The sequence below is a fragment of the Bidens hawaiensis genome, unplaced genomic scaffold, assembly GCF_021521415.1.
Source record: "Bidens hawaiensis isolate Kalapana, Puna unplaced genomic scaffold, B.hawaiensis_p1.1 tig00001721_1, whole genome shotgun sequence".
In the NCBI taxonomy this organism is placed as follows: Eukaryota; Viridiplantae; Streptophyta; class Magnoliopsida; order Asterales; family Asteraceae; genus Bidens; species Bidens hawaiensis.
In genome coordinates, this window is record NW_027491098.1 from 1,807,551 (window position 1) to 1,951,729 (window position 144,179).

Sequence of the window (144,179 nt, forward strand, 5' to 3'; positions counted from 1 at the left end):
TGCTGGAGTGAGTCGAGTCCTCCTAATCGATATAACCCTGCCAGAAACAGAAAAAGCAGACTCCGAAGCTACCGTGGAAGCTTGGACCGTTAGTAAATCTTTGGCCATGGCGGCGAGGATCGGAAACTCATCCTCCTTACCTCTCCACCAAGCCAGCAAATCAAGACTTCTAAATTCATCCGGAGTCATGTGTTTCACAAAGTTGGTACCACCATACCTTCCAAGTTCACTGCTTGGGGTGTTTACCCTTTGACGTTTACCGGCGTCTTCCCAAATCATGTAGTACATCCCCATTTCAAGGTCGGTTTGGGATTGGGATTGGGCAACAGCTCTTAACGAGTCATGAATTTGGGAAGACGACCCGTGTTTTGTAAGGTAAACATCATACATGTTTGCCAATGTGGTGTTGAAATCATTCTTTAAAGTTTGGCTATAATAGGGGTTTTGATCGTCGTTTAACCCTAGCTCATCACAAATTTTTTCTATTAAAGCTTCAACACCACCAACATTGATGCAAGGGTTTAACGCAGCCGCACAGGTCAAAACAGCGGGTAGTTGTTGAAAATATTTTATAAATTTTTCTTTCATTTTTGCACCCATATCAAAATAAGGTGCACCCCTACAATGAATTTCAGTCAACTTTGTGCACATGACAGCAATTTTTGGTAAAGCAATGGGGCTTGTTGGATAGTAAACCCCGGATAAACTAGTTGTGCAAGATTTAAAAATTTGAAGAACCTCCGTAACGATCTCAATCAATAACCAGTTTCTAGGATCGTACGGTGCACATTTACCCCTACTTGACATTATTTGATGAAACGCAACTAGTGATTCTTTTTGTTGGATGGCTTTCTCAAACATATCACAAGTCGAGTTCCATCTTGTTGGACAATCCCAATTGGGCCCCAACCATTGACAATTAGCTTCATCACAAAATTTTTTGTATCTTGAAAATGTTTTATTGTTGCTAAAAACATCTCGTAACATTCTTTTAAAATTGTTTCTTTGCGTTTCGATCACGTTTAACCCATCTTGCACGGCCAAGTTGATAATATGTGCAATGCATCGGCTATGAAAAAACGCTCCATCACAAATAGGTTTATACTTTAATTTTAAATGGCCAACCGCGGCCGTATTGTTGGACGCGTTATCAAACGATATTGAAAAGATTTTATCTTCAATCTTGTATTGTCGAATGACTTTATCCAAGAGTTTAAAAATATTTCTACCCGTGTGCGGGTAATCAAACAATTGAAACGCAACGGTTCGTTTCATCATTTGCCACGACCGGGGGTCAACCCAATGAGCCGTCACACAAATGTATGAGTCGGGCGAACCATTAGGTACCGACCACACATCCGTTGTTAAGTTCACACCAGTTTGTAAGTTTGAAAAGTATGAAATTAGTTCGGATTTAGCGTTTTTCCATGCTTTAAGCATATCTCTTCTAAGGGTCGAACGACTTACGTGTTGGTAGCGTGGTTGAACATACTTTTGCATCATCTCCGTGAATTGAGGGTTGTCGAAGTGGTTGAAAGGAAGTGATTGTTGAATCACAAAGTTGCCAAACTGTTGACGTACCGCTTCAAGGTCGTACGTAAACACCGTTCCTTGATTCGTCATCTCCGGCTGCGAACTACTTCCGGATTCGTCCTTCAAGACCTTGCAAGAGGGCCTTTCTACATGAGCTCTTAAACTGGAGTTTGCTTCTTTGTTATAAAACTTCAAACAATGTTTGCATCTAGCTTTTTGGGTTCCGTTAGACATTTCGCATAGGTCGAAATGTTGCCAAATATCTTGGTTTCGTTTCGTGGGGATGACCCGAACGACGGTTTCTCCCGTGTTCGAGGCACCCATGTTGACCGATGAAGCAGCACTTTGGGAGGCCATGATAATCGACTACGAATTAAGAGTGGTATACTCGAGTATGAAATAAACGACTACGAAAGAAGAGCGTTTGGAGTTATAATCGCGTATGAAATAAACGTTTAGAGCTTTTGGAGTTGTATAATCAAGTGTGATCTAACCAATACCCAACCTAAACTATATATAGATGTTTGTGGGGGTAAAAAAACCAAAAAAAACGGCTAAAAAAACGGGCAAAAAAAAAAAAAAACGGCTATAAAGCCGTTTGGTAACGTTCGAAAACCGGTTTAACCGGTTAACCGGTTATTAAAAAACCGGTTAACCGGTTTTTTTATAACGGCTATAAACCGGTTATTTTAAAAACCGGTTAACCGGTTTTTTAATAACCGGTTATTAAAAAAAACCGGTTTTTTTTATAACCGGTTATAAAACCGGTTTTGGCTCCAAAAAGTATAACCGATACGTAAACCGGTTACGTAAACCGGTCAAACCGGTTTTTAAAAAAACCGGTTTTTAAAAAACCGGTTTTCCGGTTAACCGCCCAAACCGGTTCCGTAACCGGTTTTTTTGAACACCTCTAGTAGGCAGTTATGCGCGAACGAAAGAACTGAACAATGTGTTATAGTCATGGGAGGTCACGGGTTCAATATTAACTTGTTGCCAATAGACTTGGGAAGTTTTGACATTGTGGTAGGTATGGATTGGTTAGTCGAGAACCGCGCGGAAGTTATTTGCCATGAGAAGCAGGTTCGGATCCCACTGTTGAACGGAGAAACCTTGGTAATTCAAGGGGAAAGAAGGGGAGTTGCGACGAAACTGATTTCGTGCCTAAAGGCGCGAAAGTGCCTAAGGAAAGGGTGCTACGCCTTCCTGGCGCATGTCGTAGAGAAGAAAGGAGATGAGCGAAGAATTGAAGACTTACCAGTAGTGCGCGAATTTCCAGAAGTTTTTCCTGAAGATTTGCCCGGATTACCGCCGCCGCGACAAGTCGAGTTTCGTATTGATTTGGTCCCAGGAGCTGCGCCAGTAGCTCGAGCGCCTTATCGATTAGCCCCATCTGAGATGCAAGAGCTATCCAATCAGTTACAGGAACTATTGGATAAGGGTTTCATACGCCCAAGCTTTTCACCTTGGGGAGCTCCAGTACTGTTTGTTAAGAAGAAGGATGGTTCGTTCAGAATGTGTATTGACTACAGGGAACTGAACAAGCTGACAGTCAAAAATCGGTACCCCTTACCGAGGATTGACGACTTATTTGACCAGTTGCAGGGATCCAGTTATTATTCGAAGATAGATCTACGGTCAGGATACCACCAACTTAGGGTCCATGAGGAAGATGTGCCGAAAACAGCCTTCCGATCTAGATACGGCCATTATGAGTTCTTAGTGATGCCTTTCGGGCTAACTAATGCGCCGGCTGTATTCATGGATCTGATGAACCGCGTATGCAAACCATACTTGGACAAGTTTGTGATTGTGTTTATAGATGATATTCTGATTTACTCACGGACCAAGGCCGAGCATGAGCAACACCTGAGATTGATTTTGGAATTGTTGAGGAAAGAAAAGTTGTATGCGAAGTTTTCCAAGTGCGAGTTTTGGCTTAGAGAAGTTCACTTTCTCGGTCACGTTGTAAACGAGAAAGGAATTCACGTTGATCCTTCCAAAGTCAAGGCCATCGAAAACTGGGAAGCGCCAAAAACCCCAACTGAGGTAAGGCAATTCCTAGGACTAGCTGGCTACTATCGACGCTTCATTGAGAACTTCTCCAAAATAGCTCTACCTCTGACCGCGCTAACTCAGAAAGACAAGAAGTTTGTTTGGGGCGAAAATCAGGAAACAGCATTTCAAATGTTGAAACAGAAGTTATGTAGTGCGCCAATTTTGTCTTTGCCCGAGGGGATGGATGACATCGTTGTTTACTGCGACGCTTCATATCAGGGACTTGGATGTGTCCTTATGCAGCGAGACAAAGTCATAGCGTATGCCTCACGCCAACTCAAGACCAATGAAAAGAACTACACAACGCATGATCTGGAACTTGGAGCGGTTGTCTTCGCGCTAAAGATTTGGCGCCATTACCTCTATGGTACAAAGTGTATAATCTTTACGGATCACAAGAGCCTTCAACATATATTTGATCAAAAGGATTTAAACATGAGGCAACGAAGATGGGTGGAGTTGTTGAATGATTATGATTGTAAAATTAAGTACCACCCTGGAAAGGCGAATGTGGTAGCAGACGCGCTAAGTAGGAAGGAGCGAATAAAAACGCTACGAGTCAAGGCTCTAAGGTTGACCATTCACGCAGATCTCTCTACCCGCATCCGGGACGCTCAGCAAGAAGCCTTGAAACCAGAGTTTGTTAAAAACGAATGCCTTGGGGGTATGGTTAAGAGTTTGGAACTTAAAGAGAACGGCAATCTGTATTTCGCTAACCGCATATGGGTCCCTCTCAAGGGAGGATTGCGCAAGCAAGTATTAAACGAAGCTCACAAGACGCGGTATTCCGTACATCCTGGCGCAGACAAGATGTACCAAGATGTTAAAGCGCTGTATTGGTGGCCCAATCTTAAAGGCGCCATCGCGACGTATGTCAGTAAATGCCTGACGTGTTCGAAGGTAAAGGCTGAATACCAGAAACCATCAGGGTTGCTTCAACAGCCAGAAATTCCCATGTGGAAGTGGGAACAAATCTCTATGGACTTCATCACCAAACTGCCAAGGACACCTGGGGGTTATGACACAATATGGGTTATTGTGGATCGGCTAACTAAGTCAGCGCACTTCCTGCCGATCAAGGAAACCGATAAGATGGAAAAATTAGCCCGACTGTATATTCGAGAAGTAGTTTCAAAACATGGAGTCCCAGTGTCCATCATTTCTGATAGAGATAGTCGGTTCACATCAAGGTTTTGGAGATCGTTACAAGGGGCTTTAGGTACTCGTCTTGACATGAGTACGGCATATCATCCTCAAACGGATGGGCAAAGCGAGCGAACAATCCAGACATTGGAAGATATGCTACGCGCGTGCGCAATCGATTTCGGAGGTAGCTGGGATACTCATCTCCCATTGGTTGAATTTTCTTACAACAACAGCTATCACACAAGCATCAAGGCTGCGCCATTCGAAGCTTTGTATGGGCGCAAGTGTAGATCCCCACTGTGCTGGGCTGAAGTGGGTGACAAGCAAATGACTGGTCCAGAATTGATCCAAGAGACAACAGACAAGATTTTTCAGATAAGGGATCGCCTTAAGACAGCGCGCGATAGACAGAAGAGCTACGCAGATGTGCGAAGGAAACAATTGGAGTTTCAGGTAGGGGATAGAGTACTTTTGAAAGTCTCTCCATGGAAAGGAGTCCCCCGTTTCGGCAAGCGAGGAAAGTTGAATCCGCGCTACATTGGACCATTTGAGATCCTGGAAAGGATCGGTCCGGTTGCTTATAAACTCCGTTTACCCGCCGAACTCAGTGGAGTTCATGATACGTTTCATGTGTCCAACCTCAAAAAGTGTTTATCTGACGAGACGATGATTTTGCCGTTGGAAGAGATTCACATCGACAAACAGCTGCACTTCGTAGAAGAACCTATAGCAGTAACCGATTGGAAAGAACAAAAGTTACGCAGAAGCAGAATCAAGTTAGTAAAGGTTCAATGGAACTCGAGGCGTGGGCCTGAATTCACTTGGGAAAGAGAAGACCAGATGCGCCAGAAATACCCACACCTCTTTCAGAACATGGCTTCTGCCAGCATCGTCTCCTAAATTTCGGGACGAAATTCGCTTAACAGGGGGAGAATGTGACACCCGGTAAATTCCCAATCCCTTAAACCAAGTAATCAACCTAAATATTAGGTAATTATGTTATGTGCGCCCTGCGCGAGCGCGCCATGTTAGTCAGCGCGTGCATTTGTTATGTGCGCCCTGCGCGAGCGCGCCATGTTAGTCAGCGCGTGCATTTGTTATGTGCGCCCTGCGCGAGCGCGCCATGTTAGTCAGCGCGTGCATTTGTTATGTGCGCCCTGCGCGAGCGCGCCATGTTAAGAACCTGCGTGGGCATATGTTATATGCGCCATGCGCGAGTGTATTGGTTTTATGTACCTTAACGTTATGTTGTCTAATGGGCTGACCATCCCGCATGATGCTAAGGCGGGTGCATCCTAAATCGTTTATGCGCGTGCGGAAGGGAACTAACCTCCCCGCATGGCGGGAACATTGAGAGCTAGTTTGTCTGAAGCTCCAAGATGGAATTGACTTCAACATAACTGATCACTATGTTGAAATACCAAGACCACCTGGAGAATCTACAAATGAAACTCAATGTCCCTAACTGCGAGAAGGTTACGCACCTACCCGCAGCAAAGAAATGTCCTTCACGCAGAAAGCTATGCGCACAAAGTAATACGCACAGAACACTTAGTCTATTCTCCAGACGAAAGGAAATTACTCCCGCCCAAAAGGAAACAATAGCGTGTTTCAGAGATTTTCCACTTTTTACTGTACTCTAACAAAAGTACCTGAAAAAGCACACTGTAACACGAAAAGTCAACTGTCAGCCACCCTATTCTCACCAACCCCAGACCTGCATGCCCTGACCAAATCAAATCAAAATCTTTTATCCACTACTCCACTCTTAAATAAATAATAATAATTTCCATACTTTATCATCATTACCCCTAGATATGAAAAGATTACAATCCCCTAAAGCAAGGGATTGTGTTCCCTTGAGTTTGCCTATAAATATGTAACCTAAATTATCACCCAAAACACACTCCAAAGAACTGCAAACTTGCACTAATCCTCTCCCAAGCATCCGTTGTTTTCATTTCCGATCCTGTTACTAGGTAAGCCGAGAATATAACCTTGAGATCTACTTTCCAACCCTTATATTCTCCTATTTCTTGATCTTAATATATATACTTCTTGTTATTTAATCGTATTCTAGACCTTCAATTCCGAGGCCAACACCAAGAAAACCCGAATCTCGATTTAATCCCTTAACAAGAACCACAGGTGAGTCTCACAGCCCCTATTTTCGCTGTTTTCACTATTTTTAAACTGCTTTCGGGGCGAGGGACACGTACTTAAATAATGTTTTATCATGGTATATTTACAAGCTATGCAAGCGATTATGTGTTTAAATTATATTTCATGATGAACAATGCGAACGGTTATCTAAGGTTTTCGATGTATGTGCGCTAGAACTCGAGTAAGTGATCACTTTACCATTGGAACTCTAAGGGTAGGGACAGCTGGTTTGATCCACCCACTCGTAGGGGTCGCACCTCTTTGCATAGACGAGTGCCTAGTATGGTCATGGGGCAGTGCTATGGGTTTGAGCCCGCTCGTAGGGGTCGCGCCTCTTTGCATGGACGAGCGCCTTGTTTTCCGGCACAACGTCCGCGCGTAACCCGCGGGACGGAATTATTGATTAGCTCGTAGGGGCAACGCCTCTTTGCATAGACGAGCACGGTTTTTCAGAAATGTCCACGCGTAAACCGCGGGACGGCATTATATTATTTAGCTCGTAGTGGCAGCGCCACTTTGCATGGACGAGCACACTTCCAGTAATGATCGCGCGTAGCCCGCGGAACGACTTTTATCAGAAATATGTGTCAGATCTATGTTTTCATACGGATTATCAAGTATATGTTTAGACATGAAATCATAAATGTGTTTCAATATGATTTTATCAAGACTATGATGCAATGCGATTTATCAAGTTACTAAAACTTGTGAACTCACTCAGTTTATACTGATTCAAATGTTTTTACGTGTCTTTCAGGAGATAACTAGGTAGCGCATGGAGTCACACTTAGAGCACCTCACGCTGAACATCTAAAACTAGCTTTTTGGAAGATTTTAGTTCTATCCCTTCGATGCGCGTGGTTGTTCCCGCCGCGCAAGGGGATATGGCGTGGAAATCTTCAACAGTTTTTATACTTGGATGTTTTTATGTAATTTTTAAACAATGTAATGTATTTGTACTAAACTTTTCATGCGCAATGAAAATCTTTGAATGTTTGCAATGGCCCGTGCTTAATTATCAATCCCCACTCGCGCGCGCCCGGCTGTTTCCGCCGCTCAGGGCCGGGTGTGACAATTACCCCATGTTTTACAAAAAAGGTTGGGTCCCAAACACTCATTATACCCTCGGAACGACCCACTGAATCAACAAACTCACAATCAAAAATCGACCTGCCCCAAACCTGGCTAACCTTGAAAAGCTCAGAGTTAACCAACTTCATCTCTTGAATCGCTAGAAAATATGTCCGGTGACACGTTTTTAATCCCCGAATCCAATTTATTTTCATGCAATCTCCAACCCCCCCCCCCCCCAATGTTAATAGATAATATATTCATTGATTACCCTAGATTCCCCCTTCACCCTTGACAACTAATCCCACCTTATCCAAATGACGATGAAGTCCAATTCCAATTTCACCACCGATAGCAACAGTCTTATCTACTTCAAATTCTACTATTTCCTCGGTGGAGTTTGTAACCAAAATACAACGTCTGTTCCAATCGACTGAGTCTCTGGTACCACTTTCACCTCCACCTCCACCTCCAAACTACCAGCTGCCTCATCCCCACACAACCGGATTCCCTTTCCCCGGCTATTAAACAAAACCTCATGTGTATGAGATAATTCGTCAACTCCCGTCGGAGGAACCTCGACCATAGGTAAATCCAAGTTTGGAAATGGAATTGCAATGAACATATCCACCTTTGGCCCATCATTCACATTCCCCTCCAAAGAGCTATCAATATTTGGGCTAATAACCCTCCTAGGCCTCTTTCTTTACTTAGGTTCAGACACATGGCCCATCTGGGAATTCAACCCATTTTCAACGTTCACATTTAATCCCACCCTCAAGTGTGCCACTAATGGACCTTTTTTAAAAGGATTTTAGTATTCTACTGACATGCCTAATTTGACAATTTAAAGATAAAAATATTAAATGTTTTTCATTTTATAGCTCATTAATGCATAACCTACATATTAGTAAAAACTAATCAAATAATTGATTTTAATACTAACATATGGATCAAACATAAATAACTTCTAGTGTGAGAAGTGTACAAATAACTAGAGTGATTATGTTAACACTAAAGTAATAATACTTGTTACGACTGATATTTTCTCTGCTGAGGATATATTATCCTTGAAGATATGTCTGGATCAGTTATCCTCTCGAAGAGCTCCAGAACCATGTCGAATATCAAGGATCCTCAGAGGTTAATATAATTAACAATTGTTTCATATGTGTAGGTTATTGTTCAACAGAAGTAACGGCTATGTGACTTGGTTCACCTTAAATTTCGCTACTGGAAGCTACCAGCACGTAGTCAATGAACGTTGGAAGAGTAGTGGAATAGTGGCGGATAGTTAGGACTTTTTGTTACATGTATTTTCTTTATATACATCGAGATATGATCGATTAGAAATATCACTTGTACTCTCACACACACTAGAGCAGAATCAACTACTCTCTCTACACACTAGCTTACTTTGTAACATCGATCATAATCTCCAAACCACTGTAACTCTTTTTTGTCATTAATAAATTGGTGATCGACGAGTTGTCATCACCCGGGGTTTTTTTCTTTTGATCTGAACAAGATCAAAGGTTTTTCCTCGCAACAAATCTCGGTGTTCATTCCATTTTCATTCATATATTCGTTGGTACCATTTTAGCACTAGACCTCACATTACAAGGATTTGATCATGAGGGAAAAAACCCTTGATTACGATAATCCTCCTTCGGTCAAAACTTAACAAGGTAATCTATGGTCGAATTGCTTCGGTCAAGGAATAACGAGATAACCTTTGGTCGGATAGTACGCGATTATAGTAATCTCCGGCACAAAAAACCCTCGGACGGTGAAAACTATCACCGTCAAGTTTATTAATATGAAAAACGAGGATACAAGGTTGGAGATTATGATCAGTGATACAATAATTCTAAGTGTGTATGGTGTTCGTAGAGAGTAGAGTGTTTCTGTGTGTATTGGGTTGTGTTTCCTAGCTGATCATAACCTCTATTTATACATAAAAAGGTAATAACTCTATGGAGTTATGAATAATAAAGGCTATTAATTAAAAATCCCTAAAAATCCGCCATTTCCTTCAATATAATCATAACTGCCATTTTGACCAAGTTCTCCATAAATCAGGCTGCGAAATAGGGGGTAGACCAGGTCTTGGAGCCGTTACACTTGATAAATATCAGCCTTCATATAAGAAACAACCGTTAATAGCACCAAATACCGAAGATCTATGATCCTGACATAGCTCTGGAACTCTTCAGAAGGATAATTGATCCAGACACGTCAATATCTTCTTGAGTGCAAGTTAGTGGATAGACTGAGTTTTCTAACTGTTATACCTGCTAAATATAAGACTACATATGAGAACAACCGTTAATAAATAATAAGTATTGTGGATCCTTGATCCTGACGGGATCTGGAACACACGCTAAGGATAACTGATCCAAAACATATGCCAGAATAACATATCCACAGTGTCAAATTTCTGTGCACTAACAATTGCCCCCAAAATGGCGGTTGTGATAAGATCACAGCTGTCATTTTGCCTTTGAATTCAAACTTTCTGCAAAAACATAGGAGATTTGACAAGCTGGATATAATTGTCACATATCAATGGAGTTTCATTGAGAACTTCCCTTCCGGATGTATATCCTTTTCCCTGCAAATCATGAACAACTAGTAACACCTGTTTAACCCGGGTGGATGGTCCATTTTTATGAATGATGAAATCTGGGTTAAGATTTTTGGTAATTGCAAGTAAGTTTAATAAATAGTATCTTTTAACTATTTGTTGATTGTCTGTTATTTTGAAAGTTTGTCTGATATAGCTTAAGTCTTATTGAAAGTTTAAAGAAATAATATTCTTTAGTAAAAAGTTTTTAGGATAAAATATTCTTGCAAAAATAAACCAGGATCTTAAATACTTATAAAAATAGATTGAGAATAATGAATCCTTATATCTATGAAGATATAAACTGAAATCAAATAAGTGTAAACCGATAAACAGAAATCATACCGTAAGGTCTGGTTAGACTTAAGTTACCATAACTATTGATCCTTTTGCAATTCTTATAAAACTAAATCAAAGGATTTTGAATCCATAAGTATTGATCCTTTGGGTGATCTTCATAATCTAATTTATGATACCTGATGCAAATAACTTATGATATTATCTGGGATTAAACCCAATAAACTAGGGACAAGCCCATAAAATAAACTGGGGACAAGCCCGTGCAACTGGGACAAGCCCGTGTAACTGGGGACAAGCCCGTGTAATCTGGGGACAAGCCCGTGCAATTGGGGACAGGCCCATGTAATCTGGGGACAAGCCCATGAACTGGTGTTAAACTGGGGACAAGCCCAAAAACTGGGGACTGACCCAAGGATACGGATGTTAACTGGGGACTCGCCCAAACCGGGACTTAGCCCAAACATGAGATAACGTGAAAACGTTATAAACCTTAGCTAACATGAAAATGTTAGAAACCTTTGTCTTGAGATAACGTGAAAACGTTATAAACCGGTGGTATGGTACGTCTACCATAAATCGTAGGATCCTCCATATAGCCGAAGACAACGAAATTGTCAGCCACTAAGCGTGTACTAGTCCCGCTTCCCCGGACTATACGTTGGATAGCGTGCGCTCCAGGCGAGAGTGTAGAAACTCTAATTTATAAGAAATGTGAAAACCTTTAAACCTTGGAGGATATGACCATCGGGGGTCATATCCAATCGTGGGCTAGGCCAAGGAAAATAGCAATGTACCTTAAGCGTGAGGGAGAGGTGGCCAACCTCTTAGACATTGAACATCTTATTGAAATCTGCATTGTTACTTAAAAACTTGGAAAAGATAAATGTTAAGAATACATTATCCTTAAAATGATAAGAATATGAAATGAGTAAGTGATCGGATAAATATTACCAATTTTAAGATCCTCGATCCTAGATGGATGCTTGATTTTCAAAGGATACTAGATCCTAACTAGAAAAAATACTTCTTGAGATGGATAGCATTCCATGCTCTGGGTAACCTGTTGCCTTCCATAGTTAGCAAGTGATATGCCCCCTTTCCAGCTTCTGACTCGATCAAGTAGGGGCCTTCCCATTTGAGTGCTAACTTTCCATCTGCTGGATTAGTTGTGTTTTGGAAGGCTTTCCTCAAGACTAGATCTCCTTCTTGAAATCTTTTGATCCTTATATTTTTGTTGTATGCCCCAGCTACCCTTTGTTGATATGCTGCCATTCTGATCTTGGCTAAGTCTCCGAGCTCATCAACAGTATCTAGATCTTGGAGAAGGATTTCATTATTGGCCTTAGGATCACGGATGCTTGTTCTAGCAGTAGGAACCACCATTTCTGTAGGGATTACAGCTTCTGATCCAAACACCAATGAGAAGGGTGTTTGACCTGTTGCATTCTTAGGTGTTGTTCTATCAGCCCAAAGAACATAAGGAAGTTCCTCAGCCCACTTGCCTTTCTTGGATCCTAGCTTCTTCTTCAAGTTGTTGATGATAATCTTGTTGCTTGACTCTGCTTGACCATTGTCTTGAGGATGAACTGGTGTAGAAGTGATCATCTTGATGCCCCAACTGTCACAAAAGTTAGTGGTTCTTTTCCCGATAAATTGGGAACCATTGTCACAAACAATTTCAGAAGGGATACCAAATCTAGTTATAATATTTCTTTTAATAAAGGATATAACTTCCCTTTCTCAGACTTGCACGTATGCTTCTGCTTCAATCCATTTAGAGAAGTAGTCTCTGTCATAGCAAGCATAAAGACCATTCCGCCTGGTGCCTTTGGTAGCTTGCCTACAATATCCATTCCCCATTTCATGAAAGGCCATGAAGAGGATATAGGATACATAGGTTCTGCTGGCTGGTGAATAATGTTTCCATGCCTTTGGCAAGCATAACACTTCTTTGAGTATTCCATAGCATCCTTCTTCATTGTTGGCCAGAAGTATCCAGTCCTAAGTACCTGGAGAATAATGCTCTTCCCCCTGTGTGGTTGCCGCAGTCACCTTCATGGAAGTCTTGGAGTACCTCTTGTATTTCAGGATCCTCGATGCATCTCAAATAGGGACCTGCAAGAGATTTTCTATATACAATATCTTATAAAATAATGAATTGTGATACCTTTAATCTGAAAGCTTTAGGATTTTCCCCTATAGGGATCTCTCCATCTTGTAGGAATTTTTTATTGGAAGGATCCAAGATCCTACTTTTGAAAAGGATGGAGGATCTGTATGTTCTCATGTGCAATCCACTGTTATCTTCACGGATTCTTGTTCTCCAATTGCTGGGGACAATATATGAATGATGGGTATCTTTACATCATCTGGGATCTTCAACGATGATGCTAAGTTTGCTAAGGCATCTGCCCCAGCATTCTCTTCCCTTGGTACCTGTATTATACTAAACAATTCGAAGGATTTTGCCAATTCCTTCACAATTTCTAAATATTTGACCATATTCTCACCTTTCACAGTATAAGAACCGTTAAAGTGGTTAGCTATTAACAAAGAATCTATATATATTTGAAGATACCCGATCCTCATGCTTTTGGCTAATTGCAAACCTGTGATCAGAGCTTCATATTTTGCATCATTGTTGGTGGCTTGGAATGCACATGCAATGGACTGGGGTATTATGTCCCTATGTGGCGATTTTAGTAGTATGCCCAAACATGTTCCTCTTACATTGGATGCTCCATCTGTGAAGAGGATCCAAGGATCCTTGGTTTCTCCAAGTTGTTGGACCTCTAGATCAGCTTCATTTTGCATGTCACTACTGAAATCAGCCACAAAGTCTGCAAGCGCTTGTGATTTAATGGTTGTTCTAGGCTCATACTGAATATCATATGCACTCAGCTTCACAGCCCACTTGGCCATCCTACCTGACATTTCTGGTTTTCTAAGCACATTCTTAACAGGATAGTTAGTTCTCAAAATAATAGTATGAGTCTCAAAGTAATGTCTTAATTTAGTAGAAGCCATAATAAGTGCAAGAATTAATTTTTCTAAATGAGAATACCTGGCTTCTGCATCTAAAAGACTCTTACTTACATAATAGATGGGATGTTGTTCACCTTCATGATCCTTCACAAGGACAAAACTTACAGCATTACCTGAAACAGCTAGGTAGAGATATAAGGATTCTCCATCCACAGGCTTCATTAGAGCTGGAGCTGAGGATAAGTAATCCTTCAAGGCTTTGAGAGTAGCCTCATGTTTTTCCGTCCACTCAAACTTCTTATTCTTTCTAAGAATGTCATAGAAGTCTTTGCACTTCTCGGAGGATCTTGAGATGAACCTGTTGAGAGCGGCTATTCTTCCCGTGAGCCTTTGGACATCCTTAGAATTTGCAGGAGACTTCAAGTTGATGATGGCTTCAATCTGCTCGGGGCTTGCTTCAATCCCTCTTTTGGTGACCATGTAACCTAGAAACTTTCCAACCTTAACACCAAAATGGCATTTTGACGGATTCAGTTTCATGTTATATTGGTCATGGATATTGAATGCTTCTTCAAGGTCTCTAAGATGATCTTCAGCTTTCTTCGATTTCACCACCATGTCATCAATGTAGACTTCCATGGTTTTGCCTAACTGATCCTTGAACATCATATTCACCAGTCTTTGATATGTTTCCCCTGCATTTCTTAGTCCGAACGGCATAGCAATATAACAATATATGCCGGTAGGAGTCATGAATGCCGTATCCCCTTGATCAGATGGTTCCATCTGAATTTTTTGAAATCCAGAGGAAGCATCCATAAAGGTAAGCATCTCATGTCCTGCCGTTTAAATCGGTAAAATCGACACACACCCTCCACTTTCCATTCTTTTTTGAAACAACGACCACATTAGCTAGCCATCGAGGATACTTAACCTCTCTGATCATACCGGCCTTAAGAAGTTTTTCAACTTCCTCTTGTATGATCGCGTTCCTCTCAGGAGCGAATTTTCTTCGCTTTCGATGGACGGGTTTAATAGATAAATCAAGGCCTAATTTATGAGTAATTACCTCCTTTGAAATACCTGTCATGTCTGAATGTTTGAAGGCAAAAGTGGATTTTCTTCGCGTTAGGAAGGATATTATATCCTCCTCGATTCCGCTGGGGATACTGGATCCTAAGAACACCTTTACAACTGGATCCTCGGGATCTAAGGATACTTCTTTAATGTCTTTTTCCCGAGGTTCCAGTACATTCCTAGGATTTTGTTGTAATTGCTATGCTATCGTATGTTTAGCTGTCGGCTTCATGGATGAAGAATAATAATTCTTGGCTTCCACTTGGTCACCATCTATCCTTACTACTCCCCAAGGAGTTGGTAGTTTAATGCACTGATGGTAAGTAGAAGCTACAGCCTTCATCCCATGTAGCCAAGGCCTGCCAAGAATAACATTGCAACAAGACAGATTGTCAATAACATAAAATTTTTGGTAAGAGTTTAACCCTTCGATGTATATTGGGAGGTTAATGTCCCCCAATGTTTTCTTGGTTTCTCCACTGAAACCAACTAACACCGACGTCCTCGGAATGATCTCCGAGTCTGGTATGTTCATCTTCTGAAGCACATCGTGTTGGATGATATTGACCGAGCTCCCACCATCTACTAGGATCCTGCGTACATAATGGTTAGCAATAAACAAAGTAACAATCAAACCGTCATGGTGAGGATCCTGGATGCTGGTTTTATCTTCTTCATCAAAGAAGATTCTTTTATCAGTTGTTAAATTAGTGGAGATGACTGGTCGTTCCCCATTCTCTAACTTTGTTTCTTTAGCGTTCCTCTTGGCTGCGGAGAAGGAAGTACCACATATATCCGAGCCACCGGAGATGAAGTTGATTAATTGTGCATCGGGTGGGGGCGGAGTTGCTTTTTGCGGAATATCCTCAGGATCCTGGATCCTCGACTTTTTTCTTCCCAACAGTTCTTTGAAATGGCCTTTTTTTAGGAGGTATCCAATTTCCCTCCTTAAACCAATACAATCATCGGTCTGATGGCTAAAGTCTTCATGGAATGCACACCACTTGGACTTGTCTTTGAAGGATGTTGTTTTCTCAATTTTCCGAGGCCACCTTGCTTTCTCTCCAAGATCCTTCATGGCATAAATCAAACCATGAGTATCAACAGAGAAGCAATATTCAGAAATACTTGGGTAGTCCTCATCATCATCTCCTTCTTCAACTGCCCGGACGTTTTGGTTATTGAACTTGGAGTAAGGCTTCGAGTTATTGTTCCTGAATGAGGATCCTTTATTCTTGTCAGGGGATTCTTGTTTCGTCTGAGCCCCTAATCGTTCTTGGATCCTTTTGTCATCTTCCAGCCGTATGAACCTTAGTGCCATGTTCCTTACTTCATCTAAAGTCCTGCAAGGAGTCATCACAAGATCGTCATAAAATGGGAAGCCCCTTTGAAGTCCCATCTTAAATGCTTCAACAGCCATAGCCATATCAAGATTAGGTATCTCTAGGGCTTCCCTACCAAACCTTGTAACAAAATCCCTTAAGGATTCATCATAAGGTTGGACAACTCTATATAAATCACTAGTTAACTTCACAAATTTCCTACTACAAGAAAACTGGTTGTTGAACAAGTTAACTAAATGTGAAAAAGATGTAACAGAATAAGGAGAAAGACTTAGCAGCCATTTAAGTGCAGATCATGTTAGTGTGGATCCGAAACCCTTGCATAGACAAGCTTCCTTGAGCCTCTCAGGAATCGGGTTAATTTCCATCCTTTCTCTGTATTGCGCTACATGCTCTTCAGGATCAGTGGTCCCGTCATATACTTTCATGTTGGGGGTTTGAAAGCGTTTCGGGATCTCCGCATCGCATATCGGTGGAGCAAATCTGGACAGCTTGTGGATCCCTTCTGGTATTTCAGGAATTGGACGGACCACTCCTGGCACGCTGGATATCATATCCTTAAGCTTCTGAAGTTCCCTAGCGATAGCCTGATTGATACCTGTATCCTGCATAGAGCCAAGGTTAGTGTCTGAGGATATGTGATTATAGGCGTTACCTCTTGTTTGGTTGAACGTTGGCATCCCAGAAGTGTAGTTAAGATAAGAGGCATCTGCTACAGTAGCAGGTCCACCAGAGGCAATGGTCTGCATGGGGATGATGTCCCCTTCATGGACCTCAGAAGACCTTTGATGGTGAATTCCTGAGGATCCTTGATTCTGCCAGAAAGATCCTTGAGGTTGGGAGCTGAAGGATCCTTGAGGATACAACCCAAAGGATCCTGGTTGAAGGTTGGATGATCCTTGTTGAAGGAACGAGGATCCTTGAGTTTGCTGACCCATGGACCCTTGTTGAAGGATAGATGATCCTGACTGAACGAATGAGGATCCTTGAGTTTGTTGACCCATGGACCCCTGTTGAATGATAGATGATCCTGGCTGGAAGAACGAGGATCCTTGAGTTTGTTGACCCACGGACCCTGGTTGAAGGATGGATGATCCTTGCTGAAGGATCGAGGATCCTTGAGTATGTTGAACCACAGATCCTGGAGTAGTGAAATCCAGCACCCTAGGCATTAAGGGAGTCTGATCCTCCGCTGGCCTCTTTCTTTTCTTGAGATCTTCAATTTCATGTAGGATCCTCTGGTTGGTTTTGTTCTGCTGCTCCATGTATGCCTTAACCTGTGAAAATATTGCAGAAACATCATTGTTAGATTTGACCACCGAAGTGGCAGCAGTGGATTTTGAGCTCTAGAAGACTGGAATTTATGTCTTGTTTCCAGCCGTGGTGGTCCTTGGTGCTCCCTTAATTGGAGGAGGCATCGGCGGCAAAGATCTTGATGAGAGAGAAACCGAGGATGGCATGGTTGATGAAGCAGAGGTTGATTGAGAGGCCACTGATGGTGTTATGGGTATGAAAAGTTGAAAATTGATAGGAAATAATCTAGATTATAACACCAATTGCCCCACGGTGGGCGCCAAATTGTTTTGGATAAAAATCACTCAAGGATAATGTATCCAAATTCGTAATTGTGAGGTCTAGTGCTATGATGATAATAATGAATATGTAAACGAAATAATGATGAACACAGGATTTGATCACAAGGGAAAAAACCCTTGATTACGATAATCCTCCTTCGGTCAAAACTTAACAAGGTAATCTTTGGTCGAATTGCTTCGGTCAAGGATTAACGAGATAACCTTTGGTCTGATAGTACGCGATTATAGTAATCTCCGGCACAAAAAACCCTCGGACGGTGAAAACTATCACCGTCAAGTTATTAATATGAAAAACGAGGATACAAGGTTGGAGATTATGATCAGTGATACAATAATTCTAAGTGTGTGTGGTGTTCGTAGAGAGTAGAGTGTTGCTGTGTGTATTGGGTTGTGTTTCCTAGCTGATCATAACCTCTATTTATACATAAAAAGGTAATAACTCTATGAAGTTATGAATAATAAAGGCTATTAATTAACAATCCCTAAAAATCCGCCATTGCCTTTAATATAATCATAACTTCCATTTTGACCACGTTCTCCATCAATCAGGCTGCGAAATAGAGGGTAGACCAGGTCTTGGAGCCGTTACACTTGATAAATATCAGCCTTCATATAAGAAACAACCGTTAATAGCACCAAATACCGAGGATCTATGATCCTGACATAGCTCTGGAACTCTTCAGAAGGATAATTGATCCAGACACGTCAATATCTTCTTGGGTGCAAGTTAGTGGATAGACTGAGTTTTCTAACCGTTATACCTGCTAAATATAAGACTACACATGAGAACAACCGTTAATAAATAATAAGTACTGTGGATCCTTGATCCTGACGGGATCTGGAACACACGCTAAGGATAACTGATCCAAAACATATGCCAGAATAACATATCCACAGTGTCAAATTTCTGTGCACTAACAGAAACGCCTATGCTTAATTACCCCATGTTTTACAAAAAAGGTAGGGTCCCAAACACTCGTTATACCCTCGGAACGACCCACTAAATCAACGAACTCACAATCAAAAATCGACCTGCCCCAAACCTGGCTAACCTTGAAAAGCTCAGAGTTAACCAACTTCATCTCTTGAATCGCCAGAAAATATGTCCAGTGACACATTTTTAAACCCCGAATCCAATTTATTTTCGTGCAATCTCCAACCCCCCCCCCCCTTAATGTTAATAGATAATATATTCACTGATTACCCAAGATTCCCCTGTTGGTGCATTTTGTGACCGTCGCTATGCAATTCTGACCAGCGAAACGCCACAGGCGAAGTTAGAACAACTGGCCCAAGCCCGTGAAGTTTATTTATATATATATATATGTGTGTCGTGTTTAGGGTTAGACATCCAGAAATCAGAGTATTGTGTGATAAGATTAATTAGCTAGAGAGAAACCGAGAGAGTGAGCCGTGTGGGACGGCCCGAGGTAGAGCTCACCTCGGGTCGGCCGTGTCATTTATTTTCATGTTTGGTATGTAAGTGTTTTGATTATTATATAAGAATCTGCAGATTTGATTATCCCGTTCTTGTATTTGTTCGTGTATTTGTTCGTGTACGTGTTTGTGTTCTTCATCTTTACACCAATAAACGAGCCTAGGAGGATTCCGCACTCCTAGACCTCGTGCGGATCTCGTATCGATCGGCGACGCCCCGGGGGGACCTACATGTGGTATCAGAGCCTTAGGCTCTTATGCGATGGTTCGAGATCTGCGTTTTGGTGTTTCTGGCACGTTTCTGTGCGTTTCTGGCCGAACAGCGCCGCAGGCGAAGTTATTGTTCATCAGGCGAAGTTGCCGTCACTGTTTGTAGGGTTTAGGCGAAGATATAAGGTTAAGCGAAGTTATCCACAACTTCGCCTACCTCACAAGTTCGCTTATCAGCCAGGCGAAGTTATGGACAGGCGAAGTTAAGGAGGAGCGATGTTAACTTTAGGTGAAGTTAACGAGTTTAAAAAAAAAAAGTATTTGGGTGTTTTCGTCTGTATGGCCAGGTGTACACGATTATTGTGAGACCGGAGATGTTGTTCCGTCAACGAGTGAAACTTGTTATCTCTGGGTCTTACGTGTGAACAAATACGTGTCAACTCTGGATATGGAGTTGAGTTTGTGAATGGGATATTGATTGAAACTGGATATTGACACATATTTGGGTGTTTGTGGGCAATGAAATTGTTGTTGTTCGAGGTTGACCAACTGAAGAAAGTCAAATTGAACTGAAGGTTTTTGTCATTACTGGATTGCGGTCAGAGCATATTATTTATGTTATTTTCAAGGCGTTCGAGAATTGGATCCTAAAACGTGATGCTTATTTATTAGAGTGAAAATTCTGGAACAAGTTGGATTTAATCGGGAACTAAAGTGTTTATGTTCTTGATCGTTATCCCTGGTGATTGAAGATGCTTCGGATTAATTAATGGTCATGTGTTAGATTCTGTCAAGGTGGTTTTGTGATGAAATTGATCACTTGATGTTGAGTAGTTGAAGATTAAACCTTATCGTATGCCGACGAGTTGGTGAAGTTGTGGAGGAAGCCCAACTTCACGTGTTGGTGAAGTCAGATGGACTCACGTGATTGGTTGAGATGATCTATTGGCACGAGGATGCATGCATTTCAAAGACCTCAATCGTTATAGTCGGAGAAGCTTACACTGAAGGGGAGATCTGATATGGAAGACGCTGGGTGATTGGTAGATTTGTGAAGCTACATGACAGTTTCAGACACGGCTGGTTGAAGGGCAAACAGAAGATCATCAGTTAAGAGGGAGTCTGTTGGTGCATGTTTTTGTAACAGATGATCTTTCGTGTTTGTTAGAATTGAGAGCAACGGTCAAAGGGGAGTCTGTTGGTGCATTTTTTGACCGTCGCTATGCAATTCTGACCAGCGGAACGCCACAGGCGAAGTTAGAACAACTTCGCCATAGGCGAAGTTGTAACAACTTCGCCTACAGGCCCAAGCCCGTGAAGTTTATATATATATGTGTGTGTCGTGTTTAGGGTTAGACATCCAGAAATCAGAGTATTGTGTGATAAGATTAATTAGCTAGAGAGAAACCGAGAGAGTGAGCCGTGTGGGACGGCCCGAGGTAGAGCTCACCTCGGGTCGGCCGTGTCATTTGTTTTCATGTTTGGTATGTAAGTGTTTTGATTATTATATAAGAATCTGCAGATTTGATTATCCCGTTCTTGTATTTGTTCGTGTATTTGTTCGTGTACGTGTTTGTGTTCTTCATCTTTACACCAATAAACGAGCCTAGGAGGATTCCGCACTCCTAGACCTCGTGCGGATCTCGTATCGATCGGCGACGCCCCAGGGGGACCTACATCCCCCTTCACCCTTGACAACTAATCCCACCTGATCCAAATGACGATGAAGTTCAATTCCAATTTCACCACCGATAGCAACAGTCTTCTATACTTCAAATTCTACTATTTCCTCGGTGGAGTTTGTAACCAAAATATCAACGTCTGTTCCAGTCGACTGAGTCTCCAGTACCACTTTCACCTCCACCTCCACCTCCAAACTACCAGCTGCCTCATCCCCCACATAACCGGATTCCCTTTCCCCGGCTATTAAACAAAACCTCATGTGTTTGAGATAATTCGTCAACTCCCGTCAGAGGAACCTCGACCATAGGTAAATCCAAGTTTAGAAATGGAATTGAAATGACCATATCCACCTTTGGCCCATCATTCACATTCCCCTCCAAAGAGCTATCAATATTTGGGCTAATAACCCTCCTGGGCCTCTTTCTTTACTTAGGTTCAGACACATGGCCCATCTGGGAATTCAACCCATTTTCAACGTTCACATTTAATCCCACCCTCAAGTGTGCCACTAATGGACCTTTTTTAAAAGGATTTTAGTATTCTACTGACATGCCTAATTTGACAATTTAAAGATAAAAATATTAAATGTTTTTCATTTTATAGCTCATTAATGCATAACCTACATATTAGTAAAAACTAATCAAATAATTGATTTTAATACTAATATATGGATCAAACATAAATAACTTCTAGTGTGAGAAGTGTACAAATAACTAGAGTGATTATGTTAACACTAAAGTAATAATACTTGTTACGACTGATATTTTCTCTGCTGAGGATATATTATCCTTGAAGATATGTCTGGATCAGTTATCCTCCCGAAGAGCTCCAGAACCATGTCGAATATCAAGGATTCTCAGAGGTTAATATAATTAACAATTGTTTCATATGTGGAGGTTATTGTTCAACAGAAGTAACGGCTATGTGACTTGGTCCACCTTAAATTTCGCTACCGGAAGCTACCAGCACGTGGTCAATGAACGTTGGAAAAGTAGTGGAATAGTGGCGTATAGTTAGGACTTTTTGTTACATGTATTTTCTTTATATACATCGAGATATGATCGATTAGAAATATCACTTGTACTCTCACACACACTAGAGCAGAATCAACTACTCTCTCTACACACTAGCTTACTTTGTAACATCGATCATAATCTCCAAACCACTGTAACTCTTTTTTGTCATTAATAAATTGGTGATCGACGAGTTTTCATCACCCGGGGTTTTTTTCTTTTGATCTGAACAATATCAAAGGTTTTTCCTCGCAACAAATCTCGGTGTTCATTCCATTTTCATTCATATATTCGTTGTTACCATTTTAGCACTAGACCTCACATTACAAATTTGGATACATTATCCTGAGCAGATTTTTGTCCAAAACAATTTGGTGCCCACCGTGGGGCAATTGGTGCTATAATCCATATTACTCCTATTGTGACACTCGTCAATTTCAGGTTAACTCCGTTAATCGGAACTCCGTTAATTCAAACTTAAGATCACCCGAACTGTAACGCATATCTCATTACATTTAAATTAGGGTTTTAAATGACGCATGACAATCACTACATAAGTAGTCTTTCGGAATTTCACCGAAACACACACGAGTCGACTCAAACCATTGGTGAACAAACGATGATTATTATAAACAAGTACTTGATATAATTATGTGTTACGTTTATATGTATAAATGTGTGCTTGTATGCATGTCATTATATTATGGAGGTGATTTATGTTTTATGCTAGAATTATACAAAATAGAAGTTGAGGGTGCTAGTTGTAATTTGTCATTTATTTAATTAATATATAAACAACCTTAACCATAAACCCTAACCCTCTTCTCCCTCTCCCTCTCCCTCTACCACCTGCGACGGCAGCCCCCCTCCCCCTTGGATCGACCGAAACACACAACACACATACACATACAATCATCCTCGCAACTTGTTGAAGGGTTAAAGTGTTAACTAGGTAAACTAAACACTATATGTAGCATATTCTATTGATTTTTGGCATCATTGAACACATTAATCATAAATCCTAAATGCTAAATATGTTGATTGTTGATTAGTTAAGGTTGTATGCATGATTTATAGTTCATAGGTTATTTGTATGTTGAGTTTTGATGAAAACTGATGCTGGACAGATTATTGAATTCGTATTTAAATGACAGTAACTCGATGTTAATTACATGTTTTGATGTGATTGTTGATTCTATTATATACTAGGTCGAGTCTAGTTTCTGAAAAGTCTAAGTTTGTAATTTTTAGATGTATAAAAGTTAGTTTTTATTATTTTACAAAACTGTTGTGCAAGGATGATTCAGGAGACCTGCTGTTAGGCTGTTTTGCGACTAAGATATCTCATAAACGACAAGACCAAATGGGTTGGTTCTACTTCTGGAAGTTATTATTTTGAGTTAGGAGTCTAACCCAATTGGTCTTGCATTAATTGAATTTGTCATTTAACAAGAATAACAAATAAAATTCTGTTGCGCATGATAATGATTGTTGTGTATTTGCTGTGATGTTTTGATCATTGTGATATAACTGTATATGATAAAAATATAAGAAAAATATTTTTAGAAACCTAACTCACGTGTGTTTCTGTGATGGTTTTTGGTGATTTATTTGGCATTTTAGGATTTATTAAATAGAGTAATCTTGTCGAGTGAAAATCTGCCTGGACAATTTAGCTGCTGAATTACTTGAATTATCATGAAAAGTGCATAACTGATTGATGTTTGCTATGTTTTGACCAAATTGCCCTTGTGGGGGATATTTGCTAGTAATGAACGATGTTAATACTTGACACTTAAGTACTTGTTCACATGTGTAACTTATCACCAATGTGTTTGTCGAGTCGCACTTATTTCACAAACGAAACATGAAACGCATCTCATGCATAAGTTGTATGTGTCGAGTCTAGGGACTCACTCGTAGTTCAATACTTAGAAAATCTCGTTTTTGTTTTAAGAACACTAGTGAGGATTTTCTGTGACGCACACCTTTCTCGGATCTTTTTGGTTATCTTCGCAAACAGTGAGTTTCACGTCCCCTTTTACTCTTTTTAAACGCTTTTATTTGGGGGAGATAACATACTCCAACGCTGTAGATTTTGTTTAGTTTTTATATATCACTTGTAAGACTAAGTGGCAAACAAACCAACCAAATTCCTTCATAATATCGAACCGGTTAATATTTGTATAATAGCGAGTCACTGTTGAGTAGTACTACTGGGTTTGACAAACCCCACCCAACTCTAAACTCGACTGTAGGTCGAGTGGGTGTAATCTTGGCTAACACATTACAATGGTCGTGGTTGACATGGTGGCAAGGCAATTGATAAACAGTCAGCTTCGGTGTCGAACACTTAGTAATACATGCTTGATAGGTTAGCTACCTATTGATATATAATTGACTTAACACTTTCTGGTAACGCAAACGCAAACGCAAACGTAACACTTTATTTAAACATGTGAACTCACCAACCTTTGTATTGACACTTTTAGTATGTTATTCTCAGGTAGCCGAGGCGGGCGCGCGGTATAGGAACATGCATTTGCTAAACACCATCGCTTTGAAAACTTCTTTTAATTTTTATCTTAATAACTTGGGTTTTCAAGTCGTCATGTGTGGCGCAAACTTTTTGGTTTACAATTTACGCTTTCGTATTTCATTTAAGACTTGATGTCTTGTAGATTTTGAAAACTTTAAATATGGTGTTTGATTATAACTAATGATTCCGTTCCTGTTAGTTCACACCCTCTGACGGTAAAACTCCGTTAGTGGATTTTGAGGGTGTGGCACCTATCAATTTTTGATTTTTTCATACCCACATCTATATCAATGGCCTCTCAATCAACCTCTGCTTCATCAACCATGCCGACATCGGTTCCTCTCTCATCAAGGACTTTGCCACCGATGCCTTTGCCAATCACGGGAGCACCCAGGGCTACTGCTGCTGGAAGCAAGACTCAAACCCCAGTCTTCCAGAGCTCGAAAACCGCCGTTGCTGCGCCGGTGGTTAATACTAACAGTGATGTTTCATCTATGTTTTCGCAGGTTAAAGCATACATGGAGCAGCAGAACAAGACCAACCAGAGGATCCTTCGTGAGATAGAAGATCTCAAGAAAACTAAGAGGCCGGCAGAGGATCGCACTCCCCTGATGCCTAGGATGCTGGATTTCACCAGTCCAGGATCCATGGCTCAGTTCACTCAAGGATCACCTATCCTTCAACAGGGGTCCATGGGTCAACAGACTCAAGGATCCTCATTGTTTCAGCCAGGATCATCTATCCTTCAACAGGGGTCCATGGGTCAACAGACTCAAGGATCCTCGTTGTTTCAGCCAGGATCATCTATCCTTCAACAGGGGTCCATGGGTCAGCAAACTCAAGGATCCTCATACTTCCAACAAGGATCATCCATCCTTCAACCAGGATCCTCTGGATTATATCACCAAGGATCCTACAATTCCCAACCTCAATGATCCTTCTTTCAGAATCAAGGATCCTCAGGAGTTCAACATCAACGGTCCTCCGAAGTCCATGAAGGAGATTTCATCCTTATGCAAACTATCGCGTCGGGTGGTCCAACTCCTGTGGCAGACTCTTCTTATCTCAGCTACTCATCCGGAATGCCGAATTTCACTCAGCAAAGAGGTAATTTGTATGATCCTTTATCCTTAGATGCTAACCGTGGTTCCACGCAGGATGCAGGTATCAACCAAGCCATGGCTAAGGAACTACAAAAGCTCAAGGATATGATATCCAGTGTTCCCGGGGTGATACGTCCAATCCCCAAAATACCGGAAGGAAGCCACAAATTGTCCAGATTTGCTCCACCTATCTGTGATGCTGAAGTCCCGAAGCGATTCCAAACCCTCAACATGAAGACTTACGATGGGACCACTGATCTTAAGGAACATGTGGCACAATACAGAGAAAGGACGGAGATCAATCCTATTCCGGAGAGACTCAAGGAAGCCTGTCTATGCAAAGGCTTCAGATCCACATTGATAGGATCAGCATTAAAATGACTGCTAAGTCTTCCTCCCTTTCAATTACTTTTTTTTCACACTTAGTTAACTTGTTCAACAGTCAATTTTCCTTTAGCGGGAAATTTGAGAAGTTAAATAGTGATCTATACCGAGTTATCCAACCTAGTGATGAATCCCTTAGGGATTTTGTTACGAGGTTCGGCAGGGAAGCTCTGGAAATCCCTAATGTTGACATGGCTACTGCTGTTGAAGCCTTCAATATGGGACTTCAGAGGGGTTCCCCCTTTTATGATGATCTTGTGATGACTCCTTGCAGGTCTCTAGATGAAGTAAGGAACATGGCACTAAGATTTATATGGCTGGAAGATGACAAAAGATTGGGGGCTCAAACAAAACAGGAATCCCCTGATAAGAATAAAGGATCCTCGTATAGGAACAACAACTCAAAGCCGTACAACAAGTTCAACAATCAAAACGTATGAGCAGTCGAAGAAGGAGATGATGATGAAGACTATCTCTGCATCTCCGAGTATTGTATCTCCGTAGATACCCATAGCTTGATTTGTGCCATGAAGGATCTAGGGGAGAAATCAAGGTGGCCCCGAAAGAACGAGAAGACGACCACCTTCAAGGACAAGTCTAAGTGGTGTGCCTTCCACGAAGATTTTGGCCACATGACAGACGATTGCATTGGCTTAAGGATGGAAATTGGATACCTCCTGAGCAAGGGTCACTTTAAAGAGCTCTTGGGAAGGAAGAAATCCAAGATCCAGGATCCTGAAGATCTTCCACAAAAAGAAACACCACCACCACCAGATGATCATGTGATCAACTTTGTCTCCAGAAAATACGACGTATTTCAAACTTCTTTTCCTGCAGAAGAAAACCCCACAGAAGAATTCGAGTTGGACGATGAAAGAAGACCGCTCATCCCCACTACTCGAATAACTGATAAGAGAATCTTCTTCGAATCGAGTATCCAGGATCCTCACCAGGATAAACTGGATGTGCGAATGGTCAATTTCATCTCTGGAGGTTCAGACATATGTGGAACTTCCTTCTCCGCAGCAAAAAGGCTCGCCAAAGAGATCAAGTTGGATAACGGAGACAGACCAATAGTATCCACCACTTTGAAGACAGACAAAAGGATCTTCTTCGATGAGGAATAAAAACTAAACATTCAGGATCCTCACCATGACGGTTTGATTATTACTTTATTTATCGTTAACCATTATGTACGCAGGATCCTAGTTGACGGTGGGAGCTCGGTCAACATCATCCAGCATGATGTCCTCAAGAAGATGAACATACCAGATTCGGAGATCATTCCTATAACATTAGTGCTAGTCGGTTTCAGTGGAGAAACCAAGAAGACATTGGGGGACATCAACCTCCCAATTTAGTTGCAATGTTATTCTAGGTAGGCCCTGTCTGCATGGAATGAAGGCGGTGGCCTCAACTTACCACCAATACATCAAACTACCTACTCCATGGGGAGTTGTGAAGATAGTTGGTGATCAGGCGGAGGCCAATAACTATTATTCTTCATCAATGAAGCCAATAACCAAACAAACTATAGGATAGCAACCACAGCAACATCATAGGGACGTACTGGAAGCTCGGGAGAAAGACATCAAAGAAGTATCCTTGGACCCCGAGGATCCAGATGTAAAGGTGTTCCTAGGATCCAATATCCCCAACGAGATCGAGGAGGATTTGGTATCCTTCTTAGGGAGAAGAAAATCTACCTTTGCCTTCAAACACTCAGACATGACAGGTATTTCAAAGGAGGTAATCACTCATAAATTAGGCCTCGATTTATCTATTAAACCCGTCCATCAGAAGCGAAGAAAATTCACTCCTGAAAGGAACAAGATCATACAAGAAGAAGTTGAAAAACTTCTTAAGGCCGGTATGATCAGAGAGGTTCAATATCCTCGATGGCTGGCTAATGTGGTCGTTGTTTCAAAAAAGAATGGAAAGTGGAGGGTGTGTGTGGACTTTACAGATTTAAACAAGGCATGCCCCAAGGATCCTTTTCCGTTACCACATATAGACTCCATGGTGGATGCCACGGCAGGACATGAAATGCTTACCTTTATGGATGCTTCCTCTCGATTTCAACAAATTCAGATGGAACCATCTGATCAAGAGGATACAGCCTTCATGACTTCTACCGGCATATACTGTTATATTGCTATGTCGTTTGGACTAAGAAACGCAGGGGCAACATAGCAAAGACTAGTCAACATGATGTTCAAGGATCAGTTGGGAAAGACTATGGAGGTATATATAGACGACATGGTGGTAAAGTCGAAGAAAGCTGAGGATCACCTTAGAGACCTCGAAGAAGCATTTAATATCCTCGACCAATATAACATGAAACTGAATCCATCAAAATGTCATTTCGGTGTTAAGGCTGGAAAGTTTCTAGGATATATGGTGACCAAAAGAGGGATAGAAGCGAGCCCCGAGCAGATAGAAGCCATCATCAACTTGAAGTCTCCTGCAAATGCTAAAGATGTCCAAAGACTCACGGGAAGAATAGCCGCTCTCAACAGGTTCATCTCAAGATCCTTTGAGAAATGCAAAGATTTATACGACATTCTTAGAAAGAATAAGAAGTTTGAGTGGACGGAAAAGCATGAGGCTGCGCTCAAAGCCTTGAAGGATTAATTATCCTCAGCTCCAGCTCTAATGAAGCCTGTGGATGGAGAATCCTTATATCTGTACCTAGCTGTTTCGGGAAATGCTGTAAGTGCTGTCCTTGAAAAGGATCATGAAGGTGAACAACATCCTATTTATTATGTAGGTAAAAGTCTCCTAGATGCAGAGGCCAGGTATTCTCATTTAGAAAGATTAATTCTTGCACTTATTATGGCTTCTACTAAATTGAGACATTACTTTGAAACTCATACTATTATTTTGAGAACTAATTATCCTGTTAAGAATGTCCTTAGAAAGCCAGAGTTATCAGGTAGAATGGCCAAGTGGGCTGTGAAACTGAGTGCATATGATATTCAGTACGAGCCAAGAACAACCATCAAGTCATAAGCACTCGCAGACTTTGTGGCTGATTTCAGTAGCGACGTGCAGAAAGAAGCTGACTTGGAGGTCCACAACTAGAAGAGACCAAAGATCCTTGGATACTCTTCACTGATGGCGCTTCCAATGTAAGAGAAACAAGATTAGGGATCCTACTGAAATCGCCACACGGGGACATATTACCCCAGTCTATAGCGTGTGAGTTTCAAGCAACGAACAATGAGATAGGGTATGAGGCTTTGATCGCAGGTTTGCAATTAGCTAAGTGCATGAGGATCAGGTATCTTCAAGTATATATAGATTCATTATTGATTGCTAACCACTTTAATGGCTCATATGCTGTTAAAGGAGAAAAACTAATCAAATATCTAGATGTTGTGAAGGAATTAGCAAAATCCTTCGAATTTTTTAGCAATGTACAGGTACCAAAGGAAGAAAAATGCCGGGGCAGATGCTCTGGCAAATTTAGCCTCATCTCTGAAAATTCCAGAAGACACGAAGATCCCAATCATTCAAGTTCTCTCACCATCAATAGGAGAACAAAAAGTTGGGGAGATAACGAATGACAAGGAGATTGTACTTTGGGATCCATTATCCTCAAATATCAAGAATTATGGATCCTCCTGATCAAGAAGTATATTCAAACATGAGAGATTCCAACCACTGAGAATCCCAAATCCTTCAAACTCAAGGTATGACAATACATTTTATTAGATGATATGATATACAGGAAATCTCTTGCAGGTCCGTACTTGAGGTGTATCGAGGATCCTGAAATCCAAGAGGCGCTCAAAGATTTTCATGAAGGTGATTGTGGTAATCACACCGGAGGTAGAGCCCTGTTTTCTAGGATTCTAAGAACAGGATACTTCTGGCCAATAATGAAGAGAGATGCCGTGGAATATTCAAAGAAATGTGATGCTTGTCAAAGATATGCAAACATCCTTCACCAGCCAGCAGAACCTATGTATCCTATATCCTCTTCATGGCCTTTCATGAAATGGGGTATGGATATTGTAGGCAAACTACCTAAGGCACCAGGAGGAAAAGTATTCATGCTTGCAATGACGGATTACTTTTCAAAATGGATAGAAGCAGAAGCTTTTGTTCAAGTACGCGAAAAAGAGGTGATATCTTTCGTTAAAAGAAATATTATTACTAGATTTGGTATCCCCTCGGAAATTATTTGTGAAAATGGTTCCCAGTTTATCGGGAAAATAACCACTAACTTTTATGACAGTTGGGGCATCAAGATGATAACCTCTACTCCAGTGCATCCTCAAGCTAATGGTCAAGCGGAGTCTAGCAACAAAATCATCATCAACAATTTAAAGAAGAAGCTAGGATCCAAGAAGGGAAAGTGGGCCGAGGAGCTACCATATGTTCTTTGGGCCGACAGGACAACACCCAAAAATGCAACAGGCCAAACACCATTTTCATTGGTATTTGGATCAGAAGCAGTAATCCCTACAGAGATGGTGGTTCCAACAGCAAGAACAAGCATCCGTGATCCCGAGGCCAACGAAGAAATCCTTCTTGAAGACTTGGATACTGTTGAAGAACTTAGAGGCCTAGCCAGGATCCGAATGGCAGCTTATCAACAAAGGGTAGCTGGGGCATACAACAAAAATATAAGGATCAGAAGATTTCAAGAAGAGATTTAGTTTTGAGAAAAGCCTTCCAAAATATAACCAATCCGGCTGATGGGAAGTTAGCACCCAAATGGGAAAGTCCTTATCATATCGAGTCGGAGGCAGGAAAAGGGGCATATCATTTGCTCACGATGGAAGGCAGCAGGTTACCAAGAGCATGGAATGCTATCCACCTTAAAAAGTACTTTTCTTATCAGGATCTAGTATCCTGTGAGGATATATTATCCTTAGAGAATCAAGGATCCCCAAAATTGGTAAAATCTATCCTATCCTTTATCCTTTTCAGTTTCTTAATTTTCAATTTATGGATAATATATTCTTAACGATTTATTTCTTCCAAGTTTTAAGTATCAATGCAGGATATTAATAAGATGTGTAATAACCAAGAGGTTGGCCACCTCTCCTTTACATTCAAGGTACTTTACTATTTCCCTTGGCCTAGCCCACGATTAGATATGATCCCCGATGTTCATATCCCCTAAGGTTTAAAGGTTTTCACATTTCTTATAAATTAGAGTTTCTACACTCTCGCCTGGAGCGCACGCTATCCAACGTATAGTCCGGGGCAGCAGGACCAGTACACGCTTAGTGGCTAACAATTTCGTTGTCTTAGGCTATATGGAGGATCCTACGATTTATGGTAGACGTACCATACCACCGGTTTATAACGTTTTCACGTTATCTTACATTTGGGCTAAATCCCGGTTTGGGCGAGTCCCCAGTTAACATCCGTATTTGGGCTTGTCCCCAGTTTTGGGCTTGTCCCCAGTTTGGGCTTGTCGCCAGTTTCACGGGCTTGTCCCCAGTTGCATGGGCTTGTCCCCAGTTTATTACTTGGGCTTGTCCCCAGCTTAATGGGTTTGATCCCAGTTAACATTATAAGTGTTTGCAACAGTTCATCACAAAGACAAAGTTCTATGGATTCAAAGTCCTAAGGTTATCTCTTCAAGGATTATTGAAGGTTCAATACTTTTGGTAACTTAGGTCTACTTAGACCTTCTGGTATGGTTTCTATTAATAAATCTACATTGTTTTAGTTGCAATGATTTTTGAACTTTTTAGGGGTTATCTCTTTAAGGATACTCTATTATAAAAACTTTTATCAATCTTTGAGGATCCTTGATCCTATAGTTTGTTCTTTAAGAATATTCTATCCTAAACATTTTTCGTAAGGATATTTATCCTAAAATCTTTTACTCAAGAATATTTCTCAAAACTTTCAATAAAGCTAAAGCTATAATCAAATAAACTTTTAAAAATAACAACTAACAGGCAGATAGTTAAAAGTTTTATATTATTAAGCATAAGTCACCTGGACTTACCAAAACCTTTAACCCGGATTTCACCATACAAAAGATGGACTATCCACCCGGGTTAAACAGGTGTTACTAATTGTTCTTAAGTGCAGGAAAATAAACATCAGAGGCACAAAAGGTTTCATCCCCACAAACAGAGGATCCATCCACCTTCGGTACCCCTGGAAATTGTCTTGAGGATCAGTGATCCTTAAACCCTACTTACTATTGTTTATTACAAACCAAATTATCCTTAGAAAAACATCAACACAAACAAAAAAGTGGGCTCGGGCCTTGTCTTTTATATCCTTCATCGCCCACTTAAGCTACATCTTCACCCTCTGCAGCACCTTCTCCATCACCGGCTTTAGCCACCTCCTTGACACCACTAGTCCCAGCCTCGTTTTCTTCAGCCATCTCCTCATCATCTTCGCCACCAAGAGCCTCCAGGGCAGTCTTCCACTTTTTCACGTCTCAGGTCGTCTTATCGAAAGCAGGATCACCGGCCTCCTTCGCTATCTAAATCCATGCTTGGAACACCAACCTAGCGGCCCACGTCTTAGCCTCGTCTGTAGCCTACTTCACTGCCTCTTGGTGTTGGGTTTCCGCTAAGGATAGCTGATCCTCCAGCTGTTTTTTGTACTTGGAGAGTTGGATCCTGGCTTTGTCCTTGGCAACCACGGCTTTCCCTGGACCTGACAGCTTCTCACTCATCTGGCTGATGACCTTTTCGTAGTGCTCTTTGAAAGCATTCATAGCCTGCATACAACCATGTAATCAGGGTTAGAAGGATATTGGATCCTAAAATTCGAAATATCAAGATACATGATACTTACAGAGAGGACTGTGTCAAAATGGGTTTGGGGATCGGAGGACCTCTTTCTTTTAGAAGCAGCGGACATAGCTCTGGTCGTTGCAGTCTTGGGCTCGGAACTGGTTGCTGCCTTCAAAGCTTCTTTCTTGATGTCCGGGGAGGTGACCATACAATTAATGTCTTCTAAGGAAAACTTGCTAGCTGATTTCTGGGATTTCTTGGCGCCTACAAAAGATAAGTTAATAGATGAGTATTCTAACTAATTTTATTTACCTTAAAATTACAATAATAGACTTACTTGACATACTGGAACCCGAGGAGATTTCACAGAAAGCTTCAACGAAACGGCCTTGAAAGGTTCTAACCTCGGTATCCAGTGCAAGGAACCGTTTTGTTTTCTCTTCTGTAATAGGTAACTTACCCAAAGAAGCAAAGTTGTCCACTGCAAACAAAAAGAAGATTCAGAGTTAAAGTTAAACCACCAAGGATCCTACTATTTTTTAAGGATCCAGGATCCTACCCTTTCTAGCCCACTTTGAAAAAAGGTCAATCCCTCCAGGTATGGAGTCACGTTTTACAAAGAAAAACTGATTCCTCCAGAAGGAATCGTTTAATGTGACTTTCAAGATCGGGTGGGGTTGTCGAGGCTTGGATTTCAAGATGAATCGGGCAGGACCGTGGGTAGTAAGGGTGTACAAATGTGAAAGCTCTAGAAGACCGAAGTCGATCTTTGTTCCTCGATGATTCTTTCTATTGTGCTGAGAACTCGCCACACCATAGGCATAGCCTGAATATAGGATATGCCCGTGGAATCAAAAAAGCTTTGGGTAAAGGCAGGGAATGGATAGCGATAACCGATCAAGAAAGTACAAGCCGGCATACAGGCCCAGATCTGAGAGTAAACGTCGCATCGGATTCCGGCATCGTATGGACGGAACTCCGTTCCCGACAGAAACAATGCTCGAAGTTCGTCTACTTCGGGGTCTGTTAGTTTGCAGATTTCGATAGAAGGGTTGGCTATCAGGTTTTGTGGTCGCATCTCAGACAATCCAGACTCGTCAGACGCTTGCTCGGAAAGGTGTGAAGGGGAAGAAGAAGACGAAACAGTAGACATTATTACAGAGACAAAGAAAATAAGAGAAGAAAGAGACGGATACCTGATGCGTCGCTTGGATATGTGATTATAAGAAAGATATAGGGCGGCATATATAGGCGGTTATGATTATCTCAGGGGCCAAATGGTAAATATATCTGGAAAACCGTCCCATCATCCAGTTTTCGCAGAAGTTTTAAATTTCAAAATGACAGCTGTGTTCCACTATCACCCGCCATTTTGGGGGAAATTATTAAGACTGATATTTTCTCTACTGAGGATATATTATCCTTGAAGATATGTCTGGATCAGTTATCCCCCCGAAGAGCTCCAGAACCATGTCGAATATCAAGGATCCTCAGAGGTAAATATAATTAACAATTGTTTCATATGTGTAGGTTATTGTTCAACAGAAGTAACGGCTATGTGACTTGGTCCACCTTAAATTTCGCTACTGGAAGCTACCAGCACGTGGTCATTGAACGTTGGAAGAGTAGTGGAATAGTGGCGGATAGTTAGGACTTTTTGTTACATGTATTTTCTTTATATACATCGAGATATGATCGATTAGAAATATCACTTGTACTCTCACACACACTAGAGCAGAATCAACTACTCTCTCTACACACTAGCTTACTTTGTAACATCGATCATAATCTCCAAACCATTCTAACCCTTTTTTGTCATTAATAAATTGGTGATCGACGAGTTGTCATCACCCGAGGTTTTTTTATTTTGATCTTAACAAAGGGTTTTTCCTCGCAACAAATCTCAGTGTTCATTCCATTTTCATTCATATATTCGTTGTTACCATTTTAGCACTAGACCTCACATTACAAATTTGGATACATTATCCTTAGCAGATTTTTGTCCAAAACAATTATTATTATTATTATTATTATTATTATTATTATTATTATTATTATTATTATTATTATTATTATTATTATTATTATTATTGTATAAATTTTAAACTAATATAATTATTATTACAATATTTTATTTTTATAACATAATTACTATAGTTTAAAACCGTAATTACACTAGTTATGTGTATGCATATTAGGTTGATTTTATTTGTATCGGATCTCACCCATTAATAATTATATCAATGCATTTAATAAATAATTAATGAGTAAATATGAGCACAACCGCACATAATATAAGCCGATCAATTTTCCGGTTGTCCGAATAGTTAGCCCACCACGAAGGTTAAGAAACCAGCTTTCAGTTGTAGAAAAACGAGAGAGATGTGTGGGAAAAGATAGTGGCGACACCAACCTCCAGTGGCGGATTCATGAATTTTTTTAAGGTGGTGCAATACTTTTAGATGCTTCAATTTCATGGAATCGGATATAATATTTCGGGTTGGTTCGGGTCGGTTCATTACATAATAAAAGTTTGATAAAATAATAAAAAAGACACCATCATTTGAAAATAAAAAACACATAATATAAATACAATGATCTTTACGAATTAAAAAAAATACTTATCGTTGTTCCCTACGAGCCTTCATCTTTTAAAATCGTTACATAATATAAATACAATCATTCAGCCGGATGCCTGGACTACCGCTGGAAGGAGGTGTGGTGTCTGCGTAATCATGGTGGAGTGGGGAGAGAGGCAGATAGCGGTGTTTATAGTTGTATCTTTGTTTAAAGTTTTGGTTTATGAAACCTTATAAAGCTGCATAGAAAAATAATAAAAAATAAATGTAGTGTAAAACGGTTTTGAACAATAAAAGGCTGCATAGAAAAATTTAAAAAAAAAGTACTATAAAATAGATTTGAACATGTGACCTTCAAATTAGTTTTACACTACTTTAAAAAAACTATGCAGCTTTTTAGGGTTTCATAAACCAACTTTTAAACAAATATAGAACTACAAACGTTGCTCGCCTGCTCTCTACCTCTCTCCCCTCTCCTTCCTCCGATAGTCAGATACACTATAGATTATGAGTTTCTGATTCTTGTTGTATATTTCAGAATTACAATTTATCTTGTTCTGGGTTTGGGTGTAAACATTCCTGGTTTGGGAATAACAAAATATTCACGTTTTTTATTAAAAAAAGAAAATTGTCCATTGCAGTTCATTTTTTTGTTTTTGTTTTTGTTTTTGTTTTTGTTTTTGGGGCTCAAATAATATTTTCGTGGGTTGATATGGGCATACTAGACAAAATATAATGATGGCTTTTCACTCAAAAGACTAGAACAAAATATTCCTCAAAGAGAGAAAAACTTGAAGAATGACAAAGACGAATAGAAAGTTTGATGAAGATGTTTGTATGTGTTTAAGACTCATAAAACCTTGAGAAGAACCGATTCGAACTATATATACGAGAAGAATGAGCCTCGGGCCCAACTGCATACATAGCCATCTTCAATAGCAAAACAGCTACTTCTTAAGCCCAATTATATTGCAAGTCTCTAGCCCACAATCATACAACTAGTTGGTAATTGGTTCAAAAGTTCAAAACCATCATTCTCAAAATAACCAAGCAATTAAAGAAAAACCAACATTTATTTCAGCACAGTTATTCTAACTTATTTGTTTATGGACTTTTCTCTACTCACTACCCAATTGATACACACTGTATATAGTTCCAAGAAGTATTAGCATTAAATGCACTCACTACTATAGGACGTTTATTAGCATGTATTATATGACTATAGTGACCCAACATGCCGATCAACGCATAAAAGCTTAGACTTTTAGGTAATGCATCGGAGTAGCAAGTGTGACTAATAGCGCTACGTACTCTTGATCTAGTAGGACCACTAATGATGACATGGTCCAAGTGACGTTTAATTATCCTCACCCTAAGTTAGAGAGGGCACCCATTGGACACTGACGTTCATTATTCTAGTTGTGTCTAAACATGTACCGATTCTCAGCTAAGTCCGGTCACGTTGAGTTCCTTTCTACTTGTGTTGGTGTATATATATAAATGTATACATACATCGAAGGAAATTAAACAGGAGCTCAAGGAGTCCGATTAAACACCACCACACAATCTTTATACCAACACTATGCCAACCCAAACCGAGACAACTAAACCCCACAATAAATAATAACTATACTATTACGGCATCCAATATTTTCTAAAACTAAATACATAAGTTTATTAATGTGAATATTTTGTTAAACATATTCTGATGACTTGACGTGTAATGTGTTGCCACTCGAATAATTATTTTAATATAATAATTACAATAGTTAAAATGCTAAACATAATCTTCATTAAAAATTACTTTTTAATACACCAAGACCGGGATAGTGTTGAATGACGTGTGGATCTTTTTGCTATAGTTTTAATATATATGGTATAGTGTGTTTCAATATAAACTTATTTATCAAATATAACGTGTTGACGGGTAATATCTTGGCAAGCCGGTCATTTTCGGCTCCCTTCATATAAATTTCGTGGTCCATAAAAAAGTTGGGCCCTTGTGGGCCATGTCTAGTATGATCCAACTCACATTTAAAATTTACAATTATTATTTTATTATCCCACCTTGTTAAAACAAACACGTCTCTAACTTGACAAAAATTATATTATTTACTGTTAAAAGAGTATAATATTTTTGTTAGATTGAAAAGTAGAACTTGGTATCCATCATCAAAGTTGTATAGTTTTAATATAAACTACCAAATGTAAAAATGTAATAAAACTTTGTATTGACAAGAATGTTGATTACGATACTGACGAACAAATAAAGAGTAATCAAATGGAGAATAGAATCCGTGATAATAAATTAGCTATGTTGATGCTTGTGAGAGAACTGTGTAATAGTTGATTATGCTCATGAATATGGATGGTTGCCGACATCTAATCTAGTCTAACTATAGTAATAAAAGAAATAATGAAGATAACATGTCAATCTCACATTTATTCTTGCTCTAATATCTTTCTCATTCATCCTACCTATCCATTTTCCTTGGGTTATGGGGCAAACTTATTTTGACAAATAGGTTATAATTTCATTTCTAATTCTCTAATCTATCATCTCATTCATCCTAGTTATCTGTGGGTCATGAGTCAAAATAATTTTGATGAATGGGTTATAATTTCCTTTCTAATTTTTTTAATTTTCATCTTATTTATCCTACATATCCATGAGTTATGGGTCAATACAATTTTGAAAAATGGGTGATAATTTCTCATCTAATTTTCTAATCTCTCATCTGTTATCCATTGGTAACGAGTCAAAACAATTTTGGCCAATATTGTATATAAAGAGATTTTTTTAACTTTATAAATTTGATGTTTTAGACTCTTTTTGTTTGTACTGTATATTTTATTTCTTTTTACTTTTAATTTTCTTCATTTTCTTTCAGATAATAGATCTTATTTATTTTTATTATTTACACGAGTTCAAAAACTAGTAACGTGCATATGCATTATAACAAATTTTAAAAGTTCTATGCATTCTCTAATTAGAAGACATCGTTAAGTTTTATGGTCTTCATATTCAATTCTTTTTAATATAACTAATTGACAAAAAAGATTTAGATCCAGCATTCTATTTATTGATGATTGTGTAATTGTGTACGTGTAACCAGGGTTTTGTTTGATCAACGAGCATTTGATCGTGATTGTTTTACTTAATTTAATAAAATTGTCCATTCAAAATAATTTTTGAAAAAAATCCAACATTGTATTTTGAAACCATTTGTAATCCGTGGTATCTAATTCTAGATATTAACGATTCTTTGATATTATTGGTCCTTCTAAATTAAACTAATTAAATCCGACTAATAAAACACGAATGAAATGATGACAGAAATTGATTGCCAAGTAGATCCGTTCATTCACCAATGAGGTAGATGTCTCTTTTACACGTGTCACAATTTTAACCACAAACATTTACCATATAATATTGTAGTTAACATGCATTTTATCTGACTAATTAAGCATTTAACAACCACAAGTATGATGATTATGTCATGAGTTGGTTGTCTATTTTATAATGGTACAAAAGATTCAACAAATATACTAAACAAACTATTCAAGCTTAAGCCAAGCAAACTAATGTGTTATCTTCGTAGTTAATGATAAAAAGTTTTTGTGTAATCCCACCATATAAATTACAATCGAGAGATTATTTAAGGTGGAAAGTAGAAGTTGAATGAACACCTTAAAAACTGATTTTGAATTAATTTTTATCTTTATTCATTTCATGATCTCATTAAGCTTTATTTCACATGTCATTATTGCTTGCTACATGGTTTTTTCTTTTACAAGTGGTTTAGTTTAACTTGTTTTTACCTTAACTCGCATATATGATAATTAGTTCCTTTACTTTAGCATAATTATCTGTAATTACATCACATCACGTTACTTTATTAACGCCTTAACCTTTCACTTTTTTAACTGTGAATGAGAAGGACGATGATAATTTGTTTAACTTTAAATATAATAAAAGACAACTTCTATAGCTTTCTTTTCAATCTTGCGTCACAAACTTTTTACAAATATACTTTTTGGCCCCTAAACAAACTTAATTTTCTTAGGTTTTGGCAACAAAACTTTTGCATATATATACTTATTGACCCCTCAACTTTATTTACAAGTTTTGGTTTATAAGACTTTTACCATGAAAGTTTCACATGTATATTTTTTGGCCCCTCAACTTTAATTTCACATATTTACTTTTTTGCCCGTCACCTTTGGTAATTAAACTTTTGTCAATAAACCTTATCGTATCGAATCGAGCTAATACTTGTTCTTATTAAATATTATTATTATTAGATTAAATATTCATATAAAATGTCAACTACCATCAAATTGTAAAAAAAAGGAAGAAAAAAAACTACACAGGTAACATATAATAGGGATGAGCATGGGATGGTACCGGTACCGGTACCGATCCCGATTTTCCCGATCTCAAAAATTGGAAATTTATGGTACCGGTACCGGTACCGAAATATTCGGTTCACAACCGGTACCGGTACCGGGATAGTACCGGTACCGAAGGTAAAAAATCGGGAAATACCGGTACCGTAACGGTATCGGTACCGTGCCGATCCCGAAACTTAAAATCTTGGTACCGATTCGGTACCGACTATACCAAATCGGTACCGATACCGGTACGGGTACCAATCGGTACCGATCCCGATTTTGCTCATCCCTAACATATAACGCTTTACTATTTCAAAACAAAAACTAAAATAAATTTTAAAACGATTCTAAAATGAGAGAATCAAAAATCGAGTAAAATGTACTATTAATCTAAAATAAAATTACAAAAGTAGAAAATATCTGGGAGTGTCAAGTGTGAGGCATGAAATGTGTAAAGAAGACCAGAAGGAACAGGGGCGGATCTAGTATGTAGGATACGGGTTCACGGAAACCCACTGAGTTTCGGATTTTAAATAGGATGTCTATATAAAATATTGGAGTGAACCTGTATAATAATGTTAAGTGACACCATTCATAAAGTAAACCTTGATGCACTGCTAAAGACTCTGTCCTACTATATAGAGGTGCACAAATCGGTTTTTTTAAAAAAACCGGTTCGGTTAATAACCGGACCGGTTTTTTTTGGACCGGAAAAAACCGGACCGGTTTTTTTTGGACCGGAAAAAAACCGAACCGGTTAATAACCAGACCGGTTAATAACCGGTTTTTTCATCTCAAAACCCTAACCGGTTAGGACCGGTTTAGAAACCGGTTAGAACCGGTTAATAAACCGGTTTTTTTATTAACCGGTTTTTTAGAACCCGTTTTTAACCGGTTAACCGGTTTTTTTTTTTTTTTTTTTTTTTTAATAACCATAAAAAACGGTCAAAAAACCAAAAAAACGGCTATATGCCCGTTATACAACGGTCAAAACCGGTTTAACCGGTTAACCGGTTATAAAAAAACCGGTTAACCGGTTATAAAAAAACCGGTTTAAACCGGTTTTTTTATAACCGGTTATTAAAAAAAACCGGTTTTTTTTATAACCGGTTTCAAAACCGGTTTTGGCTCTAAAACTTAAAACCGATATACAAACCGGCGGTTTGTAAACCGGTCAAACCGGTTTTTAAAAAACCGGTTTTTTTAAAAACCGGATTCCGGTTTAAACCGCCAAACCGGTTCGGGAACCGGTTTTTTTGTGCACCTCTACTACTATACTAACAACTCGGGTTCAATTCCCTTCCTGTGCGCCCCTTTTTCCATAAGGGTTTCTGTCATTTTTGGATGCACACAGAAGGTGACTAGCACCATTGTTTTTTGTTTGTTATCTGATGTTACTTCAATTTGTAATTACCAAAACGTAAAAACTTATCCAACTTTTGTAGACTTGTAGTGAATAAAATTATTAGATTGTGGCCACTTGTGCGGTTGTGCATAATAGGCTAAAACGTTTGAGTTTTTGGTTCTGATTGCCAGCTAAATTACTTGGGATAACATTGGCTAAAATATATATATATTCATATGCTTTTGTTGGTGACTAACTATTGAAGCAGTCGCAATATGGTGTTAAGTGTTAAGATGCAAAACCTTCTACATTGTTTCATATCAAATTTATGGTATTGCTAAAGCACCTACAACTTATCCATTAAAGTAACAAGGAACAATATGTGCGGTCCTATTGAGTTTGGATGTAGAGATAATATTCAAAGAAGGTAATGTAGATATATGAAGAACCTGGAATACCAAACACAAAATTATCACCTAAACCACTTTCACAAATTTTCATATATATATGAAGAACATGGAATACCAAACCCAGATAGTATCACTTACTCACTTTCACAAAATGTCATAATCCCCTAGCTAGTCTCATAGTCGTTCCTCACAAAGTCATGACGACATTGTGATTCAGTCTCTAACTTTTAAGCACTTGATCATTGAGTTTTTTTTAGTTGTGTACTTGTTGTGGTATAAACTTGAATGATTGAACGACTAATACCATATTTGAATACTTCTTTAGTTTTTATCATGATATCGTATATTATAATGTTCTTCGACTTGACCCGACCGATCCGAAAAATTTAACATTTGGTTGTGGGTAATTTGAAATCTGAAAAATTGTGAACCCATAGGAAAAAAATCCTGGATTCGCCACTGAGAAGGAACATGTGAGTTTTAGTTTAGTCTCGTAATTATTGATTTCCACTTTCTAGTTTTGTCCTCCTACGGTAAATCTATACAAATTCGGCCCCTGAATTATAGTAGTCTTCCATCACTTTCCCTCTGCTCAAGCCTAATAGTAGTTATCTTTGCTACCAAATCATGTTACATAACACAAACCCTTTTAGAATAAAAACAATGTACTTTTAATTATCTTCACCTTTTAAACCTATCTTTCTTTCTTATAAATAAGGTTTAGAAACACACCAACATATAAAAATATACATAAATATTTGTATTCTTTTAATTTTTTTTATCGTTTCAAATTTATGCTCTCTCACATAAATAAAGCAAACAGAATTAAATTTGAATGTTATTATTTTGTAACCTTGAGCGAAGACCAACGGAAGCCATAACGCTAACAAGAATTTTTAGTCAAGATTGTCGGTATCGTGCCAAAGTATGTTGATGTTTGAAAATAACGTACGTGCTGAGATAGCAATGATTTAACTTCAATTAATCCCCTACAATTATCTTAAGTCATATTGGTAATCAAACATAAAAAGATTCATGTAAGTCTACGTAGAAGCAAGCATCAGAAATTAAATCAACTAGCTTTGAGGATCGAAAGTTTAAATTTGCAACACTAAATAAAAATCAAAAGTTTTATAAAAAAGATTTTTATAAAAACAAAAATGATCAAGATGTTTTCAAAATATATGGATTTCAAAAGGCTAAAGCCAAGATACAAAAGGAATGGACCAACTAAACTTTCCAAAATACAATCTGTCCAAAATGGTGAAAACGACATGGTCATGGAAAAGGGTCAAATATGTTTTTAGAAATCTCAAAAGATTATCCATAATTTCATACTAGAAGAGTGACAACGCAATACAGCGGGAAATATATACTTTGATAATCATGTAAGAAATTATGAGTGTTCATTATTCTGTTTGAAACCGTGAGACCATTCACAAGTTTCGTTTCCCGGTTGAAACCGGAGCTGGCCGTACATATTGAAATGTTAATTATTTACTTATTTAGTATTAGATATGTTTTATAATATATATTAGACATAGTTAAAATATAGTTAAACAAAGTTTAATTTAATAAAGACAAATTCCTCTATTACAACTTTAATTTAGCCCAGTTTCCAATATGTTGTTTTTAATCTTTGTTCTTGTTATGATTTCGTCTTCTATTTACTCTAATAAGGTTTATTATTTATGTGACCAAAATTATCTTTGTTTATAGTATGATTCTCTTAATAATGTGTTAGTCGATGTTTAGTTTGAAGTGAAGGTATATGCAGACTAATAATTTTTATTTTAACTTTTAAACTCAATTTTTTTTATTAAAGTACAAACTATATCGGAATCTAATCGTTGGTAATGGTTTGGCTTAGTTGGGTTTTAATTTTAAACAGTTAGTTTCGGTTTTCGAGGACAAAAAAACGTGTAAAGTTGGCTCATGATTTAATTTAAAACCATTAAAATCAAACCGCACACTTTTGCATAAATTGTTTTTTTACTTCGAAAACTATAGCAATATCATGCTCAAATAAAATATAATAAAATGCTCATTTTTATAATGTCATTTATTTAAAAAAAATAATAGTGTATGAAAAGTTATGACAGTTCAAAAATCATGGAGGTAGTTGGATTAAAAGTGAAAATAAAATAATATATAATTAAAGATTAAGTACCAATGTTGTAACTTTAAGGGATGAAAATTGTAATTGTTTTGAAGAAATTTGAAATGCATGTGAAATTTAATGTAATAGTGAAATTTTTGCTTAGTTAATGTTGTACCTAATGCTTTTGAGTGTTGTGAATTTAAAGTGTCTTGATTTGTTTATAAGTGATGCATTATATATAGTATAAATAGTTAGAAATAGGTTTGCAAAGGTGGACAAAATAAAACACAAATTCCAACTTGTATCGATGAACCAACCATGGCGTCCACTGTGGGTTCACCGGAATTTAACCCGTGTGTTTTGTAGTTGTGTCTACAAATTTAGGCTTTTGTGAACCATTTTCTTCACCCTTTTTTTGTTCTCTAAACACTTCCAAATGCATATCTAACATACATCTCTATAATCAGTTCCTTTATATTTATACAATGAATAAAGAAGAGATATCGAGATTAAGAAAAAAAAATACAAGAGTTATACGACAACTAAATCAATTTATTCATACTTGTATTGCTGTGAAGTTATCACTTATCACTATAATTGTATTAGTGATTAGTTTGTGAGTGGTTCACCATACTTGTTTGGTGACTTGTGAGAAGGTTAATCACTACCTGTTGAGATTAGTGAGACAAAGAAGGCGATCACTACCTTGAATCAATGAAACGTTTGTACGAGATGATCACCATCTTTGAACTAGAAGTGCTTGGTGTAACGGTAATCACCTCTCTTCAAGAGAAACATTAGTCAAGCAACTATCGATTTGGGAATCGTAAAGAAGACGTAGAGTGAATTAGTTAAAATCCACTTGAACCTCTATACTCATTTTTGTCACCAAACACCAAATATAATTAAAAGTATTAAAATGCTTTGAAACAAATATTACGTTTTGTACAAAATGTTGCTTGATAAATAAAATAAGACCAATTCCAACGGGACATCAGATGGTGATTCCAGAGTGGGCTCTTTAAGCTTTTTATTCTTTACAATCCCATCGAATAATGATAAACCTTTAAGCTGTCAAATTACCAAACGGATTCAGTTACAACAGAGAGGCAGGTAAGCGGGCAACAAGCTGCGCCGCCACCCATTTTTGAATGGCAAAACCGATCCTACTGAAAACATAGTTATCGTTCTTCGGCGTCATTGAGTTATTGTGCACGACCCGCTGAACTCTTTTTAAAAACGTAGCAGCATCAGGAGCGAGAGACCCAAATGTATCAAAAGCAAAAGGCATGTTGATTTTCAGCACACCTCTTCTCGTGCTTAGTAATCTTTACAGTGGCTAATTAGTTTTGTGTGTGAGTATATATAATTATTTTTAAGGCCGATTGCTAATTTATTTAAAGAAAATAATTAGAACAACCAAAAGTGTAATCTGAAATTAGTTTATATAATGATTGTTCTTTATAGTTTTGATTTAGGTAATTCTCGTTGTTTGTAAGTTTTGGTTTATGTGATGATTATATTGTAACTTTATTAAAGTTAATGTAGCGTGTAAAATTTCTTTTCTTCAAATTTTCAAATTTCTCTAAATTTTGCAACATTCAAATATATTATAATTAGACGGGTGCTTGCACGATGCAGCGGGTGTTTGAACCTGTTAATCACGTAACATTGAAATCGTTTAAACCGGTCATTATTTTGACTTCTTTTTTTCTTTTTCTTTTTTTACTTTCGGTTTGTTGGTCGGTTTCAAAACTTTCAAAACGTAGTGAATCGTTGGTTCGCGGTTTATACTGGCAATCAACTTTATGAAACCAGACCAGACTGTAAATGTTGAATACGTTTTAATGTTTTTTATTATTAATTATTAGATATGTTTTGTAATATATATTAGATATAGTTAAAATTTAATTGAACATAATCTTTTTATTACAAATAACTTGGCTATACAACTTCAAATTAACATAATTGCAGTATGATTCATTTTGTGATCTTTGTTGTTATTAATTCACGTTTTAGATCTTCCATTAATATCTACCATTTATGTGGCTAAAATTATCATTTTTTATTTATGATCCTCTCAACTATCATATTATGTTGATGTTTAGTTAAAATTGATGGTACATTTAAATTAATAATTATTTTAAACTAAATTTATTATTAAAGTTTAAACTGTGAAACCAAACTGGAACCAGGCTGTTAGCAACGATTCGGTTTCAACTTTCAATGGTTGAGTTTGGTTTTGGACGACAAAAAATCAGTATTAACGGTTGAACTCACAAGTTTAACTTAAAAACCATCAAAATCGACACTGAACACCCCTACGTAACATATTAATTTATTTAAAATGAAAAAAATTATAACAATATCATATCCAAATTAAAGATAATAAAATGCTCGTTTTTATGGTGTAATTTTTTTATAAAAATATTAACGTTTGAAAAGGCTATAGTCGTTTAAAAATCATGGGTGGGAAGTTAGTTTACAACTTAAATTAAAAACATAATATGGTTAAACATGAGGGACCAAACTTGTAAATTGAATGGATTGTGTTTAAAAGACAAGTTTACCCTTACTAACACATGTACCTCATGCTTTAAGTGTTGTAAATTACTTAATAATGAGTGTCTTAATTTGCCCTTGTTTGATGTATTATATATAGTATAGATATAGATATATATTATTAATAATAATACGAAATTAAAAAAAAAGATTAGTTTAAAAAACAGTTTTATCAATTATAAAAATAAATTTAAACACCAGTGATAATATATAAATTTAAGGATCTCTAAGAATATTTATGGTTAAAGAGAACATGAGATTTTTTATAGATGAGTAAAAATTTTATGTCATATGATTAAGCGCGTATATGGTCTAAGTAACAGTATAAAAAAAAGAGATGAAAAGTTGATCAACTAAGTGGTATACTAGATACAAGTCATATTAATCAATGGACTAATTTGTAATTTATTTAAGTTTTTATTAACGCTTCACATGTTGCAATATAATATTTTTTTGATAATCTAAAGATGTATTTTAAAACCTCATATTCTAAATTAAATTTTGGACTTTCACACTTCATGTTTTACACGACAATAAAATAATTTGTTTAGTACTTTAATATAGTTTTCAGATTATTGAATACAGACCCATGTTTTATTAGCTTGGAATTATAATTTCTCATCAAACTAAAATTAACTCTCAATTTTAGCAGGGCCGTCTTAGACTTTATACAGACATGGTCATAATAAAAGCCCGATATATTTTAAAAAAAAGTTATATATATAGTCTTAAATGGTGAATTTGGCTAAAAATGGCTGAAAAGAAACCAATAAGGGCTCGAAACAATCTGAACAAGTATATAACACATTAAACAATCTAATAAAGTTTGAGCCTCTAGTAATTAAATATAACAATTATGGTCGGTCTTTTGGGAAATTTTTTTATACAAGGGTCATTTTTTAGTACTCGTCTTGGGCACTTGAAATAACAGAGACGACCCTGAATTATAGTAGTTTATGATTTAGTTTTAACGGTTCTCTTAAATATGTTATATCTAGTTAATACAGCATATTTTTATGTTCATTATGAAAATGTCATCGCATCAAATTAACATATTTACTGGTGAACACACTATATGTTCACATGTAGTGTATTCTCTTGTGAGTAAAATGCGTTGTTAAGTTAATTACAAAAATTAATCGTATAAAAAGAACTTCATGTAGACTCGTGACTAATAAGTGGTTGTTAATATTTTTAATAATGGTTTTTAAGTTTTAGTGGTTTCTTTTCGACCATTAAACACTCGCATATTAGAACCATCCCTCCTTTATCTACCTATAGACCAAGTTCCACACAAGAAAACCGGGTGTTATCTCATGCATATTTGCCATATTTAACCTACAACTTCTACAACTCTTTTGTCCATTGGCCATAGAGGCACGTGTAAATCAATTTAAAATATTTTTAAGTCATCTACAAACATTTGAATATTTGAATTAGGGAATGCGTGTGTTCTTAAAAGATATTTTTGTGTTGGTTCTAAGTTCGTCGTTCAAAAAATTAAAAAACAAAAACTAATTATTACACACATTAAATTTAAAACCTTTAATAAATCCAAACTTGTATCCTAAACAGCCAAGTTAAATTAAGTAATGAATGTCTTGAAATATACTACATCTAAGACATTAACACAAGCCAAATATTCTTTTCTCCAAAATGAAGGAAAACATTGATTAATAATATTAATTGCAGTAGTATTTGTATTTGTATTTGTATTTGTATTTGTACACGTTGGGTGAGAGTGTATTATATATAATTATTTGCGGGTCACATGAAATTGGGTATTTATGGAATCTTCGTCGTCATCATCCTCAGTCACGACAAAACCCATCGATTGTGACCCGATCAACCAAATTCATGATTGCCTTGCCACACTGTACTAGTGCTGTAATTCCAACTTAATTTCACTTTAATCCCATTTCACTTCAGTAAAATCTTGCGTGTATCACTGTACTTTCTTCGTCTTTATATAAACCCCACTTGATAATATTCTTCACAAATAATAATAATAATAATCTCAATTGACTGCTCTAATCCAACTTTGATTCAATCCCATTTCTGGGTTTCAAAATTTCACACCCAATTCAAATTGTTGACTCTTCGTCGTTGAATTCAGACGGTTCAAGCCTTCCAGGTACGATTTTGACTTCAATTGGTACGATTTTGACTTCAATACAATTTTGAATTTGGGGTTTTTATTATTCAGCCGTTAATTGTTCATAAAGATTGTTAATTTGGGTTCAGTTTTAACATTTTAACTTCAATAGTTACGATTTTGATTTAGGGGTTTTTGTAATTCAAGTAATTCAGCCATTAATTGTTCATAAAGATTGTTAATTTGGGTTCAATTTAGGGTTTTGAGTGAACACGACGATTCAATTGTAGCATTTTAACTTCAATTGTTACGATTTTGAATTGGGATTTTTGTAATTCAACTTATTCCGTCATTAATTGATCATAAAGCTTGTTAATTTCGTATCCAATTCTAGGGTTTTGATTGAAATTGACGATTCAGTTTTAGCTTTTAAACTTCAGTTGTTACGATTTTGAATTGGGTTTTTTGTAATTCAAGTAATTCGGCTATTAATTGATCTTAAAGCTTGTTAATCTGTCTAGTGTTTTGAGTAAAAATGACGATTGGGAACGGTAAACCCGTGAAAGAAAAGCGATCAAGAAAGAACAAGCAACCAATGGTTGACGAGAAATCGCCGTTATTACCCACCAAGAAATCTGAAGAAGCGGGTTTCGAAGAATTCGATGGGGCTTCGTTTACCGGTGCAGTGTTTAATCTGTCTACAACAATCGTCGGTGCCGGGATTATGGCTTTACCTGCAACTATGAAAGTGTTGGGACTCATACCCGGAATTGCTTTGATCATCTTTTTGGCTTTCTTGACGAATGCCTCGATCGATCTGTTGATCCGGTTTAGTCGAGCAGGGAAGTCGGTTTCTTATGGCGGTGCGATGAATGATGCGTTTGGAAGCATCGGTAGAATATTGTTACAAGTTTGTGTGATGGTTAATAACATTGGTGTGCTTGTTGTCTACATGATTATTATCGGTATGATCCTGTTTTATTTCTTTATAAAATTTTAAACTTTTAATCATACAAGATCTCTATGGTTTTAATTTTGATTCGTATTATGTTTTTAAGGTGATGTTTTGTCTGGAACAACATCTGACGATGTTCATCATGCCGGTGTGTTACAAGGATGGTTCGGTGTGCACTGGTGGAACAGTCGGTTCTTCGTGCTTCTTGTAACTACACTCGGGGTGTTTGCTCCGTTGGCGAGCTTAAAGCGGATCGGTTAGTGTTTTTTTGGGTTAAGTGATATGTTTTGTTTGTGAAATATATGTTGAAAACTGAGTTGTGTTTTGTGCAGATTCGTTGAGTTATACGTCTGCGTTATCTGTAGCACTTGCGGTCGTTTTTCTGGTGATTACTGCGGGAATTACGGTCTTTAAATTGGTAACTGGAAGTATTGCTATGCCTAAATTGTTTCCTGATATCGTGGATTTTACATCCGCGTTTAATCTATTCACGGTTGTCCCGGTTCTTGTGACTGCTTACATTTGTCACTATAATGGTATGTAAACGTGCTAAACGGGTCATGTTTGCTGGTCGAACCCGAAAAATTTGACATGATTTCGTTGGTTGACACAAACATGTCCTGTTTAACCTGAATTTTGGTTTGATTTTATCTTTTTTGCATATTAATCCTCTTCAAGATTACAATTTACGTTAATAATACTACACATAAAAAATAATTACTTTTAAATTTTGGCATAAAATACCTTCAAGTTGTATGGCATACAACACATTCTTTAAGAAAAATAGATGGGTCAACTCGTGAACCTGACCCATTTAGCTAAATGTGGTTGTGGTTCGACCCAAAATTGGCCTGAACCCGTTTAGACTGAACCCAGCTTTTAAGTTAATAATTCGCTACATTTAAATGCTGATTTTATTTTTTCACATTTAATACTCTTTAAGCTCACAAATGTACGATGAATATATAAATATGTATATAAAATAGTTACGTTTGAATGCACACTTCTTGTGTTATCTTTTATATTTAAGTAACTAATAGTTTTTGACATTAAAATGTTGATTTTATTTTTTTGCATATTAATACTCTTTTAAGATTACAAATTTATAATGACTATACAAATATGTATATAAAGTAATTACGTTTGAAATGCACATTTCTTGTTTTATCTTTTAAATTTTGGCATAAGTGAAATATCAAATGAGTTTTAAGATATATGACATTAGAACACATTTTTCAAGAATATTATACGAGTTAACCCATAAGTCGACCTGAACATGACCCGTCTAGCTAATTGTGGTTGCATTTGACTGAAAATTGACAATAACTTGTTTAGACTGAACCCAGTTTATAATAATTTGTGAGATTAAATGTTGAGCTTAAAATCTTGCAGTTCACTCGATCGATAACGAGCTTGAAGACAGTACTCAAATAAAAGCGGTTGTGAGAACATCACTTATCCTCTGTTCATCTGTTTATGTAATGACAAGCCTTTTCGGGTTTTTGTTATTCGGTGACGGGACAATGGACGATGTACTTGCAAACTTTGACAGAAATCTTGGAATCCCGTACAGCTCGTTGCTAAACGATGCTGTTCGTGTTAGTTACGCACTCCATTTGATGCTCGTTTTCCCCATCGTGTTCTTCCCGTTAAGACTCAATTTGGACGGGCTGCTTTTCCCTTACAAAGGCCCATTAGTGTCAGACAATTTGCGGTTTGCATCCATTACCATCGGGCTCATTGGCGTCATCTTTTTGGGTGCTAATTTCATTCCGAGCATCTGGGATGCTTTTCAGTTTACCGGAGCGACTGCTGCGGTTTGTATCGGGTTTATTTTTCCATCTGCCATCACTCTTGGGTAAGTTGCATTATCTTTGTTATATTTTATTTTCATTCAATATCATAATATTGATATGATGATATTATTGGTTTAAATATAAATATTAGGGATCGATATGGGATAGCGAGTAAGAAGGATAAGATCTTGTGTGTTTTCATGATTGTTCTTGCGGTTTTCTCGAACGTGGTGGCGGTTTATAGTGACGCATTGGCTTTGTTTAAGAAGAATGGGCCGACCACCGAGTGATGGTTTTGTTTGAAGCTTTGATGGAGGGATGAAATGCAACTCGGGTTGCTTTCTCTGGGCTAAGTTGTATAGAGGTGTGATTGGTGTTTTCGATTGTTGTCATCTTGTTTGATTTGTATTTGTATTTGTATCGTGTGTTCATTCGAATGCACTTAGAAAACGGTTTCGTATTGTGAACATTTACTTTTAAGAATATATATATAAAAAATAGCCATTTACATAATTAGAGTATTAGACAATTAGTAGTTTTTCCTTTCAAACTATTTCAGTACATCGGTTTAGGAATTTTCAAACTATACCCACCGTTTGGTATACGGTTAATACTTAAAATCAGAAAAAAAAAAAAAAAAAAAAAAGACCAACCAACCGTGGGGTTTATGTCATGTAACTTTTTTATATTTTAGTTGGTTCTTTAATTGTTTATAAATGTTTTGCTTAATAAAAATACATGGAGTCAGTCTTAAATTTTAACGTTTAAAACATTCACTTAATTATTTTGATCGTGTTTCATCTATTCGTTCTACTAAAAAAACCCAATAGTAATAGTTTGGCTTCAGTTTACAAAGGTTAAAAATCGTTAATAACTGTTTGGCTCACGGTTTAACCTAGTAACTGTCAAATCCGAACACTTTATCATAATGAAATGAAAGAAAACGAAGATGAGATTCTAAATATTGTACTTATTAACTTGAACAAAAAGGGCATGTTACAGGCTTATAAGTTATAAATAAGTATCTCAAGTCCAATTATATACAACAATACAACATCAACCCAAAAAGCCATTCACCAATTTACATACATACACACAGCTAACATAAACAAACTATCATTTAAGGATTACCAGAGGTGGTCACAAAAGGCACAAATCTCTTATAATCCCTTCTTCTTCCAAGTGCACATTTATCAAGCACCCGTCCCAGAATCAACCGCGTGTTCTGCAAAGCCAACTCTCTAGGCGAAACACCCGTCTCAGACAGGCTAGGTTGTGCAGCCATCATAGACCCTAAACCCATGGCCTGTTGCAATGGTCCACTACGAGCCCTGAAAGACGATTGAGGGAACAACACCTTATCTTCATTCCCACTGAGCCCGTTCTCGTACGATGACTGATCATGATTGTGGGTCCCGGTCATCGAACTGCAACTTTGTAGAAGAGCTTCTAGTACACTGAGTGCCTCCCAACATAAAGTGCTTTCAACTAACTGGGAAACGATTGCGTACATATGCGGGCTTTGTGCAGCGTCCATTGGAGTATGTTGAAGCAAGGCTTTCATTATTAACAGAATAACCCGTTGATACTCAACAGGCCCGCGCTCTAGAAGCTTTAACAGATGCCCAAATGCTAAAGCCGAGTGCTTCGGTAGCCACTCGTTGCATAATAACGGTGACATGCAAGCAAGTAGATTGTCGATTGATTTAATCTCCCCTTGTGAATACGCCATGAAAACCGTCGCTAATTCATCTAACGACTTTGCACGACACCAGATCGCTAAGTTTGTTGACACACCACATGCTTTCTGGTATTGGTGTAACAAGGGTGAAGCGGGCCCGGCCATTGCTTCTTGGTTGAGCTGTAAACAGAGCCATGGGAGCAAGCCAGTGATGTGCATTAAGAGTCGTGTTTCTGGGTCCCCGAATATCGAGTCACACGAGTGAACCGTGATCCGTGAGAGGACCTCAATTGACACACCATGGCTCACGGTTGACATAAGTCCTTTCAGTACAAGTGGCTGCACCCCTTCAAAAGCTGGGACACTGCCACTCGATGATGTAGTGGGACCCGCAGTTTGTGATTTTTGGAAGTCGGTATGATCGAACTCGTCTCGTGGCATGCTTGAGAGGAGGACGTTTTCGGTGGTTCGATCACGAAACGATAAGCGGTCGATGACTCGAGCAAACAGCTCGAGTACCTGGCAATAAACGTGAACAAAATCCGTGTGCATCATGGCTACACAACCCCAGAAAAGCTGCGGGTAGAGAATAACCTTCTTGGGCTCCATATTCTCCACCATTACTTGTAATGTCAAAAGTATTTCCATAACAAACCCTAGAACTGAAGGCACGGGATTCGCTAAGCATCTATGGAGGCATCTCAGAAGCGACACACACGCATCATTAGTGACACATGGTCGTAACGCACGGTAAATCTGGTGGGACCGACATGACAGGTGGCGCGATGTGCACTCCATGGCCCACTTGAGTGCTTCGGCTCCCCACGTCTCTCTGAGGTCACCTTGAAAGAAGATAGCATCCACCATACTTTGCACGAGTGCAGATAATAGCGCTGCACTCGGAAGCTCGATTTTGACAAGTGTTGGGTCCTCGTTTTCCCACATCATAGTCCCGCGTTTCGACTGGACATACTTTATTAAACTTACAACTTGTTGCTTATTCTCACCGTCACTATTTTCAACATCGTAGAGCTCCAAATGACGCCCCGCAAGAGAAAACAACAAATTAACAAGCAAATGCTGGCAATGTTCCAACACAATGTCTTCCGAGCTATCCATCGAGACAAAGGTGACATGAAAAAGTAACGGTAAATGCTCAATGAAATCCTCGTCATTCTCGTATGCAATTTCCGCTAATAATATTAACGCGACGTCAGCATGGGTTAACGAATGCTGCTGATGCCCTTGTAAAGCTGAGTGAAGTTCTTTAGCATTAATACCATGGGTCCCACCAGCCGGATGCAAACCATCTATTTCAGAATTCGGGGTGTCAATAAGATAATCACCAATGTCTCGAGACATGTGTCGACTTCTCATACTTCCGGTCGAGCTTCGAACCCCCATCAAAGGTCCAGACATGTTGACTAATGCAGGAATGAGTTGACCCGACCGCCCAGCGGTCACAGGGACCACGTTCATCTCGGGAGCCATTGGAGTTAACAGACCAGAAGCACTCCGCCCACCTACACCTGCAGTTCTCCAGCTTAAGCTTCCGCTCGTATTTCGTAACGGACCGTCAAGCGACCCACGAACCAGTAACGGTGACATATGAGGCTGGGTGTCTAAAACCGCTGCAACCTGGGCCACTGATGAACTTTGAGAAAACTCCAACACATAGTTCCCATTAACGTCACCCTTGTTAGCCATGGGTCTAACTGGCTCCAAGCTATCTTCAAGCATACGTTGAGCCATTTGGTAAACCAAGTGGTCAATGGTCCCTTGAGGACATATGCGAGCTAGGTACAAACTAACCCGCTTAGCAACTGAAAAATACGTAGCAAACGCGCCACTTATTTCAGCAGAAGCACTTGAATCACAGTCTTCAATCCCTTTAGTGATCAAAAAATCCAAAACCGGGCGTATATTACGGGCCTTACTCGCAATAGTACTCCAAAGCTTCTCGATCTCATCAGGAAACTGATTACCATGCTTTGACGTTACATAATAAAGACTCTTCAACAACCGGTCACTCCAACCAGAATCTTTAAGTTTCCAGAAATTAAGATTCTCAATCCACGGAGCCATACACGTTAATACCTGATGTTGAGCGATTATATCAACTGCATCGAGTTGTCTCAACATGATTTCTTCACAAAGAAGCTGGCTTAACTCTGGATGATCTTTTGCAAGCTTGCAAGACAATTTGTACTGGAATTGTTGGTAAGAGTCAGGTAGGTTCCCAACAACTGCTGCCTGATAACTGCCCGACCCCTCGACTTTATCTTCAGCCCATTCCCGGATGGATAATGTTTCCAGCATCTGTAAAGCATCATCACGAATCTGTCTAGACGGGTCCACCACTTTGTAGAGGATTAGACTTAAAAGTCTTTGTATTTCACATTTAGGTATTTCTTGACGCATGTAAACTTCAGCCAATACACTGAAGTAACCATCTGCTATTGCAGCATTAATTTGGTAACACTGTAACACAAAAAATATTTAATATTAGTTAAGAGTCTGATAACCACAAGTAAAAGTTTACGAGTATGGAAGAAGATGGTTGACCTGGTCAATGCAAGCAGGGAACAAGTCTAAATTAGTAAGAAGAAGGTTTTTCAAAGCCATTTTGGCAAGGGAGACACGAAGGTGACCGCCTCGGTTCCGATCACGTGGTGCGCCCCCTCGACCACCTTCTCCTGTGTATTTATTAGTATAAGACGGGGTTCTTGGGTCAACGGGTGAATAACCAAAAGGGGCCCGTGGTGTGGGCTCAATGAAGAGGCTATCGATCCATGAAATAACCCGCCCGCTCATTTTTCTTGCACTGTCATCAAAACATGACCCGTATAACAATGAAGCCATAGCACTCATGGAAGCCCACTGAATCGCCTCAACTTGTTCAGTTACTTCTTTATCAAATGAAATTTTGTCAATGGAATCTTTTGACCGGGAGTGCTGACTGGACTTGTAACGCTCGAGTTCACGTCGGTAATCGCTCGAACTGTCTTGACTCAATGTGCTACCAGATTCATCACACCACGAGAGAAGAAGGTCAAACAACCGTTTTCGGGTTTTAGGGTCGAATTTCTCTGATTTTGACTCTACAAACTCGGGGGCTAGTGATCTTAGTACACATGCGAGTGAATAACGAAGAGGTTGCATTTCTTGAAAACTTTCAAGAGGTGAAGTTGAAATTATTCTTGTGGTTTCCTCAATATACTTTAAATAGTGAAGACGGAAAACGGGCTTACGGCTTAGCATGCCCGGCCAAATATTCTCAGCAACGGTTCTATATATATTTGCAATTCGAATTCGGAGTTCTTCACGGCGAGGCTTTTGACTCTGCATCAACACATATAGGATTTATATAGTTATGAGAATTGTGAGTCAATTTTTATGCCATACAACCTCCTAAATCGTTTTATTAAAGGTATAGATTATTAATGCAATATTACTGCTTTTGTAATTATATGTATTTTCATTAAAAATAGACAAAGAAAGGGCTTGTCGGTTAACTCAACTTAACCCGGCCTGTTTGGACACATAAATTACCCATTTTAACCAAAACCATTTTGAACCGTTACCCAGCCCATCATGTCAAGAGAGCTGCTTATTTATATAAAGGTGGCTTTCATTGCAAACATTAATCATACCTTCCATTTTGGTTTTCCGTCTGTTTCCATAGAAATATCCTCCATAAAAGCTGCAAGCTCGCTGAACATTTTCTCACACACTTCCAAGTGTGAGTGCCCAAGAGCCATAGTTGCTGCATGCTGAAATTCAAGAACAATAAAAGATAATGAGAGTTAGCTTAACTAATGTGTGAAAAAAAACTAAAAATGCTTCTGTTTTTATATAAAGTTGGTGACTCACAACACGTGCATCAGAACCAGATTTTAATGAAGGGAAGATAAGATGGAATAGATCTCGTGTTGTTGCTGCACTGGCTCCTTCCCTGCCAGGTGGACACGAACAAGCAAACATAGCGTACATCAACCACTGATCTAGTTTACTGTCTGCTTCCTGAAACTGATGAGCTTTCCCACCCAACTCAATAGGTGTGATCTGTTGAAGTCGCATAATTACCTCCGCCCTAACAGTCACAAAAACACAGATTTGAATTTTGACCACTTTAACTTCAGAAAGAAAGCAAAAGGTTAATAATTACTTTGCATCCTGAACCGACTGTGGGCACAACACTGCACTATATTTAACAAGCTCACTAAGACATCGGGCCCGTCTGTTCTTATCAGGGCTTTCAAAAAGTATAGACTGCAGTGTTGCATCTTGAGGTACAACATCAGATTCTCTTCTAAGATCAAAAGGTCGCCCAGTATCCCAATAACAGCTTTGAACTATATCATCCTGTTTTAATATTAAATGTCAGACTTAACAAAATATTAGACAATGCAGTGAACAAGGTCAAACGCACCCCGTTTTCTTCTAAAACATCAATTATAAATATTGGTTCAGCTTCGTCTTTTATGAGATCTGATCTTTCATACAGATATAAGTTGTGTATATCGTTCCGTAGGGCCCGCACGCAGCGAAGTAACTCCAAAGCCGTGTGTCTGATTTGACTATCAGCAGAGGTAAGAAAGATAAGACCAACAGAATCAATCTCTGAAGCACGATACTCTATCGGTTCACCTTGATGAAATGAAGATCTTTTAAATCCTAGTTTTTTCTGCGCGTTTTTTACGTCCGAAAAATCGTTTTCAATGTTGTCATCAGATAGACAAGCTCTCCAAAACCACAGGAGTTCCAAAAGGCGGCCGAGCGAGGTTTGGATAAGAAGCGGGAATTCGTCCGGTAACCGTAAGATGAAATTAGCCATACCTCGCATAACTGCAAATCTACGGTGGGGAAGGTATCTAACGATCCGATTTAATACTTGTACTGCTTCTTCACGAACACCCGGATCGATGCTGATTCCATGTTGTGGGATTATCTCAGTTATTTTGTCGGTTCTACCAACTTCTTCGATGAGGTCAGGTATGCACTTTAGAACTGAACGGAATAGATATCCTTGTGATTTTTCCTTGGTAACAGCATCTGAATAAGATATGTTGTTAGAACTTAGACATGAACCAAGAAGAATTGTGGTTATGTTATAAAACAGTTACCTATAGTTGTTTTTGAAGAAGTAAGAAGAGCTTGACTATAAGCTCGATTGCATGATCTCAAAATAGACTCAATTGCAGCTCTAACTTTTGGAACATAATGCCCTATGTCATGTGCTGGTAAGAAAAAAGTCAATAACAAGATCATGAAAAAGGTCAAAACAGATACGAGTTTGGATGGGTTGAATAAGTGAATATGTACCATGAAGGATTTCTAAGCCGACATGTTGGCTTGTGGGAGACATTGCGATGGCGAGTAAAGCACGGAGACCGATAACTTTTCCTTCACTAGGACTATCTTGTTTCAGCAATTCTAGAATCACATGATTCATAGAAAAATCAAGGTTATGTTTGGCAATAGTAACACAGAACTCAACAACTTTATCATGTTGTACATCCTGTGTAAGCATCCCTTTTTTGAGAATTGTGAGAAGCTGAGCTGTCACGCTGTCTAGGTGATCCCATACACGATTTGGTGGTTGGGAGTTTCCATGAACACTCAAATAAAATCTTAAAACTCGGTGAAGACAGTCTAAAGCCATGAACCGATTGTTCTTGTCCTGTAAAATAAGACTAAATTAGGTGGTGTTTCTAAGTTGTGATAATCAGATAATATGTAACATCCTAAATATTATAATGTTAAATAAAGAAAGTTACGTTTAGTGATTTCGCGTTATTAATTAAATTAATATCGAGTAAAGAACGGATCATGGACTTAGATTAATTAAGATGGGTTAAATGAGAATGGGCCTTAGGTCCATGGGCTTTAAGGGATATAAATATCCCCTAAACCACCATAAAACCCTAAACCTCATTTCATTCCATCTTAATCTCTACACACTCAAAAACACACACATACACTTACACCTATATACGGCCGAGAGCGAGAGTGAGATCCAAGGCCAAGTAAACGAGATTCTTGATAGATCCTTCATTTCGCAAGATAAACACAAGATCTATGGTCCGTGACTAAGCCAAACAAACACAAAAAGGTACGTTTTGATCTTAAAGTTTACGTTTTTATAAACGTTTAGCATTGAAACTTAGAACGAGAGTGTATCGGGTATAAACGAAACATAAAGTTGTAAACTTGATGATAAATACGAGTGTAATGAACCCGAAAATGGAAACGGCTCGGTTAATGAACCCTTAACACTAGTATTGAACGTTTTTGAACTTAAAGGTCCAAACTTTACGTGTTTTCGGGTCAAACCATATCCAAAAACGACCATAGGATTGATCGCGAGTTGGTTAAATATCGTATCCAAGAGTTTCACGTTAAAACGATGATGATTTTAGGGATTAAGGATGAATAGCGGGGCTGCTGCACAACTTCGCCTACAAGCGAACTTCGCCTGCAAGCAAGTTCGCTTGCAAGCAAGTTCGCCTAACTGGACAACTTCGCCTGGCATAAGTTCGCTTAAGGTGTAACTTCGCCAAGTTAACTTCGCCTGGCATAAGTTCGCCCTTGACAACTTCGCCTGGCATAAGTTCGCTTAAGGTGTAACTTCGCCAAGTTAACTTCGCCTGGTGTTAAGTTCGCTTAATGTTAAGTTCGCTTACAGTAAGTTCGCTTAATGTTAAGTTCGCTTATTGTTAAGTTCGCTTAATGTTAAGTTCGCTTAACACTAAGTTCGCTTACAGTAAGTTCGCTTAATGTTAAGTTCGCTTATTGTTAAGTTCGCTTAATGATAAGTTCGCTGGAGTTAGCAAATTAGAAAATAAATTAAAAACCTAATGAAAAATGTGTTAAGACAGTTAATGGAAATAAAATTTTTTCAAGCTGACCTGGCAGCTCGACCCCAGCCAGGGGCTCTGCCCCTTGGACTCTGCTAGGGGCTGCCGCCCCTAGAACCCCGCTGCCAGGGGCGCTGCCCCCGGACCCCCGTTCGTTGTGGGTTATATAAAGATAGAAATACAACATGAGTAGTAGTAGTTAATTGATACATGTAAATATTATACAGTTAGCCGTGCACAGCTCAAGAAGGGAATAACGATTAACGGAGAGCGTAACAGGATTCAGGTGAGTTTCTAGCCCCATTTATGTGTTATGTTTTCGGGGCTGTGTGCATACTCAATATGTTTGTTAATACGCTTATCCTAAGAGATAAGTGTATGCCTTATGTGAATAATGTGAGATGTATGAATGATTGCTTGATGGTACGTGAACGATCTTCGGATATTGCACGTACTGTCAGGTTGTAACTCTATGTATAAGGTAAGTATGATACGTATGCTTATGTGAATGAACGTGATAAAGTTAATAAAAGAAGGAAAGGATGGTTATATGGTTACGAAGAGGGTACCGGGCCCTAATAATACTCGAGGTATGATGTATGGTTGTATGGTAACGAAGAGGGAATCGAACCCTACTAATATTCGAGAACTAGGGAACCAAACCCTACTAATATTCGAGGAAAGAGGGTACCGAGCCCTAATAATACTCGAGGAAGGAGGGTACCGAGCCCTAATAATACTCGAGGAATGTAGGGCGTAATGCTCTTTATAACGTAAGATATGAAAGCAAGTTAATACAAAAGAAAGTATGAAAGTATGAATGAAAGAATATAAGTTGGTGTGTATTGTATAATGTATGATTAACTAGAACTCACTCAGCGTAGCTGACTTTTAGTATGCACGCAGGTGAGTAGGATGAGGCAGCTCGCTTGAGGAGACACGTGGCACTGAATAAGAGGCTGGCATCGGAAGACTCAAGACGTTTAAGTTTAATGTTTCGGTTATTTTGAAAGACAAGAGGATGTTTTAAGACAAGATGTGTTTTGTTATGAAATGTTTTATGAAAGCTTTTATATTCCGCGAATGTTTTAATTAACTCTGATATTTAGAACTGCGTTTATGAGTAAATCCAACACAAAAGTAGGGCTACCGGTAACGGGGCCTTACATAATAAGATGTTAGGAGAGTTTGAAATTTTGAATAATCCATGTATTTTAAAGAAATAAAAGGAAAAAATGACCAAAAAGGTTCTTAAAAAGAATGTTACCCTAAGATGCTTGTACAGTTGCTCCTTATGAGAACCAAAGTTATTTAGAAAAACAACAGGATCACCAAGACAAAGAAGCAAAGTCACCAAAGGATAAGCAATCTAACACAAACAAAGAAGCATAGTTATAAATAATAATAATAAGAATAATAATAACAACAATAAATGAATATAAGAGTGTTACAAAAGATGAAGTGAACAGCTTACAGCTATATGTTTGTTTTGTTTATCAGTCCAATGCACAAGTTGCGCTCGTATCCGTGCAACAGCTTCATACCATAGAGTAAGTGCGGGGTCCACACCAGGAGGTGGCCAGTTACCTTTACTATCATCTGCAAGTGGTGCTAATATGTTTGACAGCATATTGCAAAGAGCATGGTGAAGTTCACTCTTCCGTTTATGAGGAGCACGATTAAGAGGATTGGCTTTTGCCACAAAAGAAGCCGACGCGTTTAAACCACCCTCTGTTTTCACCTGCCAAAAAGTATTCAAAGTATGTTACTATACAATATATATTCTCTCATTAATATTAATTAAAAAACTTGTACCCCAAGTTTTAGATAGCGCATTCCATTAATAATACTGAGTGTTTCACTTCGAGCGCCACTAGTGTCAATCCGACGAGTATTGAGTTCCGCAAAAAAACGCTCAGTTACAGAACTAAACCTGATAAGGGATAGATAATGCAAATGTGTAAGTTAGGAATTATGTTAATTTAAAACTATGTATATCTTTACCTGATACGCGATAGAGCGCCAAGAAGTTGTGCAACTAGATCTAGAAGGAGACCACGCAGATCAACCAGTGAAGGATATTCAACCTGACTAACAACCCTGCAATGAGAAACTTTTCAGTTATTCACCTGTCACAATGCAATTAGATATTGTAAAAGGATGAAGGCTATAGAGTTAATCTGGTGTTACCTGTCGGCATTTATCAGCCAGTCAAACACAAAGTTTTCAAGTCCAATCCAGAGTTTTTCTGCAGTGATTGTAGAAAATATTTTATCTCAAGATACCATAACTTAACTTACAGAAATAAAGTTACGTTAGTTATAAAGATGTTGAACCTGTAAGTCCCCCTTGTGGACAACACTCTACAAAGCGAATACATGCTGAGCAAAAAATGCACTCCACAGCAAGCTGGAATATTAAAATGCAACCATTCATGATAATATAAACGGATGTATTCAGTCCGAAAGGAGCATTCTTGTGTTCATGTTTTTCTCATATTTAGTCGAACTCATTTAAGCCCAACTACTATTTTTTAGTTAACAAAAAAACAAAATGGTAAAGATAACAAAAATGTTGTTGCTTTTTAATACTGTGTACTTAAACAAAGTAAATAACCATGATGGTCAAGGCATACAAACCTTTCTTTGGAATGTAGATGCATCATTTGCACCTTTTGGGGATTCACTGCAGAGAGAGAAGATATAACATGTCAAATACCAAACAAATGAGCTAATGAAGCATATTATTATTAATGTATCTGACTTATCTTTAGAAAATCATGAAACTTAACAACAGCTGTTTTACCAACACGGTCAAACCATAGAAAATAAATCCCCTCATACAACTAGTCATGAAGGGATAGAAAATTAAACAAACTTATTTTTAACTCGCTCTCACATGTGAGAGAAATAACTCCGATATGAATCCAAATTCTCACTCATTGTGATTTTTTTATGTTAAACTTTCCAATCACGGGACAGTCTAAAGTAACACACGTGTATTTATAAATTATAATCATTTATACAACTTTCCATATTTCTATTACTTCACTTTTCTTATTCACTCAAGCAAAGTAGTCTACTATTAAATCTTAGCACGAACCACAAACATCTATAAATGGAAAAACACTTGTCAAAGACACGTGTGCACACTAAAAATAGAATTCAGGGACCTACGTTTCTCTCCACCGAAGAAGTGCTTCAAGTAGAGGTACAGGCGTGTGTCGTGCTACCATAGCTAAGGAATCCAATACTTGCTCATAGGCAGGGTCTGATGGCCTAAGGTATTGCCCATCCTGTAATTCCCCACATTTGATAAGAAAAAATAATAATTAATGAGACAATCATGCATATAAACCAATTTGATAGTAAAGAAGCATACAAGGAACAAAATAAAAAGCATCTCTTTATAAAGCTGTAAAAGGAAATAAGGAATAGCATACAATGCCAGTATCCAGAACACACCATCTTTGAGAGATACCTATGGTAACAATATATGATCACTAAACTACAATTATGAAAATTCCACATGCAGAAATATTATTTCTAATTTCTTTGGATCTCCAACCACTCCATTGAATTACATAGAAAACGCGTAAATCAAGCACGTGTAACACATTAAAAGAGCGTTCTCCTAACTAATCAACTAATCCACATAACCAATATGATTGCACTTGAGTAAAAGGCTACAAATCAAGGCCTCTATGTTAAGAGATAATTTCCTTATTTTCGCATCAGCGTCAATATCCATTCCGATTTCAGAGTGTTGTCTACAAATGTTAACTAAACGACAGATTTTTGCACGTCATGAAACTTTATTGTAATTTAACTAAACAAGAACCGAGTCAAACTAATAAATTAGTAATCACTTGAATAATCACCACTACCAAACAAAAAGCCCCCGATAACACTCAACGGAGTTGTGTGCAAATTGCATAACATTAACTATTTCAAGGCTTCCTTTGAATCTGCATACTAAAACAATCGAAGCACCACAACTGAACCGAAACCTAACCAGACCAAAATTCATCTCAATATAACCTCAAAAGTTTAAAGTTTCTCAAATATCAAGCATCCTCCTAATCAAATTGCTAACAACTCTACAAGCATCATGGTTGTCATTTGTAAAAATCCCGCCTAGGCCCGATTAACCGCTATTTGGTCAAAATTGAAAAATATATACAAATTATATATAAATTCCAATCAGATTATTTGTTAGTCCCTACTCCACCGCCCAACCAGCGCCTAACGATTTCTACAACACTGCACGCTTCAAGCACGACATCATACCTGCGCCTGTGCCGTTTCGATTCGACGCCTGGCAAGCGGAAGAAAGCGTTGCAGCGGCGCATCCACAATCAGTTTGGCCGCACTCCCAGCCTTCACCATCATCACATAAACCCCCAAAATTACAACTCAATTTCACCTTCTTCTTATTCTTCAATTACCTCCAACTCACCAGTTTTTTAACTTAATAACCAAATTCATGATCCTGCAAATCACTCAGTAACTAACATCAATTAAGTTATTATACTGTAACAGAATTAATAAAACGCCTAATAATTTTGTATAAATCTCAAGTACCTTAATACAAAGCCCTAACGCTACGGAATATATCTAATTCTTCTTCTTCTTCTTCATGATTTTACATCAAAATTGAATGCAAATTGTGTACACCATTGTCGACGACAGCAACCATCTTATTTGTTTGTCAAATGCGTTTACTCTTGACATTACCGAAAATGCCCTTTATATATGTTACCTTTTGCATTGCGTTCCAACTAATATATCCTATCTGTAATTATTGCTTTTTGTCACATGTTTCTAATTAATTATATTCATTTTGTTTTATTCCATTATTTTATTACTGTAATATTTTGTTTGGTAGTTTGTTCCTTTTTCGCAAATTTGATTTCAATAAGTTATACTTATAGGACAGCCATGTTTGCTATTTGCTATATGGTTATACATAAATGGACTTAATGTATTCTCTTGTTAATGTTACCTAGGCTCAAATGGTTATTATTTACATATCTGGTTAGAATATTTATATGCTGATACCTAATACTCAAATGGTAAAATGAGGTGGTGTTTGCCGGCAAAAATATTGACTTTTCTGGTCAAAAACGTTTTTTCGGCGACCTGAAACTAACAGCGTTAGGATTTGGTTAGCTGCGGACCGTTATGAACAAATACATTAAAAGTTGGGACCATCAATGACCAATTCGCTAGTTGGATCGGCAATGACAAAAAAACAATAGTTGGGTCCAATAAAAACCAATTTCCAAACATAATCCAGTGGGAAGTTTACAAAACTAAAATTACATCATCTTAACTAAAGAAAAGATGGTTGTTTCGGATTTCGCATTGTTCTTCCAAAAATACAAGCATGTTCGCTTTGATTTCCTCTCAAATTTGTGTGTCGATGGTGATTTGTTATTGAATACGTTACATTTCCTTCATCGCCATAAATGGCAACATGTTGATAAAAAGATTTCCTTTTATCTTCTTTTTATCGATAGAAAATTATATTTGGTTAACGACTTCCAAATTGCAATATCTCCACTAGTGAACTACGTGATGGAGTGGAGGCCAATTTGCACCAGGCGTGAACCTGTCTTCGAATATTCCTCGCAAATTTGCAGGCAACGAAGAGGTGGACTACCAATCATGGATGTTCGTCACAATTTATAAATAGGTTTGTAGGGATGTCGAGCCCTCTCCTTGATAGAGCATCACTTATTAGGACCCGACCTATTTATTTTCCCTGCAAAATAACTTATTATTAGTGGGACTTAGTTATTCACTTGTGAGAATAAGAATTGTAATGCATTATTGTTTTCGTTCTCCTGTTTTGAGAGATGATGGCTGAGTTGATTACAAGATCAATCTAGAAAGAACATATATTTCAATAAATGGTAACTAAAAATCTAATTATTTATATTTTTTCCTTGTTAGGGCACGAATCGAACTAAATGAAGCTTTGTTCAAGTCTGTTCGCTTAGTATTAAACTAGTTTAAATACCCGTGTATACACGGGTCGGATAAACTATATTAACAAAAGAACAACATAATATGAAATACTTATACTAATTTGGTGTTAGATGAATGAATATGAATATGTATAACAATGTTGAATAAAATAAAATTTTCATAAAATAATAAAAAAGAAAAGAAAATTAAAGGGTAATTTTCATTAATCTCTAGAAATTTCTTCATATACAACATTTTTAGTTACCCTCTTCATTAAGTATTAGAAGATTGACTCCATCTCTAGTATTAATTAGGGGTGTGCAAATAACCAAAAAACCGATCCGAAACAAAAAAAAACCGATTATTCCAAAACGAAAAACCGAACCGAAACAAAAACTGACAGTTTGGTTTTATGTTTCTTTTTGTAAAAACCGCAATCACGGTTCGGTTTTTGGTTTTGCATGTAAAAAACCGAAAAAAACCGAATTCCTAAATTTTGTTTTTTTCTATTTTATATTATGTAATTTATTAGAATTTAATAAATATGTAATGTATAATAGTCTATTATTTTACAATTAAAAAAATTATTTATACCTAAACTCATTATGTCTTGTCAAATTTTTTTAGGCCTAAAATTTTCAAGCTCAAATGGCGAAAATCGAAAAAACAAAACCAAAACGAAAACCGGAAAAACCGAATTTTTTGTAAAAACCGCACTCACGGTTCGGCTTTGCATGTAAAAAAACTGAAAAAACCAAACTGAACCGAATTCATAAATTTGTGTTTTTTTATATTTTATATTAAGTAATTTATTATAATTTAATAAATATGTAATTCAAATACTTTTTTATCAAATGTATAATAGTCTATTATTTTACAACTAACAAAATTATTATTCATCAAGATTATCTATACCTAAATTCATTATTTTTTGCCAATTTTTTTCAGGCCTAGAATTTTTAAGCTCAAATGGCAAACACTGAAACCAAAACCAAAACCGAAACCAAACGGTTTCAAAAACTCCAAGAACCAAAGTTTTTGTTTTAGGTTTGGTTTTAGCCAAAAACCGCACCAAACCTTACCACACACACCCTTAGTATTAATCTAGAAATGTGCGACATAAATCTCTAAAAATTTTCCTTGTATATAATGTTTAAAAATTATCTACTTAACTTTTCTTACTAATAACACATGATTGTACTATAAACATAAATCATTTAGTACTAATATTAATTAGATATAAGGATTTATATTTTTAAGAATAATAGTGTTTAAAAAAAGATTGAAACAACTCATACAAATACTTAAATAAACAGTTTTCGAAGTTTAAATAAATATATTATCTTATAAAGCAATATAAACTATTATTTGTGTTTAACATTCAAAAATATATATAATCAAAACACTGGATACTAAGAGTTTAAAACAATACTAATCCACAAAAATTGAAAAAGTATTTTAAAACATAAAAAAACTTTGTTTAAATATAAAAAAGCCATTTCACTTTTTCAAAACAATACAACATCTCAAACAATATGAAACCAATATAGGTTTTGGATAACATCGACTGCAAGATATTTTGGTCATATTCACATGTATATTCCTGAAAGGTATTTATATAGATTTGATGCACATGAGCATGTTGCATGGCCGACAATGAATATTACCGTTGTTGGATGGTTATCCAAAACTTTAACATTTAAACATATGTTTTTTTATGTGAAATAAACAAATGCTAATAAAACACATAGGATAGTAAGATTATATAAAGATTAGTTTCTAAGCTTTTGACCATGTTATTATTATAATTTTTTTTTGAATTATAATAGAAGTTATAATTACAGTCGAAAAGTGAAAAAAATTAAATATCATGAATGGTTTTCAAAAATTAAAGTGTTAAATGTAGTTTATAATTTAATTTAAAAATAAGATTAAATATAAATTTAAAGCATTTACTTCTTAATATGAAATTATTAAGACTATTATTTTGTATAAATCATTAAATTATAAAAAACAATTAAATGTTATATTCAAATTTTAAAACAAATATTGAAAAGGGAAATCATTAAGAACCATTTTCATTTATTAAAAATTAAATATTACAGGAAAAACATGTTATAATTTTGATAGTTTGATGTGATAGGAATAAAGAGATAAGTTATGAAATGTTTTAAATGATTTATATTAATAAAATCATTAAGAATTCAAGATAAAGAGATAGGGTTGCCACTTGATAAAATATTATGTCAATTAAGGGTATGTGGTTGAAACATCATTTTTGTTTATTATAATAGTAGACTTGCTGACGAATGATTCATAAACACTAGCTGAAGATAAAATCTTATTCGTGTTTGTTTGTTAAGTCATCGAACTAGCATGTACTAGTTAAGGGTAAAAAAAAAACATTGAATGTGTTATCTCACCGCTGCCGGTAGAGATTACCATTAGTTGTTAAGAGTAATTTTAAGATTAACAGGGTGGGTTAATTGGAGCATCTTATTCTATTTTATAATTGAAGGTATTTCACTAGCTGGTCATGACCTAGGGTTTCATTTCCACCTATAATTCAATTGAATTGCTGACTGACCAACTGTAATTTCATCATGATCTAGGGTTTCTTCCAATCAACCTGCAGCAGGACATGGCTGAAACACATGAGCATGATGATGATGATGATGATGATGATGATGATGAACTCACTGAAGCTCTCAAGGACTTGTTTTCTAACGTTTCCACCATCATCAAAGCCGATCTTCAGGTTTTTCTCTTTTCTTTTCTTCACCCATATAACTGTATGGTGTGCGTATAGCTTGCCCCTTTATATATACATACACAATCCATGCTCTTTCTACGCAAATGCCATCAAATAGCAACATACTTGCTTTTAATATGGTCACCAAAGTTTAAAGCATCCCATAATAGCACATTGTCTGAAATTTTGACGGCCATATCGAAATGGCAAGTTAACATCTTTGAGGTCGGTCGGTCGGTCGGTCATGATCTTGGATCTTAATATGTGATCCTGTCATTTTGTTTTAAATGAAGAATACCCAGCACTATTCTGATTTTCAATCTTAATGTATCATGAATTGTGTGTACTTATTAAAACTAGGGCTGTCACTTTTACACGAAACCCAACCCGAGAAAACGCATATCCAAACACAAACTAACCTGATCCGAAAAACCCGAACCGATGTAATTCGGGTTTGATTTGTAAGTCTCGGGTCAACCCGAATAAACTTTTAGTTTTGAAATTAAATATATTTTTAGGTATAATAGGCTTAGTCTTAGCCACTAACGTTATCAGAATCTGGCCCTAATCGATTGTTGTCATTACAACTTTTATTGATCGATTTTTATTCTTAATTTATGTTTTCCGTTTATTACTAAAAGCAACCGTAATTTGTCAAGACTTACCTTAAATAACTCATAAAAAGTTTTAAAAGATTAATACATAACAGATTTGAAGTTAGAATTTGACAAGTTGTGGCTTTTATATGTTTGTTCTTCAAGGGTACAAACAACACCTTGAAATTGTTGGAAAATATGAACCTGAAAGTTGCAGAAGAGTACAAAGGTTTTGGTGATGTTGCCTCTGGTTTAAGGGTATTTGTGGAACAGTTGAAGGCCAAAAGCGAGAATTTCGATGAGTATGTTCAACAAATCGATGCTATTGAACAGCAAATGGCGGATCTTGAAGTTGTAATATCAATGCTCGATAAATACGTTTCTTTACTAGAATCAAAAGTTCAGTCTGTTTACAAGATGCCAACTTCATCACCATGATTTGCACATAGTTTTCAAGAGGTTGTTTCGTGCCAAAAGGTTCAACTGATTCTTGTGTGTGCACGGTTCATGTCGGTGATTTTGAGTTGTCATTGCTTTATTTTGATTTTTTTCTTTTTTATGTTGTATGAAAATGAATTCATGTTTTGTATGGGGTGCAATGACGAATTAGCGCGAGTGCATAAATTTTATAAGGTTGTATGCTTTTGTAGGGACAGAATGTCATTCACATTTGTATGTATGAACTCCATACTTGTTAATTAGGCGTGCGCACAACATTGTATGTGATATTGTCATCATGTGCTTCTTTTAACACATACAATGTCATTATGTGCTGCTTTTAATATGTGTGTTATCCTCACATGTGAAAGATAATCACATGAATTAACCTCAATTCGACACCGATCCTATTCTGCCAAAAGAAAGTACTCTCTTATATCAAGTTCTTGATTTTCACTTGTTTTTACAAGAAAGTGTGAGAACATAAAAACCCAAAGAACATCCATCCAAACAAGTAGGCTGAGTGTTACGATCATAATTTCTTCATGAGGTTCTGTTTACTTACCAAAACTATACATCAATGACCTCAAAATATTTACAAATCAAACAATCCTCATGTAACCTTTAGGTATATCCAACTGCACTGCTCAATATTTACTAATTAACATGTTAAATCTGTAATCATACAACAGAGGTGCGGTTTCAGTTGAAAAAGTATGACGACTCTAGAACATCTGACAGATCAAAATCTCCTCTATCTGGCAATGGCGGGAATGAAACCGTAGGGAAAGACGCTTCAAAACTCTCCAACAGCTGTCATCACAAACAACATAGGATCACATGATAATCATAGACAAATATGAAAACAAATGAAAAACAGGAAGATGCCATACGTTTTCTAGTATTGGTGTTCGGTAAAGTTCTACAAACTTTTCCCTTAAAATTCTGTTCATTTCATCCACATTGCAAGCATGAGTCCAGTATGAATCATGAACACCTGTAATTAAAATAACTTGTTACATATTAATTATTTATGAAGTTTAAAATAAGTTGGAGGAAAGGATAAAAAAACCTGCAAAATTCAAGCCTGCTCGTTTACACGCGACTGCAGTCATCATCATATGTGAACCATCAAGTGAGTGAACAAAATTTGGTGGAAACGCCGTTCTTTGCCGCCTCATCATCACCTATATAAACAATAAAATATAAATTTATTTAAAAAAATGTAAATCTACTATTATTATCTGACGTCAACACTACAAAAAAAATCACCTTTTCGGTTTCACGTTGCAGTGTCAGCACTTGTAGAGAAGTCGAAACCTACATAAAACAAGAAAAAAGTAAGAATGTAAACCATATTGTCGCTAAAAAACCGACAGAAAACCTTAAAATTTTGAAACATTTAATATTTTAATAGTTACAAGATGTCTTCCGTGCACGCGATAAGGTTGTACAACAGGAAGACCAAGTGGAGTCGTCCATCTCACGGACTGATTTTCAGAAGCTATTAACGGTCAAAAGATTTACAATTAATAACCACCAGAAAACATAGAATTTGCATAATATGATAAACACAAACCTTTGCACATTCTCCAAGCCAGTTCATAATATTGCGTGCAGCTTCAAACATTTCACCGAGTGCAGCCAAAGTGATCTGTTAATTTAACAAAAAGTAGTTTCAGATAATTGTAAATCTCACTTGAAAAAAAATACTAAAAGCGTGGTTACTTTAGCAGCATAACAAGCAGCACCGAAAATCTCAGCATCATCAACATCAATATTACTTCGTTCCTGTAACCTTCGTTTAATCTGATCACGCGCTCCGATGTACGTGACGCCATAAACTGATGTCATTACTGTCTGCTTCACCAGCTTCCTGTCAACCTAGAGTGTTACCAAATGATTCATATGCCGGTCAAGTCAAAAAGTCAAAGACAATGATTGACTTTCACCAAACCTGATTGATCAAAAGTTGTGCATGCCTTGCGTCTGGAAATGAAATGGGATCTAATTGTGCGTCTCTCTTCACAGTATCCAGAACTCTGATTTGGGGACAATACTTTTAATTATAATTAAATTTCACATAATATAAAATAAGTATTACACGTCAGCAACATTACCTTGCAGCAATTCCAGAGTACACGTCAGCAGGTCGTTCTCCTTCAACCAAATTGACCGAAGACGCTCCTAGCTGCATAAAAATGCATATAAAAACAACAGAAAACGTTGAGAATAATTTTTAAAAAATAATAAACGAACAGAACATTTAGTGAACCGTTCAGTTGGAAAGTTCTTTTATTTAATAAACGAACGAACATGAACAAAACTTTATGTTCATTTAGTTAAATGAGCGATGAACATGAGCACATCTTGTTTGTTCTTTTATGCTCAATGTTTACATTTGTTTTAAGTTTATATTCGTTTATGCATTCATTTAAATTGTCAGGCCCATTATAATTTAGTCTAGTTTTATAAAATTAAAAAATCACCCATCAATTTAGCCCACTTCTATTATTTTTTAGGCCCAATAGATTGATATTCACGTTACTTTTAATTGGTGTTTACTCAGTTATGTGTTTATATCCGTTCATCTACGTTTAGTTATATTCAACTAAACTCGTTCATTTACGTCCATGAACCAACATAAACGGACATGAACACATTCATTTTCTTAACAAACAAACACGAACAAGAAAACCCCGTCCGTTTAACTGTTCTTGTTCGATCATCTCTTCAGTTAAACGAACGAACATGGACATGCCCCGTTCGTGTTCTTTCGATTTGGTTTGTTTACGGGCCTAATAAAAATAAAAGAACAATCAGATGGGTTGTTTGAACCATTACTTTGTCTCTACCGAGGGCAGCATAGTGTTGTAAACCATTGCAGGAACCGTCCTGTAATATCACAACCCACAAGATAACATTTTTCTTTAGAAACAGAAGGTATATAAGTCTCCTTTTATATTTTATTCAATTATGTACCTGGTGCACAGGAATAAATGAAACAACTGTTTCAGGAGACAGGCTTCTTAGAGCTTCAGCAAGACCAATACAAACCGCCAAACACTGAAACGGGTCTTCAGCATTTAGCCACCACCGTCCACCATCAAGCGGTCTATCAGCTGAATCAAATATATCATCCAAATGACTTTCTGTGAATGCTATTCTACCCTCGAGTGATAACTTGTCGACCCCACCAGCATATAGATTCGCAAGGTGTATCTTTAGCCACCTAACACCCGAACCGCCAAGTGGCCGGCCCTCTGCAAACTCCAATATCCCCCGACACAAATCCGAGCCCAAATGGTTCAAATGTGGATGCATCGGGTACGCTCGCCCCCTGAAATCTAGATGGTGTGGGTAGAAAAATCCCGCTTCGTCTTTCATCTTTCGCGCCACCTGTCATTTGATAACATGGTTATATTCTTTGATTTGTTATTTGTACTAAACTTTAAGTTAAAATGATCTTACGGTTAGTTTGAGCTCAACATCACAACGTTGAGAGTGTCGCTCTCGGTTCTCCTTGTTGATCCGTTTGACTTTCCATTTCCACTTTTTTAGTTGCTCTTCGTCTTCTGTATCGGGTTTTTCGGGCAAAGGAATCTGAAAGTGATGATCGAAATTAGAATTAATTACACGGTTGGTCCCTATAAATAAGGATCAAATCTAGAATATGGACATACCATAGAGACCATTCGTGTAATTAGTTCTTAAAATTATATTTTGGAAATTTATAAGAAAAAAAGTTATGTTAGGTCATATGCGATGAAGTTGTAAGGTAACTCACATCATGACGGTCAACCAAACCAGCAAGTCGACCACTGCTTGACCATATCCGGTCAACAACGGCTAGTACCTTCTTATTCACCCTCCATTTAGTATTTCCAAGTGTGTCCAATGCCTGACCCAACCACGAAAGAAGAACTTTTTAAACACCTAATGAAAATGTCGAATAAAAGGTAATAAAAATAAAAAATTAGGAATAAATGAACCGATTCTAACATCAAGAACCATCTGCATATTCTCCTTAGGTGTCCTTTTAAGAACTTCACGTTGTTGCTTAGCTCCATGAATGCGCATAATGTAAGACGGTAAAAAAAGATAAGCTCCTTTATCATAACTGTTAACCATCAAAATATACTATCAAAATATGCAAATACTTGATAAAAATATTGAATTTTTGTACAAGAGTTTAAATATCTTACTCTGTCCACTTGACAGGAGGTATTAACATTGGCATATAAGGCATAACGACATGCTTTGACTGTTCCAACACACAAAAAGAAAAATATGACTACTTATATTATCGTTTAATATTAAATAGAAGAAATACGCATTCTTACCGCTCTCTCTAGTCCTTTGTGAACCAACGGGTCACATTCAATAACACCATATCTTCTTCCCGAATTCCTGTATCAATAAACAGCCACTTAATTATATTTATTTTATTACAAAGTTTACAATCACATAAGTATTTATATAATTATATCCTTACTGTCCTCCTTTCATTGAAGTCCTAAACGTGTGCACAAACGCAGGTCGAATATCGGGTGGTGTATCGCCACCTAATTGATCTGCTTGAGGCTGTATATAAGCAGACTGCAAAAGCAGTTCAATCAAATGACTTCCCACCTGAAAACAATCAATACACATATATACGTGAATACATGTATGTACATGAACATGATCATCTGAAATGTGTGAATATGAACATATGACCTCAAACCTGAGCTTTAACAGGCTGTGACCACGGTTTTGAATCGTCATAACCCTTCACGATCCGCCCTACAGCTTGCAACTTCTGTTTTTTCATCAACTTTGTAACTTTCTTATGTAATCCCTCTTGTTCTTTGCTAACATCTGAAACTTTATCTTTATTATTCACATCTTTTGCAGCTTTTTTTGTTCTTGTTTTCTCCAGGAAATTGTGTATCCTAATCTGATACATTTAAAAAAAAAATTGTAATGAAACAATTTAAAAATTAAGGAAATTGTGTATCCTAATCTGATACCTAAGCAATGAAACCTAACAGATCAAAAAACACCACGAAAACACAAACATAAATCAATGCCAAATAAGAAACTACTCACACCTCTTGTTCAATGGCTTCACCGACGCTACAAGAAGCCGATACAACTCGTGCACAACCATTCTCCCACCAGTCATAATCAACCCCATGATCTTATGCATTGTGATAACCGCCATCTTATCAGCCGGAAGCAGATCAAAATAAGGCGCATACGCAGTTCTAAGCTTCCCTTTCCTACACAACTCTTGATCTTGACTAATCCTTTTACACAACGGCTCAAACCACCCGAGAAACAACGACTTCATATACGGCAAGTTAGGCGCCAACTTCTGCTCACACATATCACTCAAAAGCTCCTGGTACTCTTTGGCCGCTTGCTCCCACGCTTCCGTCTCGATCTTCACTTGCCGCCTTTTAAGCTTCGTGTAATTCCAATTAGTCCCGGTCTTCTCCCGTCTTTGCTTCCACCAACCCCGCTTCGCCTGCCGCTTTTCTTGCTTACCCATTTCATCCAACAACCTTTTAACCTCATCGCCGCTGTTGACTTCATCATCTGCGTCGGTCGGTGAAGACACCACAGCCTCTGCAACACTGGCAAATGTTTTAACATTGAAACCTGGTCTAATATGTTCATAAAGCTGACAACTTTCGAATAAATTTCGATCTGGGTGTGGCTTAATTGATGAAATATGATCGAAATTTAAAGCCCTGGTGAATAATTTGTGAGACCCAGATGGGTTTCTTGAAAAGCCCCAAATTTTGTGGGTTGTTGAAGAGAGGCGTTGAGAGATGTTTCTGAGCATAATTATATTATTTGGTGGATTAGTGTGAGTTAAGGGGAAGTGGGATTGAGTGATTGGTGAAGTGAAGTGAGTGTTGAACATCAATTTGTGATTTTTATTGAAGATTATGATCGAAGAAGACGATGGGGGTTAAAACCCTGCATAAACCTTGTATTCTAATCTAATCTAACCGACCCTTCACACAAATCTAATTATTTGTTTATCGGTGAGGTTACTACTTACTAATTTAATAAGTACAGACTACCCTTGCGTGTTGCGTCGTAAGCGCGTTTGACGTCTGTAATTTTTACGGCGTGTTTCATACATAAATAAAAATAAGTACATTCATACGATGCTTTCTATAAAGGCAACAAAATAAGATTAAAGAAAAGAAATTCGGGAAAGAACAAAAAACTAATGGAAAAAAAAGTCGTTTATTTAAGTTTATGGATCATAGAGTAATTTATTATAGTGCGAAGGTAGTGGTGTAAGTTAAATAAAAGATTAAGGGTGTTACGACAACATTTCTAATCCCCCCCCTCCCCACCCCCGTGGGTTGAACCCGCGTCTCACTTGTTGCAACCAAGCACCTTTTTCATCACACGCATGAGTTTATTGATTTAGTATTCCTTAGCGTGTGTACATATATTTAATACTAAATTACTCGTGGAGAATAAAAAAAGTTAGTGAATGTCATGTGGCATCCATTAGTTGGTCAACCGTCCACTTCCACCAATCATAACAAAAAACTGTAACGTTTGTTTTTTATTTTATAGTGTATAATATTAGTATTACAACATTCTATTTGACTTTAATTTGGAAAGATTGCATGCATCTTGTTCTTGACTTTCAATAATTAGTATACATTCAATTCAAAACTAAAATTGCATATATCCCACCCTCAATTAAAATTTCACATGACATAAAAATACTCTTTCAAAACTAAAACTCTTTCTTATTTTCACAACCGGTACAGATGAACGAATCTTCGCAATTGTCTTTTTTTATTGGCAATTTTGATGTATGTTCGATTTTGTGATTATAGTGATTTTGATGCATCTTCAACTCTTCACAACTAACTCTTCGCAATTAACAAAGGAGCATTTTATAGGTCATGATTTTGTGATTCCAAGTTGAAAATCACGATTTCAATTCATTCGAGAGTTACCGGAGAAGGTAGGGTCGTGGGCAAATTTTAAATTCAATGATGTATCGGAGAATTTCTGATGGGTTAGTTTCATCGCGCACGTGCAAAAATAGGAAATATATGATACTTCCTTCAAATGTTAACTAGTGAACTCGCCTTTCGGTTTCTATATTAGTTTTATATGTTACTCTACATTTAGCATTTAACTAGAGTTATTGACATCTCAAGTTGACAATGACAAAACTCTATATAATCTCATACTCAAAAACTGAAACCAAGAAATCCGAAAATTGCAAAACCTCTGTACATTTATTTTTGTGCCCAAATAACACTTGCAACTCAATATTCTTCCCCCAACAACAATTGAACCCCAACCCACCATTTGCTCATATATGCTCAAGAACTGACACGATAATAACATTGCCACCATAATCCTCAAGTCCCCTCACCTCGATTCAAACCATTGCAGACCGACCTGACCTTTCCATGCTGCAACAGTATCTAATAGTCAACATTGTTAAATCTAAATCGAAGACCACTTTGTTCAACATAACTATAATCACATACATAAACACATCTAATTAAACATTATTAGTTTTTCACAGTACCCATGAACCAATTTGTTTTGGCAATCTGGAAAGAAGTAAACCAACATCCAAACAACCAATATAAAGAATCAAAATTAAACAAACAACCTGACTTTACAACCCCGTCGCGCCCGTAGGCTTAAAACAATCAATATTGCACAAGACCGCTGCTCGCATCATACCCCCAAATCTGCCACAATTTTATCCCAACTGTTAAAAAAACGCAAAATTTAATCATTTTTTATAACAAATTAATAAAAGCTAACCAGACCGATCAATGCTGTTTCTAGCTTTCTCAGGCTGGTCGACGGAATTAGTTGACTTTTCCACGTTTTCCTTTTCCGAACTCTTCTTTGACTTCTCCTTTTCTCTTCGGTCAACGCTTGGCCTTGACTTTTCTGTGCTCGTGCTCGGACGAGAATGCTCCGGAACATCCGTGCTCGACCTCGATTTCTCTCTACAATCCGTACTGACCCGACCTTTTGCATCGCCGTCCGTTAACGACCCGGGCACAATTTTCAAACGACCCGATTTTTCAACCGCCGATATGAACTTCTTAAGGTGCCGTGTATACTCTGGGTACAACTCCAAATCACAGTGGTTCCCGCCTTTGATCCATAAGGGTTCATATTTCTCTACACATAACTCCCATAACTGCTTACCGTGAGAACAGTCTACAACATCATCAGCCGTACCCTAAAACAATATAAAACAATAATTTGCAACAGATTATTTCAAGATTCAAACACATTACAAGATAAATGTTATAACATGCCAGTATGCCACATATTAACACGTTTACACGCACATGAATAACAAGAACGGGACACTTGACCAACGGGATTTTGTCAACATTCTGCATCACAAAAAAAAAGTGATTAAATGATACCGAACAATATAAAACTTATTCTTAATGTAAAATTAATTAGAAAACCAACCTTATAAATATCAAACCAATACGTTCGTTTCACAGGATACATGACTCGAAGGCCAGACATAATCGGGCTGTGAAGGACAACAGCTCGTAATCTTGACAAACGAGACGCTAGATCTAAAGTAGGCCCACTACCAACAGACTGACCGTATAATATAACATCTTCTTCTTTCACACCATACGTCTCTATAAGGCATCTATATGCAGCTTCTATGTCAGCATACGTATTCTGTTCAGTAGGCTATAATAACAAAAACAACCAAATACTTATACTTCAGTAACCTAATTTCCATACCACAAACATATTCGATTCATTCAGATTATTATTGTACCTTACCGGACGACTGCCCATATCCCGTGTAATCATACCTGCCCAAATTCAACATCTTTGTTACAAAACTCAAATTAATAATCTAATTCCTATCGAATTTCAATAATATGTTCATGCGTTGTACAAAAAAGTATTAATCTTTTTTGGTACCATTCGTAGACGTGTTTGACATCAGCCTATGACATACAAATCCCGCAAGAAAAACACGACATTACCAAACAATGTCCCCAAGATATCCACATGCCGGCCAAGGAAGCAACTTTGTTAGTCACAGAACGAACCAAGAACTCTGACGCATTAAGACCCCATAAAAAGCTTGAAGCTTTTTATAGGGTCTTAATCTCTTTGATATCTTGGTTCATTCAATGACTAACAAAGTTGCTTTCTTTGGGCGGAATGCGGATATCCCGGGGACATTGTTTGGTAAGCTCATGTTTTTCATGGGAACCGTATGTCAAAAACATAAACTGATAATCTAATAATTCTGATTACTGTAGGTCTAAATTCCTATGGAATTCGAATAATAACTACAATTAATAATAAACCCTAATAAGAAATAACTGAAATTACCCCATTAAGTTAACCCGAAGATGGAGGCTGAGTTCGCAGAAGAGATCATACATCTGGCCGAGATCAGAAGCGTTACCATGAGAGTACAAGAGGGTCAAGGAGGCTACGGGATTCTTGACATAGGCAGCCACGATCTCGGACCCTCGTTTGGTCTTCAGCTTCAAGACGTCAACGTTGTCTCTCTCCGACACATCTGTCATCCTCAGCTTCCCACCGCCGTTCGATTCGTCAACCACCACCCTGTAAGACGGTGGGCTTGGTGGGAAAAAGGCGAACTTGGCGGCGACGGAGGACGTCATCGCCCCCATCGGAATGGAATGGGTTGTGTGGTGTAAAGAAAGTTTGGGTTTTTATGTGTGGATTTGGGTGAATAAGGGTTTAATTGAATTGAGGAGATCAGAGCATTTAGTGGGTTTCTTGAAATGGATATAGATTATGATGATGATGAGAATTGAGACACACAGTGGAAGAAGGTATTGGTGTGTGTGAGAGAGAAGAGAAGAGAAGAGAAGAGAAACGGAAGGAAGGAAGGAAGGAAGGAAGGAATTCCGTCGTTAAAGAGGTAGGACCCCACGTGTTCATTAAACACTTAAAATCTCTTATTATTTTCTCAATTATTATTATCACTAGTTTTAAAACCCGTGTCACACATGGGATGATCCAAATATAAAATTACAAGTAAAACAAATAGTTATATAACGTATATGAAAAAATGTATTATATCTATGTTTGTATTTATGCTATATGTACATAAATTGATTTTATATTTATCTCAAAATGATTTTTTTTAATGAACTTAATAAAAAAATGCACGTGCAAAAACGTATCCGAAAACACTCTTAATATTGAAAATTTCATTCTCGGTGTCATATATGTATAATTGAAAGAATTTCGGTTATGAACGAATTTCGGAAATAAGACTTCTCATACGATAAGTTCTAACCAATCAGCCGACATACAGAAGGAGCGTTACCTTTATTGATATATTTATAAATTTACCACTTATCGAAGGAAAGTAAACATTAAATTGTAACGGCATATGTTCTTCAAAAACTATGTTTTTCTAAGATATACCATGAAAATTTTTTTGATAAGTTTCAGAAGGCTTCTCGACTTTGTCATAATGACAACATAAAAAATAATATGTTAACTCATTCAATTTTGTGAACATTTTGTTTCATTTGATAATAGTTGTGCAAGACATGTTTTCTCATACAACGTTCTTATCACAATTGATGAAATGTTAATTTGACATAAATATTTCAAATTTGATAAAAGTTAGAAGAATTGATAGGCCTGGGGGTGACATGTCGAAGTGTTCGCAATTTTTTTCTTAAATTTTAATAGTCGATGGAAAAATAGTCAATTAATCCCGAACTTTTTGATTATTTTAAAAAATGCCATTGAAAATAAATTTGAAACCCGAATCATGTTTAAAATTCTAATTTTCATCCGTTTAACATTTTCAATTCCACACTTTGAATTCGTAACAAATTTGATTATAAACCTATTTGCATTCTCAAACTTTAAAAATACTCAGATATCCCATTTTTGACCCGTAACAAATTTTGACATAAATATAGTTAAATTGTACCAAACAATCTATTTACCAACTTTTGACCCATAAAAATCAAATTTAAGTTCTACAAAACACCTGAAACAATCCTTGATAAAAAACTAATCTATATTTATACTATATATAAACGAAAACATAAGAATCCTATGTGTCCACTACGTGAAAATTGACCTTCGGCCACACGAAAAAAGTGTGGCCGTAGGCCTTTAGCCACACACATTTGGTTCAGGACATATGTGGCCAAAGGTCGCGACACCGTGGGTATGATATGGCCACACAGAGTTTTTAGTGGCCTTATGTGGTAATAAGTGTGGCTAAAGGGTACATGCATTAGTTGTTGGCCATCAAGAAGCCTCTCCAATAAGTGTGGCTAAATGGTAGAAAATGGTCACATGTCAATTTACTATGAGTGACCATTGCATCTATATAGCCACATGAATTTATGTTTCAGCCACATGAATTTTATACTAATGTGGCCAATAGGGTTGTGTTAAGCTTACATTGTGACCTATACCGTGTGAATATAGCAAAGAAATGGCCACTTAAATTTAATAATATGGTGGCTAATTATATGATATAGACACTAGATATTACATTAAAAGTGGCTAAATATGTTTACTTGCCACTCAAAATCTCCTTTGTAGATTATAGTGTGGCCATTGTCTTACCGTTTGTCACACAAAATGTTTTTCCTAATATAAAGTGTGGCTATTGTAAAACTTTTCGTCACACATAGTGAAGTACTGTGTGGCTAATCATATCTTATAGACACCGGAGGTTATTGTAAATGTGGCTAAAAATGTGAACTTGCTAGTCAAAAACTCTTTTGTAGTTTGTGGTGTGGCCATTGTCTTACCGTTTGTCACACATAATGTTTTTTTCCTAATTTAAAATGTGGCTATTGTCAAACTTTTCGTCACACATAGTGAGGTACTATGTGGCTAAAAATATCATATAGACACTGGAGGGTGTTGTCAATGTGGCTAAAAATGTGAACTTGCTAGTCAAAAACTCTTTTGTAGTTTGTGGTGTGGCCATTGTCTTACCGTTTGTCACACATAATGCTTTTCCTAATTTAAAGTGTGGCTATTGTCAAACTTTTCGTCACACATAGTGAGGTAATGTGTGGCTAATAATATCATATAGACACTGGAGGTTGTTGTCAATGTGGCTAAAAATGTGAAGTTGCCACTCAAACACTCTTTTGTAGTTTGTGCTGTGGCCATTGTCTTACCGTTTGTCACACATAATGCTTTTCGTGATTTAAAGTGTGGCTATTGTCAAACTTTTCGTCACACATAGTGAGGTACTGTGTGGCTAATAATATCATATAGACACTAGAGGTTGTTGTCAATGTGGCTAAAAATGTGAAGTTGCCACTCAAACACTCTTTTGTAGTTTGTGGTGTGGCCATTGTCTTTACCGTTTGTCACACATAATGCTTTTGTAATATAAAGTGTGGCTATTATCATACTTTTCGTCACACAAAAATGTTTATGTTGTGGCTAATGGTCATTTATAGACTCTATTGTAATTTCAGGTGTGGCTATTGTCTTACTTTTGGCCACACCTATTTAATGTGTTCTATGTGGCCAAATTGTGTGTAATATATAATTATTTTTATTTTTTGTGCAGTAATATAAAACAGCTATAAGCAAGCATGACAAAACAAAATTAGAAACAAATTATATTAACAATAATATTCACTTAAGCAAATGTATATGCAAAATATCTTACAAAATACAAAAATAATGACTACCTATATACTAACTAAGGCGTCGGTTTTCTTGGCACTGCTCCTTGTCTTCTGTTTGGTCACCCGGTCTATCGTTGTGTACTTTGCCTTTGCCTTCTTGCCAGCTCTGTCTGGTTCTTTTGATGATGAGAGTGGTGGTAGCTGGAACAACAGAATATGAAAAACAAATATGTATAATTAATGTCGTATTTTGTAATTGAATAGAACAAAATAGTATGCATACATACATACATACCGAACGTTCGTTTAACTGTTCGTGAACCTTTCGGCGGGAAGTTCGTTTATGTTCGTTTATCTTTGTTCAATTACGTTAGTTTAGATTATAAACAAACGAACATAAACGAACACAAGTGTTCATTTTTTAAACTAAATGAAAAAGAACATAGATATTTGTTCGGTTAAGTTAAAAGGGAACAAACCTCCTGGTCACATACGATTAGGTGTTCTGGCCAAGCAACAAAAGTACCAATTGCGTTGCCAACAGTCGTAATTTCACCTGCCTCACATGGAATAATTGCTTGTTCCTTTATGGCTCCATCAATACTAACTTTATAGCAACCCTCCGGATTGCTTTTTCATGCAACTGTTGTGGAATCGGTGACCAATAAACTTTACCATTTGCCACCTTGTTACGCTTGTCATGCACACACAAACGACACTCATACACCTATAAACCAGCATGTGAAATTAAGATGGCTTAGTTGAAGTCAATATTTAAGTACATACCCATGTTGGTGGGAAATTAACAATGTTTCGCGCAGTACATACCTTTATTTCAGCAGGTGGGGAAGCTTCATCCGTAGATACATCAACTTTTCTTTTACGGCTTCTCCGTTTTACCTAAAAACCATACAATGAATCAATCAACAATTAAAGAAAAAACTGAAATTGCCAAATACTTATTGATGGTTTTTTCGAGCCGTTACTATCTGGAGTGTGGTGTAGTTGTGTTGATGCTTGGTCAACATTGTTCTCTACAGGCTTCATTGGTAATATAATAGAAATTGGAATTGTTAGACTTATTAGGTTATAAAATATAAAAACTGAAACTGCCAAATACTTACTGATGTCGGGCTATGGGGATCGACTACCGTTTGGTCAACACTTTTTTCCACAGACTTGGCCTGCAATTCGGTAAATAGAAATGAGCACACTCACATTGGAAACGAATTATAAAAAGTACTGAAATTGTCAAATACTTACTGATGTCGCGATATGGGGAGCGGGTACCGTTTGGTCAACACTTTTTTCCACAGACTTGGCCTGCAATTCGGTAATAGAAAATGAGCACACTCACATTGGAAACGAATTATAAAAAGTACTGAAATTGTCAAATACTTACTGATGTCACGATATGGGGAGCGGGTACCGTTTCGACAACTATTTTATCCGCAGACTTGGGCTACAATTAACTTATGCAAAATCAGCACATTCACATGGAAAGTTAATTATTAAAACAAATTAATCAAACTGTCAAATGCTTACATGAGAAGCGGATTCTTGTTCCACATCCTCACCTGAGGTTAAGATGTTTCCCACAGAACTGGCCTACAAATCAATTTATTAGGTTATGGAAAATGAAAAATGACATGGAAAGTTGTAAAAAACAAAGAAACTGTCAAATACTTACTGGTGTTGGCATTTTCTTTTGCGCCACAGCACTAGTACTTTGGTTAGAACCAACCTGGTTGGGAACAGGATTTACCTACGAATTGTGACAAAAACAGTGCCAATTATGTACGTCGAATGCATTAATTAATATGTAGCATATGTCACTTACTTGACTTGTCGACATTTGCGGCAACAATCCTTCGAGATGTCTGAACCTGGCCTCAAATGCTAACTGTTCCTTCTCACGGGTTGCTAGCATAGCATTCGTGGATTCAAGTAGAGTCGTCAACCTGTTCACCACTTCATCTTTCTGCACCGCCTCATACTCAAGTTGGGCAATCCGTTGCTTAAACGAGCCTTTTACCCGACTCACACCCCAATATTTACCTGTTGTCAATCTGTACCCAATCCCTTTTAAAAACCCACCTTTCTCTTTGCCAAGCACTAAGGTGACGGCATCTGTGCACGGTTCAAGTGCCAGGGCTCCGGAGGCGATCTGCTCCTCATGCTGAGCCTGCAAGAAAACAAATATTCTAATACACTTGTAACACGCTTATGTATCCACATCAAGTGTTGAGACAAGTTATCAGACTCAAGTTTTTTTGACACCAATATAAGGCAATGAATTGACTTTAACATGATTTAAAAAGTTTAATACTAAACATACTAATTTGGTTGCCACGCCTTCGACAACAGCATTCTTGTACGCACCATCTTTGTCCTCCCTTCCTTTCATCCACATTAATGCACGGCCGGGGATCTCATCCGGTCCAATTTCCTTCCTTTTGACCTTGTAAAATATTCAAGAGAAAGCAGCTGACGGTCATGCGTTAGACACATAACCAACAAATCATTGAACTAGAGAGAAAGCAGCTGACGATGATTACCAGTTTCTCTCGAAGGTAGGTATAACCCCCTTGTCCCATGTGATGATCAAAAACATTCTTTGCTCGAGCTCCCTTTGATGAAGCCGATTTTTTCTTCAACGACACATTATAATCATTTCATTATATTTAAACAAAAAACATAAACCATATATAGTCGATCAATCTACGTTTGCAGAGTAGAGGATTTATAAATGAAACTTCTCTGATTGTGTGTACTCAATGAAGCGATCCCAGTCTTCTTGCCTGATCATCGTCCTGTGTCCCTTGGGTATCGCCTTCAGCTTCAGAGGTTTACCGATATTTGGCATAATGTATTTGGCGTACATTTTTCTTCTGAAATCCCGAAGAAGGTGTCCGAGCCGATTCATCACAAAAGGCCAGTGACACGCCTCAATCTCAAAATATTTTTGCATAATATAATACAGTAAAGGTAAATTACATCTCAAAATATAAAATGCACAAATAAAAATAAAGAATAACCGTTATTTGTTCCCACAGTTTATCTCTAAGCTCCTTTGTGACCTCCCTCCAACTTAAATGTCTCAAGCCAACTATTTCCCTTAAAACATCCCCTACAAAACTTGCAAACTTTGATCTGTTTTGGCCAGTGAAGCTACCTAGATTATCAAACTCCACGGTCAGTCTGACACCACCAGAGTTTGCATATTGGGTACGCAGCTTAGGTAACCTTGTCAACCCCCTTGTAGGTTCTTTCGTAGTAGCAAAACTGTTGATGGGTTCGATAGCCTCCAAACTGTTGACGGGTTCGATAACCATCGTCCCTATATCATCGTCTGGTTGACCGTCGTCGTCGTTGGCTTCCTCGCTGGAGTAGCCTTCAGTGTCGTCTGATTGAGCATCGTCGTCGTCGTTGGCTTCCTCATCGGAGTATAAAACATGTTCTTCTTCGATTCTTTCATCTATAAGCTTCATCTTCGATTGTTTTTTAATAATTTGGAGTGTAATTTGGATTATAAATCACTGTCGGCTGATTTGTGGAGTGGAAAATTTTTAATAATTTGGAGTGTAATTTGATTTTTGGAGTGTTAAATGTAATTTGGAGTTTTTGAATATTTGGAGCCAATATTTTGGAGCTTTTTGAGTTTTTCCTCCCTTTTAATTAAGAACCAATAGATTATTGGCAGAGAACCTGTGGCTGAAAATAGGCACTTTGCTAGAAGATGGTTGGATAAGCGTGTATTGCGTATTAGGATATTTATATATGTTTATGTACATTAGCGTGTTACAAGCGTAATAGTGTTTTTTAAAAAGTGTTTTTTGTTTTATTTTTAGATTTAACCATAATTACCATTCATTAAAAGTTTTCATTCAAAAGGCACCATTACAATACATTTCATGAAACAAATAAGAGTGAATAACAAAATAGATGATACAAGAAACTATAAAATTAAAGCATTTAAAAGCTAACCAACCAACATTCAACACAATAAACTAAAAAGTGTATCAATACAACCATACATATACAAATAACCAACCAAATCACAAATGTTCCAAAATTCACCAAACACATCACCAATTATTTCCCAAATGTTCCAAACATCACCAAATCACTAATCAACTTTTGAAACTAACAAAGTAGCTTCATTGAAGTCATATTCAAATTTGCACTTATCACCAATCTGTATTTCATTTTCCACCTTGAAATTTTTCCATTTTGGTAACCAATATCTGAATTTCAGGTCCGACAGTTCACCATGAAGTCTCATTTTTCTTTTACGACCTTCGGGATTGACCAAAGTGATTGGCATTCCATCATAGGCATCAATCTTGGTGGTAATGTGACGCGGAAGACGTTGTGAAAAGAAAATTTCAAATATACTTGTAAATAAAAAAGAAATTTAAAAATTCAATTTACCAATTTCGTGGTGACGTTCATGTGGAAGACGATTTTAGAGTCAACATCTTGCTCATCAAGATGAATTGGGTTTTGGGAGGAACTACTTTGATTGCTTAATTGATAGTTGAGAAACAACTGATTTGGACCAGGAAGGATAAATTCTATGCCATCTTCATGAAAGACATTAATATGAAATGTCTTATCTAATATGATTTCAAACACAACAAACGAACCACCTTTCAAGTGGTTTGTTTAAAAACCTCAATCCATCCATCCTCTAGCCTACAACCCATTCCATCTCAAAGACATGAAACTTTAAACATATATCTATCTGGAGCAATAAGCTCGAAAAGCGAATTCATGTAATTGTCACCAAATTCTTGAATCACGTACCACTCAGGGAAATCCTATTAAACATGTTAATTAAAAGACATTTGAATTTGAAAACAATCATTAAAAACAGAAATTAAAACTTAACAAGTAATGGACGTGTCGGTTTCTGACTGGAATACATATCATAGTACCGGATTGATCATTTACATTTCTTTTGAAAGTAAACATATTCAACATAGATCTTGATTTAAGCTCAAAAACAACATATGTTCCAGCTTCTATACAACATTCTCTGATTAATTCAGTCCAACCGGTTCCAAAATAAAAGTCATCAAGTACTTTGATTATAACAACAGAAAAAGTTCTACCACTTTGATCATAAATCAAACAACAGCCGGTATTCAATTTTATGTCAGCAAACATTGGTTGAACAGCTTTAGGAATGAGCTATAAGTAACACAAAAAATGTTCTTAGAATGTATATGTTGCAAAACTGTAAAATGTTTCATAAAAAAAATTAACCAGATAACATTAACATACCATCATACTCATGGAATCGCTGTCGATATCTACCAGGAACTTAACTCCATTATTGAGACGTGGCATTTTTATGTTCTTACCAGGATAAACGATGTCTAAGAATTACAGTAAAGCGAAGTAGATGTCGATTTAGGGTTTTGAAGTTAAAAGGGTTTTGAACTTTGGTTTTATTTATTTATACACATTTAATTATATATATGTTTTGGTTTTTGTTTTATAACTTTTTAAAAATAGTATAAAAACATTTACTTTTAGTTTTTTTTACTAACATTCCGGTATTAAATTTCATTAAAAGTTGAGTTCGTTTAATAAATCGTAATTTTTAAATAAATTTAAAATTTTATCCATTATTGAAGTATTATCTTAACCGTTAGTAAGATTTTCTGGATAAGATTTACAACTTCGTAATAGAGAGGCTCATAACATTCTAGTGTTATCATTATCATATGTAGTTTTGTATCATTATCATCTTCTAGGTTATCATCATCACCATATGTGTTATGATGATGATCAACATCATAAAGTTATCATCGTTATCATGTATTATAGTGGTTATCATCATCATAATCATCGATCACGGTCACCATGAAACGGTATCATCATCAGACGTGCGGGTAATCAACGTGGTCATTGTATAGGCTATCGTAGTCGGCGTTGATCATACGGGTAACATATATCTCGCTATCAGTGTCGTCGTCATCGTCACACATCTCCATCATCATCATCAGCATCATCCGATTGTCATGTACGGGATGTAGTCAGCATCGTATGGGTTATCGTAAACAAAACGCCCAATATTACTGATCACTGTCGGCACCATCTTATGAATTGTTGTCGTCATCAAACGACATCATCAGTCGTACATGCTACCATCAGTATGACCATCGTATACGTTATCATGGTCGTCGTCGATCATACGGGTTACATGTCATTAAACATCGGTGTCACCATCATCAACATATATATATATGTGTGTGTGTGTGTGTGCGCGCGCCTGTGTGGCGTATTGTCATATAGGTACATATAATTGGTCCTCATCATATATATGTGTGATCATCATCATAGATGTCATGCTCGTCGTACGAGCTACAGTCGCCATCATATGGTTAGCGTAAGCAAACCGTATATATAGGTTAGCAGCATCAATATTATAACCACCACCAACCCAGGTAGTTATATAGCATCGTCTCGTCATAATTGGGTCAATCATCATGGTCATCATACGGGATAGCACCGTCATTGTCTCATGTATTACATATCCGCAATCATACTACACACCACCTACTACCACCATCCACCGCCCACATTCGCCACAACGACCCCTAGCACCAACCACTAACCACACTCCACTACCACCCACCACAACCACCCACCACACCACCACCACCCACTAATATTATATATAAATATATATACATTTATTTATACCCATCCACCACCACCACCCACTACCCACCACCACCCACCCACCACCACCACCACCACCGACCTCCGCCACCACCTCCCACTGCCCACTGCCCACCACCCACCACCACACAACCGCCACCACAAACCACCGCACCTCCGCCACCGTCCACCACCATCATGACCACCTGAACCCACCACCACCCACTAATATTATATATATATATATATATATATATATATATTGCTACTATACAATACTAACCGTACGATTAAAATTTAAAAGCACGCGCCTTATTTTAAAAGGGTCAAATGATTACCCTCGTAAGTCACTCATCTACTTCTGGAACGACGATAAGTATTCCCAAATTTCAACCTCGTAAGTCAATATTCCTAAAAACCGTCGACGATTCGTTTCTACTGTGAAGCCAAGCACAAGCACAAGCTCGAGTGGTTTAATTATTCTGGAACGGAACCAAAATGAAGAACCCTAACTCATCTACTTCTGGAACGGAACCAAGGATGAAGCAAAAGCACTATAGGTCTCAGAATGAAGATGGAACAGGTGTTACTTTATGATTTTTTTAGCGTTTTAGGTTTACTTAATCTTAAAATGTAAACATTTGTTTGAATCTTCTTATGTATTAATGCGTTTGATAAGCGTGTTGTTATTGTAATACATATCCTTGTTTTTTTAAATCTATGTATAATATTAAAGCATGTTATATGTGTATGATTAGCGTGTTATGGCTTTGGTATGAGAATTTATCATTGTGATGTTTTATAAGAGTTTTCTGTTTCATTGTGATTCGTGTTGTTATCCCCTACCCTCGTGTTTTATTGTATTTATGTGATTCAGTTGTCAAAAAAACAAGATTGATAAAAGGAAGACTAAAAAAGTTGCTCCGGTGGGGAAAACAAAACATGTTGTGGAAGCAGACTCTGATTCAGACCTTGACATAAAAATCGACAGGTTGTTGTCAAAGCGGAAACAGGTGGAACACAGTACCTCTGGCCCGGACTTTCAGCGTCCGAAAAAGAGAGACATTAAAGAAAAGAAGCCAGCCGAGAGGGGACAACCTTTTGTTGAATTTGTAGACAAAAAATTGATGAATAGGTGTGCACCTATTAATATTGTTGATGCAGTAAAGGCAATGACCATTGCCCAAAAAACTTGTGTAGAAGAAATGGGTTTCGGGTCAATGTTAAGACTTCAAGTAACCCAAACTCCAACAACTTTGGGATATTGGTTGCTCATGAACTATAATAACCGTTTAAATGAATTTAACATTGGGAGCGGTGTTATTAAAATAACACCACAAAAAGTACATGAAGTGTTGGGGATACCAATGGATAAGATTTCTGTTTTAGGCAAGAGTAGACCAAGATTGGGGGAAGATGATACTATAGATTTGTTCAAAAATCAATTCCCGAAAAATGCAAGAATAAGTATAAAGCATGTGAAAGACAAACTGGCCGCGGATCAAGGAGTTGGTGAACTGTTTAAGATTAATTTTGTAACATCGTGAAAATTTCGAGTTCAAAATATAAACTTTACAAAGTTAAGGGACTAATATTGCCAAATTCCAAACTTGAGGGTTAAAAATGAAAATTCTGATTTTCCGACCCATCGCGCTACGCGATGGATCATTAGAGAGACCCATCGCGATACGTGATGGAGCTTCTGACACAGAGTGACACGTGTGCCACGTGGCACACAGTGGCATCACCTGCAGCCACGTGCCACCACGTGGCAACACTGCTGACACGTGTCGCCACGTGGCGCAACGGCTGCCACGTGTCACCACGTGGCAGACCTACCCTGTGACTCGACAGGCCTATATCGCGGTACCCGACAGGTCTGTCCAGGGACCCATCGCATAGCACGATGGGAGCCCAATATTTGTCTATAAATAGCAAGGTCCGGGATTTCATTTTCTCACATCCAAACTCAGCTTACCTTTCTCTCTAAATCCCGACAATTGTATACTCGATCCACCTCGATAAACGTGCCATAATATCTCGTTAAGCGTGCCCCGATCCCTCGTTTGTGTACAACGTTTCCTCGAAGTGCGTGCCACCCTCCACCCATATACCAAGAAGGTGTTTGTTGTAATGGCGATGAGTCTCGATAAGCGTGCCATCGTGTGTTGAAGATTGGCCTTCGTCGATTTGCGTATCGAGAAAAGAATTGATCGAGAAAAGAAGCGGCGTTGGAGTGCTGCTCGAGTCCCTAGGGTTTCTAAACGCAACAAGGTTAGGCGTAACGACAAATTCAATATAATTTAATATTATATTTAAGGCTTAAGCCTTAAGTTGAGGTTATATTCGATACATCGATAAAAGAAAAGAAAACATAACAAAGAAATGAATGAAAGAATGAATATAGAATATTGTGAATACATATATATGTGTGTAAGTATATATGATTATATTCTTTGTTATGAAAATATTATTTAATGAATAATGAGTATTCTTAAATAATAAAAAGAAAATGATTACGTTTCTTAGAGAAGAAGAAACGTCGGGTTTCTATATAAACTAAAGGTTTATAATTTACTTTTAAACTAAAGGTTTTCAAGTAAAAGAAAATGAACTAAAGGTTCATCGAGGTTGAGATATAAAATAAGACTAAAGGTCTTAAGCCGGATCGTGTATCCGACTAACAAATATTTATACTCGTACTATAGGTGCGAGATAAAGAAGGGAAAGACCCTTGGACGGTGAGTGAAGCCGATCCTAAAGCGATAAGGTGAATACGCCCCCCAACTTTTAAACTTGTTTTCAAATAGTCAAAGTTGTTATATGAAATTGTTTACAAGTAACTATGTGCTCTTAAAACCGTTATAACTAAGGGTATGAACCTAGCCCTCAGGCTGTGGTATACGTATGTCTGGATCCTTACATAGGTGGTATTATGCGATAAATGGGCACGTCACACCACCCTTGGTCATAGGACGCTCCCCTGCAGGGAGTACGACCTTATGTGTATATTTATGGGTACTTAACTAAGTCGAACGCTGCGGTGTTTGCTGAGGTGACCTAGAGTAGAGGCTCTAGTTTATAATGTGTTATTTGACTTTGTTATTCCTAAGCCACGATGGGCCGAGGCAGGCATAGTCTCGAGGGGTAATAAAGTAAAAGAAAATATTTTTACGTCAGCGTGTTCACCAGCATTCGTTGCTGACGTATTTTCCTACATTTTGCAGGTGAACAAGTTTAGCACTTGGAGTAACGAAGTGCTTTGAACATCCGATGGCTCGGATTTATTTTGTAAACTTAATATATGGTGGTTTGTAAATATAACAAGTAATGTTTTGTAAACAACTTAACGGGTATTTTATAATCCCGTCTTTTTGAATATATATATATATATGTTTTACATTTTTGATCCTTAAAGTTTTATAAGTCTTCTGCAAACTAACGCAACTCTGATTTATTTATAATTACGATACCAACTGTTGGGTCACGCTCCTAGGCCTAATATGGGGGTGTGACAAATTTTCTTGTGTTGGTCAACACCTGTATAGGATTTGTGACAAAATCAACAACAGTCAATCAACGATACATCGTCGCAATTGATAAAACCTCGAATATTCCAAATATGGAATGGTGCAGCTATGTTATTGAAAACTTGAAAACGACAAAGGAAGAATGGAGTGGTATTGACGTTTAATACAACGGTCCGATCATCTTCCTTGTGATGCTTTACACGCATGAATACCAGAAAAAATATGGTCCATTTGGGACTCCCGTCACAACGCCTGCAGTCAACTACATAACAACAACTACTCTTAATAAGATGGAAAAATACTTGGAGAATAATGGTCCTCCCTTAGAAGAAGATGCTACTGAGGTTGCTGCTACTGTGACGTTTAGTGTTGACGGGAAAGGGATTGATGCGGCTGCTGCTGCTACTGCTGCTGTGACGGTTAGTGTTGCCGGTAAGCCCGAAGTTGAAGAAAACACTGCAGCTGAGGAGAAACAAGAACATGGTATTAAACTTGTTATTTTCTTCTAAAAAACTCTCATATCTCTTATCTCTACATGCATTTTATGTAATACAACATTATATGTAATTAAAAAACAGATGGTCAAAGTGCATCTGAAACACATAATGTCGATCAAACAGCTGAACAAGATTTGGATGATTATGTAAGCGATTATTCACCTTTAAGTTTGCAAATAACTATCGTGCTTGTTGACTATTATTTAACTCCATTACAACTGGCTGGGATAAATTGAAAATGTTTTTGAATTAACAATAACTATATTTTTTTTTTACAGTCTTGGAATAAGGCAATGGATAACAAGTTGAAGAAATTTGATAAAATTTGCTCCGAGATCAACGAGTTGGTCCGTCAAGGAAAAGATAGACATCCATCAAATGAGAATATCTTTGCTTGATGTTGTGAATGGGAAAACAGATTCACTAATAATGTGGTCCCTAAAACACAAGATTCAGATGTTGGTGTTGGTGGTCCAGTGGCTGCTCTAAAAGGTATTTGGGCTAAATTAATTATTAGTATAATTAAAATGCTCTTAAAACACTTATGCTGTTATTTTAAACTTATTACATCTGTGTGATGCAGTTGATTCAGATGTTGGTGTTGGTGGTCCAGTGGATGCTCAAAAAGGTATATCATATATGTACCAGCTTAATTATAATCACAGTTGAACATATTACATCTTTGGCTGTCGTAAAAAATGATGCAGGTGATGCAGGTCAAGAAAACAATGTCTCATGCGCAGATATTGATGAAGTTGTTAATACAGTGCTTGCGACATTAAAAGAGGGTATTTAATTATAAATAAAAACCAAAAGGGGTTGAAGGTATTTAATTATAGTTACAATTATTTTAAGTCAAATTTAAAGTGAGCTGTTTTATGTTTAACAGTTGACACCGGATTGACAACAAGTGATAGCCTCATTACACTGAACTCTCCATATCTTCTGAGAGAGGTTGACGTATCCGCTAGTGTCACAGAAGATGAAAAAAATACTTTCAGAGTATATATTTTTTTTGTCTTGGAGACATTTGGGAGGAGATCTACAAGTCCGCTCACACAGAATCGTTCAAGGTGGTCTTTCAAAGCTTCTGTCCTGGTATTTATATAGCCACCAATTCAATGGATGCATTCGTTGAAGTAATGAACTATGAAGAAAAGAAAAAAACTGCAGCATCACCGTTCAGATTCTTTGCTACAAGCACTGTGATGGTACAAATTAATCTATTTTGTTTGTACAATTAGAAAACGCACAATAAACGCTTTAATCATCTGCATTTTAATTATTATACAGACAAGTGACCATTATGCTGAGTCAAGGGGTTACACAGACAAAGAAAGTCTGGATGTGTTTTCAGACAACATCGAAACACAAATGGCAAGGAGTGGAATTCTATCACTCAATGAGGTTGCTATAGTGCTCGTGCCAATTCTACAACGCGATCATTTCTTTGTGGTTACCTTCAATCTTCAAACAGGAGTGATAGTTTACTTGACAATAGTGCAAATCAAGAAATACCAGCTGATGCAAAGTTTAAAAGCTTAGAAGAGAAATCAAAAGCAATTAGAAAGAAATTTGAAGAAAGATACGGAAAGACTCTTGATATACTGGTAAACATATATACCTTTAACCCAAAAAACATACATACATGTTATAAAAATTGTCAAAATACTTAAATTGCTTTATATTTTGTGTAGAGAAACGTATTTTGCATGTATCTTAAAACAATCAAACACCCCATTGCTCAGCAAATCCAAGAAGCAACAATCAATAGATTGAAGATGGCATGGAGAACAACAAGTAATGGAATAGATTGTGGTATTTTTGCTATGAGACACATGGAGAAATATGATGGGAAGAGACCATGGGGGTGTAATCTCAAAAAGGAAGGCCCTATACAACAAAGACAGCTAAAATGGTTGAGGTCAAAGTATTTGTGTAAAATCCTCCTCTCGGATATAAACCGACACAGAAATACTGTTATCAAGAATGCATTGCTATTCCATGAAAATGACGACACTCGTTTAACCGGAGAAGAGTTGATTGATGAACTTAAGAAAAGGCAACAAACAATTTGAATGATTTCAAAACTGACTGCTATGTACTTCAAGATACTTGTTATGATTTGGACTTATGGAGATCTCTAGTCGTCTATTATCAGTTTGTAATGCACTTTAAGATAATAGTTACATGTTGAATCAATGTTTTAACAAAAACATAAAAATTTTATTATTACCAAAACACACATGTAAACACACCATCACAAACATACAAATTTTATTACTACTAATCTCTGGGTGACACACATAAAAACACACCATGAAACACCATCACATACTAATCTCTGAGTGACATAAGAAACTTCAACTTCAATTCCATTGAGCAATTCAATTCAAGAATTGTTTTGCCCAAAAGTTTTAACTCGTCAAGCTCTCTCCGTCCTACATCAACCATAAACAAAACAGCAAGATCTCGGATACAACTAGCGGGCATCCGAGTAAGAACTTTCGTAATGAGATCCCTGGCATCCAAGCTGCTGCTAGTCTTTACAAATGCTTCAGTAAGAGTTTACCGACAAGTTTTATCTATCTCGATTTGAGCCTCAATTCGCCTTCTGAGGGCAGCCTTGTAGGATCTAGATGATGATGATGATGATGATGATGACGAGCAATCCATTATTAACTAAAAAATTATTTAAAATTTTGTAGGTATATGAGTTTCACAAATGTGGTGTAGGTATATATAACCAAAAGGCTCACAGACAAAACAAAAGGGTGTCTCACGCATGGGAAACGCACACAGACGAATAGTAACTCTGTAATAAAAAAACAAAAGGGTGTCATAAGCTTGGGAAAAGCTCCGGACGAATAGTAACTATAAAAAACAAAAGGGTGTCCCACGCTTGAGAAACGCACCAACTTGTCTCATGTGTTTTTGCTTAATCTAGAGATTACTTGCATTTATATCACCTGTCAGAATTAATTGATCACAATTATACTCACATGTCAAAAATGCCGGGAAAAATATTATGGTAATGATAGCCTACATTAAAGTTAAGCTATATCTTACTAGATCTTACTATATCTTACTACAAATCAAACTTAACTACATTAAGTTTGGTTATTCAATCACACTAACAGTTTCAGAAAGATAATACAAATGAATTCTTCTGAGAAAACAGTGAAGGCCATAGTGAAAAAAATGATGGACTTTCAGAAAGAGAAAGACGACTCTTTGTTGAAGAAAGTCGAAGCGATTAGGGCTACACTCGCAGCCAAAAAAACAAAGATCTTACACTACTGTAACCTCATGTTGTGGGAAGACGACAATGAGTTTCGAGCAATGGTTGCTGATTATCAGCAACAATAGTCTGAATGCTACGACTCAGTGTGTGAGACCCTGGTTGACACCATAACTACGGTGTCAGCCAACATGAGTTTTAAGGAGATGGGGGCGGAGACTGTGGACAAGGCGGAGTGATGGTCTTGGTTTTTTTGTGATGTATTGTAATTAATGGTACTTTTTGTATGGCATCTTTTGATGAATGGTAAATATATATTATCTTAAAATGCTTTCTTAACATGTTTTATGTATTGTAATTAATGGTACTTTTTGTGATGCATCTTTTGATGAATGGTAAATATGGATTAATGGTTCTCATCTTTCTTTGTTAAAAATGGTGTAATCAATTAGGTTAAAATATGTTATATAATTGTTCAAAAGAGTCTATTACGCTTGCAACCCGCTACTGTACAAAGACATATAATATGTCATATATAAATAATTAAATATCCTAAAATGATAGTAACACGCATGTGTACAACAACTCCTTTCTAAACCCTCCTATATATACTTATACATCTAGTTTTGTTTTCAATAAAAACTCTTTTTTCACCATGGAAGAAATCTCATCGAGGACCACCACATCCAGTAACAGAAGCAATCGATCTCAGGTTTATTGTTTTTGTAGTTAAGAAGCCATTCAAAGAACATCAAGCACCACCAAAAATCCAGGTCGGAGGTTCTACAATTGTGCATCTCAGGTTAGTGAAATTGCAAATAAAGTTGGAATTCATCTACAATTGTTGACCATAAACCCTATATTTTTTTCAACTTAGGGCAAAAAATGTGATTTCTTTATATGGTCTTATTGTGTTTCGTCCACAAAATCTGATGTGTGCACAAGATGTACAGACATAATTCCTATCTTGATAAGGGCAAATAAGTCATTAGAGGATCAACTTGCAAGGAGTGTAGCTTCAAGGATTGAATCAGAAAAAAAGTGAAGATATTGTATTTTATTTGCTTCTTGTTGTTTTTAGGGCTTTTAATTAGTTTTTTAATTAAAAGCTAAGAAACTTTGTTATGATTTTAGACCAGCTATTATGATGTATTTTTATGTTTCTGGACGCATTTAAAGGATTAATGAGTAGTTTAGTTTGAGTGTTTCCGTAGTTTAGTTTGAGTGTTTCCAAAGTCACAGTGTATTTACTTCATTAAAAAGAGATTATTATAATATGTCATTAAAAAGAGGTTATTATCAAAAATCAATAAAAATATGTTCCCTCCTGAGTTTCGAACCCGCGATATTTGCAATCTATGTTTAATCACAAGCGCCTCAACCGTTTGAGCTACACCCTGAGAACGTAATAGAACCTCTTCTAATATTTATATAACAAAATTTAGAAGTTTAAAATTTTCATTTTTACCCGCCAATTAATCGAGTTATCTTCTGGAAGACTCCCAAATCAATTAGCATTGACCAAATAAAATCTCACAATCTCACCAAACCCTAATAAATGATCTGCTAGTGTATTTATTGAACTCTCATCAATCTCAATCCTACCAAACAGCTTCATTAATCTCAGGTGAGTACCAAATATTCTTGCTTTTAGTCAGTTACATTTATTGGCGTTAATTAGTATATATATATCGTTGATGACACAGTTAATAAAAAAATTCTTGGAAGATGGATAAGTTTTGGATCTCAGTAGGCGACATGTGCAGTAAAGCATATAGAGATGGTGTGAAGGTATTTCTACATTTTACAGTTCGTAATTGCAAGGAGACATCACCACCAATTTCTGTTTCATGTCCTTGTGTTCAGTGTGTGAACCACGTATCTCTTAGTGTAGACGAGGTAGAACATCACTTGTACAGGTTTGGAATTGATAAGAATTATACTACTTGGATAAAACATGGAGAAGCCGACACCAACATTCCAACTAATTATGTTGATAATACTGGGTTTTCCTGCACCTGCATTCCAATTAATTATGATAATAATACTGTGTTTGTTGACACCAACATTCCAATAGATGCCTGTGAAACTGTAGAAATGGTAAATGCTACAAAAGACAATTTCAAATGCGACAAGAAGTATCAACAGTTTCTACAACTACTTGTTGACGCTGAGAAGCCCCTATATAAAGGATGTCTTGACTTCACCAAGTTGTCTGCATTAGTACAACTACTCAAATTGAAGAGCAAGCACGGGATATCTCATAAGTTCGTTGATGAACTTCTGAAATTGTTGAAAAAGATGCTGCCTGCAGATAACGAAATGGTAAATAATATGTATGAGGGCAAAAGGATGATGAAGGCAATGGGCTCAGGATACGAAAAGATACATGTGTGTATCAATGACTACATTATTTAGTATAAGGATTACAAGGATTTGGAAGCATGTGCAGTTTGTAACAAGTCAAGGTGGAAGGTGGATGAGAAGACTAACAAAACTTACATAAACACGCCCGCTAAGGTACTGTGGTACTTTCCCATTATTCCACGATTCAAGCGCCTCTTTCAATCAAAGATCACAACAGATAATTTAACATGGCATGCCATGAGTACCAATAAACCCGGTGTTTTACGCCACCCATCAGATTCACCAGCATGGAAAGCCATAGATGACAGGCACTCCGATACCATCGGAAGCGATCCAAGAAATCTTCGTCTAGGGATTTGCACTGATGGGGTCGACGTACATAGAGGCAACAGAAACCACAGTGTCTGGCCTGTTTTAGCAGTCATTTACAACTTTCCACCTTGGATGTGTATGAAAAGAAAATTCATCATGCTTTCCTTATTAATATCCGGAGTGCCAGGAAAAAATATTGATGTGTTTTACAGCCTTTAATTGACGATCTAGCATCTTTATTTGAGGTCGGGGAGCCAACATATGATGCATATAAACAAGAAATGTTTACACTACGTGCAGTTGTGTTATGGACGATTAATGATTACCCTGCTCTTGGTACACTATGTGGTTGCCCTTACAGTGGATTCAAAGGTTGTGTGGTCTGTCGGGGCGACACTCAGTGTGTTCGACTTTATCACACAAAGAAGCATAGTTATGCTGCCCACAGAAGGTATTTATCACATGACCACCCTTTCAGAAAACAAACAAAGACGTTCAACGGAAAATATGAGATGAGAACCGCTAAAGAGCCTATGTCAGGGAAGAGATATACGACGAGGTCAAAAACATTAACAATGAATGGGGAAAGGGATCTGAATCCCTAAGTGGGAGTAAGAGGAAAAGGGATAACACAACGACGCAACCATATTGGAAGAAGTTCAACATATGGTAGCAACGGCTCAGCTATTGGAAGTATTTACCTGTCCAACATTGTATTGATTTGATGCATGTTGAAAAGAATGTGGCAGAAAGTATTGTCGGGACGTTGCTGAACATTCCCGGTAGGACAAAAGACGGATTGGCAGCTAGAAAGGATTTGGAGTTTTTAGGGATTAAAAAGGAGTTGCAACCGAAAGCAAAAGGCAACAATACAGAACTGCATGCAGCATGCTTCACATTATCAGCGCAAGAAAAAGACATGTTTCTTGAAACACTGTATAAACTGAAGGCTCCACTAGGGTATTGTTCTAACTTCTCTAGTTTGGTGAATCTTAAAGAAAGGAAGCTACAAGGCCTTAAATCACATGATTATCACATGCTTATGCAACAGTTTCTGCCCCTTGCAATACGGTCCATCATGCCAGAACCAATGAGAACTGCTATAATCAGGCTTTGTTTTTTTTTCAAGTCAATTTGTAGCAAAGAAATCATTGTAGAAGAGCTTGATAAGATGCAGGAAGAGAAAATAGTTACACTGTGCCTACTGGAGAAGTACTTTCCGCCATCATTTTTTGATGTCATGGTTCACTTAACCGTGCACCTTGTAAGAGAGATAAAATTATGTGGGCCACCATGCTTTCGTTGAATGTATCCCTTTGAAAGGTGTATGAAGGTTATCAAAGGGCATGTGCGAAACAAAACTTATCCAGAAGGGTGCATTGCTGAGGAGAACATTGCGGAAGAAACAATCGAGTTTCTGAGCGAATACCAAAAATACATCAAGAGTACTGTTGGTATTCCACATGATAAGCATGATGATAATGGGGAGACAATTCCTGTCACATGCGTTAAATCAGTTGAAGTTTCTCCTGATCTTTTCAAGAGAGCACATTTCTATGTGCTGCAGAATACGCCTGAAATAGCGCCGTATATCGAGTAAGTATTACTAACACATATACTCTAAATTATATATATATAAATACATATAGGGTGCAGTTACTATACGCTAATGCCTTAACGTACGGTAGTTACGCGAGACGTTCAAAGGCAAAAAGCAAAGCTAAAAACCTAAAACGCTCAGCAAACGCACCCAAAATTAATATATACATATATATATATATAATTATGTATGTATGTGTATATATATATATTAATTCACAATATATTATACTCTTACTTGCAGACAACACAAGACCTCTTTGAAAAACCAAATGCCTGGTAAACGACAAGCATTGCTGGAGAAGGAGCATACTTTAAAGTTTGGTGACTGGTTACGCGACAAGGTAGATCAATTTATTAAGTCTTCTATAATTTTTAAAATTCTTTTTTAGTTTCTGCAATGTAGGTGAAGAATCTAATCCTTGTAATGAAATTCAGGTTGAAAGAGAGCTAGCGGGTTCCCCAGGTTCTGTATCGGAAACCGTAAAGTGGATTGCACACGGAGCACACCGCAACATTTACAAATTCGAGTCGTACGACATCAACGTTTTGAATTTCATACAAAATCTCATGATGGTAGAGTTTACCAGAACAGCGGGGTTGGTGTAGAGGCGGATGACATACACATCAAAAAAGACGTGGTGACGTATGGACAAAACTTTTATTTTGGGGTTTTGCAAGAGATATGGGTCCTAGATTATCATACTAAAAGAATTCCGGTCTTCATGTGCCAATGGGTTGACCGTAAACATGTCAAACATGATATTCTTGGTTACACGTCGGTCGACCTAAACAAATTTGGCTACAAGGATGATCTGTTCATATTGGCCTTACAAGCACGCCAAGTGTTTTATGTTCAAGATCAGCTGGATAGAAAAAAGCATGTTGTCCTCATGACTCCACCCAAGAATTATGTGCATTCGTATGACGAGGTCAATGAGGAATTTAGCACAGTAACTTTCCCTCATGAGGGTAATACATTGCCACTTGTACAACCAAATCAACTGCTTCGTAATGAGTCCCCGGATGATTACTGGAGGCCCAGGAAAAAAGCCTACAACTATTCGTAATGGAGATTGACACCGATGTCGGGGTTGTCGACCCAGCAGTTGTGTTCGTTCGGCTAGTTAGATGTAAATAATGTTTAAATATAGTTGTGATACATGATATCACCATTCTTTAGTTTTTACTTATTAATTCAAACTAAAGAAATATTGGTTGTTTTTAATACTATTACTACTTATACGTACAGGCCAGTTTGTTGAATTCATTTCATCTTCTGGCTATTTTGGTCAACTGGTGTCAAGTTCAAACATACTTCATGTTACATCGATAAAAGTCAAAATTGACTTGTAGTGTACCAAAGTAAGATCAATAAAGTCATTACACTCATAACTGACTCGTGTTATATCAAAGTTACATTAATACAAAGAAAGCCCAAAAATGCATCATGTTGTCTAGGGTGTTCGGTGACAGTCATCATTTCTCGTCTGATGGTTTTGTTTCTTGTACAACCTCTATTTGGTTATGTTTCAACATACTTTTCAACAGCTGGTTTCCTTCAAAACATTATCAACTCATTTTATAAAAAAAGACCATTATGCCCTTCTTTTCACTAACCTGCATACCAAAATTGTACCCTCCAGACTTTGAAGAAGCCTTTGAACAAATAAAATTCAGTTTTGAAAAATCGCTTCCAAACTCAATGCCATCACTAGTAACCTTAGATTTAAGATTTGGTGATGGCATTGAGTTTTGGAAAGGATTTTATCAAAATCTAAGATCTTTGGGAAGTTTAAGATCTATGGAAACCTTAGATTTTTCTGCTTGGCCAAGTTTGGAATTCACATAACATATATAAAAGTGTAATAAATTTCAGTCACCAGTTTTATTGCAGTCACTAAAGTCTCTGTTGTTATATAGTTGGTTGTTGAGTGTATAACACACTATAACTGCATACTAATTACTACCTGTCAAAATGGTTTCCACACGCTTTGGAAACGTACAGAAGCTAATTAATTTTGGAAATTAATTACATTTATACCTACTCCTGTCCAAAATCTTGGAAATATATTTATGTAATGATAACCTACATTCAAGTTAATTAAAATAAAAAAAACTAGTATATCACATGCTTTGTACGCTTTAAATACATGTCAGAAATCTTGGAAATATATTTATGTAATACTAGCCTACATTCAAGTTAATTAAAATAAAAAAACTAGTATATCTTACTAGATACGCTACAAATCAACTGAACTACAATAAACTACTGTCTCAACTACCAAAAATTAAATTTTTGGTCTATTTTGTTATTCACTCACACTAACATCTATTTTAAAGTTAATTATAAAAAATCAACATCAACTACGCTTCAAATACGCAACCAAAATATAATAATAACATTTACACTTAATAATAACATTTACAATAATAACATTCACATAACATATTAATACCAAAATATAATAACATTTACAATAATAACAGTTACATTAATATAGAAAACCAAATTACATAAAACTAACTCCTAGCATCCGATTCCATATCGGAATCTACATCCGATTCTGGAGTCCTGCCATCAGATTCCGTATCCGAATCTACATTCGGATTCTCTTTTGGAGTATGAGAGGGCATGATCCTCTCGTACATGCCATCCGAGGTGTATGTAACAACCCAGCTACCACCGCACCATAATATTGTCCGCTTTGGCCGGGACGTACCACCATCGCCTCACAGATTTGCTTTTGGTTGCCCAGGTGGTCACCCATCCTCATACTTCTCCCACCTGAGCACGCTTAACTGTGGAATTCTTCTCTCATCCACTACCATTAAGCGCCCAAAATGCGTTATGATGGGGAAGGTATCCACCTCATTATAAAGAAGACTTAGTTCTCCTTCCCAACCGATGTGGGATGTCACAATCCACCCCCTTAGGGTCCAGCGTCCTCGCTGGAACTACCGGTCCGGCCATGGCTTTGATACCACTTGTAACAACCCAGCTACCACCGCACCATAATATTGTCCGCTTTGGCCGGGACGTACCACCATCGCCTCACGGATTTGCTTTTGGTTGCCCAGGTGGTCACCCATCCTCATACTTCTCCCACCTGAACACGCTTAACTGTGAAATTCTCCTCTCATCCACTACCATTAAGCGCCCAAAACGCGTTATGATGGGGAAGGTATCCACCTCCTTATAAAGAAGGCTTAGTTCTCCTTCCCAACCGATGTGGGATGTCACAGTGTAGGTGGAGTCCTTAAGCCTATGGAGGCGAAGGTTCACCTGAGTATGGAATGCCCCATAAACGGACACCGCCTTGAAGTGCTTCAAGTCGTTCAACTCGATTCCCGGCACTACCATTTCAATGCTGAAATAATCAGCAGTCGTGTACCCAAGCCACCTAACCATTCGGTTAAGTTGTTGGTACGTGAAGGTGTGAGGGTGGACATAGTCTACAAACCTCACCCTTTGATTCCTCCGGACGGCGTCGGAAAAAAAGTGGAATCGTATGGTGAAAAATGTGGGGTCGTAGTAGATGGGGGCATGAGCACCAGGTGCACGTTTGAGCCATGTTGAAGCCATTATCGGAAATTATAATCGGAAGAAAGGTGGATTGTGATTGTGATTGTGATTGTGATTGTGGATTGTGATTGTGACTAGTATTTAAACACCATCCGAACCCGGCGGCACATCTCCCTGACAATTTGAAATTGGCGGCACAAGAAACTGTAAAGGCAATGATGACGTCGCCACTCGTCAAATCAACGTGTGGCCATTAATGACGTTTGGACACGCTTAAAAATATTTTAGTGTGACCATTTATCACTTATAGCCACACATAATAAGTGTATCCGTGACAATAAAAAACTTAGAAAAAATAAAACTAAGATATTCTTTGGTCACACAACCTCATATAAGTGGCCATTAATTACATTTGGACACACTTAAAATATTTAAGTGTGACAATTTCTCTCTTATAGCCACATATAATAAGCGTATCTGTGACAATAAAAAACGTATAAAAAACAAAACTAAGATACTCTTTGGTCACACAACCTCGTATATGTGGCCATTAATTACATTTGGACACACTTAAAAATATTTAAGTGTGACAATTTATCACATATAGCCACACATAATAAGTGTATCCGTGACAATAAAAAACTTATAAAAAGCAAAACAAGATACTCTTTGATCACACAACCTCGTATAAGTGGCCATTAATTACATTTGGACACACTTGAAAATATTTAAGTGTGACCATTTATAACTTATAGCCACACATAATAAGTGTATCCGTGACAATAAAAAACTTATGAAAAATAAAAGTAAACTACGCTTTGGTCACACAACCTCGTGTAAGTGGCCATATATTTTAAGCGTTTTAGCCACATTACTAATAAATACAATGGTTGTTCATCATATTTCGCCACTTTATTAAAAATGTGACATTAGGTCACACAACGTAATATAAATGGCTATATCTTTTACCTTTTAGACACATCTCTTATCAATACAGTAGCCGTTTGTCAAATTTGGCCACACTATTAAAACATGTGGCTAGTTAAATGTCACAGTTTGTGGCTAATGCATGTGTTTTGGGTCACATGTATCAAAGATCAAACAAACTATGACTGTAGGTCACATTTCGCCACACGTTTTTATAATGTGTTTAGTTTTTGTCACAATTTTTTTCAAAGTGTGGCGAAAAGTACCTTAGTAGGTATAGAATGATCACGTGAAGAATAATATGTGTGGCCAAAACATTCTGGAAGGTTTTCAAACATGGTCAAAGACCTTTTAGCCACACATTTAAGCCGAAGTGTGGCAAATCGCCCAGACCACATGTGTGGCCGAAGGTCGATATTCACGTAGTGGTCGTGATGCGGTCGCTCCCCCCTTTTCTGGAATCACTAGATTTGCTTGATTTTTAAATGGAGGCTTCACATGCATTTGATCCGAATTCACGGGTATGGGTCTTACCAAACCCATATATTCTTTAAACAGGTTATAACATCTCATTAAATTAAAAATTATTCTCACAAAATTATTGATGTGAAAATCCTATAAAATAGGATATACTAAAAATTATTATATGATTTTTTAAAAGATACTATTTATAATTAATAACCAATTTTATAGTAAAAAAATAAGCGGGTCTTGGTTCTCACTAAACTCATATAACTTTTAAACCGCGTTATAACATTTTAGTTATCTGTGAAACCCTTTTATAAAACTCTAAGTGTATTATAAATTTTCTTACAATAAATAAAATTAAACACCAAAAAAGTATATAAATATTAAACGAGTAATGTAAAACAACCCCCGTAATACGGGGGATAAAACCTAGTAAATTATATACGATAAAGTTTGTTATGTCTGAAAGATTTTGGTATATACTATCATTACATTTTAACATATATACGGTTTACTAAATCAAACGAAAAAATAAATGGATAGATTTAAAACATATATTTATAATTTGTAAATTTATATGACAATTTACAATAATAATAATAATAGACAAATGGAATAATTTTAAAAAAATGGATCGGCTTTTAAACATATATTTATAATTTAATGATTAAAAAATTACTTTGAAAATGAAAGCATATTCATGTTTTATTTTTCTTTATAATCTTCTACAATATACATAGTAATGATAATATTTGAAATTATATTCTTTTTAATCTTTGGCAAACATGGTTTGTTGTTGATTTTTAAATTTCACCATGTATTTTGGAATATATATAGTAAAATAGTATGTTAATAATTATTTTTATAAAAATATATAGATATAATATAAATATAGCGTAGAAGGAAAGTGAATAATTATTGAACTATTACATAATTAAGATCTTAGTTTTGGAGGGAAAATAACTATGAGAGTTAACCAAAAGATGACAAGTATCCACAATTATTTTAATTTATTAGAATATGAAGATTATTAACATTAACAATAATAATAACCAAATAAGATTATTTACTTTGTACGAATGAGTTATGTTGAATAATTGTTTAGCATTCAAATTTCATTCTCTATCCTATAATCCAAAATTATACTAAAAATTATTTTATTTTCTCTTTAATATTCAATTAAATAATATTTTTTATGACTTTATCATTAAATTTTCTTTCAACTCTACTCACAACCATTTTAAAAAAAATTAAAAGATTTATAAGGTGCTACATTAACTTTTTAAATATACAAAAAAATCTCGCAACACCCTAAATCACTCCCTATATTATAAAAATTTCCCTCATGAAATTTGATGGATTGGTTGAGAATTCTCCTATACATTAGAGCATTCTCAGCCGCTCCTCTAAATTATTATGAGAGGAATCTTTAAAATTTTTTAAAAGATTGTAAGTGGTTATGATTGGAGGAGATAGGAAATTTTTAAAGAGATTGGTAAATTTGGAGGAACACTGTTCGTTCTTTATTTAATTTTTAATATATTTGAAAGTTTGTGAGTGGAGAATTCGAGAGAAAATATAAGGATACAAATGTAAAAATGCATTATTTAATTGCATATAATAGAGAAAATGTAGTGTTTTTTAGTGTAATTATATAGATAAAAATAGAGAAGTTGTTACGAATGCTCGTCATATGAATTACATTCAGTGTATTTACAAATTATGTTCAATGTTCAAATCTATTACGCTCAATTCCATATATGTTTTTCATAATTACGCTAAAAAATCGTTTTTCATCAACAAGTTAAAAATTGATCGATTGACGATTTAGATCTAGTTGTTTGGATGAAGTGATAATTAATTGGATAAAGATTGAAAATTTTGAGATCATATTATGTGATTTCGTAGATCAATTTCTTTAATATAGGTTGTCTTGTACATAACGTATGATAATACATTGTTGCATCTGATGTTTTACCTAATTTTGTATTGTATATTTACAAACTAATATTTCTAACCACGTGTAGAAGTTGTTTATGGTACCAATAAATATTTTACTAAGTAATTAGAGACGATATAAAGCAACAACACAATATAGATAGTTCAGTATAATGTTTTTTTCCTCGCAAAACGTATATGAAGCAATCAAAATGTAACGTGTGTATTTTAGACGAGGGTATATGTATATTTGTGCATAATTGTGCAACATGATATGTAAATAGTTATGCAACGTTATAAAAAAGATACGTATGTAGATATGTGTTATTATAATCAAAATGCATCAATGTGATACAATTACACATCCTATGCATATAAGTAGTGCTGTAGAACTTGCTAGCCGCTAGTCGGGCAGTATGGTAGATATTAACGATTAATTATATGAATTAATACTATTGGAAAATATATATATATATACCAAAATAATTTTATATGTAAATTTGACCGATTTTGGCCAAATAGTGATTAATCGGCAGTGTGTCGGTGGGCTCGATTCATGCCCCGTCATTTAGTTTCGACAGCACCAGGTGATAGGGTTGGCATATCTTGTATACTCGTACACGATAATACCTATACACGACACGAAAACTTCTCATGTACCTGTATCCCAAACCCGAACACGAACCTGTTAATACCAAGTATACACGATAAGACACGAACCTACCGAAGAACCATAGAAGGGTTCGACCATTAGGTGGCCGGTGGCGCCGCTGCAACTGCGGAGATCCTAAGATCCTGAGAAGGAGAACCAAAAAAGGATTTGTGTGATGTCTGCTTGATGTTGGATTAGAATGATGCGAGTCGTGTTCAATTGTTTGGTATAAAAATTTAGGGTTGTATATAACATATTATATATTTTTATTTATAAAAAAATATAATCATGTACTAATAGGTACTTAAAAGGTCGATTCGTGTCTACATGTTTAGGCCATGCCTGATACTTGTTAAAGTCATGTAGATTCGTGTCGTGTACTCATTATCATGTTTAAATTGTTAGCCTTACCGGGTGATGATGGGAGACTAGGCGAATAGGTGGCGTTCACTAGTTTGATCCTTGAGCTGAACATATTTTATCTCACCGCACTGTCGTGCCTGGTTCGCGAGCGTTGGCCTTAGGTGATGGTTTTCCCTGATCGAAAGATGAATGTAACCTGATGTGGTGATTTTAACCAATAGCCTATTTGAATGATTCGTTGACCGTTCAAGAAAAAAAAATGTACTAGTTAAAACGCTACATCATTCACATAGGCAATGGAACATTAACATCTCACCCGTTAACTAGGGTGTTATAGGTTAACAAGCTTTAACTATTTAGTTATAGATGATGAGGGAAATTTAACGTACAAATGAAATTAATGTGTTAATTGTAAGAATTAAGTAAGAATCTATATATGCAAGTAGAATAATTATCATTTGAAGTTGATCCAAATGATGGGGGTAATAAAGAGAAAAAAAGTTCGATTTGTTATTTAGATGGCCTCACCTTTTTCATGTTTAACACTTGTGTTCGGTAAACATACACCCCTTAACGCCGCGACATCGTATAGCTTCCTTCTTTGACCGGAAAAAATAAATAAATAAATAAGAAAAAGATAACAATAATGTTATAAATGTTTTTTTTAATCTGTTTGACACGTGTACTTTAGATTTCTTATTTCGGGCCAGTTTTGTTTTGTTCCATTCATAAAAATGTCCTTTACATTCGTAAATAGTTTTATACCTTAGTTTATGTATGACACATTTATTAAAGTACAAAATTGATGAATAAGGTAAAATGTTAAAATAAATAAATCATGACATACAAATAAAACCAACCAACCCTCTCACAATTATTGGCCATACAATATGACATTTTCCACGATGGTGGGGTACGGAGATGTCTATGATTCGTTGCATTGTTTGAAACTTTGTTTTAGATTTGACCGTTCAACGGCTCCAATCATTATTTATTTTTTACTTGTTTGTTTGTTCGTTTTGGATCCAAGTGGTCATGTCAATTATATACCCTACAAACTCTTATCTCACATTTATTTAAACCAATAGCATAATATCATACCTATCTAGCCAGCCCAAACCGGGTCACTAGTTCAACCACCCCAAACTAGCCAGCCTATTCAAAGGCGACCCAAACTATTGAACAAAGTCGACTTGCGTTATGTTTCCGGTCTGATCTGGTCGTGTTATCAAACAATACGACATAAACATGGATGTATACACATAAAAAAAATGTTTTTATGTTATTCTTTTTTCGTTGTGAATTATCATCCACTCTAAAAGAACCAGGGCCGGCCCAATCATTTTGGAGGCCCAACGCGAAACAAAATTCTCAGCCTCATTTTATATTTTCCCTATTTTTTAACCACCTAATTCAAACATTCGATTTCAATTTAACACGAGTATATGTTGGTTCGGGTCATGTTAAATTCAGATTACTTTATAGTTTATACCCTAATGCATGATGTTTGATTAAAAAAACAATGATTCCACGCTTTTGTTAACTCAATGATGTTGTCAGGTTCTTCAAAATGAACTTGTATAAAAACTATATTTTAGCATAATCTACAACAAAATGTTGGCATTAAAAGAAAATTTATAGCTATCTATGGCCTCATGTCCTCACCAGTTCTTGATTATTAGAAATTGTATATAATATGATGTGTAAAAGAATAACTATTATATGGTGGCATGTTTGTTAGTCGAACATTTTATTACCCAAATAAACTGGACAAGAAGTGAGCCAAGAGAAGAATAAAAAACAAGAAAACAATAGAGAAAGCAAGACTCGAAACTTCGTCAAATAATTATTAATAGACCAAAAGAGGCCTTTACCACTCCAACAGAACTTGATAATATAATACTGGGCCACAATTTTACATATATACGAAAACTAACTCTGAAAATTATGAGGCCTTAATATTTTGGGGGCCCAAGCCTTAGCCTTACTTCTTAACACTAACGGTGTCGGCCATGAAAAGAACTTAAGATCACTCACAAGTCACAACAGTTCAATCTATATCTATATAATTCTTTAATTTAATCTAACTATTATTAAACAAAAATACATAAATTATTTTTAGTGTATTTATAAATCATAATTATAAAAACATTATGATTTAGAAAGATAAAACAAGAGCATCTATACATACTATTAATGCAAACAACAATGTCCACTTGTCAACATTCTAGGCCATCCACATCATCGCCACCTCATTGCCATGTCACCCATTACCTTTCTTAATCATGCCAACTCATCAACTAACCTATATTTAAACCATAAAATTTCTTAATTTTTTACCCTAATCATGTTTTTCTCTCTTTTTCTAATAGCCGGATCTTCTTTCATCATCTCCCATATTCCGGCCAATCCAAATCTATATTTTTATTAATCATTTTCCGGTAAGTTTCTATTATATATTAAACTTCCGATTCCGATTGTTTATATATGTATTTCCGACAATATTATATTTTCTTCCGGTTATTGTTTCCTCTAATCTTTTTATGTTTCTTTTCATTGTTAACTAATTTTATTAAAATATGTTTAGGTTGTAAATAAAGAGCGGCGATGTCTATAATATTTGGACCTGTTTACGTTTTTCGGTAAGTATTGCTGGTAATATTTTCCGGTTATGTGTTATACTTATAACAATGATTGTTTTATATTTGTTTGTATTTTTTTATTTTTCGTATTCTTTTGTTTGACATGCTGTTAATCTATGTTCTAGGTTAATCAAAATCGGAGATTCCATGGTTAAAAACTATATTTGTTATTTTTCGGTGAGACATTCAATTTTTCCGGTTACAAATTTAAAATTCAAATGTTCCATAATATCAACATTAATATTCTACTTTATAATTTCAGGTCAATGACAAGACTAATAGATGCTCATTTCTCTTAAAATTCTACAAAAAAATCCGACATTTCATGGTCATTCTCACAATATCGTTTTTCCGGTAAAACCTTTTAAATTTTCCTGTTATTAATTATAATTCAAAAATCCATAATATCAATATTAATTTTCGATTTTATTATTTCAGGTTACTGTCCGACGCATATAATATAATTTCACGATTGAGCAAGACTTTATAAAATGTATTTTTATTATATATTCATGTATATATTTACTTTTTGAATATTCATGTATTTCAATTTCATAAATTTAAGTTAAAAGTAAATATTAATGTATACCTAATTTGTATTCCATTAATAAATGACACAATTAAATATTCCATTAATTCGAATTATTTAGTTTGACTTTCCTGATTTGTTTAAATAACCGAATTCACATTTTATATACATTGACTTTCCTCAATTAAGTATTTCATAACTTCATTTCTTTCCTCATTTACAAAATAACATTTACACACACACACACATATATATATATATAATACTTTGTTGAGGAAAATCTATAATATAATTATTGTATTCCTTTTTATATAAAAATGTAAATCTTAACAAATCTATACATTAATTTAAAATCATTTCACCTAAGTCAAAGTTAATATCATTTTACCGTAACTGTATATAGTTTTGGTATATCAGAAAAACTTAATTTGAAATTAATTATCCATAATTTACATAATAATAAGTTTTCTAAAATTAATGGTCCATAATCTATACATAATAATAAGTTTACTAATTTACATAAATAAGTAAATCAAGGTATCGAATTTGTCTATGGTATTTCTATACATTTTTTGTATATGATTTAAATTTGAATATCTAATTAATGTCCATAATAATTGTTTGACCAACATTTACATGAAATATTAACAGGTTTCTTATTTAACAAGTTTCCTTTTATATATAAACTCTATGTATCAACTGTATTACTCAGAAACATTTACACTGAATATTAATAATTACACCGACATTTTAACAACACGGAATATTAACATTTAGACCGACATTTTTGTATATCCAACTGTTTTTCCAATATTATATTTACTATAACCGTATCTTAATAATTACAAAAAGTTATAATTCAGATTATGTTAAATTTAGACATTATTAAAATTATACTTTACAACTATGTTATTATTTTTATTTTTGTTATAAAATATCAACTTAGTGTTCATAGTAATACAAATTCAAATTTCTTTCTAAATATTCAAAAGTACTACTTCTTTCTAAATATCATGACAACTTAATTTGAAATTAATTATCCATAATTTACATAATAATAAGTTCACTAAAATTAATGGTCCATAATCGATAGATAATAATAATAAGTTCACTAATTTACATAAATAAGTAAATGAATGTCTCAAATTTGTCTATAGTATTTCTCTACATTTTTTGTATATGATTTAAATTTGAATTTCTAATTAATGTCCATAATAATGGTTTGACCAACTTACATGGTATATATCAACAGGTTTTTGATCTAAAACGTATTTTGATTTAAACAATTCATATTAGTTTACATTTTTAGATGTATACACATTTAAGAATTCCATTATGGCAATTTATAAAGTTTGACATTCCTTATTTTTTAAATAAAACCGAATGAACAACATTTTTTATGTTTTCAATTCTTTTCATTTTTATAAACTCATTCCTTAATATGGTTTGACAGAAATAATAACTTAATTATCTCATTATTACAATTTATATGGTTTGACTTTATTTGTTAAATAAACCGAATTAAGAAGTTATAAATTAAATAGTTTTCCGACAGATTTAAGTATTTGACCATTCACATTAAATCATTTTTGACCATTCATATTAAATCGTTTTAAATTTTAAATAACATTTACATAGTCAATATAACTTTCTAGAAATATATCAACATGATTTAAGTACTTTTAAATTTAAGATTTGCACTCGCAAATTATGTCCATATAAAAATTAACATATATTTATTTTGACTATTGTAACTAATTTAATTAAATATTATCCTAGAATCCATTATTATGTTATTAAGAGTTACTAATAGTGTTGAAAATAGAACCATAAATTTTTTATTGGTCTTTAAGTGAAGCATAATTTATGCATGTTTATACATATATTTGTGTATTTATCAATAATAATAAATTGGAATTTAATTATGTTTTGACCGAAATCAAATAATTAATTTGTATTAATTGTGTTAAGTTTGCTTCAAGCAAAAGAAAAACAGTGGACGCATTTTGGATTTTAAAAAATGCATATATATTATGTTGACATGTTGAAGTCAAAATATGACATTTTAAAATTAAAAGTTAGACCTTTTAATTCAAACATGGTTTGTTAATTTTTTTTCAAGATGGTAGGTTACTAACTATAAATTTTCCAAGATGATAATATTTAATTCAAACATGGTTTGTAGTAAATGTTTTAAATTGATGTGCAAATAAACACGGGTACTATCTTAGAGTAATAAATATTACGGTTATTGATGTGTAATAAATGTCTTAGATAGAGTTCATCTTTTGAATCAACATTGAGATAAAAAGTTTTGTTCAATTGACATTGTAGAATTGTTTTATTGATTTGGAGACTAATTTCCTTTGTTTGCTTATTATTGTACTAATAATATAAGTTATAAAATATTTTAACTTTTCATTTATCTTTGTTAATCTTGTATGTTTTTGTATTTGATTAAAATAAATTATGATGTCTTATAATTCATGTAAAAGTATCATTTATTTATAAGTACAACATTTGTATTTCATTAAATTTATATGATGTTACATATATATTATGTTTTTAAATATGTTTCACTGTGTGTAACACGGGTACTATCCTAAATCAATATTGGAATCCAATTATCTGTTTCTTTTAAGAGATTTGGATCAGTTAAAGCTTGCTAATGTTATAAAAGAAATGACACATTTGGATTTGGAAAATGAAGTTAGTGATAAATGTTTTTTTAGATGGTAATATTTAATTCAAACATGGTTTGTAATAAATGATTTAAATTGATGTGCAAATAAACACGGGTACTATCTTAGAGTAATAAATATTACAGTAATTGATGTGTAATAAATGTCTTAGATAGAGTTCATCTTTTGAATCAACCTTGAGATAAAAATTTTGTTGAATTGACATTGTAGAATTATTTTATTGATTTGGAAACTAATTTCCTTTGTTTACTTATTATTGTACTAATGATATAAGTTATAAAATATTTTATCTTTTCATTTATCTTTGTTAGTCTTTATATGTTTTTGTATTTGATTCAAATAAGTTATGATGTCTTATAATTCATGTAAAAGTATCATTTATTTATAAGTACAACATTTGCATTTCATTAAATTTATATGATGCTACATATATTATGTTTTTAAATATGTTCCACCGTGTGTAACACGGGTACTATCCTAAATCAATATTGAAATCCAATGATTTGTTTCTTTAAGAGATTTGAATAAGTTAAAGCTTGCTAAGGTTATAAAAGAAATGGCACATTTGGATTTGGAAAATGAAGTTAGTGACAAATGTTTTTCAAGATGGTAATATTTAATTCAAACATGGTTTGTAATAAATGATTTAAACTGATGTGCAAATAAACGCGGGTACTATCTTAAAGTAATAAATATTACAGTTATTGATGTGTAATAAATGTCTTAGATAGAGTTCATCTTTTGAATCAACATTAAGATAAAAGTTTTGTTGAATCGAAATTGTAGAATTGTTTTATTGATTTGGAGACTAATTTCTTTGCTTGCTTATTATTGTACTAACGATATAAGTTATAAAATATTTTAACTTTTCATTTATCTTTGTTAGTCTCTGTATGTTTTTGTATTTGATTTAAATAAGTTATGATGTCTTATAATTAATGTAAAAGTATCATTTATTTATAAGTACAACATTTGCATTTCATTAAATTTATATGATGTTACATATATATTATGTTTTTAAATATGTTCCACCTTGTGTAACACGGGTACCATCCTAAATCAATATTGGAATCCAATGATCTGTTTCTTTTAAGAGATTTGGATCACTTGAAGCTTGCTAATGTTATAAAAGAAAGGGCACATTTGGATTTGAAAAATGAAGTTGGTGAGAAGGTAAAATGGTTGTTAGAGTGTGAGAACTATAAGTCAAATTTTGATGATCTTCTAAACTTTTTGGAATCTAAAGATAAAATTTAAGGTAACACCAATAACTTAGTTATGTAGTTGATTACTCTAAATTTATTACTTTCATTGTTTACTTTGTGTTTTCTATGTAAGTTATTAGCTTAGTTCATAACTAGAAACTTCCAAAAACATACAATAAACTTCTATAATCGTTTATTTTGTTTGTCAAGTTGTGAAGGTAATTTGTTTTTTTTGGTGAAATTTTGAAGAAGTTGATGGTTGATAAATTTGACTCCGACATGTTTAGATCTTCTTTTGGTCTCTCCTTTTTATGTGTATATTTAGTTTGTCTTAGTTTAAGCTTGTATTAAGACAATATGAATGATCAATAGTTTGGTTACTAAGTTATGTTTATTATGTGTGTTTGTTTAATATGACAGTGAAAATATATTATGATTTTGATAACCACTTTGTTGCATTTTTTTTAAAAGCATATGAATTTCTAAGATTTGCGATTATTAAAGTTATGTTAAATTTTATGATTTTTTAAGGGGGTGTTTGGTACAGAGAATGGAAATGGAGAAAAAATAGAAATGGAAATGGAATTGTAGAGAAAGAGAATTGGTATGGAGAATGAGAATCATTTCTCTTGTTTGGTACACGAGAAAATAAACAGAGAACTCTACCATACCCAACCCCACCTCCACCCAACCTGACACCACTCACCACCGCAGCCCCACCACCACAGCACCACCACCACAGCACCACCACCACAGCCCCACCACCACCACCAGCCCCACCACCACAGCCCCACACCACCAGCACCACCACCACAACCCTTTCTTCAACCACAGCCCACCACCACCGGCTGCCGCCACCAAACCCCCTTCTTCAACCACAGTACACAAGAAATTAAAAAGATTCAAATTTTTGGAACATAAGATATAGAAAAAGGAGGCTCAGATCTGTCATCACTGCCTCTTTGGAGATTTTGTGGTGGTGGTTGTGGTGGCGATGATGATGATGATAATCAGAAGCCACCTGCAACCACCGCCGATTTCCACCACCACTGTCACCCACCTGCGACCACAATCACCCGACCATCTGAAAACCCTAACCTACCACGAACCACCACTTGAAACCCTAATCTCCGTTCACCCGTACCACCTGCAACCTACAACCGGTTACCATCTCTGTGTTCACCACTGCGAACGGCGAAGACGGGGTGGTGGTTGCAGACTTGGAGACGAGGTGGCGGTTGCAGACTTGGAGACGAGGTGGCGGCCGGAGACGAGGTGGTGGCCGGAGACGAGGTGGTGACATGCTATGAGGAGGCTGCTGAGAAATGGATTTCTCTTTGTTTTAAAGAGAAATGGAATTCTCTAGTTTTAGAGAAATAGAAATGAAAAGTGGAAAACAAACAAAAGAAATATTTCTAATTCCATTTCTCCCCAATCAAATCCCTCTACCAAACACCCTCAAATGTTTTTTTGTGAAATTTTATGATTGTCTATATTTATATGGTGATTATTACATTCACACATTTTGTTTTTAGGTTTACATAATCTTCTAGATATTGATGTTAACATAAACTCATTATGACATACATAAACATTTTAGTTTAATACTTAATTAATCAGGTTGCATGGTTTGTTTTGTTTTTCAGGTTCTATAACAAAATGCTTTTGTTTTTGGATGGAAATTTTTAAGTTCATATTGGGATAATACGATTTAAATATTTTTCATAACTTTGATAATATAGACAAGTTTGTGTAATTATTAACTTTTTATTTGACAATATTACTCTTTAATATTTTGTTTAAGTCATCCTAATGTTAATATATCGTTGTCTATTTATAAAATTTTATGGTTGTCTATATTGATTTTGTTATTTATCTATTTTCAACCCGTGTGTAACACGGATACTATCCAATATGATATAAATGATACGTACAAGTTATGATGTGATCATAATTCACTTTCGTGATCTCTTAAGCAATGAGTCGTACATAAAAAGTTAATAGAATCAAGAAATATTAGGAATCACAATCAATGTCACAGTTAACCGAATCAAGTTACGAACTAGTTGTGATTCTGAATTATCTTTTTTTTTTCATCTCTAGTTATAAAAAGTCAAGTGATATCCAACCCATTCTAATATATTTTCAATTATCCGCCATGTGTAGGCCATTATTCCTATTTATAAGAAGCCCACCACAAAATATATATCATCACAGCCCAAAAGAAGTCTTCTTAACCTCAGTTGGAGTATTTTACCCGGGAACAACAACATCATTGATTAATTTGGGTCACTTCAGAAGTTCATATTAGTTGACGAGTCAAATTTGGATCATATCAGATTAGTCACTAGTTCAAAACGTACATGTACTAAAAAATTGTTAACTTAAAAAAGATCCAAAAAGGTTAGCACCATCCATGACTTGATTTGTTTTTCTTCACTACCTAATCGTTGCCACCACCACCAACCTCCACTGTCGCCGCCCCTCGGCTCCCCCGCCGCTACTCCACCAATATCATTACCACCGACCCCCAACCGACAACGCTACCTTTTCCATTGTTGATACTCCACCAATTCCACCACCACCGTCCCTACGGCGCTGCAAGTCCACCACTGGTACTACCACCGAGACGCCCACCACCGCCATCATCAACGCGTATTCATCCTACCACCACCGTCGTCTCAACCACCATAAGAAATATAACGGGTGAACATATTTTTATACTCTTTCTAAAACGACTCATTTACCTGTCTCCATTTTGGCTATAATCCAGTTTGATGGGAGAACGGAATTGATAACTTTTTAAGGAATTCGTTTTGACCCAAACTCAATGTGCTCCAAACCAGAACCTATTATGACCCATCTGGTTTGCCAGTCCTAATATTAAGTATATATATAGTAATATTAACGACTCTTTATCCCTTGTGTAGAGGTACGGTATATAAGGTACCAATTCTTGAACTTTTGTGTAAAAGCCTCTTAACAAAAAAGGTTTAAAGCTTGCCAGTCGAAAGAACGTAATTTGCTACAAAACGTAAACATAAATGATGTTTCTTGTAATTTCTTTAGTTAAATGATGAAAACTTAAAATTTCTATATTTATAAAGAACGAAAAGTGTAATTTACCCTTATTTTTTCTTTAGAGCCGCCCATAAAACCATAGTCATTTGGTACTACGAGAAAAAAAAAACAGAAAGGTTGTCATGACGACACGCCTTAATATTTAATGGTCTAAAATTATTTTTTATTTTATTTTCGTTTTAGAAAAGTATATATATTCTAGATCCTGTAAATTACGGTAGTATATTATACATATGCACCACTTGAGTTGCAACACGTTATAATAGACAAAACTTCTTCGGTAACCAGTTTTAAACTTGAGCTTTGGTGTGACTGAGGTTCAAACCCAATAGCAAGATAAATTAATAAACAATGGGGTTGTTATATACAAAAACATTATACGCATATATCCATTTAATACCTTTTCATGTTACTCATTTATAACTTCACAATATATATATATAGGAGTGGGTTAACATACAATAAGGTAAGGGCTTATCGTACATTAGGTACGCGACTACTCGCCTAGTTACATAAGATTTTTTAGTGGTTTATATATAACTCGATTGTAGTCGGGTACAAAGTTATCAATAAATTAATTAAAAAGGAGTCACCGGGTACATAAGGCATATGATGCATGAGCCTCGGTATGTCAAACAACCACGTGTCAACTTGCGCTTTAGAGACAAAACTGATGTACATATATATGTACGCACATACCATATATGTAATGTATAGAGATCTCATGTGTTTCGCGTTGTTTGATGAATAATAATATTCCAGGTTCAATTTTACATAAGAAAACACGCATTTCTCAAGGTGGGTGGTGCTGCTTGTCGTCCAAGGCTGCCTAACCTCTCCACTTGCTTTGACTTCAAAGATTCTCATTTGTACACTACTCACACTCTCTCTCATACACGTGTGCATATATATACATACACACCCGCACAAACAGTAGACAATTAGTGACGGACTCAAAAATACATTTTTCTTTAGATTCACAATTAATTTTTCTGTGCTTTGGATTTATTATTATCCGGTGTCAAAGTGTGTAATATTCAACAGTAGCACTTACCCAAGGCATTGTAAAAATAGAGAAATTAATTAATTTGTATAAAAAAAAAGTGAAAGCTTTTGAAAAAAAAAGAACTGAAATATACATTTGTTTTAATAAATTAAAGGCAGCATTTGGTCAATTCTACTTTCCATTTTTATCTTATCGAGTAGTCGGTCGTACATGTAGTAGATAACTAGATATGCATACCGGATGATGATTCATGCATGAAAGTAATGTAGATACCAAAACAAATCATATGCAACGGGAAACAAGAATATAAATTCGATCAAACGTTGTCAGAAACTAAAGAAAAATAATGTTTTATTTTCAAGAATATAAAGTAAAATAAATGTGTGAGCAGAAAATAAATAAGTATCCAAAGGAGAGTTGATATAAAATTGATAATATCGAATCTCTGACCCCAATGAACTTTGCCTCATTGACCATATTTTGTATTCAATATTTTCGTACTTTCCATGTGTTTTAAGTTTGTCATGTTTAAATGTAGTAATTAAGATAAATAACTACACATCATTAATTTGTTATACACATAGTACCCCTTTTTCTAAATTTTTAATTATTTTAACAGTTTTATTTGACATATTTCTTCCTTTTAACATTTTTTTTAATTTATAGTACAAAATTTATGCAGTTTATTACTCAAATCAACTATTTATTTATTTATTTATTAACAAATATTAAGAAGTTTGTTTTAAAAAATGCAAAATATCTCAAAAAACTACTAAAAACACTTTCTAAACAATGAAAACAATTTTAGAAAAAAGTAATGCATTTTAAATTATAAAATGTTTATTTTAATTAAGAAAAAAAATGTTTTTTTTTGTTATTTAAAAAAACAAAAAAATGTTTTAAAAGTATATAAAAAAAATTAAAAAATATTCTTAAAAAATGTGTTTTGAAGACAATAATAATAAAAGATAACAAAATGACAAAAAATAAATAAAAAATGTTTGAATTGTATAGATGTAAAGGTTGAGTGAGGGTTATGTTCAGTAAAAATGGGAACCGGGGGGGGGGGGGGGGGGGTTGAAGGTATGTTTAGCAGCAACATTTGTTAATTTTTGAATTTTAAGTTTACATTTTTGTAAGTCATATATTCATTAAAACTTTGCACAGCTCGATTTGAGGAAAAAAATTGAACGGTAAAAATCTTATTAAAGAATAATAGCTGCCAAGAAGATAGAAAGTAATTACAGGGAAATGGAGGAATGAAAGTATGAAACTACCAACGAAAGTTTAAAAGACCAGAAGCAGCAAACAAAATGGACTGTCAAGAATTAATAAAATAAAGGCAAAAATTAAAAAAAGCTAGCTGTATAAATAATTTTTACTTCTTTTAAATCAATGCATAATATTTTTATATCTTGTTCATTTATATAATAAATTTTGACTGGCAAAATGATAACTTTGATGGCATGATGACACTCTTTAGTAGTTTTTAAGGTAAACAAATAACTTACAATTTAGGAAAATAATATCTTTTGAGACTTTGACATGATGACACTCATTACAATCATCCCTAACATCTCAAACTCATAGGCACATCACATAAATGCAGTTTCAACAAATCAAAATTCAATTAGAAAGTGTAGGTAAGTTTTGCTCGATCAAATGATCAGGGGAGGTTGACAATGATGGGAGGCCGTAAAACCATGCTTATTTGATCAAATTTATGTTTACTGTATTCAAGTTATACATCAAAGATTCGATCAAGAATGACAAGTGTGAGATGTAAAACCTCAACATGATTTGCGTATCTGATCAAATTTATTTTTAGTTTTTTAGTGTAATCAACGAGCTACATTTAGATTAAGTTTTGAAAACAACTTAGAAACATGCTTCCAAATGCTTTGTAATCCATATTGATTAATTTTCTTAGTAGTTGTGTTTTGAAAAAAAAACACCTTTAATTTCACTTTTTTAATCATGTGTTGAAAACAACTTAATTAGAGTCATGTTTCCAAATGCTTTGTAAATTAACCATCCTGATTCTTTTACTTTCGGATGATGTGTTGAAAACAACTTGGAATCATGTTTCCAAACGATTTGTAACCCATATTGAATAAAGGAAAAAAAAATATTTACATAAATAACTAGACGTTAGTTTGAAATACTAGTGTTAGACAACAGTTTAACATTACGGTACGTACATCTTGCTTAGATGGAAAAATCAAACATCCATTTGACTTTCATCCTCGTGGTGAAAACTTGCATTCATGCACACGCTAGCTCTCCAAAATGAGTGATCCAAATATCCCTTTCGTTCTAAATTTTAAGTTTGCAACTTAGCAACCTACACCCCTCAAGTTTCTCTTGTTTAACCCATCACCACCCCTTCTCAAAATGTTTCTATTAACTATATACTTGATGGGAATGGCAACAAAGAGCCAATTCGTGACATCAACCTTTCCTACTCACAAACCTCTTAAGAGTTTAAAAACATTCTCGCACCCCAAATAAACAAAAGTTCATAATTTGTTAGTAAACTTACAATAGCCTTCATTGGAAGAAACATGCCTAGAGAGATTAACAAGGGGAAAATTCTCAAAATGTCTTATTAATGGAGAAAGATTTCATTTTTGTCACCATAAATGAAAGTTTCTAGAAATGTCCACTGCAAACACGTCTTTGAGGACGTATTAGGTCTCAACACGTCTTTTCAAGACCTGTTAGCCTCCAACGCGCCTCCAAATATGGATAAAGCCAATTATAATAATGTAATAATTAAAAAAACAATTAATAGGCCCAACATGTCATGAAAGACGCATTAGAGGCTAATAAGTTGTGAAAGACCCGTGTTGGAGGCTAACAGATCGTGAAAGACGCATTTGGTGGCCAAACAGATCATGAAAGACGCGTTTAGGCCTAACACATCGTCAAAGACATGTTTGTGGGAAACATTTCTGGAAACTTTTATTTATATGGACGAAAATGAAACCTCTCTCCATTAATGAAACATTTTGGGATTTTTCCCATTAATAAGGGGGTTCAATACACTTATAAAAGAGTTATATACTTCACAATAAAATTTATTGTTGAATTCCAAAAGGCAAAAGGGGAGTTATCTGGAACTTTTACTCTTTTTAGACCAAGTCTTTCTAAAAATAGCTTTATTCATGTGTGGCCCTAAATGTGACAATATAATTAAAATGATATTATATTCTACACTCTACATTCTTTACAATGCTTTTCGGTCATGCGAATGTACTAGCTTTCAAATCCCAAAACCTATATATCCTTGGGACACTTTTGATATATTAACCTTCCGGCTATATGACAAGTGAAATTAAATGAATGAATTGAATATGATTGCATATGCGATAATCAAATAAGTAATACCTTCCGTGTAAATGAAAAGTTATATTTAGATTCCGTAGTTGAGTGTGAAGCATTTCGATTAATGCCCATATATAGAGTGAGAAAAGGGATTACATATCTTGTCCTTAGGCATGATTGGGATGTAGCTGCCAACTGAATTAAGTCTTTTATGCAAGCTCTCCACAGTCCACACCATAACAAAACCCATTTAAAACAAACAATTATCTATGAACCTAATCCTAATTAATGGATAAGTTGTTTGATTAGTGTAAAGAAGTTGTTTGATCATTACAAATAATTGTCTATATTTCTAGTTTGTAATTAGTTTAGTTATATTAGTTTACTTGATTATTACAAAAAGTTTTTATATTTGAAAAAGAATTTGCATATTTGTTAACTAATTTAAAGTTTGTTTCATTTGTATAAAGGAAATATATATATGTTTTTAGTTTTAGTTAATATAGTTTGTTTAATTAGATTAAAAATATCTTTTTAATTCTTTATATTGTTTGCGAGAGAAGATATTGATTGCTACAAAGAATTGAAGTTATTTGATTAATTTATAGCTTATTTAATTGGTACAAAGCAATTGTTGGATAGTTACTATTTAAGTTTATGAAAGTAGTGATTAGTACATGAACAAAGTTGTTTGATGAATAATTTTTAGGTTTTATTAGTATATACAAATAAATCATTTATAATATTGCTAGTTTATAAAAGTTGTTGATAAGTACTATATTTAGGATCCTACTTCTCACTAATATTTTTGTAATAGTTAATGTGAGATTAAAAAAAAACTCAAATCTCATATGCAAAAGACACTAGAAACACAAAGGGATATATAAAGAATTAAAGATTACACCAAATTTGTTCAACAGATGGGAAAAGAAGATTTTTCATTGATCCTTCCTTCGTCCTACATATATTTTGTTATTTTAATTTGTGAACATTACTTTTGTTAAAGTTGTGCACATTTTAAGAAAATATATATTTTAGTGAAGGCCATGTTGGAACCCTTGTTTGACCGGGGCAAGGAAGGGTACTTACTAATTAAAACCGTCTATAAAATCCCACATGCTCTTCTCAGTTTAATCTCTTCTGGTCTCTTTCACATCAAAACAACAGTCTCAACTACTAGCTAGTTTATAAAGCAAAATAGGAAACCCTAGAAACTATTAATTAGCATGGTGTTTATAAGGTTTACAGGCTTCATACTTGTTCTACTTCTTGCTTCATTGCAAAGTCTTTCTGTACATGGTGCTCGTCATCAAGGTACGTATTATACATCTCTGTATCTATCTATCTCTATCTATTTCTCTCTTGCTCAATATCTTGCTTGTCTCTTTGCAGGAAGTTTAATCAAAGAGACTCAACAAAATGACTCATTTCTTAAAAAGGCATCCAATAAGGGCTTTGAACCTGTTCAAGTAAGGTCTTTCAACGTAGTGATTATTGCGATTCTTGAGTTCATACATAATCAAAAGGAGTCTATGTGTGTGTGTGGGTTACATATCATATATATAAAAGATCTTTAAACCTAGTGGTGTGAGTTTCTATTTGTTAATAATAGGGTGTGAGTATTAAAAACTATAGGTTTCTATTTGGGCTAGCGGCACATCTTCAAGTTGCCTGTTTGCCTTCCATTTCGATGTAGACACTACTCTTTAATTAACGAAATGCGTGTTATATGCATTCTTGACGTTTTATCATCGTCATCTCTTTATCATATGTGAAGAGTACTAAGGGGAGGGTATCTAAGATATCTAATGAAAAGTGTTGCGAGTTTTGTTCAAAATAAGAACAAACATGTGTAGTTCTTTTTTATTTGATCTAGGCTTGTAAATTTAAAGTTTTACCTCAAAATGTCTTGTGTTTAATTAGGAGATTAAGGGTTATTAATTGTTCATACAGGAGCATGTTGTTGAAACTTTGGCGATCGGTAGCGGATCAAATGTAGTGCGAATAAGAGGAAGGAAAATGGCAATGATGTTGAAGGAAGATGAAAGAATGGGTTCAAGATCAAGCACAGGTGAAGTCCAGAAGTTGAAGGTGGAAGCAGGTTTTGTTGCTTTCACTGCTGATTATCATATGGCAAAACACCACCCTCCTAAGAATAATTGAAAACAGGCAATAATATATATTACTAATTACTGCTTGTATTCTTATTTTAATCATGAGTAGATCCCTCATACGTACTTATTATACATTTTTTTTACTTTTATTTAACTCTTTTGAACATAATATATTCTTAATAATATGGAAAATATGTACTTTTTAAAAACAATATTCACTAAACACAATTTTATGTGAGAAATATATAATCCTGCTGTCTCAAATATTCATATATTTTAAAAAAAAATTACTTATTAAAAACTTTTTTTTTGCTGTGACATCTTGTCTATATTCTTCATAATTTGTCATAACTCTTTCATAATTATTGTTTATTAGTTTTCCATAAAACTAAATTGGCCTGAAAGCTTAATTAATATATAAATATTGGATATGGTCATATGGAGAAGTATTACGACAACTCACTGATTCATTTGATTATTTTATGTCTCTAGCCTTAAAAGATGTGTTAGGTTTGGGTTAATTATAAGTTTAAAGTGTAATATTATAAGAGAACTTAATATGCTTTTGTCACATTTTTATGAACAGATATGCATGCTTCAAAGCAAGGACCACAAGACTTAATGAATAACCAAGTAATATATCTCATATTTTTTACTTAAACATCATGAATATTGGAACATCTTTGATAGCTTATCAAGACATATTCATCGCAGGGACAAGAAAATAAGTCGGAGAAGATGGCTATAAGCCCTAGCCAAAGCTCGTTAAAACACGGGTTTTCTCGGTCTAGTGCAACTCCCTCGAGTTTTAGTACAAATAAACTGTCTCCTTATAATCATCAAAGCGGCGAATGGAAAAAACTACTTGAAGACGCCGATAAAAAAGTTATGCAAATGATGAAAAGGGATTACGGTGGCATGAAGCGGCCACGACATAAACCTCCTATCAACAACCACGAGCCTGGAAACTAAGTAAACAAAATAGCGATTTGGTTTAGTATTTAGGTGCGTGATAACTTTTATAAGAAAAATAAGACCAACGAGTTAGGTATAGGCTCACAATTTTGCTCCCCCTATAGAACTAGTGAAGTCCCCTAACAACTATAGATTGATATAGTATATTAACATCTAGCATAACCAAAAATGGTAATATTTATGTTTTTGGGTGTTTGTGTTTTTTAATAGAAGGTCATGAAATGTTTTGTTGGTAATGCTTTGTAAATCAAGTATGCTTTGTTTTCATCCATAAAAGTTTGCTAGCTAGTTTTGTGAGATCATGTAGGTCTAGTACACGCCTTAAAGGTTGTAGTTGTTAGCAACATGGTGGTGATGCCGAAGCGAAACGATACACTAACATAAAAAAATTAACCACACAAAAGCAAGAAAAATAATGAACACAACAAATTAACATATTTTGATCAATGTGACTTATGTTAACGGCTGCAATCAGAGTTTAGTTATTAGCTCAAGGTGCAAATACTACAATAACAATTGTAGTGTCTAAATAGAGATGGACTAAGGTAACTAATAATTTAGACAACAAGAATTAAAATATGAGACTTTAATAAAATAACTAAACCTGGCCTCATGCTTCATTATGTCAACCTAAACTGAAAGACCAAAAGCCTTTACAAATCTTAACAATCTCTCACTCAAAGACTTTGTAGGATCCACATTAACCGCCATCCAAGTAAGCCATGTACCTAGTAACTCCAGTAATCTTCAAAATAGTTTTCTAAGCCTAGCTCGGTTGTCCAAAGGGATGAACTTTATTGAAGTATCACCAGGATTGCTTAGAATTTGCATGGCTAGTGAAACGTTGTATAGAGAATGATCTTAGATGGTAACTAATTAAGTTTGATCAATACTAACTTGAATCATCAGGAGCAAGCTAGCGCAATACTAAATTGGTACTAAGCAATGATCAGGGCGGATCTATGCTTTGCCCTGTGAGAGCAAATTAGGCAGCCCTTCAAAGTCTTGTTTGGACTTTGGAGTGTAACATTTTCAATATTCTTTTACTAGCTTCTTATAATGATAAGTTAATAACCCATGGCTCTTTTTATTTCATAGCTTTTAAATTAGGCCCCCTTCAAGTTTCATTTCCACCTAATTTATTCGCTTATGGCTTTGGCTAAAACACGCATTTCATTATCTTTCATATTTTTAAAATAAAAAATAACTCAAAACGACGCCACAAGAAAAGAATTAATATTGTTATTAGTGTTTAATAGACTAGATAATTGGTTATAACACGCTAAACTTTCAAAGTCAAAACTATTTTTAACTTTCTGTTATCATTTCTTTTATTTTTTACCCAGTTCGTTTTGGCACGACCCAACTTTTGACTCGACATGTTTTGACATAGCATAGGATAAGGATTCTTGGACTCGTCACTATAAGCAATGACAAATTAATAGTCAATGATAAGTTACAATTAACTAGATAGTAGTAACTTAGCTCAATTGTAACTAAGCTCATATATATGTTAAGAGTAAGGATGCTTGGTTAGTATTGTACAAGACTTTTTGTAACACCCCGGCCCGGATGGGCTGACGTGCCACAATAACATGGTTTCTGAACAAAAGACAGAATTTTATATATTGACTTGTCAAAGGTATAACACATTAAACAAGGCAAACTTAAGGTTAATTTACATACTAGCATGGTTGAAAGGATATTTTATTAGGATCTTGATGTTTTATTCCTCGCTCTTAAACCCGCCTAAAATAACACGTGGACCTGTATAAAAAAATATAAAAATAACGGAATGAGCCGAATGCTCAGTACGGAATAATAAGCTCAAACAATTAATGACTTAACGAAGCATAATATTTATAGATTGAACTTACAGTTGATGATACGGTGCAAAGTAACCTTATTAAAAAATTTTAAAACATATCATACGGATGTACCCATGAGCGAACATAAAACGTGACAATATACAGGTAGCTACTCCTGCATATTTATCATACGAGATGGCGAGTTGGCATACCCGTTATCCATCTCCTTAATATTAATCATAGGATCGATCCATACGCCTCCAAATAGCCATATGTACCACACTTGTACTTAAGAGACGCCGTGAACTGATCTCACCGTCACGGTTGGTGCACATGTTGTCGATGCCGCAACAACATGCTCGTGGGACACTCCACGAGAAGCGACACTCAGTGTATCGGAATACAAATCTTACTCACATAACTCATAGCAAATATATTATCGTAACATATATCGGAACATGCGATAATGAGTATAATTAAACATAATAATATCGCATGACATGAAAGCTAAATCAAATGTTAATCAGAATTGGAATCTAACGGACATCCAAGTGAATTGGTAATTCAAAGACGTGAGGAGTTATAAAATATATATTAACTCAATAAGTTTATATCAATTAAATATGAACGCAATGAAGAGTGTGGGTAAGGATCCGTACCTTTTAACATTCCAAAGTGACGCTAACTTGTTATTAACCATTTTTAACTAACTAGGCTTCCACTGGTTATTGAAATAATAACAAATATATAATTTGATAATATTTCTTCTTCCTAATTACGTCGCCGGAAAACGGGCAGGTGATCGGAAACTGTTACGAGGGACTTTTGAACTTAACGACCTGACCGAATCAAGGTAAAGAAAGATAGCGTGGTTATCTTGTTGATGTTTTAGTTTGTTTTTGGTTTGCTGATGATCGCGTCGGAAAACTTTAATAGAAATATATTAGAAGTAAGTTTATATGTATGTGTATATATATACACATACACATGTAAGTAAACGTAAATATGTGGTTTACCTTATGTTAGAGATGAGTGAAGGACGTTGGTTGCGTCATAACGTCCGGGAGTGGAGATGGTAACTATTATGGTTTGGTTTGCTAGAAATGTGAGCCATCTTTGGAATTTGGTGCATGTCGGTGTTATATGTATGTGAATGCTTAAGGCTTTTGAAATATGAATTTATAATACTTTTGCTTTGCAACCAAGAAAGTAGAGAGATGGACGCATGGATGGCCACGTTCACATAAAATTTTATTACTAAAGTTAAATTACAATCTTATCTATTCTGTATATTTCATATTTTCTTTTACTACTTTCTTTATATAATATATAATTTTATATACTTTGGAAGTTTTCTGCTATTATTTTTATTATTATTGAACTTCAATTCTGTAATCTTTTAAATTCATTAAATTAGATATTAAAATATTGGTTATTATAATTTTAGTATTGTATGATACTATGTTTCTAAGGAGTTTTTCCGTTGATACAATGCTACAAAAAAAATTGGGTATGTGCAAACAAGAATTAATTTTGCGACCGATTCATTTTTAATTTTATTCTTTAAATAATTTCATTAACGACTCAGAATTTTAATTTAAGTTTTTATTGCCACCGATAAAGTAATTTTAAAAATTGGATTTTATATTTTGCAACCATTTAACAATCATCTAGTGGGGAGAATACGCTTAGCAACACACCTATAAAAGAGAGATCTTTAATTCGATTAATTAATATGCATATTGGTTTCATTAATTCCAACTATCGTCTTTTTGTCGTTGTCGGTCTCAACTAAGGAATTGGCTGCTGAAGGTCGCAACTTTTAATGTATTTGTTCCAAACGGTCCGCGAGTAACAGAATCCTAACGTTGTTAGTTGCAGATCGCCGGAAAAACGTTTTTGCTTGGAAAAGTCACAATTTTTTTCGGAAAACTCAACATTTTCGTCCCAAACATCTTTGTAACTTTGTATCGGATCTTTAGGAACTTTTTTTCTAGTAAAAACCCCAATTAATGAGGTCGCTGGAACCCTAGAATCATCGTCGGAATCTGTTGGTGGTGCTCAGTTAGTGGTGGCTGGTTGGTGGTGAGTCAATTGATGGTGGTGGCGGTGTTCAGGTGGTGTTTATTGGGAAAAAAATTGTGACTTTTCCGGCTAAAAACGTTTTTCCGGCGACCTGCAACTAACGGTGTTAGGATTCTGTCAGTTGCGGACCGTTGGGAACAAATACGTTAAAAGTTGAGACCGCCAGTAGCCAATTCGTTAGTTGGGACCGACAGCGCCCAAAAGACGATAGTTAAGATTAATAAAAACCAATATACCTAATTAATACACGATTTTACATTCACTTTCTTGCAATTCTTTCGGTCTTGTCCAATTATGTATTTTGTACACTAAAAATACTTTAATCTGAGAGAGAAATATCCACAATTAGAAAAGCCATCCGGTTATCAGATGTGGAGAGAGATTTGCAAAAATGAGAAATTTTGTACACAGTACTCCCATCACCCTAATAGATTTTAAAACAAGACTGGTTATCAAGATTCTTTTAATCAAATATTCTGGTTTTTTACATTTAGTTTTTCCAATCACGTACTCTAATAGGCTTCCAAACCTCTTGAGTTTAGCTTAAAGTTTGGCGTTGGTTCGACTCATTTTCTGAGTGTTTAAGCTTAATGAAAGTCTGAATCTAGCTCAACGATATATATCTTACTAGATAGTAGATACTCGTATCTTGGATCGATCCACATTTCAATATTTATCTATTAATTGATGTGTACAAGTGATCAGCAACATGTAGTTGATTCATTTCTAGATGAAACTGTTTTAGAACACACAAACAACATATTTGAATCTTTCAAGATTCATCTATGCTGGTCATCCTTTTCAACTGATTCTCCTGTACCACCTCCAATTCTTCACCCGCAGACGACATTGTACTGTCTTCCCTTACCAACCGCTTCTGTTTTAGCTTCGTTATGGCCTGCGAAACCTCCCCAATTGAAGGTCGTTTCCTTGGTGTCTTATGCAAGCATCTGTGCGCTACTCGTGCCAAGATTCTTACATCTTCAAGATCACAAACACCCGCAAGCTCCTTGATAATGAAGAAAAGGGGTACTAAAAATGGGGGGTGACAGACAGACAGACAGAAATCAAGAAAATAAATAGTACTGATTTCTTTACTTTACTAATTACTTACCCGCCCAATTAACAAATCTGCAGGTTGAACCCACCCCCAGATCAGATATATATACATATATATGAACAAAACAACAACTAGTTACTTACACTTACTTAGTATAAATCCAGTGGTGAGTTGATACTACTAATTCAAGTAAGAAGCAATTAGCGATGATATGTAATAATAATAAAATGGAGTGAGGGATGTGTTGTTTACCTGTTTATGAAGCACAAGATTATGAAAGAAAGAAAGAAAGAAAGAAAAAGAAAGAAAGAAAGAAAGAAGACTGAACGGAAAAAGGAACTGATGAGTGGGGTAATATTAGATGTGTGTGTCGGTCGTTGTAAAAAGAGTACAAACTTATATGTTGGCATTTAAATACAAAGTAAACATTTGATGTCACATTTAATGTGCATTTACATTATCAAATTAAAAAAAATTAATGTACAATTACATTTACAAATTAAAAAAAAATTGATATAGGCTTACTTGGTATGTGCTTTTACATTTACATTCACATGTTTTATATAAAGGTTAAGTTTAAACAAAACATTATAGTTAAATATAGAAAAATGTGATTTTCAGATATATAGAATACGATAGAAATGCTTTAAATGAAATAATATTTTTAGATAAAAACCCGAATATATTTGCCGGAGTAAGCTACATTTGTGTCTATGGCATGAAAAAGTATTTTAATAGTTACCTCTAAGCTTTAGTAGCTACACTTCATGTTCTTGGTTTTACGTATTTGGTGTTTGGCATTAATGTCAACGTCGTTAGCTATTAAACCTCACATGTTCAAGGCATATGTTTGGTTGGTCATTTCACTCATCCATATAGTTTCACAAAAATGATTGATTATTGTGTGTTTCTAAGAAATTTAAAAATCATCCGGCGTCTATTTTCATGACAAATTAATAACATCAATAATTATAGATGTTTCAATAAAGTTCTTCAAATATAAAGGGTTGTTTGGCAATCTCACAAACATCATTACTCTTTATATATTATCAACTTTTATATTTAGTTTTGGTAATTTTTTATGTGTGATAACCATTTGCTTAATTCTAAATAGTAAATATATATTATATTTTCTCTCTGAATTATAGAGACTCAATGAATTTTATGAATAAAAAGAGAGAGATAAAAAGAATATGAAGGGTGTTCAAATGGTGCTCGTGCCAATGTGTATGCTCTTACAAATACGTCTTAACCAAGTACGAGGGTTAACCTACAGAATAAGAAGATTGTGTTTGATTTACATAAGTAGATCATCACCCATAAGGCCCACAAACAACTGTTATATGGATGTTCTAATTATTAGATATTTTTTAGAACGACTAACTCATACACCTAAATCTACATCTTATACCTCATGAGTCATGAGACTAAACCTTGACAAGTTAAAAGCTAATACAATTTCACACACCTTCATTACCGCTAAACCACATCTAATCCGTCATGATAACTATTATTAGCAAACACCACCCTCAATCACATCACATTTACCATCTTCTTTCCAACCTCCCCACCACCACAACCTAAAGTTTGTTTTATCCTTGAAACAACAAAAAAATCTAAAACACACTAATTGAACAAAAAGGTAACCCAAATTTAGACACTAACGACAGATAAACAAAAAAACAATTGTAGAGAACATTGTTAGATATTTTAGTGTAATTAGACTGACTTGTTGACCAATATAAACTGTAATATTGTAAGGCCCCGTTACCGGTGCCTCATATTTGGTGTTGGATTTACTCATTAACATAGTTCTCAATATCAGAGTTAATAAAAACATTCGCGGAATATTAAAACATTCATTAAACATTACACATTAATCCATAATCTTGTCTTAACAATCATTTTGTCTTTCAAATCAAAAGCATAAGTTATAAAACGTCTTGAGTCTTCATATGCCAGTCTCTTATTCGCCCACCATGTGCCGCTCAAGTCAGTTGTCCCCATCTACTCACATGCGTGCATACTAAAAGTCAGCTACGCTGAGTGAGTTCTAGTTAATCAGGCGACATACAATACATACACATATCATACATACATACATATCCGAAGATACATATCCATACTTAACCAGTTACCTTTCCAACATACATGTATGCATACATACTATTACCTACCTCTGCTTACCGAGAGTATGTTCATATCCCGCCGTCTATACCTATACTCAAGGTCGTGAACACGTAAAGGTCCGCAGTCCTTACCTATGTCCACCATTTATGGTACGTGCAAGGTTCACAGTCATTCCCTATACCATCCTACAATAACAACATGTACAAGGTCTACAGCCCTTCCCTATGTTGCCACCAATATCATAGCACGTACGAGGCCCGCAATCATCCCCTATGCTACCACAATACTATTACAGCACGTATAAGGTCCGCAGTCCTTTCCTGTGTTGGCTCCTATCTAAAGTATGTATAAGGCCCACAGTCCTTAACTACGTCCTCATCTATCATCTATATCACGTATAAGGCCCGCAGTCCTTAACTACGCTATCATCTGCCAAGTCTATGTCCAACAGAAGTTAGAGGGATTTACCATCCTAACTTACTATGTCGGACGTAGAACTCACATACCATTCATGTACCTGTATACGCATACTTCTCATATACAATAATTACATTGTAGCATAAGAACACTCTAGGCGTTCTTCACATCCTTCATTTAACAATCATACTCATTGTCGACATGTGCAATATCCGAAGATCGTTCACGCCCCAACAAGTGTTCATTCATAACATTCATACATCATCCTTACATTACATATGGCACTCATACTTTTATTTATAACATGACAGTACGCGCAATATTCGAAGATCGTTCGCATACCGACAAGCAATCATTTATATTTATCACATATATCATATATAGCATACACTTACCACTTAAGGTAAGTGTATTAACTAATCACATCGAGTATGCACACAGCCCCGAAAACATCACAAGGAATGGGGCTAGAAACTCACGTGAACTCGGTTACATTCATTGTTTATGGTTATTCCTTTCTTGAGCTGTGCGCGCCTAACTGTATTAATTACATGTATCAATTAACTATAACTACTCCTCGTATTTCTAGTTTAATTATAACCCTCAACGAACGGGGGTCCGGGGGTAGCGGGGTTCTAGGGGCGGCAGCCCCTAGCAGGGTCCAAGGGGCAGAGCCCCTGGCTGGGGTCGAGCTGCCAGCTCAGCTTGGAAAAATTTTATTTCAATTAATTGTCTTAACACATTTTCCATTAGGATTTTAAATTATTATTTTATTCGCCATCACATTTTCTATAATGAATTAAGCCTAATTCGTTATCAGATCACAGTCTAATTCGCTATCTAGCACATGATCTGATTCGTTATCCAGCTTCGTTGTCCTGATTCGTTAGATGATTCGTTATCTTTCCTTAGCTGATTCGTTATTCTAGTTCGTCATCTTTCAATATCTGATTCGTCATCTGGTTCGTCATATCATCATAACGAATTGGACCTTTATACGAACTGGTCCTTTAACGAACTGATCCCTGAACCCTTAACGAACTGGGGGTTCATTCGTCAGTTCTTCCTTAATGAACTACTTAACGAATTGGAGTCAGTTCGTCATTTATTCCTTAACGAAAGGCTTAACGAATTGTGTCTGCTTCGTTATCTCCCCTTGACGAATGACATAACGAATTACCTTCTAATTCGTTAAGTCTCCTTTAACGAACTAGGTTTAGGTCAGAGAATGTCAGAGTATTCACTGAGAATCTCTTAACCTCGTACATCATTTCCGGCGCCGTCATCGCCAGAAAACCGGAATCTTGCCGGAAAAACGAGATCTCAGTTATTTTCCACCGTTCTTCACCGTTTTTCGTCCCGTTCGATCCAGATCTGAGCTAGGGTGATCCCTAAGCTCATCTTATGATCGGTTTATACCCGATTCCATCCGGATCTCGTGACTTTAACGGTTTAAGATGTCGGCTCGTCGTTTCGCGACTAGATCTAACAGGTTTGGACCTCTACGATATTATACTATCATTACCTCGGGTCGAAAATCAATTCTTCTTCTATGTTTCGGTTAGAAAGAGAGTAGGATGAGAGAGAGCTAAGTGTGTGTTTTGGGTGGTGTATGGAATGGAACGGAAATGAATGGATTAAGGGTAAATTATAGTATTTATATTATGGGTCATGGGCTTGAGCCCATTGTCCATCTTCCTTCCTTTCAAATACAAGTCCATTACCCATATTACTTAACCCAACACAAGCCGGACTCCTAATAACTCCTACTTTATTTTATTATTTTCCCACTAACCCGAGTAAACTTTCACACCAATAATAAATAATATAATTAATATTACTTTTAGAAATTTCGGGATGTTACAAATATACATTAAACAAGTTAGGAGGTGCGAAACGCACGCTTGTTTTGGTTTATAACTATGTTAAGGGTGAAGCTTCCAACAAACGAGATTCCAAGGGTGCAATGCCCCATGTAACAAGGTCCAAGGGAGGCAACAATCATTTTGCTTCTTTGATTCACTCTCAAAATCAAAATGAGAGGGAATTTTAATTGTTTTTTAAAATTCGAATTTCTAATCCAGATATCTCATTCACTGGGTCGTACACTATCATTCTCGTTCTTTGAATTCACTCTTAAAATCACATACGAATTTCTTGATCTCTTTGAATTTTATCTGATTAGAGATATTAGGAAAAACCACCACACAGTTTCAATCTAAAAGTGCAAACGACAATCAGAAAATCCAGGATATTCAATTCTGAAATTCCCTAACAAACATAAAGGTTGAGTTATAATAAGAAAATTAGTTTTTGTATGAAGGATATGAAATAATCTTGTCCATTCATTTTAAACTTGAATGGTTGAGATTATATTAGATCAAAAATCAAGTGTAAAACAAGGATAAGAGCATAATAGGGATAACACATTTGTTGACTTTCTCTCTTCATATGCAAGACACATGTCAAATTCCCCCATCATTTTAAAATGTCCATAACTTTTTTATACGACATTTTTTAAAACAAACAATTTCACCTTAATAACGAGTGTTTTGTTATCTTTTATATGAGTACCACTATATCAAAATAAAAAAACTTTCGTGAGTTTTTTACAGATTGCGTTTTACGAAAATTGTGTTATGCAATTGTGTTTTATTTTTTCATAGTGTTTTTTGCATTGTGTTTTTCATATTGTGTTATTTAATTGTGTTTTTCATTGTGTTTTTGTCATTGTGTTTTTATTTTCATAGTATTTTTTCCATTGTGTTTTTTCTATTGTGCTTTTTTTCATTGTGTTTTTTCATAGTGTTTTCCATTGTGTTTTATTTTCCGGCAAAATTTTCGAAGACTTTTCCAGCAATGTGGTGGTGGTGGGCATTGGTGGTTGTAGGAGATGAGTGAAAATTTAAGTGGGTTTTTAAGATTAATTAAGTGGATTTTTAAATTAAATTAAGTGGGTTTTCAATATTAAGATAGTAGACTAAAATAGGGATTACTCCATAGAATAGTAACCAACTTTGAAAGTTGTTTCAATCAGGTCACTGATAAAAACTTTTGTTCCAATCAGGTCACTGAACTTTCATTTTTGTTCCAATCCTAGATATTTTACTTGGATAGCAGGTAATCTAGGTTTTTTTTAATTTTTCAATGTTTTTACATTGCATAATAACTTTTAAAGATTGCGAAAATTAGTAAAAATGCGAAATATAATTTTAAATTTCCGAAAATTTGCAAAAAAAGTTCGGAAATTGAGGTTCGGGTTAGAACGGGTCAAGGTCGGAACGGGTCAAAACGGGTTTCGGGTCAGTTTTTTTTTTTGAATCAACGAATCAACGCGTTTAAGCTTTTTTTCAGTTCGTTTCAGCATCTAACAGCTCGTTTAAGCGACTTTTTAGTTTGTTTCAGCACGTAACAGCTCGTTTAAGCGATTTTTCAGTTCGTTTCAGCACCTAACAGCTCGTTTAAGCGGTTTTTCAGCTCGTTTCAGCACTTAACAGCTCGTTTAAGCGATTTTTCAGTTCGTTTCAACACCTAACAGCTTGTTTCAGCACCTAATCGCTTAAACGAGTTGTTAGGTGCTGAAACGAGTTGTTACGTGCTGAAACGAACTGAAAACCCGCTTAAACGAGCTGTTAGGTGCTGATATGAACTGAAAAATCGCTTAAACGAGCTGTTAAGTGCTGAAACGAATTAAAAAGTCGCTTAAACGAGCTGTAGGTGCTGAAACGAACTGAAAAATCGCATAAACGAGCTGTTAGGTGTTGAAACAAACTGAAAAAATTGCTTAAACGAGCTGTAACGTGTTGCAAACGCGCTGATTCGTTGGTTCCAAAAAAACTGACCTGAAACCCGTTTTGACCCGTTCTAACCCGAACCTCAATTTTCCAAACTTTTTTTTGCAAATTTTCGGAATTTTAAAATTATATTAAAAAAAACCTAGATTACCTGCTATCCAGGTAAAATATCTAGGATTGGAACAAAAATGAAAGTTCAATGACCTGATTGGAACAAAAGTTTTTATCGGTGACCTGATTGGAACAACTTTCAAAGTTGGTTACTATATTATGGTGTAATCTCACTAAAATACCCTCCTTCCTAGCCTTCCTAGGAAAATCAAGCTTCTTGTTTAAACCTTTCATCAAAATCTATAATAACATCGAAATCCTACGCTAACCAAACTCTAGACTGAAATCAACATACAAACCAACACCATTGAAGAACAAACTTTTCTTTCGGATCAAGATAATAAGATGAATGTTTATTATATATAATAATAATTCACCGAAAATTCGCGCAACCTTTAGACGTAAACAAAAGAACATTCAAACACTATGCAAGCTCCAAACAAGAAAGTATTTTAACGACCCTTACAACAACAATATCAGCAAGTCAAAATTTGGTCGTGTTATATATCAACCATGAATGCCCCTGACCAGACCAGACCAGACCAGACCCAAACCGAACCCAAGCATCTTCAGAAACTTGAGCCTTTGCCAGCTTCAATCGCAGCATATACAAAATCCTCACACTTACCCGATGGCCCAGACATAACATCAGCCAAAACACCAATCACATCAAACGCCTCCTGCAAATCCGCAGCACTAGTCATATCTTCCAACCATGATAACATCTCTTTGGAGAACCCAACCAACTCTTTTACATCCAACAGTTTCTCCTTCATTAACACCTCCCAACCTTCCTCATCCTTCTCCGCGGTTTTGCCCGCTCCTTTCTTTTGCACCTTGAAGTATCGCTGCAGTTGCTCAATTAACCCTGTGTACACGAGCATTGGCTGTATTATAGGCAACAGTTCCTCTGGTGCTGTATCCGACTTACTGGGTGTTGTTGATGATGATGAGCGTTGTGATGACCTGGCATGAGTCCGTTGCATGTATGCATGGTATATACCACGCTGCAAAAACGCACGGCGGTGTTGCAACCAGGATTCGTAAGATTCTGAAAGAAGTGAGCTCACCATCATAAACTGAACAGTTTCCTCGGTTCCCGCAGAGGAAGAGGCCGGGGATTTAGAATCCGGGGTCAAACCGGAAGCGGGAGTTGAAGTGGAAGAAGCAAGATAAGCTACAACAGATTTAGCCAGATTGGTTCGTTGAGACGAATCATGATCGACAAAATAACGCGCCATCTGGATCATGAACGGGAGAAATTTCGCATTGCTTTCCTTTCCTCCACCTCTACAGTCGGCGCTAAACGATGCACCAGTTGCAAATCGCGCAAGCATCTATAACATTAATTGTATCACATCAGATATAATAACTAATAAAAATAGTAATAACGTGTATCACATCAAAAATTTCGCATCTATAACATTAATTGTTAAGTGAGAAAATGTCGTACCAGAACAATATCATAAGTTAACAAGCGAAGTCGACTTCCATCAGCGCGTCCAAGGGCATTAAGGTAATCCCAGTACTGGTCAACATACCGTGTATACTGCGGTAATGGAACCGCAGGCCCTCGAATTGGATACAGATTATTGCAAAGTGTCTCATTGTTTCTAAGAGCGGCCCCATCCCATTCCTTCTTCGGGTTTCTAAGTGCAGCATCTGCGCGTTTGGCCTCCTGATGACACTGGAAATGAATGATGTTAAAATGGCTAACGGTTGTATAAACGCAGTCTCCACGGGTGCTTCCGGAAGTTGCAACACCCAGGTTTACACGTTTACTAAACGTGTAGACACCGAGTAAGTCGGTTGGTCTAAGTCTGTATCCCTCACGGCATACCATACAAGCTAACCCGTCTTCCTCTTCTTCCATTTCTTCTAAACCTTCTAGAATTGGTTGAGCAACCACGATTAGTTTTCCACCATCAGAACCCAGTTCTTGACGCATTCCGAGGTCCTATTTACAAAAAAATAAGAAAAAATCAATCAGATTACTAAAAATAGTAAACAAAGAATCCGGAAAGAGAGTTTGCCAACTCGTATCAAAACCAAAAGCCATAAAAACAGTTTGCCGGGACTAAGTAATAAATGTTAACCCCTAGCTTACAATACCAAAAATACAATACAAAGAGTACAACTCCATTTTCAATAAAATTTATAACGGAACGTTTCGATTTTAAAAAACTGATAGATAGCCGCGTATTTTAAATTTTTTTTTTAAAGAAGCAAACTTAGCATATAAAAATAAATTTAAATGATAAACAGAATTAAAATTATACATTATTTATTGTATAAAGAGGTGAAATTGAAACTTTGGAAAAAAAACATAATATATGTGTCAATTTTTAAGTTGAAGGGTTAATATTAACGAAAATACTATATATAATTACCTTAAGCATCTCCTTTCTCTTCACTAGAGCAAGTCGTCTCATTTCATCCCGTGTGGCATGGCGGAGCCCACGAATCTTCTCAGCTAAAAACCCGTCACCTTTTCCCTCTTTATCCGAGAGAGTATCTAACAAGTTTTCAGCTCTGGCACCAATATCATTTTCTCCCGACACGCCTTCCAATGCATGGAGCAAAGGTAATATCCCACCTTCATCCACACATTTCTGTGTGGCCAGGTGCCCCATTGATAACCCTCTAAGCATGGAGAGAATAAGTGGAACGGACGCTAGTTTTAGTCCCGAGTTCCATTCAGGGCTGGATTTAAATCCAGCCTCTCCGGTGAACGCGAAACTCTGTTTTAAATGTTTGACTGCAACTTCGGTAATCCCGGTTTCCAATATGATGTCTTTTAGTCTTTCCCCACAAGAGCTTGTTTTCAAGGACTCCGAAACCCTAACAAAGTTTTCAACTGCAAATCTCTGCTTTAGAGCTTGTAAAGAGACACTCTCGTCCTTGGGGTTTTCTACATATTGTTTCTGAATCTGGTCAAAGTCAACCCAATTCTTTAGGTATGGGTCAAAGTGTTGAACGAGTGCTTCCATTGCAGCAGGTTCACCATAAGTCAAGTAAGGTAAAATTCTAGCAACCATCTCGGTGTTTCTCTGCTGTTTGTTTGATTTTTTAATACCTAGTGGGTGCGAGAGTCTTTCTAAAAACATGATAACTATTTTTTTGGCTTGTTCTCCGGCCCCGGCTTCTTCGTTTGAGACAGTAAGAGCGTTTTGGGTGATGTTGATATTATCACTCTCGTTAGCTTCCATTGTTAAACTCTCAACGATTAGAAGAATGCCTTCAGCTGGCTCGATGGCATCAACTGAGAACGCGCGTCGTGCGATTTCTAATAGTAGACTTAAAGCTCCAAGCCTCAATAAGGCCCTCCGGTTTTCCCTTATTTTGCAGCAGTGCATTAGAAGATTCAGGACAGCTACCAGTTGCTCTTGGTTTGACTTCAAATCGTCTCGAGAACGCTGCATGATAAAAGCATTGTATAATGCAATTTAATAAAGTATAACGCAGTATTAGAGAATAAAAGAGGGCGTTAAAGACGTTAAATACACACCTGAACAATTTCCAACAATATTTCCAACCCGCCACACTCCCGCACCGCACCTGCTATGGCAAACTCCACCTCGGGATCTTGAGATTCTTCTCTATCTTCATCTAGTTCTTTGATCATGGGCTCAGTGGCTTCACCATCCAACCCCTGTGAGATGAAAAATGAAACACAAAATGAGTAATGGTTAAGCAAGCCTTTGAATAGAGACGAATACTTGATGTATTTAGGAAAAGAGTAAAGCAAACCTGAAGCCTGTAGGTCACAGCCATAGGAGGAGAATCTCTTGCTGATGTGGCAGCAGCGGAAGAAAGTAATGTGGCGGCAGCAACTGTGTTCGTGGATTGGCTACTTGACTTTTTCCAAACTTGTTCATAAACTTGAGCAATGCTCAAATCAAGGGAGATTATATTTCCAGCTACAAGCAATTCCATACCATAATCATCCTCGATAAGACCCAAGAGATCCAACTGATTACAAATTTTGTTTTTGACATCGCGCATCAATGGACCTATTTCAGCACTGGAGTAAGGGTTTTTTGTCATTGAACCACGAATGAACTCCTCTTGGGTATGTGCCTTGTTCAGTATTAAATGATACACAGCTTCCGGTTTTGATGGGCAGATCAGGTTACAGAGTTGCTCTAATATGAACTGCATAATTGATTGCATTTTAGTCTACAAAATATATTTGAAAAAGAAAGATATAGATTCGATTCCACAAACGGAAAACATATTTGAAACAATATTATTGGTCATAGCTAGAGTAATACTGTCAACTGAGAAGATTTTTAAACAGTATTTCTGACATACCAAATTAGACCGTCCTCTTTTGTCTTCCCCATGAGTTAGCAGACCGCCAATGCATGCCTGAATGAAATGCTTTTTATTCTCATCGCTCTCCAACAAAAGACTGTCCAAAAGATCCTTCAAAAGTCGGCTACAGTCACTTATCAATTTTGTCTTTTGCACTATCAATCCCCTAATAACAATCAGGGCCTCAAGTACTTCAGAGAGCAACTTGTCTCTCATAATCCTGGCATCCAGATAACATTTATGTAAAATATAAAAAGGATATCAAACTACAAAAGAGCCAATGTGCAAAAAACAGTACCTGGATCTGATATTGGGGACATCCAAAAACTTTCCTAAGAGCTCAATAAGTTTGTGAAGGATAAATCCCTGGGAGATGTCAATACGCAGGCTCCTCTCCAAAGACTCAACGTTACTTACCTCTTGAGTAATTAACTTACATATTGTAGTCAAACATCCACGCACTGTCAAGAAAAGACGTGCATCTTCTGTATCTATCATCTTAAAAAGCAACTCAAAATACTCAGCAGCATTTTCACCAGCAGAAAGAGTTGCAGGCAACAAAGACATGAGTAAATTTAATAGCCGAAACCGTCTTGACGAGCTTTGAGCACAAAGCAGACTGATCAACATGCACATCTCGGATCTTATAGATTGAGAACAAGCACTCAGAACCAGTTCTGTAACCCATGAACCGAGTTCAAACGATGCTATTTCACTTTTACCTGTTTTACAAGCACGACGTTTCCATCTAAGGGCATATTTTAAGGCGAGATATTCATATCGTTGAGGTCGTGACCTCTGCCCGTGTCTAGTTGCCTGTGAAACTTTATGTCGCCTAACAAAATCAAGATAAGAAGCACCTTTTTCCCACTCAGAGTAGCTTAACAACTGAATATCGTGAGTCTTTTGAGAACCATCCCAGTTTTTCTCAGATGCTTCAGGCACAGACTTGCTTCCAGCAACAGGTCTAGACGAATTTGTACTGTTTTCATCTTTTTGCAGAGGGGGTTTTCCTCCTTGTTCTTTGTCTGATGAATCAGGTTTTGGTGGAGTGCATGCTTGTGATATAATCCTCAAGCAAGGAAGAATAACATGCTCGGATATGGAAGGATGCTTGGCGCCCAATTTAATTGAAGAGAATAATAACTGGAAGACAACCCGTAATCTTGATTCCCAAAACTCATCAGCCAAAGAGCACACTTCTGAAAGCAAAAGCAACTCTTCGCGTGTTGCAAGTGCAATATCCATAGAACGATGATGTTCAAGGCAATACATTACCTTCTTCTGTATAAGAGCATTTAACTCAGACACTGCATTCTTGTCACCTTCAGAAAAAGCACAAAGTGCTGCTCTGGCTTGAACACGAGCTGTTTTGGGACCTTGATGAATATTATTCTCAAATAACTCTGACAGAATTCCAGCTGTCACAAGTTGCTTCTTAGAACTTGAGTGCTTTGACAATACCTGTAAGATCTCGAGACACTGTGTCACAAATACGGTGGCACAACCGTAACAGCTGTTTGGTGACCTGGAAACTACGAGTCTAGATGAAGCCACGGAGTCATCGGAATGTTTTTGGTGCAAGTAATTCATTAAAACCCGTCGAAGCCCTTGAAGGGTCTGAACGCTTTTGCTGACAGAATCAAAAGCTGCTTTGCACTTTTCACCATAAAGAACACCTAGAAGCGCAATCTTACGGTTTATCTTACATGAAGGACCAGGTAAAGAAACCATCATTTGCTGAACAGAATCCTTCTGTTGAGAGTCCATGTCATTCTCACCAATGCTTGATACAATCTTCAGTAAAGGTTTTTTAAACCCTAAAAGCTGTTGATATCTCCGATGAGCATTCTCAGATTCAGACTCTATAGCAGCCAACCCCTTTTTCATATCATCATCATTCTCCATGTTATCAAATGTGAAACTCGGTTTTGCCATGAAATTGAATTCAAAACGCCCATACTTGCTATAACCACACTCATTACATAGAAAAGAATCCAGATTTTCATAATTGATGTTGCGGCATTGCCTACACTGATAAGCATTCTCATGACAGTTGGCACAGATTCCATGCCTATCAGTAACAGGACGACTGCACCGTGGGCATTGCAAAGGTTCAAGAGATAGAGCCTGCAGATTCTCATAAAAAGAATCAAGTTCAATCATGAAGTTACATGCAGTGATGGGAATGGGAAAATCCACTTTCAGTTCAGTCTGATTAAAAGCAAGATGGCATATTTTGGCACGCTTCCACAAGGCCCAATTGTTTTTCAGCTCCGCCAGGTCAGCCACAGGTCTATTGTTGTAATACAGATTCAATACCTTAACTGACTTAGACTTGCGGGCATCATGAACATTCATGGTCACACTCTGAATGGTGTAGCTCCCTGTGCACTTCACTATTATGCGGTTATCAGTGAACTTTGTCTCTGATTTCAGACTTTCCAACTTCATTCTACTATAAGGAAGCTCAGGGCAGCTACAGGCAACACAGGGCTCGCTCTCAAGATAGTAGCCATCAAACTCCACCAATCCACTCAGCGTGTTGTATATACGTGAGTTGGGATGGTTGGCCAACAGCTCGTTTTGCAGGTGAAGTGTAT

General features: G+C 36.1%; 6 protein-coding genes and 1 pseudogene across 13 annotated transcripts in view; 3 read left to right on the forward strand and 4 right to left on the reverse strand.

Moving 5' to 3' along the window:
- Nucleotides 1-48,333: 48,333 nt before the first annotated feature.
- LOC143595938 (amino acid transporter AVT6A-like) lies at nt 48,334-51,744 on the forward strand. Its single transcript, XM_077074832.1, has 6 exons — nt 48,334-48,514; nt 48,997-49,440; nt 49,534-49,686; nt 49,763-49,966; nt 50,823-51,288; nt 51,378-51,744. Exons 2-6 carry the CDS (start codon nt 49,011-49,013, stop codon nt 51,514-51,516), a joined length of 1,392 nt encoding a protein of 463 aa, XP_076930947.1. The 5' UTR covers nt 48,334-48,514; nt 48,997-49,010; the 3' UTR covers nt 51,517-51,744.
- Nucleotides 51,745-52,243: 499 nt separating this feature from the next.
- LOC143595946 (uncharacterized) lies at nt 52,244-64,485 on the reverse strand. Of its 3 annotated transcripts, none has more exons than XM_077074838.1 (18): nt 64,351-64,485; nt 64,057-64,276; nt 62,944-63,062; nt 62,407-62,452; nt 62,104-62,176; nt 61,958-62,015; nt 61,772-61,867; nt 61,583-61,700; nt 61,242-61,508; nt 61,035-61,136; nt 58,233-58,590; nt 58,034-58,147; nt 57,340-57,962; nt 57,076-57,272; nt 56,781-57,000; nt 56,561-56,680; nt 55,473-56,249; nt 52,244-55,388 (listed from the first exon to the last, which is right to left on the reverse strand). In XM_077074838.1, the coding sequence occupies exons 2-18, from the start codon at nt 64,156-64,158 to the stop codon at nt 52,347-52,349; spliced, it is 6,432 nt and encodes a 2,143-aa protein (XP_076930953.1). In that variant the 5' UTR covers nt 64,159-64,276; nt 64,351-64,485; the 3' UTR covers nt 52,244-52,346. The 3 variants fall into 3 exon arrangements, with proteins under 3 accessions (XP_076930953.1, XP_076930966.1, XP_076930958.1); XM_077074851.1 differs by having other exon boundaries at nt 64,057-64,258; nt 64,351-64,479; XM_077074843.1 differs by lacking the exon at nt 64,351-64,485 and having other exon boundaries at nt 64,057-64,333.
- A 3,870-nt stretch (nt 64,486-68,355) lies between these two features.
- LOC143596014 (biogenesis of lysosome-related organelles complex 1 subunit 2-like) lies at nt 68,356-69,775 on the forward strand. The gene is made up of 2 exons (XM_077074897.1): nt 68,356-68,497; nt 69,253-69,775. The coding sequence occupies exons 1-2, from the start codon at nt 68,381-68,383 to the stop codon at nt 69,523-69,525; spliced, it is 390 nt and encodes a 129-aa protein (XP_076931012.1). The 5' UTR covers nt 68,356-68,380; the 3' UTR covers nt 69,526-69,775.
- Nucleotides 69,776-69,961: 186 nt separating this feature from the next.
- On the reverse strand, nt 69,962-75,517 carry LOC143595968 (DNA-directed RNA polymerase 2, chloroplastic/mitochondrial-like; annotated as a pseudogene). The gene is made up of 19 exons (XR_013146622.1): nt 74,619-75,517; nt 74,252-74,464; nt 74,021-74,157; nt 73,869-73,935; nt 73,731-73,789; nt 73,528-73,645; nt 73,313-73,426; nt 72,997-73,128; nt 72,508-72,924; nt 72,370-72,420; nt 71,646-71,716; nt 71,483-71,567; nt 71,254-71,409; nt 71,105-71,179; nt 70,947-71,015; nt 70,798-70,845; nt 70,598-70,712; nt 70,419-70,522; nt 69,962-70,338 (listed from the first exon to the last, which is right to left on the reverse strand). The product of XR_013146622.1 is annotated as a DNA-directed RNA polymerase 2, chloroplastic/mitochondrial-like (transcript).
- Nucleotides 75,518-76,745: 1,228 nt separating this feature from the next.
- On the reverse strand, nt 76,746-79,345 carry LOC143595979 (uncharacterized). Of its 5 annotated transcripts, none has more exons than XM_077074871.1 (7): nt 78,907-79,345; nt 78,338-78,374; nt 78,010-78,246; nt 77,880-77,927; nt 77,343-77,767; nt 77,180-77,261; nt 76,748-77,037 (listed from the first exon to the last, which is right to left on the reverse strand). In XM_077074871.1, the coding sequence occupies exons 1-6, from the start codon at nt 79,212-79,214 to the stop codon at nt 77,186-77,188; spliced, it is 1,131 nt and encodes a 376-aa protein (XP_076930986.1). In that variant the 5' UTR covers nt 79,215-79,345; the 3' UTR covers nt 76,748-77,037; nt 77,180-77,185. The 5 variants fall into 5 exon arrangements, with proteins under 5 accessions (XP_076931003.1, XP_076930986.1, XP_076930980.1 ...); XM_077074880.1 differs by having other exon boundaries at nt 76,750-76,973; XM_077074875.1 differs by having other exon boundaries at nt 76,750-76,985.
- Nucleotides 79,346-123,991: 44,646 nt separating this feature from the next.
- Nucleotides 123,992-126,012, forward strand: LOC143596596 (uncharacterized). The gene is made up of 4 exons (XM_077075335.1): nt 123,992-124,234; nt 124,719-124,866; nt 125,466-125,512; nt 125,594-126,012. Exons 1-4 carry the CDS (start codon nt 123,992-123,994, stop codon nt 125,849-125,851), a joined length of 696 nt encoding a protein of 231 aa, XP_076931450.1. The 3' UTR covers nt 125,852-126,012.
- Nucleotides 126,013-137,499: 11,487 nt separating this feature from the next.
- Nucleotides 137,500-144,179, reverse strand: part of LOC143596020 (auxin transport protein BIG-like) — a 19,553-nt gene continuing 12,873 nt past the window's right edge. Inside the window, exons 8-14 of the mRNA XM_077074904.1 lie at nt 141,875-144,179; nt 141,574-141,796; nt 141,010-141,414; nt 140,768-140,911; nt 139,650-140,675; nt 138,713-139,216; nt 137,500-138,596 (exon numbers count right to left, since the gene is read on the reverse strand). The exon at nt 141,875-144,179 is cut by the window's right edge and continues 2,234 nt beyond it. Of these exons, the coding sequence (XP_076931019.1) occupies nt 137,829-138,596; nt 138,713-139,216; nt 139,650-140,675; nt 140,768-140,911; nt 141,010-141,414; nt 141,574-141,796; nt 141,875-144,179 (5,375 nt within the window). The 3' untranslated portion in view covers nt 137,500-137,828. The remainder of the gene's footprint in view (nt 138,597-138,712; nt 139,217-139,649; nt 140,676-140,767; nt 140,912-141,009; nt 141,415-141,573; nt 141,797-141,874) is intronic.

Bases quoted from the DNA above. Each gene is read 5' to 3' on its own strand.
- LOC143595938 (XM_077074832.1), top strand. From the start codon at position 49,011: ATGACGATTGGGAACGGTAAACCCGTGAAAGAAAAGCGATCAAGAAAG. The intron at 49,441-49,533 runs GTATGATCCTGT...TATGTTTTTAAG, and splicing joins TGTCTACATGATTATTATCG to GTGATGTTTTGTCTGGAACA. The intron at 51,289-51,377 runs GTAAGTTGCATT...TATAAATATTAG, and splicing joins CCATCTGCCATCACTCTTGG to GGATCGATATGGGATAGCGA.
- LOC143595946 (XM_077074838.1), bottom strand. From the start codon at position 64,158: ATGATGGTGAAGGCTGGGAGTGCGGCCAAACTGATTGTGGATGCGCCG. The intron at 63,063-64,056 runs GTATGATGTCGT...GGGGAATTACAG, and splicing joins TCGAAACGGCACAGGCGCAG to GATGGGCAATACCTTAGGCC. The intron at 62,177-62,406 runs GTTTGTATGCCT...TTAATATTCCAG, and splicing joins CATCTACATTCCAAAGAAAG to CTTGCTGTGGAGTGCATTTT.
- LOC143596014 (XM_077074897.1), top strand. From the start codon at position 68,381: ATGGCTGAAACACATGAGCATGATGATGATGATGATGATGATGATGAT. The intron at 68,498-69,252 runs GTTTTTCTCTTT...TTGTTCTTCAAG, and splicing joins TCATCAAAGCCGATCTTCAG to GGTACAAACAACACCTTGAA.
- LOC143595979 (XM_077074871.1), bottom strand. From the start codon at position 79,214: ATGGGGGCGATGACGTCCTCCGTCGCCGCCAAGTTCGCCTTTTTCCCA. The intron at 77,768-77,879 runs GTGCGTGTAAAC...ATATTGTTTTAG, and splicing joins GTCCCGTTCTTGTTATTCAT to GGTACGGCTGATGATGTTGT. The intron at 77,262-77,342 runs GTCTGGTTAGCT...AAATTGTGGCAG, and splicing joins GCTAGAAACAGCATTGATCG to ATTTGGGGGTATGATGCGAG.
- LOC143596596 (XM_077075335.1), top strand. From the start codon at position 123,992: ATGGTGTTTATAAGGTTTACAGGCTTCATACTTGTTCTACTTCTTGCT. The intron at 124,235-124,718 runs GTAAGGTCTTTC...TTGTTCATACAG, and splicing joins AGGGCTTTGAACCTGTTCAA to GAGCATGTTGTTGAAACTTT. The intron at 125,513-125,593 runs GTAATATATCTC...TATTCATCGCAG, and splicing joins AAGACTTAATGAATAACCAA to GGACAAGAAAATAAGTCGGA.